Source organism: Camellia sinensis, chromosome 15 (assembly GCF_055761805.1).
Source record: "Camellia sinensis isolate YWXY chromosome 15, ASM5576180v1, whole genome shotgun sequence".
NCBI lineage: Eukaryota > Viridiplantae > Streptophyta > Magnoliopsida > Ericales > Theaceae > Camellia > Camellia sinensis.
The window spans coordinates 14036258-14180436 of record NC_138975.1 but is presented as its reverse complement, the minus strand read 5'-3'; the positions used below and the strand labels follow the sequence as shown (position 1 = coordinate 14180436).

General features: G+C 35.7%; 6 protein-coding genes, 1 non-coding gene and 1 pseudogene across 13 annotated transcripts in view; 4 read left to right on the top strand and 4 right to left on the bottom strand.

Moving 5' to 3' along the window:
- Positions 1–33656: 33656 nt before the first annotated feature.
- LOC145813475 (putative phospholipid-transporting ATPase 4) lies at positions 33657–41558 on the top strand. Of its 3 annotated transcripts, none has more exons than XM_082908928.1 (11): positions 33657–33926; positions 34719–36711; positions 36818–36928; positions 37819–38095; positions 38190–38278; positions 38447–38537; positions 38627–38836; positions 38965–39090; positions 39661–39759; positions 40145–40336; positions 40607–41558. In XM_082908928.1, the coding sequence occupies exons 2-11, from the start codon at positions 34925–34927 to the stop codon at positions 41276–41278; spliced, it is 3654 nt and encodes a 1217-aa protein (XP_082765054.1). In that variant the 5' UTR covers positions 33657–33926; positions 34719–34924; the 3' UTR covers positions 41279–41558. The 3 variants fall into 3 exon arrangements, with proteins under 3 accessions (XP_082765054.1, XP_082765053.1, XP_082765055.1); XM_082908927.1 differs by having other exon boundaries at positions 33717–33926; positions 38600–38836; XM_082908929.1 differs by lacking the exon at positions 33657–33926 and adding an exon at positions 34097–34232.
- Positions 41559–44252: 2694 nt separating this feature from the next.
- On the top strand, positions 44253–52617 carry LOC145813474 (casein kinase 1-like protein 2). Of its 2 annotated transcripts, XM_082908925.1 has the most exons (14): positions 44253–44823; positions 44910–44950; positions 47228–47297; positions 47477–47625; positions 47714–47809; positions 47914–47984; positions 48229–48290; positions 48557–48620; positions 48704–48788; positions 48870–48996; positions 49130–49212; positions 49328–49385; positions 49747–49889; positions 52020–52617. In XM_082908925.1, exons 1-14 carry the CDS (start codon positions 44748–44750, stop codon positions 52323–52325), a joined length of 1431 nt encoding a protein of 476 aa, XP_082765051.1. In that variant the 5' UTR covers positions 44253–44747; the 3' UTR covers positions 52326–52617. The 2 variants fall into 2 exon arrangements, with proteins under 2 accessions (XP_082765051.1, XP_082765052.1); XM_082908926.1 differs by lacking the exon at positions 47228–47297 and having other exon boundaries at positions 44326–44823.
- Positions 52618–61993: 9376 nt separating this feature from the next.
- On the bottom strand, positions 61994–62374 carry LOC145812804 (uncharacterized). Its single transcript, XM_082908032.1, has one exon. The coding sequence runs from the start codon at positions 62372–62374 to the stop codon at positions 61994–61996; it is 381 nt and encodes a 126-aa protein (XP_082764158.1).
- Positions 62375–76212: 13838 nt separating this feature from the next.
- On the bottom strand, positions 76213–82248 carry LOC145813473 (eukaryotic initiation factor 4A-15-like). Its single transcript, XM_082908924.1, has 5 exons — positions 81986–82248; positions 79964–80033; positions 79712–79818; positions 78897–79327; positions 76213–77213 (listed from the first exon to the last, which is right to left on the bottom strand). The coding sequence occupies exons 2-5, from the start codon at positions 80029–80031 to the stop codon at positions 76578–76580; spliced, it is 1242 nt and encodes a 413-aa protein (XP_082765050.1). The 5' UTR covers positions 80032–80033; positions 81986–82248; the 3' UTR covers positions 76213–76577.
- On the bottom strand, positions 80487–80613 carry LOC145814005 (small nucleolar RNA snoR98). Its single transcript, XR_014357475.1, has one exon. It is a non-coding gene; the product is annotated as a small nucleolar RNA snoR98 (small nucleolar RNA).
- Positions 82249–92148: 9900 nt separating the features above from the next.
- On the top strand, positions 92149–95022 carry LOC114323028 (glycylpeptide N-tetradecanoyltransferase 1). 2 transcript variants are annotated; one of them, XM_082908923.1, is made up of 3 exons: positions 92211–92382; positions 93067–93197; positions 93385–95022. In XM_082908923.1, the coding sequence occupies exon 3, from the start codon at positions 93409–93411 to the stop codon at positions 94711–94713; it is 1305 nt and encodes a 434-aa protein (XP_082765049.1). In that variant the 5' UTR covers positions 92211–92382; positions 93067–93197; positions 93385–93408; the 3' UTR covers positions 94714–95022. The 2 variants fall into 2 exon arrangements, with proteins under 2 accessions (XP_028126284.2, XP_082765049.1); XM_028270483.2 differs by lacking the exon at positions 93067–93197 and having other exon boundaries at positions 92149–92382.
- Positions 95023–100002: 4980 nt separating this feature from the next.
- On the top strand, positions 100003–105266 carry LOC145813472 (glycylpeptide N-tetradecanoyltransferase 1 pseudogene; annotated as a pseudogene). Of its 2 annotated transcripts, none has more exons than XR_014356573.1 (2): positions 100003–102737; positions 103673–105266. The product of XR_014356573.1 is annotated as a glycylpeptide N-tetradecanoyltransferase 1 pseudogene, transcript variant X1 (transcript). The 2 variants fall into 2 exon arrangements; XR_014356574.1 differs by having other exon boundaries at positions 102548–102737; positions 103670–105266.
- A 38612-nt stretch (positions 105267–143878) lies between these two features.
- Positions 143879–144179, bottom strand: part of LOC145812803 (uncharacterized) — a 729-nt gene continuing 428 nt past the window's right edge. Inside the window, exon 2 of the mRNA XM_082908030.1 lies at positions 143879–144179. This exon is cut by the window's right edge and continues 179 nt beyond it. Coding sequence (XP_082764156.1) covers positions 143879–144179 — 301 coding nt within the window.

Below are 144179 nucleotides of genomic sequence, written 5' to 3'. Positions count from 1 at the left end.
GGGTGGTGGTGGCGGGTGAGTGGCAGGTGGCTGCCGGTGGTGGGTGGCTGGTGGTGGTAGGTGGGTGGTGAGTGGTGGTGCAAGTAGGTGGCGAATGGTGGTGGCGGGCGGTGAATGGTAGTGGCAGGTGGTGGGTGGTGGCAGGTGGGTGGTGGTGGTGGTGGTGGCGGCGGCGAGGGGTAGATGGTAGTGGCGAGTGGCTGGTGGCTGGTGGCGACGGGTGGTGGCTGGTGGTAGCAGGTGGGTGGTAAGTGATGGTGGCAGGTGGTGGTGGAGGGTGGGTGGTGGTGGTGGCGGAAGACGGTGGTGGAAAATGGTGGCGGGTGGTGGCTAATGTTAGGTGATAAAAAAAAAAAAAACTGAAAACTCAAAATGGAAACACATTTTTTGTGTTTTCATTTTTTGGCCAAATTTATAAACTGAGACCACTGATTTATAAATCAAAAATTTTAACAAACAAGTTTTTATTTGCGTTTTTAAAATTTTTATAAATATAAACAGAAAACTGAAAACGTAAGTGTTACCAAACGGCACTGTGTTTGGATGATGATCATGTAATAGGTGGTTGTTAAGATTTTAATGTGTAATCAATATATTTAATATATGAAATGTTTTTAGTTTTGGATTTTTTGATTTAATAGATTAGTTTAATAATGATATCAAAGTTGTCGCCATATTTGATTTTTGAAAAAATAGAAACTAATTTAATGAAAATAAAAATAACTACCCATTACATGATCATCATCCAAACACATAATAAAAATTAATTTGGTAAAATAAATAAATAAATATCTAAAAGATTTATCAATTTTACATAATTTTATCTTTAGTGGGTATAAATAATTTTTTAAAATATTTTAAATATTTTTTTGACATTTATTTTTGTCAAATTAGTTTATATTTTATTAAATTGAAGATTTTGCTCTTGAAATTAAGCAATGGTATCTTCAATTGTCCTTATTTAGAACAAGATTCAATTGTCCTTATGCTAAAAATCCTAAATAATTTGTTAAATTTTTTATCAAATTTTTTATACAAATATCAAACCTATAATATACATTTGAATTTATGTAAATCTCACGTCATATAAGAGATTTAATAGAAAATTCAAACGACACCTTAATAAATTAATTACGTCCATAACATTTTCTTATATTATGGATTATGAATGTATAGGTGGCACATACAAGCCCAGTCTTTTTAATCTTCATATTTGACATTTCAGTTCCGATTCATAGCTTGAAAGAGCGTGGCTCGAGAGTGGCTCGACACCAAAACAACGTCATTTTGATGTTTTTTTTTTTTTCTTTTTTTCTCTCTTTCTTCGCTTTTTGATGAAGAAGAAGAAGAAGAAAAAGAAGAAGAAGAAGAAGAAGAAGGAGGAGCTGCGCTGCTGGGTTGATCAGCATCAACAAAAAAAAAAAAAAAATTGTTGATCAACATCAACAAGATCTGGGTCTGCAAATCCAGATCAACATCATCAACATTTTTTTTTGAACAAATTTTTTTTTTCTCCAGATCCAGATCAAATTTTTTTTTGAACAGCTTCAGATTTTGAACATCATCATCATCTTCAACATCATCATCATCTTCATCAACAAAAAAAAAAAAAAAATCCCTTTCATCCTCACCGACCGCCATCACCGCCATCATCCAGATCAAATTTTTTTTTGAACAGTTTCAGATTTTGAACATCATCATCATCTTCATCAACAAAAAAAAAAAAAAAAAATCCCTTTCAACCTCACCGACCGCCATCACCGCTGATCACCGACCGCCATCACCGTGCCATCACCGATTTTCCTTCTCTTCTCTCTCTCTCTCTCTTTCTCTCTCTCTCTCTCTCCATTTTTTTCTTCCCTTTGTATTTGAACGCACAGAGAAACAAAGAAAATGAAAAAAATATATATATACCCAAAACGATGTCGTTTTGGGTATTCGGGCCAAATTCGAGCCAATAAATTCGAGCAACAGATCATTTTTCCTGACCTTTTTCTCGATCCCCACAGCTTCTGTGCAGTTTAAGCCTCCGTTTGGGAAGTGGGTTGGCTTTTTGACTTTTTACCTTTTTAGTTTTTTAGCTTTTTTGGCTATTTTAGCCTAGGCTAAAAAGTTTGGTTTGGGAAGGATTTTTTAGTTTTTTTGACTTTTTTTTTATGAGAGAAAAGTGTAATGATTATGGATTGGATGTGATGTTTTGTTTGTTGTGGCTAAAATAGCATATTTTGTCTTTTATGACTATTTTAGCCACAAACCAACTTGCGACGAGTATTATTAGACCTTCGTATACTCACCATGTAATTTGTATCAATCATCTAAATCTTTTAATATGTAAGGTTTATTGACTATTTCGTCCCTATAAAAATTCACACAGATCAGATATCGATAATTACTTGATTAAATTATATTTGTGTTAAATATGATTTTTAAAATAAATTATTTATACAAATCTAATCTGATCAAGTGGTTGTCTATATCCGATTAATATGATTTTTTACAAAAATAAAATACTCGACGAACCCTACGTATTGAACAATTCAAATTATCGATACAGATTCTGTAATAAGCTCACATAAACCCAATAATACTCTACAATTGAGATACCCAACTAAATGGAGGCTCTTTTTTTGTGTTGGGTAAATTACACTCACCTCTCCTGAGGTTTTTGCCAAATACAAGGATCTCTTCTGTGGTTTCAATAATTATAGTAATCTTCTCTACTTTACCTAGCATTGTACAAATTCCCCCAATCTGTCAATTATACACAAATGATGTTACTTTTGTATACAAAATGACCATATTACCCTTTTATTTGAGCGTGAAAAGACGAAAATACCCTTTGATTATAATATTCAACTTTTTTTTTTTTGGTTCTCTCTCATCTCATCAGATAGAAACGCGAGAGAGGGAGAAGCTTGCCGGTGCCGCTCATTTCGCCTTTTGTTTTCTTCCTTTCGTCGCCACCATCTTTCCTTCTCCTTCTGTTCTTCTTCATCAACTCATTCTCTTCCGTCGTTCGCCACCTGCGGCCCACTTTTCCTCTCCACCTCCTCTTCTTCTTCTTTTTCCGAAACCCTAGCCCTAGATTTATGATTTTGAGAGCGGTAGTGGACGGTGATGACAAAAGACCCATCAATGATTTCATAAAAGCACGTGGTGCGATAGCGGCGGTAGAGGCAAATGAGGGTTGGACGACAACAAGGAAACTGAATTTGAGCTGGGTTCCTCAATTGCAAGTATTTCCAAACACCACTGGGTTCAAAATCTAAAGGCACCAATCCTCTCTCTCTCTCTCTCTCTCTCTCTATATATATATATATATGTATATTTTGTATTTGTATCTTTTTTTGCTAATTTAGTATAAGAAAGTTGAAAATTTTGCTTTAGATCATTTGGGTGTAGATTCCAAACACCACTAATTAGTGTGAGTTCAAATTTTTGCTTTAGATTAGTCAGTGTAGATCTAGAATATGCTTTGTAATGTTTAATTTTTGAAATCCAAACAGGCGGCGAAATATATATATATATATATATATGTTGGGTTTCAATTATTTGCTGAAAATCCAAACAAGCGTATATATGTGTATATATATTGTACGGGGAGCAAATATTCCGGCAAGCCCGTATTCCTTTCTTCCGATGTTCCGTTTATGTCCGATCACCTGTGCGCAAAGAATGGTGAGCTACCCGGCGGTGTGTGGCCGGAAAAACCCTCCGACGATCAAGTTAGCACACACACCTTAGGATAGAAAGAGAGAGAGTGAGGTGTTTTAGTGTAAGAAAATCCTTACAAAGTGTTCATCTGTCGCATATGGGGGGCGCAGATATGCTTATATACCCTCTGCGCCCCATATCCACACCCAGTCATCTCCTGACACGTGGCTCTGCTATCCCATCTGTCAGCATAAACCTTGCTGAACATCACCTAATCTCAACTGCCTGACTTCACAACTGGAGCTCGGCAGCCGAGCTGCTCTACCACGGCCATACTATGCTTCATACCCAAGCACCTCACTGGATAAACACAAGGAGGACCGGGCTAAGCGGCATCTCGGTAGAGCCTAGCCCGGGCACTTCCTTTGGTCGGCCTCCCTGTCGATCAAACGGTCTCCTCGGTTGACCACGCCTTTCCGGGCGCCGGTCACTCAGCTAGTCTGGCTTCAGCCATCCCCTAATCAGGCAGCTCAGTCAAATCGAGCACTACCTTGCCGAGCTTCTTTTCGGTCCGGAGCGGCTCACACTTGGCCCAAGTTCTGCCCGGCCCAAGTTCTGGCAGCCCATCTCTGGGCGGATAGTCGATCATCTCGGCCCCATGCAGCGTCGGGATCTCAACCTGTTCGGCCGTTGCCTCGGCCCAACTCTAGGTCACAAATCACCCTCTCATATATATATATAAATATGTATAGTTATAAACATACATCTGGTAAACAAATTGTTCCCATGTTTATATATTAGTATATATATATATATCTGTCAATATATTTGTATGTATATATATTTGTTGGAAAAAAAAAATTTATTCCCATGTTTGAATGTGTGTGTATATATATATATATATACATATATCTGTTAAACAAATTTAGAAATTAATTTAATTGGATTTTATTTTCTTTGCTAGAAATCAAAATATGTTTTTATATGTTTATATATATGTATCTGTTCTATGGTTATTCTTTGCTAGAACTGTGGCTATCCTTTTTTACATGAAAACATAATTAAGTATTTGTTCATGTGTAATAAAATTCTTCTTTAGATAAAGTTTCCATGTGGTTTCAAATAATGTTTTCATGTGTTTAAACAAACTTTCTTGTGGTTTTCTTTAGATAAATTACACAAACGACGTACAGATTCTCTTTCTTGTGGTTTTTTCGACAAGGCACTTTAGGGCATTATGGACAATTCAGCGTATACCTTTGATGACATCAACAATTTCTGTTAGTTTTGTGAACGGCAGTCAAAAAATGAGAGAATATGTACAATGTCACGTAAAGTAAGGGAGGTTTTTGTAATTATTGAAGGGATTTTTATTGATAAATCCCATTTAGAAGTGTTTTAACCCAAGAAGTCCATGAATAAATTTTTTAACCCATTTAGTCCCATATATGTATAGTTTTATTCCATAAAGTCTTTTTTCTTGATTTACACTATTTTCTTGGACACTTATGCCCTTATATTTAATTTTGATACCCTTATAAATATTTTTTGAACGGTTAGCAATTTTATGATGTGAACATTCATATTTTAAAATTCACATTGGTAGGAATGTAAAATTGGCCCGTGGGCGGCCCGAAACCCGCCAGCGAGCCGAGGCGGGCCCGACCCGTTGACAATGTGAATATTCATATTGACATGTTAACATTCACATTAATAGAAGTGTAAAATTGGCCCGCGTCCCATGGCGGCGCGAAACCCGCCCACGGCCCATAGGCGGGCCCGGTCTGGCCCGTTGACAATGTGAATATTCACATTGACATGTTAACATTCACATTGATAAGAGTATAAAATTGGCCCGCGGCCCATGGGCCGCCAAAAGCCCCCCCGCGCGGCCTGGGGCGGGCCCGGCCTGGCCCGTTGACAATGTGAATATTCACATTGATATGTTAACATTCACATTGATAGGAGTGTAAAATTAGCCCGTATCCCATGGCTGCCTGAAACCTGCCCACGGTCCGTGGGCGAGCCCGGTGTAACAACCCTCACCACTGATTACCGTTAAACTGAAACTGATTATGACTGATAAGTGAACCGAATAAACTACTGAACTAACTAACTGAAATCTGAAACTGATTGATTGAATATGCCTGTTTGAATTGCATTTTTATCTGTTGCCTGTTTGATTATCTGTTCATGCCTTTGTGTTTAAACTGCTAATTGAAGGCCTTATCGACGGCCGAACCGGAAATCGATTAGTGTTTTACGATCATCGTAATTTATGTGATTTTATAACATATTTATCTGAAAATTGATTTAGTATGATTAAATTAGATTAAATATTGATTAATTGCTAGTCTTAGACTTAATTACCAAACTAACCCTTAGTAGCCCACTCAATACAATATATTTGAGCCTCATTATACACTTAGGCAACATTTTGTTCAGCCATTTTCTTGCTCTTGCCGACTTGAGAGGGAGAGAGAGAGAGAAAGCTTGAGTTCTTCACAATTTGCTTAGAAACTTGAAGAATTTATAGGAGATTTGCATAGTTGAGCTTGTGGATCCTGCATTCAAGACTTAGGTAAGGGTTTCAACCTCTTAATTGTGTCTTAAAGTTGATTCTTGCATGATTCATGTCATATTGATGGAGTTTAGAGCCAAAACATGGTTTAGATGTTGAATTGTAGCTTGATTGTTGCATGCATGTTGTCATTCTTGAGTTTTGAGGTTGTAAGTTCATAATTCCTCACGTGCATGTCCATATTTTGGTCATACTCCATGAGTTCATCTTGTTTTTGAAGGTTTGAGCTCTTTTGAAACAGCGTTAAAGCTTTGAAAATGATTTAAGCTCATACATGTTCATTTGAATTGTTGTCATGAAGATTGGTTTGAAATTGGGTTTGAATTAAACACCCTTGGGCTTCGATTTCTCAAATCGAGTTTTGAAACATGTTTAACTATGAGTTTATAAGAATTTTCCAGAAAATAGGCCCAAGAGGATCGGTTTTGGTGCATTTTAAACTTGAGTTTAAGCTTGGAAGTACAATCTGGAATTTCCAGATTTTACACTCCCGCTCGAGCCGGAAAAGTGACGCTCGAGCGTGGAATCCGAGCATCCAGTATCTCTGCACTGTTTTACAGTCCGCTCGAGCGGAGGATTGGGCGCTCGAGCGGAGTCTTGTGTCTCAAGCTCGAGCGGGCGTCAGGCGTCCGTCGAGCGGAGATTTCACCCATCCAGTACTTTTGCAGTACGCTCGAGCGGGTGTTTTGACGCTCGAGCAGGGAAACCTGAGCTCGAGCGGGACTCTGTTTTTCTGAAAATTCTGGAACTGTTTTCTGATCACATCTTTGCATCCTCACCCCATCCTAGGCATTCTTAGGCCTAGTTTAAGACATCTTGTTGAGGATATAGATGTAGAACACACCGAGGCAATTAAGGATTAAGTTATTATCTTTCCCAACTATGTAGCTTAGTGTGTGTTCAATCTGTTAACTGTGTAGGGTTGGCGACTGGGGACGCGCTCTAGCCTTACTGTAGCCCAAAACTCTGTGAGTAACATCTGTGTAAAGATATGTTCAAAAATGATTATCTTCTGAACAATTGAACTGTACTGCTTTTTGAACTGATTACTGTTAACCGATCGAATGTATGTCCTATATTCTGAACTGTATTGTGGCATCCTTAGCACCTACTGTTTACTGTTATTGTTACAGAGATCTCTGTCGGTTCCCTCGTTGGAACCACTACTGTTTACTGACTGATGGCCATCACTTACTGTTCGGTCTTTTAAGACCTACTGCTTACTGTACTGTTACGCTAATGGATGTACCACATATCACTGACTGACTGATTGACTGAATTACTGAATCAATGAACTGTTTTCATTACTGTAAGGACATTCATTCTTAACCTCTTTACGCACTGTGTTATTCACTGGGCTTTAGCTCACTGCTCATATATATATGTAGGTGTACAGGCACCAGACCGCAGCTAGAAACGTCAGGGTTAACTCCAGTTTTGTCAAGCCAACCTATGTGCCTCAATGCGAGGTTCCGAGTCTGCCATGCTATGGCTTAGGGGTCTTTTATTTTCCCCCTCCTGTCTCTGTATCTGTTTGGCGTTAACTGTATAGACTGATAGCACTGTACTGTACTGTAATCAAGGGGTTGAGTCCTTATTCTGAATGAATGTAAATATTGTACATACTGTTCTGTACTGTTTATGTATATATGTATGAAAAGTCTTTTTGCATACAGACTGTCACAGCTCATTGGACATTGTTTATCTACTATTTTGGCTTCCGCCAGGCCCTGTACTCTGTTTTACTGTACTACTGTTATGTAGGCCTTCGGTAATCTCAGATTACTGGCCGGTTACGGTGCTACACCCATAGGGCCGGGTTTGGGTTGTGACAGAGTGGTATCAGAGCGATACTTACCACGAGTTATACTGCACACACGTGTCCAAATGAGCTATAGGGTGTCCTAGAAGAGTAAATAGGGCATCACACGAGCATGATAAGTGTGTGGTTATGACATGACTGAACATATGTTACTACTTATAGTGAAATGGATAATGCAAGAACTGCAAATGAAACTGAATCCTCATCCTCTGAGGCCAGAATGGCCAGACTGGAACGAATGATGGAACTGATAACTGAAAGATTGAATCAACAGCCCCCACCTCCTCCTCCGGCTGTACCGGAACAGAATGTGAATGTAAATGATGGGGACATAATAGCTCTCACCCATAAGTTCAGCAAGATGAAACCGCCATCCTTTCAAGGAGGCCTTGAACCGTTAAAAGCTGAAGCGTGGGTTCTTGAGACTGAAAAGTTATTTGAGGTGTTTTCGTGCTCTGAAGCACACAAAGTACTGTTGGCTACCTTTACTCTACAAGAAGATGCTAGAAGGTGGTGGATGCTCATCCGTAATGAAAATACTGTTATGACTTGGGCTCAATTCAAAGGAGCCTTCTTCGAGAAGTATTTCCCTCAGTGTGTCAGGGACAGAAAGGTGACTGAATTTGAACAGCTAAAACAAGGCACCATGTCGGTGGCAGAATATGAGACAAAATTTACTGAACTTGCCCGTTATGCACCACATATGGTGGATACTAACTACAAGAAGGCCAGAAAGTTTGAAGGTGGCCTTAATGTTGCAATTCTCGACAGAATTAATGTTTTGAAATTACCGAATTAATGTCCTTGACCGAGCTTTGATGGCTGAATCAAACATCGAGGCACTGAAAGCTGAAACTCCAGCGTCGGAATGACGTGGTAAGAGGCAAGGTTTCAAATTCAAGAAAGGCAAGAACAACCTGTTGAACAAAAAGCAAAACACAGGGTCGACGACTACTTTTAGTCAAGGGAACCGTTTAACACCACCCTGTTCTGAATGTGGTAAAAACCATAGGGGAGTTTGTTACAAAATATCTGGAGCTTGTTACAGGTGTGACAAGGTGGGCCACATGGTTAAAGATTGCCCCTCTGCTCCACAGGGCAATAGTAAAGCTGCGGCCAGCGGCGCAGCATCAAATGCTCTGCCAAAACCGAACCCTAAAGCTACCGGGAAAGAACCTATGAGGTAGGGCCGAGTGTTCGCCCTAGTACCGGGAGACGTGTAGAATACCAAGACCGTTGTGTCAGGTATCCTCTCTATTTTCACCCAAAATGCTTATGTACTGATTGATTCGGGGTCTACGCATTCATATGTGTCTCATACTTTTTCGCAAAAACTGAATAGACCATTAGAACCCATGAATTATCTGTTAGCTATATCATCACCCATTGGGGAATCTGTGACCTGTGCATACATGTACCCTGCTTGTGAAATTATCATTGGAGATGCACATCTGTTTATTGATTTACTGCCACTGAACATTGACCATTTTGATGTAATATTGGGAATGGACTGGTTAACGAAATATCATGCCACCATAAACTGTGTAACGAAACAAGTTGTTTTCCGTCCACCTGGTTTGCCTGAATTTGTGTTTAATGGGGTTGGAGTAGTACCTCTCCCGTATTTGATCTCATCTGTGAAAGCTGTAAAATTGATTAGAAAAGGGTGTAAGGGATATCTGTGTTCTGTATTAACTGTATCTACTGATGATGGTGCTAATGTGAACTGTATTCCTATAGTCAGAGAATTCCCAGATGTTTTTCCAGACAATTTGCCAGGGGATTTGATTGACAGGGAGATTGAATTTACTGTTGATGTGATTCTCAGAACACAGCCAGTTTCTAAAGCTCCTTACCGAATGGCTCCAACTGAACTGAAAGAACTGAAAGTGCAACTGCAAGAACTGCTAGATAAGAAATTCATCAGGCCTAGTACTTCGCCTTGGGGCGCACCTGTTTTGTTTGTAAAGAAGAAAGACGGCTCACTGAGACTGTGTATTGACTACCGTGAACTGAACAAGGTAACTGTGAAAAATAAATACCCATTACCGCGCATTGATGACTTATTTGATCAGTTACAGGGTGCTCAAGTGTTTTCTAAGATCGACCTCAGATCCGGATACCATCAGTTGAAGGTTAAACCAGAGGGCATTGACAAAACTGCTTTTCGAACGAGGTATGGACATTACGAATTTTTAGTTATGCCTTTCGGAGTTACCAATGCACCTGCTGCATTTATGGACCTATTGAACAGAATCTTTAAACTGTACCTTGACGACTTTATTGTTGTATTTATTGATGACATACTGATTTACTCCAAAAGTGTAGAAGAACATGAACGTCATCTGAGACTTGCCCTACAGACTCTAAAAGAACAGAAACTGTATGCTAAACTGTCTAAATGTGAGTTTTGGCTTGATCATGTTATGTTTTTGGGGCATGTTGTTAGCAAAGATGGAATTTCCGTTGATCCGCAGAAAATCGAAGTTGTAGTGAACTGGCCTAGACCAACAAATGTGACAGAAATCCGAAGCTTTTTGGGATTAGCCGGGTATTACAGAAGATTCGTCAAAGATTTCTCCAAAATTGCCTTACCATTGACTCAATTGACTCAGAAGGGGATATCATTTGACTGGACTGACCAGAGGGAATCTGCTTTCCAGGAGTTGAAAACTCGATTAGTGACTGCACCTGTTCTGACCCTACCTTCAGGTATAGATGGTTATACTGTATTTAGTGATGCTTCTCACAAGGGTTTGGGATGTGTTTTAATGCAGAATGGGAGAGTTATTGCTTATGCTTCCCGACAACTGAGACCGCATGAAAAGAACTACCCGACCCATGATCTGGAACTTGCTGCAGTAGTATTTGCACTGAAAATCTGGCGTCACTATCTGTATGGGGCGACATGTGAAGTATATACCGACCACAAAAGTTTGAAGTATTTCTTCACACAGAAGGAACTGAACATGAGACAGCGGAGATGGCTAGAACTGATAAAGGACTATGACCTACAGATCTTGTATCATCCGGGAAAAGCCAACACCGTTGCCGATGCACTGAGCCGAAAATCGATTGGAAACTTAGCATGTTTGCTTACCGGACGGAAAGAGTTGCTTTGTGACCTTGAAAAATCTGAAATTGAAATTGTTCTGCGAGAACAAGGTGGAACCTTAGCGGCTATTTTGGCTCAACCGGTACTAATTGAAGAAATTAAAGAGAAGCACCAACAGGATGACTTCTTGAGGAAGATCATCAAAGAAAGGGAAACCAAACTGAAACCAGGTTTCAAATTTGAAAACAATGTACTGAAATTTCAAGAAAGACTGTGTGTACTGAATGATACTGAACTGAAAAGAAGAGTTCTGCAAGAGGGCCAGAATTCAAAATTTTCCATCCATCCAGGGAATACGAAAATGTACCAAGATCTAAAATTAAATTTCTGGTGGCCGGGAATAAAGAAAGAAATTGCTGATTTTGTATCGAAATGTCTTCATTGCCAACAAGTTAAAGCCGAACATCAACGACCCGCAGGCTTATTGCAGCCCTTATCGATACCGGAGTGGAAATGAGAACATATTACTATGGATTTTATCGTTGGATTACCTCGCTCTAGTAAAGGTATGGACTCAATTTGGGTTATTGTTGATAGACTGACTAAATCTGCTCACTTCTTACCTGTTAAGACAATTTATAATGCGGACAAATTGGCTATACTCTATATTGATGAAATTGTTAGACTGCATGGAGTGCCTATGTTCATTGTTTCTGACAGGGATTCGAAGTTTACATCGAGATTTTGGCAAAGCTTACAGACTGTATTGGGTACTGAATTGAGACTGAGTAGTGCTTATCATCCTCAGACCAATGGCCAGTCAGAAAGAACCATCCAGACTCTAGAGGATGTACTGAGAATGTGTGTCCTTGATTTTCAGGGAAACTGGAAAAGCCATTTGCCATTGGCTGAATTCGCCTACAACAGCAGCTACCATTCAAGTATTGGTATGGCGCCTTTCGAGGCATTGTATGGCAGAAAATGTAGATCTCCGATTTGCTGGGCAGAAGTTGGAGTGGGCCTTTTCTTGGGCCCAAGATTGTATACGAAATGACTGAGAAAGTGAAACTGATACAACAGAGACTGAAAACTGCACAGAGCAGACAGAAAAGTTATGCTGATGTTAGAAGACGAGACCGAGAGTATGAAGTGGGTGATCACGTGTTTGTGAAAGTGACACCGATGAAAGGCCAGACTCGTTTTGGAGTCAAAGGCAAGTTGGCGCCGAGATATGTCGGACCGTATGAGATTATTGAGAAAATCAATCCGGTGGCGTATCAAGTTGCGCTTCCTCCTGAAATGGAGCATATGCATAACGTCTTCCACATCTCTATGTTGAGGGACTACCTCCGGGATCATTTCCATGTGATAGAGCCTACTCGCGTAGTGCTAAGTGATGACTACACTTATGAGGAACGGCCTATACAGATTGTGAACAGACGGATCAAGAAATTGAGAAACAAAGAGATTTCGTTGGTGAAAGTCGACTGGCAAAACCATGGTGGCGTGTATGCCACTTGGGAAAGGGAAGATGACATGGCCAAAAGATATCCTGAACTGTTTCCACTGAATCCTGTTTTTTTCCAGAATGAAGGTAACTCGAGTTTAGAGGACTAAACTCTTTTTAAGGATGGGAGACTGTAACAACCCTCACCACTGTTTACCGAATAACCACTGATTACCGTTAAACTGAAACTGATTATGACTGATAAGTGAACCGAATAAACTACTGAACTAACTAACTGAAATCTGAAACTGATTGATTGAATATGCCTGTTTGAATTGCATTTCTATCTGTTGTCTGTTTGATTATCTGTTCATGCCTTTGTGTTTAAACTGCTAATTGAAGGCCTTATCGACGGCCGAACCAGAAATCGATTAGTGTTTTATGATCATCGTAATTTATGTGATTTTATATCATATTTATCTGAAAATTGATTTAGTATGATTAAATTAGATTAAATATTGATTAATTGCTAGTCTTGGACTTAATTACCAAACTAACCCTTAGTGGCCCACTCAATACAATATATTTGAGCCTCATTATACACTGAGGCAACATTTTGTTCAGCCATTTTCTTGCTCTTGCCGACTTGAGAGGGAGAGATGGAGAGAAAGCTTGAGTTCTTCACAATTTGATTAGAAACTTGAAGAATTTGTAGGAGATTTGCATAGTTGAGCTGTGCATCCTGCATTCAAGACTTAGGTAAGGGTTTCAACCTCTTAATTGTGTCTTAAAGTTGATTCTTGCATGATTCATGTCATATTGATGGAGTTTAGAGCCAAAACATGGTTTAGATGTTGAATTGTAGCTTGATTGTTGCATGCATGTTGCCATTCTTGAGTTTTGAGGTTGTAAGTTCATAATTCCTCACGTGCATGTCCATCTTTTGGTCATACTCCATGAGTTCATCTTGTTTTTGAAGGTTTGAGCTCTTTTGAAACAGCATTAAAGCTTTGAAAATGATTTAAGCTCATGCATGTTCATTTGAATTGTTGTCATGAAGATTAGTTTGAAATTGGGTTTGAATTAAACACCCTTGGGCTTTGATTTCTCAAATCGAGTTTTGAAACATGTTTAACTATGAGTTTATAAGAATTTTCCAGAAAATGGGCCCAAGAGGATCGGTTTTGGTGCATTTTAAACTTGAGTTTGAGCTTGGAAGTACAATCTGGAATATCCAGATTTTACACTCCCGCTCGAGCGGGGAAAGTGACGCTTGAGCGTAGAATCCGAGCATCCAGTATCTCTGCACTATTTTACAGTCCGCTCGAGCGGAGGATTGGGCGCTCGAGCGGAGTCTTGTGTCTCAAGCTCGAGCGGGCGTCGGGCGTCCGTCGAGCGGAGATTTCACCCATCCAGTACTTTTGCAGTACGCTCGAGCGGGTGTTTTGACGCTCGAGCGTGTACCTTTGTTGCATGTCCGCTCGAGCGGGGAAACCTGAGCTCGAGCGAGACTTTGTTTTTCTGAAAATTCTGGAACTGTTTTCTGATCACATCTTTGCATCCTCACCCCATCCTAGGCATTCTTAGGCCTAGTTTAAGACATCTTGTTGAGGATATAGATGTAGAACACACCGAGGCAATTAAGGATTAAGTTATTATCTTTCCCAACTATGTAGCTTAGTGTGTGTTCAATCTGTTAACTGTGTAGGGTTGGCGACTGGGGACGCGCTCTAGCCTTACTGTAGCCCAGAACTCTGTGAGTAACATCTGTGTAAAGATATGTTCAAAAATGATTATCTTCTGAACAATTGAACTGTATTGCTTTCTGAACTGATTACTGTTAACCGATCGAATGTATGTCCTATATTCTGAACTGTATTGTGGCATCCTTAGCACCTACTGTTTACTGTTACTATTATAGAGATCTCTGTCGGTTCCCTTGTTGGAACCACTACTGTTTACTGACTGATGGCCATCACTTACTGTTCGGTCTTTTAAGACCTATTGCTTACTGTACTGTTACGCTAATGGATGTACCACATATCACTGACTGACTGATTGACTGAATTACTGAATCAATGAACTGTTTTCATTACTGTAAGGACATTCATTCTTAACCTCTTTACGCACTGTGTTATTCACTGGGCTTTAGCTCACTGCTCATATATATATGTAGGTGTACAGGCACCAGACCGCAGCTAGAAGCGTCGGGGTTAACTCCAGTTTTGTCAAGCCAACCTATATGCCTCAATGCGAGGTTCCGAGTCTGCCATGCTATGGCTTAGGGGTCTTTTATTTTCCCCCTCCTGTCTCTGTATCTGTTTGGCGTTAACTGTATAGACTGATAGCACTGTACTGTACTGTAATCAAGGGGTTGAGTCCTTATTCTGAATGAATGTAAATATTGTACATACTGTTCTGTACTGTTTATGTATATATGTATGAAAAGTCTTTTTGCATACAGACTGTCACAGCTCATTGGACATTGTTTATCTACTGTTTTGGCTTCCGCCAGGCCCTGTACTCTGTTTTACTGTACTACTGTTATGTAGGCCTTCGGTAATCTCAGATTACTGGCCGGTTACGGTGCTACCCATAGGGCCGGGTTTAGGTCGTGACAGAGTGGTATCAGAGCGATACTTACCACGAGTTATACTGCACACACGTGTCCAAATGAGCTATAGGGTGTCCTAGAAGAGTAAATAGGGCATCACATGAGCATGATAAGTGTGTGGTTATGACATGACTGAACATATGTTACTGCTTATAGTGAAATGGATAATGCAAGAACTGCAAATGAAACTGAATCTTCATCCTCTGAGGCCAGAATGGCCAGACTGGAACGAATGATGGAACTGATAACTGAAAGATTGAATCAACAGCCCCCACCTCCTCCTCCGGTTGTACCGGAACAGAATGTGAATGTAAATGATGGGGACATAATAGCTCTCACCCATAAGTTCAGCAAGATGAAACCGCCATCCTTTCAAGGAGGCCTTGAACCGTTAAAAGCTGAAGCGTGGGTTCTTGAGACTGAAAAGTTATTTGAGGTGTTTCCGTGCTCTGAAGCGCACAAAGTACTGTTGGCTACCTTTACTCTACAAGAAGAAGCTAAAAGGTGGTGGATGCTCATCCGTAATGAAAATACTGTTATGACTTGGGCTCAATTCAAAAGAGCCTTCTTCGAGAAGTATTTCCCACAGTGTGTCAGGGACAGAAAGGTGACTGAATTTGAACAGCTAAAACAAGGCACCATGTCGGTGGTAGAATATGAGACAAAATTTACTGAACTTGCCCGTTATGCACCACATATGGTGGATACTGACTACAAGAAGGCCAGAAAGTTTGAAGGTGGCCTTAATGTTGCAATTCTCGACAGAATTAATGTTTTGAAATTACCGAATTATGTGAATGTCCTTGACCGAGCTTTGATGGCTGAATCAAACATCGAGGCACTGAAAACTGAAACACCAGTGTCGGAATGACGTGGTAAGAGGCAGGGTTTCAAATTCAAGAAAGGCAAGAACAACCCGTTGAACAAAAAGCAAAACACAGGGTCGACGACTACTTCTAGTCAAGGGAACCGTTTAACACCACCCTGTTCTGAATGTGGTAAAAACCATAGGGGAGTTTGTTACAAAATATCTGGAGCTTGTTACAGGTGTGGCAAGGTGGGCTACATGGTTAAAGATTGCCCCTCTGCTCCACAGGGCAATAGTAAAGCTGCGGCCAGCGGCGCAACATCAAATGCTCCGCCAAAACCGAACCCTAATGCTACCGGGAAAGAACCTATGAGGTAGGGCCGAGTGTTCGCCCTAGTACTGGGAGACGTGCAGAATACCGAGACCGTTGTGTCAGGTATCCTCTCTATTTGCACCCAAAATGCTTATGTACTGATTGATTCGGGGTCTACGCATTCATATGTGTCGCATGCTTTTTCGCGAAAACTGAATAGACCATTAGAACCCATGAATTATCTATTAGCTGTATCATCACCCATTGGGGAATCTATGACCTGTGCATACATGTACCCTGCTTGTGAAATTATCGTTGGAGATGCACATCTGGAGATGCACATCTGTACTCTGTTTTACTGTACTACTGTTATGTAGGCCTTCGGTAATCTCGGATTACTGGCCGATTACGGTGCTAAACCCATAGGGCCGGGTTTGGGTCGTGACACCCGGCCCGGCCCAACCTGTTAACAATGTTAATATTCACATTGACATGTTAACATTCACATTGATAAGAGTATAAAATTGGCCAGCGGCCCAGGGCGGTGTAGACACCCCATTTTTGACCGCCTTTAAGACTTGGACGCGACTGATGGTTTTGGAAGTTGTGCAAGGCAAAGGGTCGATTTCTTCGGCAAGAGAAGAGTCAAATCTCAACTTCATACCCCTTTTTGGACCAAAACAATCTTGATCAAAAGATTTTAGACCTTAAAACCCTCTCTTCCAAAACGTTTTTGAAATAAAGTTTTTACGATGTTCCAAGGCTCGCATTTTGTCAAATGTTGTGCTTTTCGGTAAACCGAGCAAGGACAAAGTGGAAATGAACGAAAGAGAGATGAAATCTTTGAAAAATCTTTCAAAACACCTTGTCTAGGGGTTTGGAGTTGAAGACATCTGCGCAGCTTCACCAAAAGGGGCATAACTCTTTGCATATGAGGAATTAAGATATGAGGCCACCACCGTTGGAAAGATTACTTCTGGGGCTTCATTTTTCACTCAATAATCTCCTAAGGGCAAGTCCGGGTGGGGGAGATATGGTTGGTTGAAGTCCGTTTGGACCGAATCTGCGCGGCTTCACCAAAACTGGCATAACTTTTTGCACAGGAGGAATTTTAATGCAAGGTTTACGGCATTGGAAAGCTAACTTCAAGCGCTTCATGGATGACCAGATTTGGGGCTTGAACCTTTTGACCCCTGGTCGGCCAACCATGCCAAGTGGTCGGCCGACCACCTTGAACTTTTTTAACTGGTCGGCCAGCTTTGTCTCAGTAAGTGTATTCCAGCTGTGCCAGCTGTTTGCCATTTGCTGCATCCTCCATACACTGTTTAACCTAGGTTTTAAGCTTCTAAGAGAAGCTTTATCCTCTCTTCTCTATAAAGGAAGGGCTCCCCTTCCATTGCAAGGGTTCTGAAATTGCTGGAGCAAAAAACCATACATCTCCCTCTATATCTCTCCCTTTTGGCTTCAAAAGTGTAAAGTCTTTGGCCCTTTGCACACCACCTCACAACCACACACTTCCACCATTGCTTGAAGGTCCTTGGAGCTTGTTTTCAGAGGTTAAAGACTCACTATTTTGGTCCAGGAGCTGCTGGCCTTCTTCTCTACAAGGGTAAGTCTTCATTTCCCCTTTTCTAGCCTTATTTTGCTTCATTACTTAGCCCCATTTGCAAGCATTTTTGGGCCTCGACTTAAGCTATAAAGTTTCTTATTTTGAGCTCCTCTTAAACTCCTTTTAAGGGCACTTTGCTGTTTAAGGTCATCTACTTCCCCTTACCCTCTATCTCTCTTTTAGGGCTATTTTTGCATCATGTTTTATCCTTACTTGTGAACATTTTTGAGATTTGTCATAAACTGAAAAAGATCTTGTTTTAATCTCCTCTTCAAGTTTGGTTAAGGTCCCATTTCTTTTTGGGGTCATCTTCCCCCTATGCATGCTTCATCTCTTCATGATTAAGGCTATGCATTAGAGCACTTGCATTGACCATGGTTTGGCCTCTTAGCCACTGAAATCCAGTGGATTTTTAGTGGCTTAGATACATTTTTGAGGGCCAAAATTAGATGGGGTGACCCCCTCTCTCCTTTTCTTGTTTGGAGGTCTTTTGGGCCTTCCAAAGGGACCCTATTTTGCATGCATCGAAGTCTTGTTTTAGGCCTCATTCTGTGAGTTTTGGGGTCTGCCTTGGCTCTGTCCAAGGCCTTTTTGGCCATATTTTATACCTACAATGCATGTGTAGAGCAATCTCATCCAAGGCTCTTCAAATGAGCCTTTCTTTACATGTTTCCTAGACTGATTTTAGAGCCTATTTGGTGAGTTTTAGGGCTTTCATAATCCATTTCCAGAGTTGGTTTTTCCATGTTAAGTGTCTATCTTGTATGTGTTTAACAACCCCTTGCAAGGCCCTCCAAAGAAGCCTCTCATTTTTGCATACATTGGCTGCATTTCAGTGATTATTTAGGTATATTTTGACATGTTTTATTCACTGTTTTTGGCTGGTTTGATGAGTTTTCATTTTCATCATATACATGCCAAGTAAACCATGCTTGCTAGCCAATGTTGCATGCTATTTTAGTCCATCATGTTAGCATCTTTTGGCCATGCTCTAAACTAGAAACATACATGTTTTGGGACTGCCTTGGCTCTGTCTTTTGACTTCATGATCAAATAATGCTTGCTTTGTATACTTGTAGTTCAATACATGTTCCTAGTTTTGAGTTTCGAGGCTTATTCCATGCATCGGGTGCCATATTTTCATGTTTCGGGACCATTTAGCATCATGTTTCAGTGCTGGAAATTACATGTTTGTATGCCATCTTTCATCCCTTGCCATGCTTTGGTAGAGTGGTATTTTATGCCTTAGGTTCGGTCCTCGGTATGCGTGCATGTGTGCACGCATTTCAGTTGTCTCTTTTCCATCTCATGGCCACTGATGTGAGTGTGGCTGAGGTCCACTCATGTTGGTGTAAGTCCATTATGCATTGTGTATGCCTTTTCAATTCATAGCATTGTGTATGCTAGGTTGCGTGTTAGAGCTTTGTGTATGCCATGTTACATCGAGCATTGTGTATGCCATTTCATAGCATTGCGTATGCTAGGTTGTATGTTAGTCGCATTGTGTATGCCATCTCATTCGCATTGTGTTTGGGATAGGAGTTAGCCCGAACACGGGAAACGAGGGATGTTTCGTACTCCGAGTGACGGAACGTGTCTTAATTTCCTATCGCCGACACTCCAGATTACCCATGATGGAGTTTAGGTCTTGTTGTGTTTTCATGTGCATTCATTTCATATTGAGTCGTACAATTCGACTCATTGGCCATCATGCATCGATATGCGTAATTGGTGGCACGAGGATCGAAGACTACACTCCCTGAAGAGTAGTCATGCATATATATGTGAAATACTTTGCCATGCCCCTTTGTTGCTCTCTGTTGCAGTAAATCAGAAATCAGCGGCCTTCTGGAGCATTGCGCAATATTTCGAAAACAATTGCAAACAGAAGCAAACCGGGGCATCGTAATGGATTTCTGTGCAAGGCAACTCGAGCATGCATCATTCATCATTTGGAATAGAGCTGAGGCGGTCCATAGATTTACGTGCTAATTTACCTGCTTTCCTAGATTAATTTGTTAATTAATTAGGATTTTGTATTTATTCAGACTGTACTATTTATTCGGACTGTATTATTCATTCGGACTGTATTATTCTTTCGGACCCTCTGAGCGAGGGCACAATTGTAATAAGTGTGCGTGCGTGTGATGTATGTCTTCCAACCCCACGTCTTTCTCCCTTTTATTTACCTGCTTATGATGGTTAGATTAGGGCATGTTTCAATTAGCATACTTATGCTTGCATGTTTGCATCATTCATCTGTCTTGCATACACCGGGCTCGGCGCATCATACTAACTGCATTTGTATTTCAATTCCAAATTGAATACGTGTTAGCTGTAGCATCATCATATGCCATCTTAGAATAACCGAGCCTATTGTAGTTGCATTCCTGCATGTGTTGCATTAGGCATTTCTGTATAGTTAGGATCATGCATGGATTTCTAACATAGCTTTTGTTTTGGCTTGGAGTACTCGATAAGTGTTTATGCTGTAGCATCCTTGCATGCGTATGAGTGACTGCCATGATAGCATACTTACCATTAGGCTAAGTGCTTATATGATATAACTGCCTGAATGCCTGTGGGTGAAGGTTGGGTTATTTGAATTGGAACAATTCATTAATTATGAGTTTTAAGCCCACTAGATAGTGGCAAAATCATATTTTCTAAGCCCACCCGAGGGTGGCAAATCCACGTCTTAGCCTACTTGCGGGTAGCACCATCAAACCATTTTTAAAATAAACAAACATGAATTGTTTCGTTCCAATTCAGGTGATCCAGTCTATACTTGTATGATGTGCGCATCACATAGTAAATCTAGGCTAATAACCGAAATAAGAACGCATAATGTTTTCAAAACTAGATATCATGGTTAGTAGAGGCCGATCTTTGATCGGGCGAGCGGGGGTACTCACGAAGTGACCTTCCCCAATCGTACCCAAGTTCCCGAGCCGAGACAACTTTGGTGATGACGGACGCGTGGCCTTAGGCACCGAGTCAGGGTTTCCTAAATTTCCTAAAAATAAATATTTAGGTGGCGACTCTGTATCTGGCAAAGCAGTCCATGTTTGGCACTTCTTTCAAAAAATTTGTTTTCAAAAACGATTTGCCGGATTTGGACTCTTTGATGATTCATCGGTCTTGCATTGCACTCTGCGAGATTAGATACAGGACCATGACACAAATTGAGTCTGAACTGTAGAGAGGCCCGAGGGCGCGTCTACAGGCAGGCCCAACCCGACCCGTTGACAATGTGAATATTCACATTGACATGTTAACATTCACATTGATAAGAGTGTAAAATTGACCCACAACCCGTGGGCGGCCCGAAACCTGACCGCAGCCCGACCCGTGACATTGTGAATATTCACATTGACATGTTAACATTAACATTGATAGGAGTGTAAAATTTGCCCGCTGCCCGAAGCTTGTTCGCGGCCCGGGGTAGGCTCGGCCTGACCCGATGACAATATGAATATTCACATTGACATGTTAACATGCACATTGATAGGAATGTAGAATTGGCTCGCGGCCTGTGGGCTGCCCGAAGCCTGCCCACGGCCCGGGGCAGGCTCGTTTGGGTCTGGGTCCGAACCGGTGGATCGAGCCTCAGGTCGGGCCGATCGGCCTGGACCTAGCCTCAAGCTTGGGTCGGGCTTGGGTGGGCCTGGCCATTTTTTTTAATTTTTTTTAATTTTTTCTACCAAAATTTTATTATTTTCTACAAAAAAATACACTAGGCCTCAACGAGGGTCGGGCCTCGGACCGAGCCTTGAATGGGCCTTAACCGGGCCGATGGACTGGGCTGGACTTCAAAGTGATGGCCCAAGCCCTAGCCTAGAGTCTCGGACTAGGCTCGAGCCCGGGCCCAAACGAGCCTTTCCCGAGCCGCGGGCGGGCTTCGAGCAGCCTACGTTCTTTTTGACTATTCCATTAAGTCCTATTTGAGGTAAGAAGACCAAAATACCATTTTCATCTACTTATATTCTATTTAGTCCACATTATTTTCTTATGTTTCAGTAAGTCCTATGAGAGACATAATTACCAAAATACCCATAATGTAAATGTTCACATCGTCAATGTGAATGTTCATATCATCAATGCGTAGAGGCCCGGGCCGGTCCATATCGAGCCTCGTGGGTGTCTGGAAAAATTCGGCCCGGCACACGGGCCAAAAAATTAGGCCCAGGCCCTAGCCCTAGCACAAGGGTATTCGGGCTTTGGACGGGCCGATGGATCGGGCCAGTGGGCCTGGGCCTAATCTCGAGCTTAGGTCGGGCTTGGGCGGGCCTGGTTATTTTTTTTTAATTCTTTTTAATTTTTTCTACCAAAATTTTATTATTTTTCACAAAAAAAGACATTGCACCTTGGGCGGGCTAGGCCTCGGACCGAGCCTTGAATGGGCCTTAAGCGGGCTGATAGGATGGGCCAGGCTTCAAAGTGATGGCCTAGGCCCTAGCCTAGGGTCTTGGACATGCTCAGGCTCGGACCCAAATGAGCTTGCCCCGGGCCGTGGGCGGGCTTCGGGCAGCCCACGAGCCGTGAGCCAGTTCTACATTTCTATCAATGTGCATATTAACATGTCAATGTGAATATTCACATTATCAACGGGCCGGGCCGAGCCGGCCCTACTCTGGGCCGCCCGCAAGCTTCAGGCAGCGAGCAAATTTTACACTCCTATCAATGCTAATGTTAACATGTCAATGTGAATATCCACATTGTCACGGGTCGGGCCAAGCCCGCTTGGGGCCGCCCACGGGCTGTGGGCCAATTTGGCACTCTTATCAATGTGAATGTTAACATGTCAATGTGAATATTCACATTGTCAACGGGCTGGGTCGGGCCCACCCTAGGTCGCTGGCCAATTTTATACTCTTATCAATGTGAATGTTAACATGTCAATGTGAATATTCACATTGTCAACAGGCCGGGCCGAGCCTGTCCCGGGCCGCCCACGGGTCGTGGGCAGGTTTCGGGTAGCCACGAGGCGCGAGCTAATTTTACACTCCGATCAATGTGAATATTAACATGTCAATGTGAATATTCACATTGTCAATAGGCCGGGCTGGGTCCGCCCAGGGCCGCGGGCGGGTTTTTGGTCGCCCATGGGTTGCAGGCCAAATTTATACTCTTATCAATGTGAATGTTAACATATCAATGTGAATATTCACATTGTCAACGAGCCGGACCGGGCCCGTCCCGGGCCGCCCATGGGCCGCGGGCGGGTTTCGCGCCGCCATGGGACGCCGACTAATTTTACACTCCTATTAATGTGAATGTTAATATGTCAATGTGAATATTCACATTGTCAACGGGTCGGACCCGTCTCGGCCCGACTCAAATTTTTCCGGGCACCCACGAGGATCGACATGGGTCGGACCCCTACACATTGACGATATGAACATTCACATTGACGGTGTGAACATTCACATTAAAGGTATTTTGGTAATTATGTCACCCATAGGATTTATTGAAACATAAGAAAATAATGTGAACTAAATGGACCATAAGTAGATGAAAATGGTATTTTGGTCTTCTTATCTCAAATAGGACCTAATGAAATAGTCAAAAAGAATATGAGTTGAATTGAATAAAACTTTTAAAAAGTAGATTTATTAAAAAAGCTTCCATTATTGAAACTATAAGAGATTCCTCTGTTTATAAAAAATTTCAGGGAGATGAGTGTAATTTGGCTTTTTTTTTTGTTTTGAATATAATACATTCCATATATAATATTTTTTAAATGGTCCAGTGATTGAGAAACAAACTCTTCATTCTACAATAGCCAATCACATCGGCGGCTGTGTTTGTGGTAAGGCCTGTTTGAAATGTTTAAAAAAATTTAAAAAGTTAAAAAGTTAAAAAAAAAAAGAAAGAAAAAAAAATTCATCACTATTTATAAATTAAAAATATAAAAAAATTAATATACATAATATTTTAATACAAACTAACTTTACACTACTCTAGGAGCTGACATGAAAGAAAAGTACAGTGAAAGGAATAAAAAAAAATTACATATATATTCACTAAGTTTGATGGTAATGTTGGGTCCGTAGGGGCCCACTACGGGTCTCATTTTGATAATCCGAACCATTCAATATGTAGAACTCGTCCAGTACAATATGCCTGTAAAAAATCACGTTGATCGGATACCATTAATTACATGATCAAATCAGTTTTGTATAAAAAAATGGATAGTGTTACAGTTAACAGTTGACAAAAAAAACTAACACGATCAGATAGTTATCGATATCCAATTAACGTAATTTTTTACAAGTATATAGTACTCGACGAGTTTTACACATTGAACTGTTCCGATTAGCAAAACGGACCCGTGGCGGCCCCCACAGGCAGAACAACACCGTTCAATTCAAACCCAAAAATGAGGCAATCATTTCTCATCTCTTAACCAGCCCACTACACTGCCCAAACTGTACAGGCTACTTCACTAACTTCTCCTATACACTTATTTATACAATTTTTTAATATATATTTTTTCGTAAAAAGTTAAAAAGTTAATCTAAACATTCATATTTTTTTTCTCAATTTTTTAATAAAAAAATAAAAAGTACAATTTTTTATATCACCCCCAAATAACTTCAGTTTCTACCACCAAGGTTGTGTCAGAGAACTGTTCCCAAAAAAAAAATATGTGGAGTGTGAGAAATGACAATTTGAACTAAAAAAAAAGTAAAGTACAACTTCAAAAATGTGATGAAGTGGTTTGAGAATATGTTATTTTAATAATTTTTAATTTTTTTATGAAAAAATATATAAAAAAATAAAAAGAATACTGTAGCAATTTATAATATTTTTTTTAACTTTTTAACTAAAATAATTACCCTCCAAACGAGGCCTAAATGATAATGAAAGCAACAACTCAAAAGATTTTTTACAATTTGAAACTTCTTTAAAAAATAAGCTTACAAAAAATGATAAACTACACTCATATCCTTTGAGATATGAGAAAATTATAATTAGCCACACAATTTTAATTTTAACATAATTATATTAATTACGGTGATTAAAATTAATATAGATGATGGATAGACACTCAAATAATGATAAATATCTATTTTAATTAAAAATATATTATAATATTATTTTTTTATTCATACAACTAATAAATTATTAATAAAAAATAATATGATTGTTATGCGAATTAAAATCTCAAAAAATGTTAGAGTAATTATATCAAAAGTGTGAAATTAATTATATTTTTTCAAAATTTTCAGAGGAGGTGAGTGTGATTTACCCTATTGCAAAAGTTGCTTTATTTGGCACATTCTTAATTTTTTAGCTTATTTTGATTTTTTATAGAATAGCAAAAGTGAATTTTATTTTAGTAAGAAATGAGTTTGTCAAATGAATTTAGATTTTTTTTTTTACAAAATGAACTCTTTTTTTTTTTTTTTTTTCCTTCTAACTAATAAGTTGGTTTTTTTGCTTCAACCAAATAAGCCTAATGTGAGGTGTAGTGATAAAGTTTTGAATTATGAAATATGATCCAATTTATTAATGTGATAAGTGTCACATCAATTTACAAAAATATAATTTCATAATTATTATTCTCACTCCATTTTACTCTAAATACACTTCTTTCTATGTATAATAAAGATAAAGAATAAAATATATTTGGAACAAAATGGAATAAAAATAACAACTCCCTATAATTTATATACAAAAGTTATTTATATAAATTAACTCTAAAAGATTTTGCCAAGAAAATTATGTCTTAAATAACCAATTAGGTCACTTGTCAAGAACAACCCATCCACTAAGGTAAACCTCAATCTTAGACTTTTTCATTTGCTTCACAATGATTTAAAGTTGATGTTCTTTTGAATCATAAACTTTAGGGCAAAAGAAAAGGAAAATGGTTTTCTTTAACGCTATCTAATGAACAGATGAACTTTGTGATCTTGTTACCAATTGGTACCCCTTTCCACTTTTTCTATATTTAAAAATATATATAAAGAATACATTCGAAGATAGGTTTAATTAAAACCTTCCCCAATATAAAAATATATTTTCTTTTAAGTTTAATTAAAACCTTACCCAATATAGTATTATTTCAAAGTATTTGAGATTACACTTTTCAGGTGTGCATGGTGATGAATTTTACACAAAACGCAATTATATTCAGGGTCATTGATAGCATTACTTATTGCTCTAACAACATTTAAAATTATGCCTTTGTGAATCTCACATACATAATAATGAGTCCTACACAAAGATATGGTTTCAAATTCTTTTAAAGAAATATTACAAATAATTGTGAATAAATTTCTCTTAAGATGACTTAAAAAATGAGAGTTTTACTAACGACAATCTTAAAACCTATCTTTAAGAAATATCAAAATATTTATAATTTTAATACACTTTTCATATATCTCAAAACATTTACACATTTTTCAATATAAAAAATAATCCTAAGAATTATTTTTAGCACTTTTCAAAGAAATATTGCTATACAAATAAGAAAGTAAAATTTTATAGGCTTTGTTTGATTTGAATTTTCAGAAATTATTTTTAAACAGATTTTCGTTTGCCTTTACTGATTTTTTTTTTTTCATATTTTAGTCAAATTTTTTTACTTTGTAGATTTATCAAAGATTAAATGTATCTGATAAGTAAAAAAAATAACCAAAAATGAAAACAAATACTAAAACTAACGAAATCCAGACAAAAATCACACAAATTTTTATATATTTTAGTTAATTTGTTTTCCTTTTTAGATACATCTAGATTAGGTACAATAAAAAAAAAATGAAAAAAAATATTAAAAAAAATCACTAGACAAAAATAAAAATTCATTTAAATTTTTTTTTTAAAAAAAAATTAAACCAAACAAACACATAACTTTTCTTAAAAATTAATGTATGGCCAATCATTTTTATTTTGCATGTTAATATTTTATTAATGGGTTGGGTTTCCCTCCAATTCATGATTGGACTAGAGGGTACTGTTAGCCCTGTGAGGGCCCATCATGGGTCCCGTTTTGATAATTTGAATCGTTCAATGTGTATAACTCGTTGAGTACTATGTGCTTGTAAAAAATCACGTTGATCGAATATCGATAGCTAACTCATCGGATCAAATTTCTATTAATATTTTATTTTTTCACCCTCCATTTTTTTTTATATAAAACTAATTTGATCATGTAGCTATCAATATCCGATCAACATAATTTTTGTAAATATATAATACTCAACAAATTTTACACATTAAACAAATTATATTATTAAAACGGAACCCGTAATGAACCCTCGTGAACCAAAAATACCCTCTAATCTGATTAGCCCTTCACATCAGTATTTAATAACAATAATAATAAAAGGGTTGCTTTTAAAGTATTTTCTCTAAAAAAGAGAGAGTGGCACTTAAAAAAAAGTATTAGCTAAATTATTGTTGGAGCAGCTTTGGCTAATCCAAATGTGCAGTGGAGTGGGATACCTTGCGGTGGGCCCCACTCAGACTAACACCCCCTTTAAACCAGTACCACTTCACTAGATTAATCACAGCCACTAGATCTAAAGCATATGATGAATTCCTCAAAAGCAATTAGAAATTTGGATAAATTATACTTTATCCCTTGAAATTTGATCATTTTTCACTTTAGTCCTTTTTTTTCGCACTTTAGTCTATGATGTTTCTAATTTTTTTCAATTTGCTCCAAAACGTAACTAGCATCCAATTTTAGACAAAAATGTCATGTGACATAAAAATAATATTATACAGCCTCACTTAGACCTAGTCCAAACCTAAACCAAAATCAAAATTTAAATGACCTATTTCTCTTAGCTTTGCAACCTCAAACCCAAACCCTTCCATTGCCTCCAACCACTAGCCCTCCTCTCTACTGTTTATTTCGGTGCTCTTAACTATCGTTCCCTCCTTCTATCACCTCACTTTACTTCTTTCACTTTTACTGCCCTTAAATGCCACTTGTTCACTCTATTTTCTTCTTTTTTACTGTCTTTAACTTCTAGCCCTTCCATTCACATCATTCTCTCATACCACCCCCTGCATTCACCTTCTTACTCTATCTCATTTACATCTAACATCTATAGCATTCGTCCTAATTATGTCCAATTACCACTTCTTTTCTCTACTTTTCCCAAATCAAAATAAGAAAAAATCAAATCAATATGAAAATCGATGTAATAAGAGTAATAAAGTACAATCACTATGAATATCTACTAAATCCACAACATCATCCACAAGGACAATCACAATGAGAGAAAACAAGTGATTATAACAATTATTAAGATAATGGCATGCGATAACATGGTGGGGATCAATGATTGTGACAATCTAGGTGTGCAATGGCATCAAAGTGGTAACTATCTAGGCACAAAAATTGAAATTAAAGGTGATGATGTTTTCAGAGTTTTGTTAAGGGCAAAGGTAAATGAGGTACTAGGATAAAAATGACAAAGGATATCTAGAAGTGGATATTATTATGAGATAGTTATGATTCATGATAGAGGTGTTCAGCGGATATTCCAATCCGCCCAAACCGAACCGATCTGCTACATTTTAGATGGATACATAATGACAAGTGGACGGTTGCAGATTGATTTTTTTCAATTTGCCTAGTTTTGGATGGATGACAGATTTAAGATTCTTTTGGCCGTAACTGAACCGCCGAATCACGAGCAACCCTAATAATTTGTAAGATTTTGTGTTTTCAATTTGTTTAGCTATTCAGTTTGTGTTTTCAATTGAAAAATAGTTTAGATATTCTGTTATGTTTTCAATTTATTTTCAATTTGAAAATTCTTTTATCAAATGGTAAGTGTTGATATTTAGTATTTTTGTGTGAAAAAAATTTAAGCTTAATTTTGTCATTTAAAAAAAAATCAAATTAAAAAGTTTTTGAATAAAAAAAGTAATGAAATAGTTTTGATAATTGACAGTTTTCTTATATGTATTTATTATTGATAGTTGACAATTTATTTGATAATCTTTTTGTTATGTTGAGTTGAATTGGTATAAAAAAAAAATGTTGACAAATTGTTGTGTTATGTTCAAAATTTATTAAAATTTAAATCGCCAATCTGATTCGCATCCATCCACCAATCTGCATCAACCAATTCGACGGATGGATGCAGATTGATTTTTTCCAATCCGGTAGACGGATGGCGAATTTGAGGTTTTCTGGCTGCAACTGAACCGCGAACACCCCTAGTTCATGGTGAGGTGGAGAGATAACAAAGAAAAAAGCAGAAGAAATGAACAAGTTTGGAAAGAAATTAGAAGGTGGACAAGTTTTTGGTTGGATAATGATATATGTATATAAAATTGTACTTGCTATTTTCGTTCCTCTTTCACATGATATGAGTAAAATAGTAAGAACACCGTGATATGAGCCTTAAATCTCATGTGTGCATGTGTGCGCGGGCGTGCGCACGTGCAAGAGAGAGAGAGAGAGTAAAACGGTAAGTAAAATTTTAAACGTAAGTTTGGGTACCTACTAGAGTATTTAAAAAGTTATTATCAAAACTATTCTATCTATTTTTCTATATATCTTTTGTAAAAAATCAACTAAAATAATTAGTTCCTAATTAAACAAAAAAAGCCAACTAAAGTATCTCTAATATTACTTTTTTGGATTTGGGTTATGGTAGGTTGTTGATGTCCCGTGGCATGTGTTAACGTGGGAAATTCTGTTAAAAAAGTGGATGATAATTAGTTTTTGGAGTAAATTGAAAAAATATAGAACAATTCCGGTTGGTAGCTCGAAAAAAAGAAGGCTCAAATGGCCCAAGTCCAAAACGACGTCGTTTTGATTTTTTATTTATTTTTATTTATTTTCCCTTTTCTTTCTCGTTGTTCTGAAGATCAAGAAGATGAAGGTGAAGAAAGAAGAAGAAGAGACAAGAAAGAGAGAGAATCAACACATCATCATCTTCAACAACATCAACACAGAGAGAGAGAATCAACAACATCTTCATTAACACATCATCATCATCAACAACAACATCTTCATCAATATCATTATCATCATCAACAACATCTCCATCATCATCATCATCATAATCAACACACCATTATCATCAACAAATTTTTTTTTTTTTCCTTTCATCTTCAAATCCAGATATACTGGAAAGGGAAGAAAAAAAAACTAGAGAAAACAGAGGAGGCGCTCTGCAATACCCACCGGCAAAGAGAGAGAGATACTGCCATCACCGTCGATCTTCCTTCTCCGCCATCACCGCCATCGCTTTTTTCTTCTTCCTCTTTTCTTCTTTATTTTCTCTCTCTCTCTCTCCTCTTCTCTTCCCTCTGTTTGTATTTGAAAGCAAGAGAAAAAAATATATATCCAAAACGATGTCGTTTTGAATATTTGAGCCAATTTCGAACTACATTTTTTTGAGTAACAAAGTATTATTCAATATAGAAACATCAAACATTAAAGTAGAAATATATACTTTGGTCTATTTTGAAAAGTGAGTTAAAGTCACTTTTCAACTTTAACCTACTTTTCTTTCTTACAAAAAATTTTTAAAAAATTAAGAATTAAATTTTAACTATTTTTTTGAAAACACCCATTTATCGCCCAAGTTGAAAAATAATGAAATGTTAAGGGGCAAAGTCTGTTTTTAAAAATTATGCAGGACTAACGATTATGATTGGTCAACGTTATACACAACATTTAATAAAAGTGGTTACAATCCAGCCACACCGTACCGGGCTCTGATCGCGAGGTGTACAGGGGTCCACCGTGTCAGCAACACACGAAGCCCCCATCCTATTCAGTGTTCTGGACCTGCCACGTGGACCAATGGGACCGACCTAAGCATCCAGGTGAATTTATTAGTTAAACCCAGCGACTGGGTCTCCGACATTGTGTTATTTTAAACAAGGAAAATGTCTCGTAGTTCAAATTTTATGGCTCAAAAGTGGCTCAAATGGCCAAAACGACGTCGTTTTGGCCATTTTTATGTTGTTCTGTACTCAAAACGACGTCGTTTTGGTCATTTGAGCCACTTTTGAGCCACAAAATTTGAGCTACGTAGATGATTCATCCCACTAAAAATATCACCACTAATAGCACTAATGCATTAAAAAAGTAAAAAAAAATAAAAAAAATATAACTCCAAGATCAAAACATCACATCATTAATGACGGGACCCACTGCCACCTAATTAGTGCTCCCAAGCATTTTTCTATTTTAAAATGTTGGTAAAAAGTTAGTTTTTAATTTTTTATCAATTTTAGATTACATCACTATTCACATAATATATTTATAAAAAGATAAAATAAGTTAAAAAAAGTAAAAAAATTAACTTTTTACTAACTTTTCAAAATATCATATTATGTATGCAAGTTTCTAATAAATGTTCCGATTTTTTTTTTTTAAATTTCTAATAACAACACCAAAATCATCATTTTTTAATGAATGATGTTATATGTATCTATTAATATATTAATTAGTATATTAACAGATTATATGATATAATTTTAAAAATTTTAAATATTTATAATTTGTATAATAGGTGAGGTCAATAATAATGGTATAACACTAATTAACATATTAATATGTATATTAATTGATGCATATAATACTACTATTTTTTAATCACAAAACAAAAAATCAAAATAAAAATACAAAATATATATGGGTAAATAACACCTTTTAATTTTTATTTTTTTTAGAAGGGTAATAACACCTTTTAATTTGACTTAAATTTTATTTTAATTCTTATTATTTTAATTTAAATAATTTAATATACATATTTTAAAGAATTGTTTGATAATTGCATATTTTAGTCAAAAAAATTATTAAAAGGTTAAAAAATAAATAAATTTTTTACTATAGAAAAAAGTCGATGATTAATTTTTATTAATTTTATTTTTTGTGAAGTAAATTTTTTTAAAAAAACATATTTAATTTTTTCCTTCATAATTTAATTAAAAAATCACTTCCCAAAGGGCACTAAAGTCTTATTTCAAATGAGTAATATTAGGGATACAAATTTTTTGTCAAATGTTCACATGTATGGCTAACGCCTATGTGAGTATTTGGTAAAAAATTTAAAATCTCTAACATTTTTTTTAATAGTAAATTGATCTTTTTATTCAAATTGAGTGTAAAAATTAAGTCCAAATTACATGCACCTCCCTTAAAATTTGAAAACATACAATTAATCTCACACTTTTAATATAATTACACTAATCTCGTTTTAAGTATGTAAAGCAATCAAAACTAATATCAATAGTAGGTAGATATTGAAATAACCAAAGATAAATATACACTTTAGTAGAAAAAAGATAATATTTTTTTTTTCTTTCTTTCATATGCCTAACAAATTACTAATGAAAAATGACCTAAGTATTATGTGAAATAAAATCTTGATGAAATTTGAGGAGAATCAGTGTAATTATATAAAGAATGTAGGATTAAATGTAATTTTTTTTTAAATCTCAATAGAGGAGAGTGTAATTTATCTTAAAATTATTCATTTTGGAATACACGATAATTTCCTTAAGTGTGTATACGAAAAATCTAGACTAATCAAATTAAATTTAGATTTAAAATATAATAATTAATTTTTTTAATTTAAAATAAGAGCATAAAATAAAATTTTGAGTCAAATTACAAAGTTAAAAGTGTAATTTAGCCTCTGCATATATGTGTGTGATGTAAGAGCATCTCCAACGGTAGTAGGCATTTTACCTATCTAAATATTACTATAAAATATATATTTTATTTTGCCTATCAACTGTTTTATGTTTTTACTCCAACCATGCTCTTTATTTTAGCTATTTATCCAAATACTATTAATTTTATAGAATGTCACGTCAACAACAAAGATGGAGGGAAATGATCCTAATGATTGAATATGTTTTGCCTAGCGTTGAAGGCTAGCTACATGTAGCTAGTGAATATGAGTTGAGCCAAAATGCCTAATCATATGCCTAGTGCATTGGAATTGAAAAAAGTGAATCACACTAGGCATTTTAACTAATAAGTATTATATGCCTAGTGCATTGGAGATGCTCTAATGCTATGATTTAAAATTATTTACGACCTTTTTGTGATATTTTGCTATAACTTATTGCGATATTAGTTATAACTCAATATTCTCTACGTCTCAAAATATTGATCTTTTAGAAATTTAATTTTTTTTAATAGTATGATTATTACATTTATAAAACATTAACTTTTCAAAATTACCCTTTAATTTTTTATTTTTATTTTTAGAAAATATCAATTGTCATAATTAATGAATTTAAAAGAAGGGTCAAATAGAAAATTAATGTTATTTTAGTAATTGATTTTTAAAAATAGACTAATATTTTGAAACAATAATAAATAAATAAGAGACTAATATCTTAGAATAAAAAGAGTATTTATGATACTATTTTAGTTATAATTCAAAAGATTTTTAATTATATCTCATATGGTGTTTGTGATGTTAGTTATAACTTATCACAATGTTAGTTAGGACATTATTTTAATTACAATCTAAAATTTTTTAATACACCTCTCGTATATGGTGTTTGATTATAATTTTTTTTATTTATTACGAAAATAAATAGAATTTAAGAATTGTTTGTAAAATGTTAAATAAACATATTTTTTAATTTTTTTTAAAAATAAATAAATAAGTGTTACCAAACAAACTCTTAGTCATAGATAGTTACATTCACATACATACACATGAATGAATTGTCACCAAAAAAAAAAAAAATTGAATGAATGAGGGAAGGTATTAATTAGAGCAAAAAATATAAATAAATATATTTAGAGAGAGAGAGAGAGAGGTCCGTAAAATCCTGGCATTAGTTCGGACTTCGAACGGAGAGAGGGCGTCGTTGCCTAAACCCCCTCTTTCTTTCTCTCTCTCTCTCTCTCCCTCCAGATTGTCTCTCTCTCTCTCTAACCTCTCTCACCCTCACATTGCGATCTCTGCAACTTGAAAGCTCTCTTTCATTTTGATCTCATTGTTTCCTTCACGGGTTCGTCTCTTTTTCTCCCCCTGAAAGTATTGACGATACTCGTCTTTGCCGGTACACCCTCTCTTTCTCTCTCCTCATTTCATTGCCACCAACATTCATATACTCTCTCTCTCTGGATTTGACTTTTTCTTTTCTATTTTTTTTTTGGGTTTGTTTCTTTTCATGATTTTTTTCCTGGGTATTTTTTATTTTTTATGAGGAATCATTGGTTGTGTTGTGTACATTCTTCAAAATTCTGTGTATTGGTTTCAGCTGGAAATGGTGGGGTCCGCTTTTTCTTCTTTTTTCTTTTTGTGTTTTTTCAAGTTTGTTTTGTAGGGGAGTTATCTTTTGGCAGATTATGAATCTGATTATGAGGTGAGTGTATAGAATTGGGTTTGGTTTTTTAGTTAATTTTTTGATAATTATAAGCCTTTTTTGTGTTTTTGTCTTTGTTAATCTTGTCTTCAAAGTTATAGATATTAAAATTCTGAATTTGAATGTAGTTCTGGTGATTTTTTGTATTTTCTATTTTTTTTTGTTGTAATTGTGTTTAAATCTTCAAATCTCATTGTTGACAATTTGTAAATCCATAGACACAACTGTTTTGAATGCAAATTTGATAATGTATACCCTTCTATGGTCAAAATTCTGAATTTGAATTTAGTTGTATTGATTGTTTGTATTTTGGTTTAATTTTGCCTTTATAATTGTGTTTAAATCTTCAAATCTCATTCTTGACAATTTGTAAATCCCTAGAAACAGCTGTTTTGAATGCAAATTTGATAATGGCTAATCTTCATGGATTTCCAAGTCCCTAGACACAACCCTTTTTTTTCTAATGGGTTTTTTATGTACTCTCAGGTTAGGCTTTCTTGCAAATTGTGAATTTATGTCTTGTGACTTAATATTCCTCCAGGCCTGTTGAATCGGCCTTGGAGGAGGATATAGTACACAAGAGGCTCCTTCAATTATACCGGTAAAGCCAAGATGTTGGGGGATTATGAGGGATTTCTGTTATAGATAGGTTATGTGATAATACAATCACATTGAATTGAGGCCTAAAGAGAATGACACGGGGCAGGATAAGGGCGAAGCTCCGTCGGAGCAATCTGTACACATTTGCATGCATTCGGCCCCACGTTGATGAAACGGAGGAGCCACAACAATTCCCAGGCCCTGGATTTTCTCGAACCGTGCATTGCAACGAACCAGAACTCCATGAAAAGAAACCTCTTAGATATTGCTCTAATTATATATCAACCACTAAGTACAATATCATCACATTCCTACCCAAGGCCATCTTTGAGCAATTCCGTCGTGTTGCCAATTTGTATTTCCTTTTGACGGCTATTCTATCGCTCACAGATGTTGCCCCATTCTCAGCTGTTAGTATGATTGCTCCTCTAGCCTTTGTGGTTGGGCTTAGTATGGCCAAGGAAGCTTTGGAAGATTGGCGTAGATTTATTCAGGATATGAAGGTTAATATGCGAAAATCTAAGGTTCATAAAGGGGATGGTGTATTTGGTCCTAAGCCGTGGATGACACTTGGTGTTGGAGATGTGGTGAAAGTTGAGAAGGATAAATTTTTTCCGGCAGATTTACTTCTTTTGTCATCAAGTTACGAGGATGGAATTTGTTACGTGGAGACTATGAACTTAGATGGGGAAACAAACTTGAAAGTAAAGAGAGCTTTGGAGGTAACATTGTCTATGGATGATGATGCGACTTTCAAGGATTTTACAGGAAAGATTAGATGCGAAGACCCGAATCCCAACCTTTACACTTTTGTGGGTAATATCGAGTATGATCGTCAGGTTTATCCTCTAGACCCTAGCCAGATTCTCCTCAGAGATTCAAAACTTAGAAATACAGCTTATGTGTATGGAGTGGTTATATTCACTGGTCATGATAGCAAAGTCATGCAGAACGCAACAAAATCTCCTTCGAAAAGGAGCAATATTGAAAAACAGATGGACAGGATCATTTACATTCTTTTCAGCTTCCTCGTGTTGATCTCATTGATCAGCTCGATAGGCTTTGCAGTGAAGACAGAGTTCCAGATGCCGGAATGGTGGTATTTGCGACCATTTGTTGATTCAAAATTATATGATCCCAACAAACCTGCCTTGTCAGGCTTATTCCATTTGGTCACTGCCCTTATACTCTATGGGTATTTGATACCCATCTCGCTATATGTTTCAATTGAAGTTGTGAAGGTGTTGCAAGCAATGTTTATTAATCAGGACATCCATATGTATGATGAAGAGACTGGAACTCCTGCTGATGCACGGACATCGAATTTAAATGAGGAGTTAGGCCAGGTTGATACAATCCTCTCTGATAAAACTGGCACTTTGACATGTAACCAAATGGACTTTCTCAAGTGTTCCATTGCTGGTAAGGCCTATGGCACACGTCCTAGCGAAGTTGAACTTGCCGCTGCAAGGCAGATGGCTATTGATCTTGATGGGCAGGACTCCGAGGCATCCCATAGAACTGGTACAAATGTTTCAGAAATTGAGCTTGAGACAGTTGTTACTTGTAGAGATGAAAAAGATCAGAAAACTCCGATAAAGGGGTTTAGCTTTGAGGACAGCCACCTCATGAATGGAAGTTGGTTAAAAGAGCCAAATGCAGATGTCATTTTGTTATTTTTTCGGATACTTGCTATTTGTCACACTGCAATTCCCGAAATAAATGAGGAGACTGGTGGATATACCTATGAAGCAGAGTCTCCAGATGAAGGAGCTTTTCTTGTTGCAGCAAGAGAATTTGGATTTGAGTTTTGTAAAAGAACTCAGTCGAGCATAATTGTCCGTGAAAGATATCCTTCTCATAAAGATCCAATTGAAAGGTTAGATCATGAATCAATAACTTGCATTCAATACTTTGGGCTTTGTTTATTACCTCTCGGGTTTTAGCGTTTTAGCATCTTATATGGTTTTCTGGGAAATTTTCAGGGAGTACAAAATTCTCAATCTTTTGGACTTCACTAGCAAAAGGAAGCGAATGTCTGTTATAATCCGGGATGAGGAGGGCCAGCTTCTTCTCTTGTGCAAAGGTGCTGACAGGTTTGGCTCATGAAACCCTTTCCTTAAACTTTCCATTTGTTTTAGCAGGTTAGAAATACAAAATGAGAAAGAACATCAATGCACCTACACTTTTTTTTTTTTTTTCCAATTTTATACCAAAAAAATTATTTATTCCGAATCTTGATAGAAAATTCACAAATTAATGGAGTTTATGATGTTATTCAAAATCATATTTCACAAATTAATATACAAAACATTCAAAAGGAAGCGAATGTATGTTATAATCCAGGACGAGGAGGGCGAGCTTCTTCTCGTGTGAGGTGCTGACAGGTTTGGCTCATGAAACCCTTTCCTTAAACTTTCCATTTGTTTTAGCAGGTTAGAAATACAAAATGAGAAAGAACATCAATGCACCTACACTTTTTTTTTTCTTTTTTCTTTTTTTTTTTCCAATTTTAAACAAAAAAATATTAGTTATTCCAAATCTTGATAGAAAATTCACAAATTAATGGAGTGTATGATGTTATTCAAAATCATAATTCACAAATTAATATACAAAACATTCAAATTAAAAATAAAATAAAAAATGCAATGAAAATGAGGGCTGGTGTCATCCGAATCCGATTAATGGGTTGAGTCGGTTTATAGGCGGGTTGACAATTTTAACCCGCCAACCAAGCAACCCATCAATTTTTATTATCTAACCCACTCACCTACTCAAACTGCACTGGTTGGTTTAGATTGGTGCGGTTTGGCAGTTTGTTTGCGCACCCTAACCTCTAGTATATTCCTTTGAACTTTTTATGGTAGGACTAGGAGGCGGATGAACTTTTAAGCTGCTTAACTCCTTAATCCCTTTTGTCTAGACTGGATTAGAGCTAAGTTGATTTAGTAATCCAATGCATTTTTCCTTTGCTTGAGTTATGCAGCATTATCTTTGAACGGTTATCAAAGAATGGAAGAATGTATGAAGAAGCCACTACAAAGCACCTGAATGTTTATGGGGAAGCTGGTTTGCGTACACTGGCACTTTCTTACAAAAAACTTGAAGAGGCAGAGTATACTGCTTGGAACAATGAGTTTGTCAAAGCAAAGACGGCCATTGGCGGTGATCGGGAGGCAATGCTTGAAAAGATATCTGATATGATGGAAAAGGATTTAATCCTTATCGGTGCGACTGCTGTGGAAGACAAATTGCAGAAAGGGGTACTTTTTATTTTCATTGCTATAGAGCCATAAATTTATATAGAATTTTCTTTTGTTCTTCTTCAACTTGACTACTGTATTGTCTTCTCTGTAGGTGCCTCAGTGTATTGATAAACTGGCTCAAGCTGGTCTTAAGATCTGGGTTCTGACTGGAGATAAGTTGGAAACCGCAATAAACATAGGGTCTGTATCCAACCAATCAAAGTGATTGGAAAAAAAAATAAGAGAGAGAGAGAGAGAGAGAGAGAGAGAGAGAGAGAATGCTTGATTAATCCATTGTAACTTATGACTTGTCTTCGAAATTAAAGATGCTCCAACAACTGAAATAAAACGACTGTTTTTGTGATGCAGATTTTCCTGTAGTTTGCTTCGACAGGGCATGAAGCAGATTTGCATATCAACAATGAATACAGCAGACGTGTTAGCAAAAGAATCCAAAGAGGTATATGTTTTAGAATAAGGGATGTGAATGATTTTCAGAAAATTTATACCATGTCTTGTTAGAAATTGTTGCTATTTGTTACTCATCAGGCTGCGAAGGAGAATGTTTTGCTTCAAATCACCAATGCCACTCAAATGATCAAGCTCGAAAAGGATCCTCATGCTGCATTTGCATTAATTATTGATGGGAAAACACTAACTTATGCTTTAGAGGATGATATGAAGCATCAATTCTTGAATTTAGCAGTTGATTGTGCATCTGTCATATGTTGTCGTGTCTCTCCCAAGCAGAAAGCCCTGGTACTGTTCTTTTCTCTCATCAAATTTTGCTTTTTCTTCTGAACTTTGTGTTTCCTACTAGTCAATCTCTAGATCCTTCTTTGTGTGTTGTTTGTGTTTGTTTTATTTTAATTTTATTTGGGCACTAGGTAACAAGATTAGTAAAAGAAGGAACCGGAAAAACCACCTTAGCAATTGGTGATGGTGCAAATGATGTTGGAATGATTCAAGAAGCAGATATTGGTGTTGGCATCAGTGGGGTGGAAGGGATGCAGGTTTGCAATATCCCAGATTCCTTTTTCGTAATGTATCTGTAAAATGGTCGGTACAATTCTGTTGAGTTGTGATGTTGTTGGTACTTTTGACTTAATTGGCAATTGCTTTTTTTGCATTTTTTCTTTTTTAAAAGCTAAAGAAGTTGATGCGTTCAGTAACTGCTTTTTTTTTTAGTCTTTTCAAACTAGCTTTTTGGTGAGAAATTACCCTATTCCCTCAAGTATTGTGAACACATTGGAATTTCTGAAAGTATTGAAGGTATAATCATATTTTCACAAATTTGCTAAAAAAGGGTAGTTTTTTTTTTTTTTTTTTTTTTTTATGGTTTTGCCTTCCCCAAACAAGCTTTGGCCTTTGGCTTTTAACTTCCGGGTTTTTTTAGCAAAAAAGTTGCTTATTTATGAGATACCAAACAAAGCTTGACAATCGAACTATTAACCACATTTGGGTCAACTTGTTATGATTATTGTCTAGCTTATTTACTCAAGGTAAAGTAGATTCTGTCCTTGTGAGCATGTATTGCCTTTGAATGTTATTGTCAGTCTTACAGAAATCTCAGCTTTTTGCAGGCTGTGATGGCTAGTGACTTTGCTATCGCGCAGTTCCGGTTTCTGGAAAGACTTCTGGTTGTCCATGGACACTGGTGTTATAAGAGAATTGCTCAGATGGTAACAATTCAAAACTGGCCATATTGGCATAGCATGAACTTTTTTTTCTTTTTCTTTTTGTTTTATTTTTAAATTTTTTTGATTAATGCATGTGCCTATTGGCCAGTTTTTAGTAATGCTGCAAAAGTATTCTCTTTAATTTTATGGTTGCACTGCGAATGATAACTCTAGAAAGATTAATATTTGAATAATCTCTGATTAGTATAAATAATTTTCAATGGCGATATTGGACTACGGATTCATATTTTAAGAAAAGTGATTCATAATAAAACATTTTCAAAGGCTTAATAGGGGGGAAAAAACCCAAGTCATGTTTTTTCATTAGCAATTATCATATTGCTTTTATTTTGTCTCTCTGATTTGATTTTCAATTCTCTGCATTCAGATATGTTATTTCTTCTACAAGAATATAGCCTTTGGCCTCACACTCTTCTACTTTGAGGCATTCACTGGCTTTTCTGGGCAATCCGTTTACGACGATTGGTACTTGCTGCTCTTTAATGTTCTTCTCACCTCGCTTCCCGTAATTTCACTTGGAGTATTCGAGCAAGATGTTTCTTCGGAGATCTGCTTACAGGTAGTTCAATGAAACAGTGTTACATGCACTGAATTAAAACACAGAAAAATATATAGAAAGTGTATTGCGTGATTTAGATTTATTTCGAGTATGGCCCCATAACACACTCAAAATGGATCTCAAACCACACATTATTCTTTTTGTGCATTTTCAGTTTTCTAATTTTGTGCAACTATCATTTCTTAGTTCAATGATATTTAACATCGGCATCTGAAATTTCGTTTCCGTATAATACTTTTCACACTTGTACTCACGCCGTGTATTTCGCAGTTCCCGGCGCTTTATCAGCAAGGACCGAGAAACTTGTTCTTCGACTGGACAAGGATATTTGGGTGGATGGGAAATGGCCTCTACTCTTCCCTCGTTACTTTCTTCATCACCATCATCATCTTCTACGACCAAGCCTTCCGAGCTGAAGGCCAAACCGCTGACATGTCCGCCGTGGGGACTGCCATGTTCACGTGCATCATCTGGGCTGTGAATTGCCAGATTGCGCTCGCGATGAGTCACTTCACATGGATACAACACCTCTTGATCTGGGGTAGCATCTCCACGTGGTATCTGTTTCTCTTACTCTATGGAATGATGCCCCCGGTTTATTCTGGCAATGGATTCCGACTCCTCATGGAAGTTCTGGCTCCCGCACCGATTTACTGGTGTACCACGCTCTTGGTAACCATTGCTTGCAATCTTCCCTACTTGACTCATTTATCGTTCCAAAGATGTTTCCATCCAATGGATCATCACATCATCCAAGAAATCAAGTACTACAAGAAAGACGTTGAGGATCGACATATGTGGACTAGAGAGCGGTCTAAAGCGAGACAAGAGACCAAGATTGGTTTCACGGCGAGAGTAGATGCAAAGATAAGGCAATTGAGAGGGAGGCTAACAAAGAAGTATTCGACACTAGGTCCCCAAGTTTTAATGTCCCCGTCGTAACATTGCTTGTGATATTCCCCCCCCCCCCCCCCCTATTACTTTTTAATATAATTTTTAGGGGTTTCAGCCGCTTTCAATTTTATCGTATGGCCCCTTTTTCAAAATTTGTTTGGCGGTTATTATTGTTTATATAATTTAGTGGGATTTATTTGTTTTGAAGGAAAGTCCCATTGATTACACCAATGAGCTTTGTAGCTGTTGTATGTACAAGTTTTTTGGAAGATCTCATTACAGCTTTGTGAAAAATTATTGATATCTAACCTACCTTCTTATTGTACCCCATATGCATTTTATTCACCTACTTTCATGAAAGAAATAATTTTCTTATTAATCTTTGTGCAAAAAAATGGCGACGAAATACATTTTCATTTTCTTCTCCTTCGTAAATAAAAAATCCTTTGATAAAAAAATACAACAACATTTTCTTCATCTCTCCTGAAGAAAAAACAAAAAAGGATGAGATTCTTGGAAATGAAAAAAATCCGTGAAAGAAAAACTCAGATTCCTGCTATATTTGCAAATAGAAGGGTCATTAGGGCATCCACACAATGGGATAGCCAAAATTGTTTATTAAAGTGTGTGTTATATGACAAAAAGTGATAAAAGTGGGGCTCAAAAATATTTGTTAAGATGTGTTAAAAGTTTGTTAATTTTAGAGAGTGAGTGGTGGTGCAATGGATGTGTTAAGGGGTGTGTTAAGGTGTGTATTAAATATATATACATATATATATATATGTGTATATATAATAAATAAATAATTTAGTTTAATAAAAAATTTAAAGCCCAAAATTAAATTTCAAGTCCAAAAAAAAAAAAATCCCAACATGTTAAAAAAAAAAAAAAATCGTTGACCGGGTCAACCGACCGAACATCCGGCCAATCAACCTGAAAGACAAAACAACGTTCTCCTTCGCTAGCTAAACGGCTAGTTGCAGATAACAAACATGACTAACACACACCAATAACACACCTACTAACAGCTTCATTGTGAAAGCAAACACACAAAATGACTTGCTAAAAATTAGCAACTAACACTAACATAGTGTTTAGCTACTCTATTGCTGATGCTCTTATGCAAAGCAACGGTCTTGTTAGTGCAGTATATGAGGCTGCTTATGAATTAGAGATGCTATATTTGCAAATAGAAGGGTCATTATACAAAGCAACGGTCTTGTTAGTGCAGCATATGAGGCTGCTTATGAATTAGAGAGAGAGGAAGTCAGTGAAGAAGGTGATGGTGATATGTTGATGAGAGTTAGTGAGATGGTTGGAGGTGTTTGGTTTGGTTTTGATGGAGATGGTAGTAGCACCAATACAATAAGTAGTTATTGACTTTTAAAACTCACAAGTGATTTTTTTTTTCTTTTCTTTTGCTTGTAGTGAGAAGCTATTAATTGTTTTTTTGTCTTCTTTCTTTTTATTTCTTGTCACAATTGAACATTTCAACTTGGGAATTGATTGTTATTAATAGAAAAGGTTATCCATTACTCTTTTAAGAGATGGTTTAGAATGCTCTAAATAAATATATTTTTTAATTTTTTATAAAATATGAATTAGATTTGAAGTGATGTGATAGAGAATTGATGTGACATAAATAAGATGACATGACTTAAATAAGATAGTAATTTTTTAATTTTTTTTTAAGACATCCCAAACAATGTGAAAAACAGAATATATGATCCATTACTCAAATGTAGTGTGAGCTTTGCAACTAAGGGATTGATTCTTTACTATGGCAATGTCAAACATATGGATTGATAAGAGTTAAAGTGAATAGGTGCATAGTGTATTTAACTCAAAATACGCAATGTCCTTTTTTATTCACTAGACTGATGTGTCCAAGAAACAACCCAAAAAAAAAAAAGTAGTAGAAGAAAGAAAGAGAGAGAGAAAAAAAAGAGAAGACATTAAGCGGGAGAGAAATTAAAACATGAATTGGCCCATGGTAAACACAAAACTGTGTCCTTAGTGTGACCCGTTAGTTTTGTTAAAATGATTTGAACTATTTATTTTATAAAATATGTTGAATATATTATGTGTAAAATTAAGATTGATCATATATAAATGTCAGATGATTGAATCATATTTATTTAAAATATTTTTGATGTCAATGTGACTTGAATATTATATATTTTGATATATTGAAAGTAATAACTAAAGAGTTAAGAAAATGTTATCTATAATAAGAAACGAACCCGTATAATTTTAAGTGAAAAAAATTGAAAATGTTTTTTTTAAAAAAATCATTAAGCCAAGTTATCATTAAGATATGAATTGTAAAAAAAAAAAAAAATTTTTTATCATTTTCATGATAAACAAATGTGAAAAGGTTTAAAATTTATTTTTGTCACTTTCTACCAATTTAATCCATCCCTACCGATCTCATTACAGAACCTTAAAAAAAAAAAAAAAAAAAAGTAAATAAATAAATCCTTACAGAACAAAATCAAAGAAAATATTTTAAAAAAATGTCAAGGCTTGTTTGGAAGCAACTCTGTTAATATTTTTTTTTTGGGTCTTTATATTTATTTTTTTTGTATATTTACGAATTTTTAAAATATTTTCAATACTGTTGTACCCTCAATTATTTGCCATCCTTTATATTAGTACTTTTTTTTTTATAATTTTTTTTAGGATCATATTACTTTTTTATTATTTTGCACATCTTTTTTATAAAAAATAAAAAAAAATATTTATTTAAATCATTCCAAACATTCTATCATACTTTTAACTTTTGTAAAATTAAGTTATTAAAAAAATCACTCTAAACTATCCTTCAAAAAATTACTTCCCTTAATATAGACTTTTCAAATCTAGATTTTTAGAAATTTTTAGTTTAAAAGACACTAAAATCTAAAAAAAAGACACAAATTCAAAAGTCCACTAAAAATCCAAAATATTTTTAGTTTTAATTTTTTTAAAACCTTTTATTCAATTTTCAATATTTTTAAAAAAACAATTACTAAAATAAAATAAAATAAAATTGGAATTTAGAAGGGAAAAAAAAAAAAACCATGTTCAAAATGAGAGACCAAAAGTCCAGCTTCGATCGGATCAAAGGGAGCCTGGACCTGGAGTGTTGGTATCATCATCATCATGCCTCCCCTTTCTCCTTCCCCTCTCTCTCTCTCTCTCTGTGAACTCTGCAACCTAAACCTCCATTAATCTAGACTTCCAACATTCAATCACCACTTCTCAAAACCCTAGTCTCTCTCTCTCTCTCTCCCTCTCTCTCTCTCATCTCCCAATTCGATCTCATCTCCTCCAACAATTCGTATACCCCCTTCGGTTTGATCCACGAAATCATGGCCCCTGATTCCTGATCGCCGGATTGTCCTCCTAAGTCAAGGGTTTGAGCAGTTCTATATATATATTTTTTGGGTTTTTTTTTTTTTGGGGGGGGGGGGGGGTTAGAATTTGAATTGGTAATTAGGGTTTCGTAAGGTCGTTGATTTTGAGAGCTATTTTGATGGAGCCTCGCGTGGGCAATAAGTTTCGGCTCGGTCGGAAGATCGGTAGTGGGTCGTTTGGAGAGATCTATCTCGGTTTGTCCTGATTCTTGCTATTTTTGTGGTGGTTTTGGTGGAAAGTTGTTTAATTTTTTTATTTTTTTTTATTGAAATTTTTTCAGGTACTAATATTCAGACAAATGAAGAAGTTGCTATTAAGCTTGTGAGTCCTCCAATTTTTAACATTTCTTGTGTTTCTTCATATGTTAAATGTTAATCTTAAGCCCCTGTTTGTTGAATTGTATCCAAAACATTAAAATTATTCTTCTATTGCAATCGAATATATTTGTTGTAAATTTGTGAATTTGAAAGCTGGAATTTTGTTTCTGGGTTCTGGTTTGTTACAAATTGCATGGAATAATCAGTTATGAGAACATTATTAGTCAATATAAAATGCCTATAGTTTTTTCTATCAAAGTTAGGAGGCAATTTTGGATGAATTGAACTAGGGATTGTTGAAATTGTACTTTTTATCATCTAGAGTAATTATGTGTACTATTTGAGAGATTTTATTTTTGGAATCAGACCGTGGACTGAGTGTAGTAATTGAGTTTTGTTGATTTTCATCTAATATAAGTAACGTAAGATGCAATTGACACAATCTTATTGTAACCAATTGTGTTATCATAAAATTGTGACTTGGAGGTTGGAAATGTGTGTTTGTGACCTGTTTCGTCCCTTTTTTTTACCTAGACAAACACCCTACATGCATTCAATCTAGTAGACTAGTGCACAACAAAATGTAGCAAATTTCACAAAATAATCAGATAAATAATGGTTATATTGACTCGTTTGGCAACTACATATTTTAGTCAGAAAGTTAAAAAGTCACTATAAGTTGTTACATCACTCTTTCTACTTTTCTGCACATCTTTTTGTAAAATACCAAAAAGTTATTAAAATAGCCTGTTCTTAGACGAGGTGTGAATGTAGGAAATAATTCTGGAAAAAAAAAAAAAAAAAAAAGACTTAGAATTTAGAAGAAAATTTGGATAAATTTAACTTTGGATTTATTGAAATGTACTTTTAGGCTTTCAACTGAAGAACTTGACCATACTCCTTTGTTTTTATTATTATTATTATGATTATTATTATTACTATTTCCTAATCAGGCTGCCTGTAATTTTCATATAATATGATGAATACATGAGATGCAGGTGAAGCAATATGCAGTTGGTGTTAACAATTACTGTAAAAAAGTTGATTTCCATTGGAGCTTGTTTGGGTTATCATGGTTAGGCAGTTACAATTATGATGTTGTAACTGAATGCGATTTTAGGTTTGGATTCATGTAGAGTAAATATTTTGTAGTTGGGATAATTTTGGTGAAGAAAAGAATGGTTGCATTAAAGGAACCATACATTTGAGAGAATTTATCAATCTTTAAGAATGTAAATGTAGTACTAATGGTGTGATGTTCAAGTTGGAGGTTATCACATCATACAGTTGCATTATTTTATTTTCACCTGAAGCGTTTGTTGTTTTAATTGGGCATGTGGATTTGGGCCTGATACCCAACTTTAGACTCGTTTGTATATGGCACGAAGCCTGTACTTTCTCAATACAGGGGATTGAGGACTAAGGGCTTGTTGAAAGCCAGCTTGCTTATAACTTGGAATTGTTTAGCTGGCCATTAGGATTACTGTGAAACCTGGGTTTTTTGGTGGCCAATTGCACAAGCACCAAGCTTTGAGGAAATTAGATGTTTCTTGATTAGTGGATGGTGTTTTGTGCGTTTTGGCAATGTGATGTAGGCAACATAGCTGCTACTGTGGTTGTTGTGAGTGTGTGTGTGTTTTAGGTGCATGTGACCCAGTTCAGTGATACCTAAATTTTTTAGCATTGCTTTTTGATACCTAGTTGGTGTTCTCCAAATGAAATCATTTTATATTCAGATGAGAATCTAAGTGTTTGCATTTGGAGTTGTTGACATAACATCTACTTTAGTTTGGTTCAGGAAATTCTTGATGGTTTTCCAGTTATCAAGATCTTATATGCAATTCTTTTCATACCAGCATACTTAGTTGAAATATAGAGGCATTTGCTGTAATAAAAAGGGAACGTGTGAATGGTGCTACCACTCGCTTACTTTGTTGGGCATCGATTGGGAGCTTCTTTTTGTGTGTGCGTGTGTGCATGTTTTTTTTTTTTTTTTTTTTTTTGGCACACATTGAGGACAGATGTTATGCACCCACATTTTAGTACTTATCAAGTTGCCACTTTAGCTAGTTATTATCATGCAAGATCATTGGTATGGCATAGCTTAGATGTGAACTACGGCTGCTAGTGTTTATGACTTGCGCAATTTCTTTGGATTTATCTCTAGTTTGATTTATTGTGTCTTCTTATGTGCTTGAATTGCTTCTGGTAATATCTTGTGGAACTTTGATGGTGATGGTTAATGCCTCTAATTGATGAATTTTTGTTGTCCTTATATTAGGAAAATGTGAAGACAAAGCATCCTCAATTGTTGTATGAATCAAAGTTGTATAAAATTCTACAGGGAGGAAGTAATGAACTTTTCTATTTTCTCAGTTTCCAATTCCTCTGCACCCCCCCTCCCACACACACACACACACACACAAAAAAAAATAAATAAATAAATAAATAAATAAAATAAATAAAAGAGCCCATATTACTCCTTTATTTGGGATCCTTATAAGTTGGTATTTTCCCTAAATTTTGGCAGCTGGAATTCCAAATGTGAGATGGTTTGGTGTTGAAGGAGACTATAATGTCCTTGTGATGGATTTACTAGGGCCTAGTCTTGAAGACTTGTTTAACTTTTGTAGTAGGAAGCTATCTCTAAAGACTGTTCTTATGCTTGCGGATCAGATGGTAACAATTTTCTTATTGCATCCAATGTGTTATAATAACAATGAACGAACTTTGTTTAATTGTTATCTGGAAATCATATTATTTTCAGATCAACCGGGTTGAATTTGTTCATTCCAAGTCATTCTTGCATCGAGATATTAAGCCAGACAATTTCCTTATGGGTTTAGGGAGGCGTGCAAATCAGGTTTTGGATTGCACTTGTTTTTCTTTTTTTCTCTTTTTTCATCCCTTGTTACTTGTTTCCATCATTTGTGGTAGTTGATTTGTTTGTCATTCAATTGTAAATAGGTTTACGTAATTGACTTTGGTCTGGCTAAGAAGTATAGAGACTCCTCAACTCATCAACACATTCCTTATAGGTATGCTTTTTTGAACTGTTTAATGGATGAATTTTTTCAGGCTTTCGTATTGGAAGGGTTTGATATTGCACTGGCTCAGATCCTACCTGATATGATATGTCTAGTGATCCTGATTTACCTGCCTTTCTTCCTCCTCCACCTTGGACTTCTTATATTATTGCCCTTACTAGATTCAGTATAGCTAAATAATAACTATTACCATCTTATTCTCTCTTTAAATATTACTTCATCATATAAAATGCAGAGAAAATAAGAACTTGACGGGTACTGCAAGATATGCGAGCATGAATACTCACCTTGGCATTGGTATACCTATTGTTATTTTATCTTTGATTTCATCATATAAATAAGCATAATGTTTTACAATAATGCTATGGTGACCAAATTTGGGTACCATTTGATGGGTCACCAATGCATTGGTATAAGACATAAAAGGTGGAACTCATTAAACCAATACATTGGTGACACATTAGATGCTTTTCAAAATTTGGTATCCAAATTCGGTCATCATAGCATTATTGAACTTTTTAAGCATTGATCTTCCCTCACCATGTTGCTTTTGTACTGCATAGAGCAAAGCCGGAGGGATGATTTGGAATCACTTGGATATGTTCTTATGTATTTCTTAAGAGGAAGGTAAACATTCCTGTCAATCTTTTTTATTTTTGGTGTTCATATTTTTGGCAATTGTTTAGTTATTACTGTGTATATATTTGCAGTCTCCCTTGGCAAGGGCTGAAAGCAGGAACTAAGAAACAAAAGTATGAAAAGATCAGTGAAAAGAAAGTTTCTACCTCAATTGAGGTAATTAATGTTTTTTCTAGTGTTATGCCATTGATATTTGTTCAGCATGTAACACTGGGAATTTCACTGATTTTTTCTTAGGCCTTGTGTCGGGGTTATCCTACAGAGTTTGCATCATACTTCCATTATTGTCGTTCACTGAGGTTTGACGATAAACCAGATTATGCTTATCTGAAGAGAATATTTCGTGACCTTTTTATTCGTGAAGGTGAGTTTTTGTTTTTTTGTTTGCTATATAGTTCTTAGATTTGTAAGGAACCATATGTCAACAGTTATGTTTTCAATTATAAAGTTGTCTTTTTAGTGTGAGACTGTAAAGAGTGGTTTTCTTCTTGCTTCAGGCTTCCAATTTGATTATGTGTTCGACTGGACTATTTTGAAATATCAGCAATCACAGCTTGCCAATCCGCCTTCCCGTGCTCTTGTAAGTGACATACTACATTTGCTATGCTTGCATTCCAATCAGCCTCACATCCCAAAACTTCCCATCCAGGAAACTCTAGCGTTGGCATTATTTATTAAACTGATCTTTTGGACAGGCTGCTGGAACAAGTTCTGGGATGCCCCATGCAGTCGCCAATGCTGATAGACAATCAGGTAGTTTTGCATTCTCTGTCCCATGTTTAAATTGTTGCCAAGTCAAGTCCAATTGCATGAGCAAACCTTTTTTGGGGGGGATACTACCTTCCTCATTCTAATATTCTATATTTCAACACTTCTGCTTTTGTGTTTAATGCAGGCAACACTTTTTCTTTACATACCACTACTGTCTGTGTTGTATGGATTTTTTTTTTTTTTTTTTTCTCTCTCTCTTGTACAAATCAGCTAATAATTGGTGATTAACTTTATTTGAATATTCTGCACTTATTTGTGATGAATATCTGATCTTATTCAGGTAACTTGGTGTGTGTTTCATATGGTCAGCACTTAATATGTTTATGCTGTGAATGTGTTGTAGGGGGTGATGATGGTAAGGTTACTGGTTGGTCTTCAGCAAATCCCTCTCGTAGTAGGAGCACTGCAGTACCTGTAAATGCTGGAGGCTTGCCTAAACAAAAAAATCCAGCTACAAATGATTCGCTGGGAACCAAAGACCCTATGGTAAGTTCAAATATTTACTTTTTTTTATAAAGTACACTGTTTCTATGGAATTACCTATGCTGGTGCATGCAAGTTCTGTTACTAGAATGGTTAAAGTTCAACTTTGGCTTTGATGCAATCATGGCATTCCATGGATATGGGAGATGCTGTTAACAAACATTTTCCAAACCGTTAACCTGCCTGAAATAGATAAGCGTTATTTGCGTGTGTGCAAAGTGAGTTGGCTTGGCTGTGTTGGGTCCAGCCTAATCAAAAATATTGTTCGATTTGGGCATTGAAACTTGGCAAGGCAAAGTGAGCATCTCCAATGGTTCACTAGCTAAAACTCTACCTATTGTTATATTTTAGCAATGAATAGTGATGAATTGTTATAATTTAGCAATGTTGCTCCAATGGTGTCTTTGCTATATTTTCTTGCTTTAATCATGACCATTGAATTGTGGTTTTCTAGCTTAAATCACAACCACTCGTTATCATCTCTGTCTCCATTTGATGAGTTGGCAACTTTACCTTCAGCTATTTTTTGCTTCAAATATAGCACAAGGGATACCAATGCTAAATTATAGTAATGGTTTTACTTTACCTCACCATTGGAGAGGTGATTTTGGGACATCTTAATATTTTGTAGCAATAGCAAGACTTTTACCTATCCATTGGAGAAGCTGAGCTTCTCTAGTGGCTAGCTATATGGGCTGCTATTGCTAGAAAATGGCAGGAAGCATAATATTTTCATCTCCAATGCCTAGCTATATGGGCTGCTATATTTTAGCATTGCTACACCTTGTGGCAAATTTGGCATGAGGTTTAGCTATAAGTAAATTTTAACTAGTCCTTTTGTTTCTATATCTCTCATGGTGGGACCTACATATTATGTTACATGAACTCGATGTGGGGTGCGGGTATGTATCTAGAGGTCGAACTTAGCAAAAAAGAGTCATTTTTATATTTGTAATAAATTATACATCATTTGTTGTGTAATTGCTATAAAGTACCTTTTTGACATTGGGGGTGTTTGTGGAGATCATAGAAGCAGCTTATAGCTTATTTTAATATGGGAGTTTGTGCCAGACTATTTAGTGCAGTTTCTGCTTATAGCTTATTAGGCAGAAATAGCTTAAATAATCTTAAAAAAACTGATTTTTAAGAAGCTGCGTGATGGGTGTTTTTAACTTCTGCTTTCTAATTATCAGCTTTTATTTTAAATGAATTTCCACCAATTTAGTTACAAATATATGAGAAGTGTCCAATGGAAAGTATCGGACACATAACCCACACCCTTGTCTGAGTGTTGGCTGTCCGACACGGGTATTTGATTTATTTGGAAGAGTCCATGTAACATAGCCTACATATGCATTTCAATTTGGCATTTTGTAAGAAAATCAATTTGGCATTTTGTAAGAAAATAAAAGAAATAGCATTTGCACCATTGGAACAACATTACTAATAGATAACATTTTGTCATTATTCATTGGTAAAATATAACAATAGCTAGCCATTTAGCTATTGAACCATTGGAGATGTCTGTCATTTTCCACAAAAAAAAAAAACAAAAAAAAAACAAAATGTAAATGTTGTATATTTGTACACACTACAATATTTTGACAAGGGTCAGTGTGAAACCAGCCCGCTAACCCATATATGTAAATGGATGTTAATCATTCCTATCCTCTTCTACTAAATGCCTCCTCCACTTTTTTTCTCACCCTACTGTCTTCGAATAAGGATTCTTGAAATTCCTCTCTCTCTCTACTGGTATAGAGCCTCTCACATATAAATCTCAAAGATACGGAAAAAAGAACTTTTTGTTTACATAATATTTATTTATACTTGACAAAAACAATTTGTAGATATCAACCTCTAATATTTATTCATGTTTTAATACATATTACAACTAAGCAGGAAAAAATAATTGTTAAAATATATTTATATATTTACTGTACAAAATATATACATGCTCCCATTCTTAGAAACTCCTATATGCCCTCGCTCTCCCACCCCCACTTTTTGCAACTTCGGTTCAGCTAATGCATCATATGAACTTACTTTTGGTATTCTCATGGAATAGTGATGTTGGCCTGCCTTTTTTTTTTTGGTTTTGGTTAATTAAAATGGTGCTTGGGGCGTGTGCAGTTATCTAGTTCTAATTTTTTGCGGTCAAGTGGATCTACAAGGCGACCTGCTGTCTCTACTAGCCGTGACCAAATGATTGTCGGAAGTGAAATTGATTCCTCCCGTGCCCGCAACACAGATGCAAGCCCAGGAGCGCTACGGAAAATGTCAAGTTCAGCAGCAGCACAAAGAAGTTCATCAGTTTTATCGGGAGATCACAAGCGCGTTGCTTCTAGCAAAAACTCCTCTAACATAAAGAACTTGGAGTCCACGCTCAAGGGTATCGAAGGCCTGCATTTTAATAGCGATGAGAGGCAGCATTATTAGCTGCTGCTACTACATCGAGCAGACCCTCCTCTCCCACTGTAAATCATGAAACAGTATACTTCATCGTGCACGTTGAGCTGAATTTGTGTTTTGTGTTTTGTTTTTTGAGGAAAAAGCTGCTAAGCTGAGATTTAAGGCAGGCCCAACCGAGTATAAGGTATGTTGTGAGTGATATATATACACTATTTTGAACTGTAATTAGGCCATTGTATTGAATTTCTTGGCTCATTTTGATTACTGAAAGACTTATGAATGAATATCATAAAAGCTTAAGATGATAAGCTTTGTTGCATTTGAACCCTTGTGATGAGAATAGGTACTAAAATGAACTAGTTTACTGATTGCTCTAAATGTGAAGGACTTGGAGATATTCACAATATGATATGATGTGGTACAAGGAGGCCAAGCTATATATCATGTTAACTTGCAGCTATGCAACACGTAGAACTTCGCATCTGTAGTTGTTTGTCTCTGATATGTGCATTTTGTGTCTGGTACTTTAAAACACTTGTAATGGTGAAGTGCGTGTTTTTTGGGATGTTCATACTAGTGAGTTTAGCATTGTTTTGGGATCTCAATAGTTGTAAATAAACAAAACTCTCAATCTATAATTAGTTCTTTCACTGGTATTCAGTGATTTAGATCTCACTTAAAATGGTAGATCTCATTGAATGAACTAATCAAGGACAAGGGTTTTGTTTATGCTTGTGGGATTTGAGCCAACAAAATTATTATTTTTATTTTTTTTTGCACTCATCTTGGTTAGTTCAATTTGCTGATTAAAAATAAAAAATAAAAATCTTGATTAGTTCAATTTTAGGATTATATATTTCACTTGTTTTGAATTAGTCCAAGTTTTGAATCCAGAATTGAACCGGTTACCTTTGGTTTGGATTGGGATTTTATAGGTTGGTATAGTTCAGTTAGGTAAATAATCATCTATTTTTATTAGGAAAAATTATAATTTAGTGTAATTTAAAAAAAAATTATAAATACATGAAAAAATTTATGTTTTTAATTATTAAAATTGATAAAATTTGTAATTTATTTTTTTACAATTACACTGATTTGTAATTTATTTCTTAGTATCTTATAATATAAAATAAAATTGTGATAAGTGTAAGTATTATTAAAAATTTAAGTCAAATAAAACAATAACCTATAATTCACAAAACTGAAAAATTAAGGCTCCGTTTGGTAAGCCTCTTAAATTATAGTTTCACCCATTGATTTGAGTGTGATGTTTGTTTTGAGCTTTCATATCATAATTCTACATTCGTTTCTCAAAATTCAATTCAAAACATAATCATTACTTTTCAAAATTCATAACCAAACACATAATTCAAAACTCAAATCAATATTTTAATATTTAAAATATTTTTAAAATATTTTAATTTTTTTAAGATTTTAAATATTTAAATATGTTACGATTTTTTAAATTTTTAATTTTTTTGAATATTTCTAAATATTTTAATTTTAAAATATTACGATTTTAATTTTTTAAATTTTAAAATATTTTATAAAAATAAATTCAAACTCTATTTTATAAAAATATTTTTAAATATATATATATATATATATATTTAGTTACGATTTAAGTGTAGAGTTATGAAAGTAGTATGGAGTTTCGAGTTATGTGTTTGATTATGAGTTTTAAAAATAATTTCTTAATTGAGTTTTGTTTTGCGTGTTTTGTTACGATTTAAGTATAGAGTTGTTTTTAAATTTAAAGTATTAAAATTTTAAATTATTTAAATTTTTTGAATATTTAAATTATTTAAATTTTTACGATTTAAATTTTTTGAATATTTATTTTAATTTTTTACTTATTAAATTTGTTAGATTATTTAAATTATTTAAATATTTATGATTAAAATTTTTTGAATATTTATTTTGAAAAAAATTATTTCTTTTGTAGTATTTTCAATTAAAAAAAATGTTATTTTCTGTTAATAATAAATTTTTTTAATTGAATTTTAAAAAGAGTTTGGTTATGAGTATTGATCAGAATTTTCAATAGTGTGAAAGTAGTGTGTTTTGTTATGAGTTATAACAATTTAAATTAAGTTTTGAAAATTCTTTTTAAAACTCATAACTAAACAAATTTTCTTACTTCACATGCCAAATCATGCTTTCAAAACCCAATTCCACATACAATTCAAAACTCAATTCAACACTCTATTTAAAAATCATAACCAAACAAATTTTCTACACTCAAATCATAATTCCACAACTTACAAATTTAAAATACAACTCATACTCTCAAATCATATTTACAAAACTCCATCAAGCGCAACCTAATTTTCCAAGTCTATTGTCAAGACACTGGTGGTCCGAATCAACCAATTTTGAGACTTTTTGATTGTCGGTTTGAATAAATAAAAAATAATGTTTGAGGGTCCGAAATTAGTGACTCGAATTTAGCTCAAAACCCAAAACGACGTCGTTTTGGGTTTTGATTTTTTTTTTTTTTTCTTCCTTCATCGTTTTGGGTTTTGATTTTTTTTTTTCTTCCTTTTCTTTTCTTTCTTTTCTTCCTTTTCTTTCTTCTTCTTCGTTGCAGAGGCGAGAGAGAGAAGAACACAGAGGCGAGAGCGAGAGCGAGAACGCAGGTCGTCATCGGCATCGCAGCCCGTCGGCGTCCCAGCTTGTCGGCCGATCTCGCAGCTCGTTCCTCGTAGTTCGTTGACATCGCAGCCCCGTCTCCACCTCTGCCTCTGCTCGCCGCCGCCTCCGCATCCACCTCCGCCTCCACCTCCACCTCCACCTCCACCTCCGCCTGATTTTGTTGGCCCCTCCAGTTGAGTTCTTCTTCTCCTTCTTCTCCTCCTCCTCCTCCTTCTTCTTCCCCTAATTTCGAGCCAAATTTGAGCCCCTATATTCGGGCCCTGTAGCATTACTGATCAATAAAATCACAATTGCAGTATGATTTTTGTCCAAGTTGACATTTCAATTGATTTTTTAGTAATATTGTTTTAATTTTTTTTAACAAAACTTTAAAAATTTTACAAGACTAGATTGATTTCAAATATATATATATATATATATATTATTACTAAAGACGGAAATACTTTAAAGTTTGACTTCTTTTTTTTAGATTTTGATTTTTTTTTTTTTTTAAGATATACTAGACAAAGCTGAAAAATAAAATTTTTTATACAAATTTTTTTGAAATTATTAAAGAAAAAGTTTTAAAATGATATATATATATATATTTTTTCAAACTGTACCTAAACAGAGAGTTTGAATTGTGTGGGGGCAGTGGTTTTACAACACAGCTACATTTGCAAGTCCAAACAACAGTTCATCATCAGACTCCTCAGAAATGAGAGAAAACAGAGGTACTACTATTATTGTTTATTTTATTGTACAATTTGAATTGACAATTCCTATGAACGTTAACCTCACACTCCCTTGATGTTCACACTCAACTGGCTTTTGCTGCCTAATTCACCAATCCTATTCATTCCTCTAATTGTCATAAATTTGCAACCAATAAAAAGAAAATGCTTTGTTTACAAATGATTTTTATACAATGATACGCAAATTTGAAATAAAAGGGCGAGTTTTATATGTGGGTTCATTGTATCTTTCGTCTCATATTTATGTCATATTTTATGAAATTTTTTTGTGCTCAGCACAACTGGTGAATTCACCGGTCTAAAAAAATTATTGGATATGAATAGGAAAATCACATGGCAAAACCATGTTGGTTTCGTTTGGGAAGTAGATGGACTTTTTAGCTATTTTAACCTGAGTTAAAAAGTTTCGTTTAAAATGGATTTTTTGACTTTTTGAGAAAAAAATAAAATGATTATAATTTAAATGTGACATTTTGTTTTATTAATTTTTTAATCTATTTTATTTTTTTTATGACTAAAATAACCTTCAACTCACATGCCAAAAAACATAGCCACTGCACTTTCCACTAATTACAAATAACTACACTTCAATGTTGTTTCTCAAATACAATCACTTATCATCTTTTTATACTACATTTTAAATACTCTCTCATGTGACGTAATCACAACCTCTGCATTTCAAATACTATCTTATGTTACATAACCACAACTATTAGATATTAGGGAGGTGATTGTGACCCCTTCAATCAATACCCCCACCCTCCTCCCCACACACGCATACACGTGGGGGCCGGTGATTGGAGGAGAAGAAAAAAAAAAAAAAAAAAAATTGGTCAATCAGGGAGAGAGGGGGTCGTGGCAGTTCAAGTCATTTTCCTAGATATTAATAGAGCTTATGTGCGGTAATGATTGTGAATGTGTGATATAAAATAATATTTGAAATGTGATATAAAAATATAATGAGTATAACATTATTGTCATAAATATGATAAATTTTACTATCTAAATCAATCAAAATGGAGAAAACCACTGAGTGTCCATACCCTCTGAAGCATGAAATTTTTTTTTGGTTTATCTGAAAAGAATGATGTTTCAGACCACTAAAATAGCAATTCTAAAGCTACACTAATGAGGTAGCAATGCTGTGGATCTCACCTTGATGTGATATTTTGGCTTAACTTTTGTTTTGTTTTGTTTTTGTTTTTTTTTTTTTTTTGAGAGTGTCAGCTCAGTAGAGCTCTTTTAGAGCTACTAATTATCACTGATTTGAAAATGTGGAGCATGAGAATAACTAATTTTATTTTGTTAATATAGAAGTTTCAATAATTACATTACAGAAAACAAAAACACAATCAAAGGATTTCCGAAATCGGTTCTCTTTCTCTTCTTTTGGATTGAGGATTTGCATATCTCGAAAAAACAAAAAAGAACATCCAGAAAAGTATATGGATCACATTTATTTTGACTGTAATTCATACACTAACTTTGAATCTACACATTATATACCTCATTTCCAACATAAAATGCATGATAAAAAATTTAGTAGATAGCATTTTTCTTCAACTTTATATATTGATCAAATTGGATTCTTGAATTTCAAGCATGACATGTATTGATCCAAGGTTTCATAAAAAAGAAAGTTCCTTGGAACCCATAAAAGAACAAGGGCAAACTTCATTTTTCTCCCATGTGGTTTGGACCGAGTATGAATTAACTTCCTTACATTTGAAAATCACCACATAATAAGTCCCATGTGATTTCTAGATTGAAGTGCACACTAACTTTAGTTAACATAATAGGTAAATTGACAATTATACCCTCATCTTCATCTTCTTCTTCTCATCTTCATCTTCATCTTCTTTTCAGTTCACCTTCTCCTCTTCTCCATTCTTCTTTCCTTTTCACAAACCCAAAAGGTAGAAGGTAGATATGTATATATATATATATATATTCTTCTTATTCTGAAGTGAGCTTCGTCTTCTCAAATCAATGCTGGAACTGTCAGAGTGTGCAAAAACAATTTTAATGTTTGCTAAAAAGCATGTATTTTTTAGAAAATTTCCAAAACAGTTCGTAGAACATGTATTATCCAAAAATGAAAACCCAACAAAATAATTTCAAAACATCAAAACCCAAAAAAAAAGGGGGGGGGGGGGCAAGAAACAAATTAAATCAAAATTATATCTTGAAACGCTTTGAGAACCAAATCCAGGAACAGAAACATTCACAAATCAAACAAAAACCCATATCAAAAATAGGAAAAAAAGGATGAGATACATACATACATACATACATAGATTGCATTGTCATCTCTCTCTCTCTATATATATATATATATATGTTTGTGTATATTCATTTCACTCTGTATATACATGTTCATTTTTTAAGTTAATCTTAGATCTGCGTGTTCTATTGGTTTCACAATCTGGCATCTTCATTCAAGACCAAACAACCCAAATGAAAAATAAAAACCCAAAACAAAAACCCAAAAATCATCATCTCAATGTTTCAAATGATGATGGTAATGAATCCAATGTGGGAAAATCATACACATATATAATATAATCATATATGTATGGATATACAGCAGAATAAAATTATACCAACCTCTTTTATCCATTGTTGATCAAGTTGTGTGATGTGTGTATTTCTTCTGAACCTCTCAATATTATATCACTCACTTCACACTTTAAGAATAAGTGTCTTCTAACCTATGCAAAACTTGAGTGCCTAATTGATAGAAAACCACATGCCTATTTATAACTGCTAGGTTAGGGACCCCTATCAGATAAATTCATTATTTTTTTTGGGTGAATAAATAAATACATTATTAGATAAACCTTATTAGTTTCCTAATTAGTGGAAATTGATAGCCTTAGCCAAACCACCATTTAGAGTTCTTGATATTTTAGGCAACCTCAATAATTATCATCCATAATTATCAAAAGATAAATATACATGTAAGGATAAATATATAAATAATATATAATATATAATTTACAAATATTAATATGCATGTGGGCCACCTTAAGTCTTCTCTTAGGAGACACAACTTACATTCTCCCATTTGGTCCACAAATCATATAAACAATGTATTGGGTGATATGTACTGAATTATGGCCATTATATTTGCCTAAACTTTAATATTGAAATCCTCATACTCCATTGCCAAGTGTTACTACACGAATCATAGCGGTTATGCCCCATTTAATGGACATTTCCTTTTATAAATTACAATGTATGACACTTCTCAATGAGTACTAAATAAAATACTTCAATTTACAAATGACTAACAAATAGCCATTCGGGTCCTACTTTACTTATCCCAATGGATAACAAACATGACAAATACTTTAAGTGCACAATCAAAGTTCATGTATTTATTCTAAATAAATATTGTTTTCAATAGCGAATCCCTCAAAATGATAAAGTAATTTCATACATCAAAAAAGCTAATTAGTCCCATATGAACCACATGATCATTGTGTACTTTAACCGACAATCATTTTGTCATGGGATCTGCAACCATCAACTCAGTGTCGATGAGCTCAATAGCAATTTCTTGCATCTTGACTTTCTCTCTAACAACAAGATACTTTATGTCAATATGTTTATTTCGGCTCCCACTTTTATTGTTTTTAGAAAAGAAAACTGCAACCGAATTATCACAGTAAATCCTTAGTGGTCTCGAAATGGAATCAACAATCCTTAGTCTTATGATAAAATTTCTTAACCATAAGGCCTGTGTTGTAGCTTCATAGCATGCAACAAATTTCGCTTGCATAGTCGACGAAGCAGTTATGGATTGCTTGATGCTTCTTCAAGATACAGCTCCTCTAGCAAGAAGAAAGATATATCCTGAAGTAGATCTTCTAGTGTCGGAACATCCAGCAAAATCCGAATCTGAATATTCAATCACCTCTAATGAATCTGCATGTCTATATGTAAGCTTGTAGTCCTTAGTTCCTTGCAAATACCTCGTAACCTTCTTAGCAGCTTTCCAGTGCTCAAGGCCTGGATTACTTTGATATCTACCTAACATTCCTACCACAAACCCAATATCAGGTCTTGTACAAACCTGAGCATACATGAGACTACCTACTGCAGATGCATAAGGTATGTTTTTCATCTGTTCTTTCACCAAATCATTTTGTGGTGATTGATTTAGACTAAATTTGTCTTCTTTGACAATAGGTGCTACAGAAGGTAAACAAGACCTCATGTTAAATGTTTCCAAAACCTTTTCAATGTAGGCCTTCTGAAATAGTCCCAATGTTTTACAAGATCTATCTTTGTGAATCTCTATGCCAATGACATATGAGGCTTCACCCATATCCTTCATTTCAAAGTTTTCATAAAGAAATTTTTTCGTTTCATGTAACAAACCCAAATCACTACTCACAAGTAGAATGTCATCTACATACAAGACTACGAATATATATTTACTTCCACTAACCTTAAGGTATATACAATTTTCAACAATGTTCTCCGTAAACCCGAATGAAGTAATAATGTTGTGAAATTTTAAATACCATTGGCGGGTGGCCTGTTTAAGTCCATATATAGATTTCTTTAACTTACAAACCAAGTGATTATCCTTTGAGGAAAATCTCTCAGGCTGAACCATGTATACCTCTTCTTCAAAATCCCTATTAAGAAAAACCGTTTTCACATCCATTTGAGTTCTTGATATTTTAGGCAACCTCAATAATTATCACTCATAATTATCAAAAAATAAATATACATGTACAAATAAATATATAAATAATATATAATATATATAATTTACAAATATTAATATGTATGTGGGCTACCCTAAGTCTCCTCTTAGGAGACACAGCTTACATCCAATTCCAAATATATATATATATATATGAATGTATATATGTTTCTATAAAATATATACACACATACATTACTCTGAAAATATAATTAAATTTAAGAATAATGCTTGGGACCCCCTTTTGGGGGTCACCCCCTTACCCCCTTTGCCACGTGGCGGGTGGTGATTGGAGGAGCAGGAAAAAAAAGAAAAAGAAAATGTAACCAATGAGAGAGAGAGGGGGTCAAAAGGGGTGGGAGAAAAAGGGGATGAATCATTGTTGTAAATTTAAATTAGGTTGAAAAGGTAAGGAATTGACACAAATCTGAGCAACAACCCATATTAAAAAAAAAAAAAAGGAAAAATATTGAGAATCTACAACTTTAATGACAACTCCAGCCTTTTTGGTTGAATACAGTGAGTAACCCATAAGCAATTGACTTCCAATGGAAGTTGTGCAAGTGTATTGGTGAGCAAGATAGTTCTGTGTGTGAATGTAGAGGTGATATACAGATTGCATCAGATCCATATTAAGATATATTTTAATGGAAATTATTTAATTTCTACATATATATATATATATATATATATATATATAAGTGTTATTATTTAATTGCAGAGTAGAGAGAGAAACAATAGAAATAAACAGAGGGAAAAAATAATGACATCTTTGGTAAATTTAAAGATGTAAAAAAAATATTTTTGTCTTAAAAATTGACTTACTCTCCATCAAGGCGCGTGGGTGGGTCTCACAATCTATTTTATTGGATGAAAATGTTAACTATGCGTTTTAATCTACAAATCACATGAGAATTATGTGGTGATTTTCAAATATCAAGAGTAATTCGCACCTCATCCAAACCACATAAGAATAACCACATAAGGGTAAAGTGAAATTTGTCCAAAGAACAATTTAATCCACAAACCGTAAGCATAGGATTTTCACTATAGAAGGCATAAAATTCTCAGACACATACAACCTCATAATCTATGATAAAACACAAATAGGGTTGAGCTACTCTTCAGTTGTTGATCTAATTGGAGAGTTATTGTTGTGCTTAACAGTTTTATTTTGAATAATTTAAATCATTCATTTTGTAAAATATGTTTAAAAAAATTCATATAAAAAATTAAATTGATCAAACATCGATAACTAGACGATTAAATTACATTTGTCTCAAAAAAATAAATGATTTATTTAAAAATCATTTCTTCTTGTCCAATTGTCCAAGACAAATGTGATCCGATTATATAGTTATCAATGTTCGAGCAACTTTAATTTTAACATAAATTATCTTTTTGACGGACTCTTGAAAATGAACCGTTTAAATTATCAAAATGAGACCCAAAACAGGCACAATGAACACAACAACACCTCTCCAATTGGATCACAAATCAAAAAGAAGTCATCTACATATATACCATATATATATATATATATAGAAAGACACAAACATGAATACAAAAGAGGTGATTAGATTGGATCACCACCATCCATAGACCACATGGGTATAAGTGTCTTTAACCCACTTGAAGCTCTTCCTGAAAGAGCCCTTCATCTTACCCTCAACAGCATAGACTTTGTAGCTTGCAACCCTCTTCTTTCTCTGCAACTCTGGATCATTCAAACTCCAACTTTTTGATGACCCAACACTAGTGCTTTTCTTGATTTTCTTGATCTTCAATTCTTTGCCCATCTGGGTTGGTTGTGCTTGTTCAGATGATGATGTGGCATAAGAAGTACTGTAACTTCTCAGATCATGCATGCTAGTAGGATGACCTGGCCTAGTAGGCCTACCCCCATTGAAGCTACTCTCTATCTGCATCCTTCCATCCCTGCATGATTTGGATCTGAAGTTCTCCATAGCAAGTACAGAAGAAGAAGAAGGGGAGAGAGAGAGAGAGAGAGAGTCCGTTGGATATGGATTTGCTTTTAAAAACAATGTGGGTATGGTTATTAAAGTTTGATATGAATTGGGAACAGCTCAAGATGGAGGTGGCTTTATTCCTTTCACTTACTGTTTTTTTTTTTTTTTTAAATTATACCGACATTTTATTTATTTTTATCATTTTTATTATTATATTTTTAATTGATTTAATTTTGATTCTTAATTTTAAATTTTATATCAATTTGATCTAATGGATAACACTATTAATATTTTTAACAAAAAATTATCATTGAATTGGCTAAGGTATTAATTTATTGAATTAAATAAATTTATAATTTTACTTTTAAAAAAAGACACTGGTCTTATATGAGTGTTTTTTATTTAAAAAAAATGATAATAATTATAATTAATTAAATTAAATTTTAAAAATTTATAAATTCAGAATTATATAAACTAAAATGACAAATGAACTAAAATAGAAGGGCTACAGTGTAATTTTCTCTTTTATTTTTTTCTTTAAAAGAGAGTGTCCTTATGTGTCTTTCAAATAATTAATTAATAATTTTAAAATACTTCCATGAAAATCGGTTTAAGGTCCCTATCCAACTTTTAGTAATGGATTAGGTCCACAATGTGTTCTTTTGTAGCCTAAGGTCCCTCAATGTTATTTTAGAGTGTAAAATACCTGTCTTACCCTTGTTTATAATATACGTTGTTTTCAATTTGGCAGCTAAAGATCATATTGATATTTTGTGGGAGATTACGTGAGGATGAATTTGACGATTCAGATTTTTGTGGAGATTTTCTAGGGTTTTGTAGGTGTTGAAATCCTGTTCGTTGTTTGTAGGTGTTGAAATCCTGTACGAGTTGAAATCATGTTCGTTGTTTGTAGGTGTTGATTGATCGTGTAGGAGTTGAAATCTGGTTCATTGTGTTTGATTTGATTTCATGTGGAGTTGAAATAGATAAGTTTTCAATTTTTGATTTGATTTGATCGTGTAGGTGTTGAATTAGGTTTTTGTTTTTAGTTTTGATCAATGTGAGAGAGACGAACTCAGTGTTGTTCTTTTTGATTTTTGAAGTTAATTTTTCATTATCTATTATTGATGAATTTTCGATGGAGTTGATTTTGATTTTTGGAGTTGCTTTTTCATTCTCTGTCAACATGGTTATGAGTTCCTTTTTGGTGCTCTGTTTTTCTGCGTTTTGTGCTCTGTTTTTTGTTCACTTTGCATTTTTTGTGTAGTGCAGAGAAAATTGCAGGTTTGTTACTATAATTGAACTCAAATCACAGAGAAAATTGTAAACTTGTAGTGCAGTGAAAATCACAGAGAAAATTGTAAGTAGGCAGAGAAATTTACAGACGTAGCAATAGAGCAGTAAATGTTTTGTTTTTTTTTTAAATTTTTTTTGAATTAAGTGTTTTGTGAACATAACAGATTTTCTCTGTGATTTTTTTATGTGCTTGTGTTTAATATATTTTTGTCTCTTGATGTTAATGTGTTTTTGTTTTTGTTATATTGAAAGTGAATATAAGTTCACAAATTTCTCTGGACTTTTCTTTGTAGTCCAGAGAAAATCATATGATTGTATTACAAATGATAAGTATTACAAATTTCTCTGGACTTATATGTTGTGTTTTTATATGTTTGCACTTTTCAAAGTTTTCTGATATGTTTTCTTTGCACTTTTCATTTTTTTTTTTTTTTTGCACTATTCATGGTTCTGGACTTTTCTTTGTAGTATAGAGAAAATCATAGGTTTGTTATTATAATCCAATGAAAATGACAGAGAAAATGTTAAGCTTGTAGTTGAGTGAAAATCACCCTTGAAGTTGGTGTCTTGATCTTGATGCTTATTGGTTCTTCAAGGTAGCAACAGAGAAAATTACAGAGAAAATTACCTTGACAGAGAAAATTACCTTGTAATCCCAGAGAAAATTACAAGGTAGCAATGATTACACAACAGAGAAAATTACAAGGTAGCAACATAAACATGACAGAGAAAATTACACGACAGAGAAATTTTGAGGAAATGGTGCATTGAACAAAATAAATATGCCATAGAAAATTAGACACAAGACATAAACATAAGTTCACAAATTTCTCTGGACTTTTCTTTGTAGTCCAGAGAAAATCATATGATTGTATTACAAATGATAAGTATTACAAATTTCTCTGGACTTATATGTTGTGTTTTTATATGTTTGCACTTTTCAAAGTTTTCTGATATGTTTTCTTTGCACTTTTCATTTTTTTTTTTTTGCACTATTCATGTTTCTGGACTTTTCTTTGTAGTATAGAGAAAATCATAGGTTTGTTATTATAATCCAATGAAAATGACAGAGAAAATGTTAAGCTTGTAGTTGAGTGAAAATCACCCTTGAAGTTGGTGTCTTGATCTTGATGCTTATTGGTTCTTCAAGGTAGCAACAGAGAAAATTACAGAGAAAATTACCTTGACAGAGAAAATTACCTTGTAATCCCAGAGAAAATTACAAGGTAGCATTGAACAAAATATATATGCCATAGAAAATTAGACACAAGACATAAACATAATGTGGCCAGAGAAAATTATAAATGCTGCCAAAGAAAATTAGACACACAAGTAAGAAAAGTAATTTGGCCAGAGAAAATTATAAATGCCAGAGAAAATTAGCCACACCAATAGAGTAGTAGCAAGCCAGAGAAATTTACAAAAACAAGAACACAAGAAGCTTCAATAAGAAGCCCCAAATGTACAGAAAGCAGTTCAATTTTGACAGTTGGAAGGAAAGCAACCCATCATCAGTTGGAAGCAAAGAAATTCTGGACTTCGCAGGAATTTCTCTGGATTCAACCCAGAGAAATTTCAAATTTCTCTGGTCCAGAATTTCTCTGGAACGATAAAACTTTGATTTTATCAATTTGTCATTGGTTTTGCTGCTGCTGATTCAATCACAATTTCCTGCACAAACAAATTAATAGTTCTTCTATGAGTTTGTGATAGATTTTCTTTAAACTTAATGGTATGAATTTCTCTGGGTTGAATCCAGAGAAAATTCAAATTTCTCTGGGTTGAATCCAGAGAAAATTCAAATTTCTCTGGATTACTTTAAGCCTTCCTCTACTGCTGCCTCTTCCTCAAGCTTCTTTTTCCAATATTCTTCAAGTAGGGGTCCAAATATTGCTTTTCCAGAAAAAACTCCAATTCTACTAAACCCAAAAAATCAAAAGACGTTATATTCAACACTCAGAGAAATTTTGAACCTGAAGATGTTATATTCAACACTGGATATATATATATATATATATATGTGCTGACATTGTATATATATATATGTATGTATCATATATATATATATATGTTTGCAACCATAGATAAGATAACCAAGAGTGACTGTTTGATTATGGTTGCAAATGGTCTTAATTGATTAATTATCATATATATACTAGTCAAGACAGTAAGCAACAAATTGTATATATATATATATATATATATATATATGTATGTATCATATATATATACATCTATTAAATTTTTTTGAAAAGAAAAAATAATAATGCATACATGTCGAAGAAGATCTGGAGTCGAGAATCGAAGCTCTGATCAATGACTTGAGACCAATACTCGTAAAGCTCATCTCTGTTGATCTTGTCAACATTCAACTCATTTGAAGATGAACAGACGTAGGGTATTTTGGTCCAAGAAATTGATAAAATGCGTGGGTATTTTGGTTAGGGACCTGAGGCAGTATTACATTTTTTAATGTCCTTTATGCAGAAAATTGTTATTATTAGGGAGCTTAAAAAAAAAACCCCTAAAATTAATTTCAACAGTATTTTTTAAAATTATTTTTCTTGAAATTGCAAATTTTATGAGGCTGTGGGACCCAAAAAATTAAAGTAAAGAGAAACAAAGTTGCATGAGCCTCTCCAGTCTTCAGTACGAAATAGTCTTTGGTCAACAGCTGCCACGTGGAAATATTAAGGTCATGTTTCCTTTGAGTTCCTAAATTATTTTCAAAGTTTTTTTTTTATAAAAAAAATAGAAATTAATTTAATAAAAAATATTCAAAAGATACTTTTAAAAACTATATCTATTCTTTCAAAAAAACAAAAATATATAAAAATAATAAGTGTTTTTTTATTTTTTTATTTTTTCACTAATTTGATTTTTTGCTTTCTTTTAAAAAAAAAAATCAAAGAAAATCAAACCCAATAAGCCTAAATTTAACCGTTAAATTTCAAAGTAAATAGCTGTTTCTGAACTGTTTTTAAGCTATATTTTTTCAGAGTTTTTATCCTTTTTATGTCATTTTTTTAGATATTATTTTTTTAAAAATATGGGTTTTTGTTTTTAAAACGGCAGTTTTTTTAAATTGATTATATCTAAAAGAAAATGTATAAAAAACCAAAAAATAAATAAATAATAGTCCCAAACTAGGATTCAACTCAGACCTATATTGCATGGATTAGAGGGGAATAAGTAATTATTCAGGATTAATAGTTTGAGATTCATATCTCCCAACTAAAATTTTCCAATAAGATTTAAAATTTAAATTGGAAATTGAAAAAATTATAATCATTTATAATTTTTTTGTAGAGTGCAAGTAATCAAGAATTATATCTAGTCTCACGTGTAATTACTTTTTCCGTTTATCATTTATATGAAAATTTTCAAATAAAATAAATGAGGTCAATCATACATGGCCAATATGTTTATACCACATGTATTTCTTAATTTTTAATTTTTAAAATTTTAAAAAAATAAAAAAATTTTGATTAATGCTTTCAAACTCTTAGAACTTTTTAGACGAAAATCATTTTGAAAATGTAGACAAATAGGTGACATGTAGACATATAACATGTGAATAGATAGACAGATTGATAGGGTGATATAGTCTTTCAAATTATTTTATTTTTTTAATTCTGAACGTTTTAAAATTAGACTTATAACCCAAGTCTCCAATTTTTTTTAAAATCAAATTTGTAGTCAATATTGCATAAGAAATAAACATGAATGATAAGACCTATTATGTTAACACAATATTGACAAGTAAAATAATAAAGAAATGCAGTTTCCCACCCAAAAAAAAAAAAGAAAAGAAAAGAAAAGAAAAGGTAAAATGTAGTTTTGTTGTGGCAATGTGTAAGTTTGAATTATTTTGTTGTGTGGTGTGCAAGATTGAATTCTTTTGTATCTTTGAGATGTGGATGAGTGTATTTCTACTATACTTTTTTTGTTTTTTCTTTAATGGGAACTTTTTAAACAAACATAAAATGTACACATTTGTAGATGTCCACATTGGAGATGGTAGTGATAATTTCATGAGCCCTGCTGGAGACCCCCAGCAGGGGAGACCCCCAGCAACCCCCCCCCCCCACCTCCACGTGGGGGGCTGGTAATGGCTGAAATCAGGAAAAAAAAAAAAAAAAAAAAAAAAAAAAAAAAATTTTTGGGCGAATAGGAAGAGACCCCCAGTGCCCCCACTGGGGTCTCATGCATTTTCCTAATTTCATGGAGGAAGATTTGGCACAGGTGGGGGCCATTCATTAAGTTTTTAGATCTAATGATCATCAAGCCTTTGTGGCCAAAGTTGTATTTATGTGCTCCCATTGGTGAACCTTATTGTCATTATTATTATTATTTAAATTTCACCAATATACAATAATGGAAAATCTACTTCCTACACACATAACTATTGAGATTTTTCTGGATAGTGTATTATGTTGTAGAGATTAAATTTATATAGTGTATGATTCATATGTAAAATAAATTTAAATCATAAAATAATAATTCTGAATAATTTCTAGGTTCGTAGTATTACTCATAAAATAAATCTTTGAAGAGAGGGGAAGTACATACGCCAATTGGGGATAAATTACATTGATTACTTTTAAATTTAGAAAAAATATAATAAGTTTCAATAGTTCTTTTATAATTATTAGGGAAAATATGTAATTTCCTACAAGTAAATCAATCAATGGGAATAAAAACTAATGCGGAAAAATTAAATCAATTTACGTGGTTTCCTGAATGTGAGGTACGTCCACGAGATCGAAATCCGATTCCACTATCAACCAAATAATTTTCCAAACGATTACAAACGAGATACGAATGGTCTCATAAACCACCCTTAAGTGAATTTCAAATAATCACAAATAAATAAAGAGGAAAGACCTCACCAAATGGATGAATCAAAAATCTTCAAAATCAGAATTGTAAAAGATCCAAAATAACAAACCAAATTATCCAAAATAACATCAGTATCAACTAATCAAGCAATAGTCTTGCCCAAACACCAATTGAAAATCACATAGCAAGCTCATTCAATTAACCACCGAATTGACTTTTTGACCAACCACTATTGCTCCTTCACAGGCAAAAAATCACCGAATTTTGTATGTATAGCAGCCATTACTTTTCTTTGGAAAAAACATCATATCTATATATAATGTTAAATCTTGAGTTTGTTTTATCAAAATCTTAGTTGTTATCAAATTAGATTGGGTCTCTAAAAATTAGATATAATATATATAAAATATATTATATCTAAACTAAACCAAATTAGAACTCTTTTAATAAGCCAATTAGGTCTCACACTCCAATAAGGAGGTATACTCAACAATTCTCTCCCTACCAACTTAGGTGGAGAGATCAACCATACCGGTCAAAGTTCGACACTTTAAATGTTTGTCCCTCTATAAAGTCTTAGTCAACATATCTGAAATATTATCATCTGTGTGAACCTTTTCAAGTTGCAACAATTTCGAATCTAACACATTACGAATCCAATGTTATCTCACATCAATGTGTTTCGATCTCGAATGAAATGTAGAATTTTTACTCAAGTAAATAGCACTTTGACTATCACAATAAAGCACATACTTTTCTTGTTTCAAACCCAACTCTTGTAAAAATTTCTTCAACCATAATTCTTCTTTGCAAGCTTTCGTAATAGCAATAAATTCAGCTTCGGTAGTTGAGAGAGTGACACATTTTTGTAATTTAGATTGCCATGCCATAGCTCCTCCTGCAAAAATCATCAAATACCCCGAAATAGATTTCCTAGAATCAACATCACCAGCCATGTCAGAATCTGTGAACCCATCAAGCATCGGCTTACCATCTCCAAAACACAAACACACCTTCGAAGTCCCTCGAAGATACCTTAGAATCCATTTTACCGCTGCCCAATATTCTTTACCCGGATTAGAGAGAAACCGACTAACCACACCAACGGCGTGAGCAATATCCGGCCTTGTACAAACCATGGCGTACATCAAAGAACCAACTGCTGAAGTATAAGGAATTTTTAACATCTCTTCTTTGTCTTTCTCACTTGTCAGACATTGATTCGAACTAAGCTTGAAGTGGCCTGCAAGTGGACAACCAACCGGCTTTGCTTTATTCATGTTGAACCTCTCAAAAACTTTCTCAATGTAGCTTTCTTGAGACAACCAAATCAGTCCCTCTTTGCGATCACGAACAATTTTCATACCAAGTATTTGTTTTGCCGGTCCCAAATCCTTCATAGCAAAAGACTTGCTCAACTCCAATTTCAACCTGTTTATCATGGTAGAATCTTAACCCACAATTAATATGTCATCAACATAAAGCAAAAGAATAATAAATTTACCATCCGGAAAATTTTTCACAAACACACAATGGTCCGAAGTGATTTTAGAAAAACTATTATTCATCATGAAAGAGTTAAATTTTTTATAAATCATGAAAGAGTTAAACTATTATTCATCACAAAACCTTCTGGTTGCTCTATGTAAATTTCTTCTTCAAGATCACCATGAAGAAATGCGGTCTTCACATCAAGTTGCTCAACTTCAAGGTTCATACTTGCAACCATACCAAGTACAACCCGAATAGAAGACATCTTCACAACTGGCGAGAAAATTTCATCAAAGTCATTACCTTTCTTTTGCCCAAAGCCTTTCACAACAAGACGTGCTTTGTACCTCAAATTTTTACTATCATTCTTCAATTTGAAAACCCACTTATTTTTCAAAATTTTCCTCCCCTTAGGCAACTTCACTAAATCATAAGTCTGGTTTTCAAGTAAAGAATTCATCTCCTCGTCCATGGCTTTTTTCCAATCATCTTTCTTTGCATGCTCAATTGCTTCTTGGTAGCTCTCAGGCTCCCCTTGATCGGAAATCAGCAAAAATTCATTGGGAGGATACTTTCTTGAAGGTTGTCGGTCCCTTGTAGATTTTCTCAACTCAAGTTGTGGTAGCGGTTCTTGAGTTGGATGCTCTTCCTTAATTTTAGGCTCAACTTCATTAGGATTACCATCATCCTCCGCATCTTCAATAGGTGGCTGCACATCTCCCCCATTTTCATCAATAACTGAAGATAAAGGAGCTGGATCCATGTCAATGAGATCACTAGTTTTTTGCTCCGGTTGATCACCTTTGCCAAAGTCTTCAATTGTTTGGTCTTCAAGAAACACAACATCACGGCTTCGAATGACTTTCTTATCGATCGGATCCCACAATCTATACCCGAATTCATCACGCCCATAGCCAAGAAAAATGCATTGTCTTGACTTACTATCAAGCTTGGACCTCTCATCTTTTAGAATGTGAACAAAAGCTCGGCAACCAAACACTCTCAAGTGCTCATAAGATACATCTTTACCGGTCCAAACTCTTTCTGGAACATTACCATTCAAAGGATAGGAAGGAGACAAATTGATCACGTCAACTACTGTCTTCATTGCCTCACCCCAAAAGGATCTTGGCAATTTAGCTTGTGAAAGCAAACACCTTGTTCTTTCCACAATGGTGTGGTTCATCCTCTCGGCAACGCCATTTTGTTGAGGAGTCTTCTTAACTGTCTTTTGGTGGCGAATACCTTGGTTGCGACAATACTCATCAAATGGCCCAATGTATTCACCACCATTGTCTGATCGGATGCACTTCAATTTCTGCCCTGTTTCTCTTTCAACCATGGCCTGAAAATGCTTAAATACTTCGAGAACTTGATCTTTAGTTTTTAGTAAAAAAGCCCAAACTTTCCTTGAATAATCATCAATGAAAGTAACAAAATAAAGTGCACCACTATGTGTTCTAACTTTCAAAGGACCACAAACATCTGAATGAATCAACTACAAAACATTTTCTTTTCTAGAAGTAATATTTTTCTGAAAAGAAACTCTATGTTGTTTACCCGCCAAACAATGAACACAAGTTTTAAGATGTGTACCTTTCAAACCGGGTAGAAGCTCTTTCTTGAACAAAACTTGTAGCCCCTTTTCACTCATATGGCCAAGCCGCTTGTGCCACAATTTGGTAGAAGTATCATCTTGAAGTGCATTGACAACACCTTTACAAATTTTTCCTTACATCGAATAAAGTGTATGAGTCTTCTTGCATTTAGCAATTACCAAAGAACCCTTTGTGAGCTTCCATATTCCATCACCAAATTTGTTATTGAAGCCTTCATCATCTAGCTTCCCAGTAGAGATCAAATTGAGGCGAATGTCGGGAACATGCCTCACATCTTTAAGCAACAACTTGCAGCCCAAATTTGTTTCCAAGCAAACATCACCCATGCCAATAATCTTGGACAAACCTTCATTACCCATTCGAACAGAACCATAATCTCCTTTGATGTAGGTAGTAAAGAAATCAACTCGAGAAGTCACATGAAAAGAAGCATCAGAATCAATCACCCAATTGCTCTCTTCGCCCACAAAATTGATACAATCATCTTCACAAACGACCATGAGATCATCGGTAGTAACTGTCATTGTGTGTTCTTGCTTCTTATCTACACTTTAATCACGCCTTTTCTCCTTGTTCTTGAGCTTTCGGCATTCTCGCTTCATGTGCCATTTCTCATGGCAAAAATAGCACTCAATATCTTTCTTTGAAAAAGAATCATCTTTTGATTTGTCACGGCTTTGATCACGACCATGAGGAGTCTTACTCCTCCGCCTTGTTTTGCTTCGGCTTTGATCACGACCATGAGGAGTCTTACTCATCTCCCTTGTTTTGCTTCGGCTTCTCACAACGAATGCTTCCAAATGAGAAAAACCCGCTGATTTTCTTCTAATTTCTTCATTCAACAAGCTACTAATGAGTTGGTCCATTGTGACAACTCCATCGGGCGCCGAATTACTAATTGTCACAACTAAAGTCTCCCAACTTTCAGGCAAAGAACTAAATCGCATCAAAGCCTGCAACTCATCATCAAAAATAATTTTCATAAAAGCAAGGTGGTTAATAATACTCTTTACTTCATTCAGATGTTCCGGAATAGGGTTGCCCTCTTTACATTTTAAATTAACCAACTTACGAAACAGAAAGGCTTTATTTGTGGCTGATTTTCTATCATAAAGACTCTCTAATTTTTTCCATAAATCATGTGCCAAAGTTTCGATAGCAACATGATGAAACACACTGTCATCAATCCATTGACGGATAACACCAACGGCTTTTCGATTAAGCCTATTCTATTCATCATCTTTCATACCTTCAGGTTTGCCACTATCACCCTCAGTGGGTCCATGCAAATCTTTACAAAATAATAGGTCCTCCATTTTAGTTTTCCAAATTACCCAATTGCTTCCATTGAAGCTAGACATACGACCCACATTTCCCTCCATTGATTTATACAAATAAATAAACCCAAATAAACCGTAAGCTCTGATACCAGTTGTTAGGAAAAATATGTGATTCTCCACAAGTAAATCAATCAATGGGAATAAAAACTAATGCGGAAAAATTAAATCAAAAGCAACACAAGAATTTTTACGTGGTTCCCTCAATGTGAGGTACGTCCACGGGATCGAAATCCGATTCCACTATCAACCAAATAATTTTTCAAATGATTACAAACGAGACATGAATGGTCTCACAAACCACCCTTAGATGAATTTCAAATAATCACAAATAAATAAAGAGGAAAGACCTCACCAAATAAATGAATAAAAAATTTTCAGAACCAAAATTATAAAAGATCCAAAATAACGAACCAAATTATGCTTAGAAAGAACGGACAACAGCAGTATCAACTAATCAAGCAATATTATTGCCCAAACACCAATTGAAAATCACATAGCAAGCTTATTCAATTAACCAATGAATTGACTTTTTGACCAACCACTGTTGCTCATTCACAGGCAAAAAACCACCGAATTTTGTATGTATAGCAGCCGTTCCTTTTCTTTGAAAAAAAACATTATATCTATATATAATGTTAAATCTTGAGTTTGTTTTATCAAAACCCTAGTTGTTACTAAATTGGATTAGGTCTCTAAAAATTAGATATAATATATATAAAATATATTATACTCAAACCAAACCAAATTATAACTCTTTTAATAAACTAATTGGGTCTCACACTCCAATAAGGAAGTATACCCAATAATAATTATATTAACTTTCTCTCTAATAAGGTTAAAACGATGAAAGTAATATAAATGGTTTGTAAACATAGGATAAATAACAGTAAAACATATATTTTAATGTAAAAGATATGACAATATTATTTTTCTATCTATATGACTAATGAAATAATGATAAAATGAGAATTATGTGTTTTGTGAATTAAAAACTCAAATGATGATTATCCTTAATTTGTTAAACTTGATGTATTTTATCCAGAATTTAAGGGAGATTTAGTGTTATTTTTGCAAGTTCTTGATAGTTGATACCACTAATTGCATCACAACCTTACATACTAATTAATTGAAATGATATCTATTGCGGATTAGGCCAGCATAACTTCAAAATGCATTTTGTTTCACTTGATTAATGTCCACATTTGTGACGGTGGTGATAATTTCATGGATGACAATTTGGCATTGGTGGAGGCATATTCATTATGTTTTTACACATCTTGATTAAATATCAAGCCTTTGCATCCAAATTTATAATAATGTTCTCCCATTGGTGAACCTTGAAGCTATTATTCTCTTCTTCTTCTTCTTCTTTTTTATAAATTATATTTTTATAAAAGGCAAAATACACACAAATGTTTGTGCACAATAAAAATATTCTCAATATCACTAGTTGTGTCACAATTTAACATAGTGATGTTTCGAGAAATTGATAAAAAAAATTGATTTTTTTAATTTTTTTAGTTTTTTCGTAACCTTCTTGTGTAAAAAAATTAAAAAATTGACTTTTTATCATATTTTTAAATTACCCCATAGTAATTAAAATATTGTCTAGCTTGAATAAGTCTTCATAATTTTAAAATGCATTTTGTAATGAAGGTCCCTCAGAGAAAGTACATGGAAATTATTTCAACTTCTTTCAATCGGTTAGTATCAAAGGATGGAAAGGATTTGACCCTTTTCCCATTATGCACCGCCTAAGTAAAGAATATCTCGTCAAAATCCTTTCAAATTACATACCCCCTTTTCTTTTCTTTTTTGGCCTATTGGGAATAGAACATCTCTCAACTTGTAAGTAATACTAGTAGTATGGGTTCGTTTAGAAGTGAATTGATTTTTTATTTTTTTATTTTTTAGTTATTTTAATTTGGATTAAAAAGTCTTGTTTAAATTATTTTTTTTGACTTTTTAAACTTTTTGTGAGAAAAAAAAAATGTAATAATTATAAGTTGAATGTGATATTTTGTCTTATTAAATTAAAAAGTATATTTTATTTTTTTGTGATTAAAATAACCTCAAATCCAATCCAACTCATCTTCCCAAACAGAGGCTATGTCCCTTTGTGAAAAGGAAAATTTAAATAAATAAAAATTCATTTTGAAAATAGAATAAAAGAAGGAGATCTCTCACACTTATTAAGTCACATGGCACATATTTCATTCCAACAACACAAACATCAACTATCATTTTGATAGTTTGGATGGACGAGGATGTCCACACCATAATTAGGCTCCTTTGTGCCCTATCACTCCTTTTGGGGGATGAGAAATCCTTTCCCACAAAGGATTGTGTTTGATGATTTAAAATCGTATAAACCCATGAAATGTTTCTCCAAAAAGAATTGTATCCACCACGAGATTATCATTTTTTAAGACCAAAATACAAAATATATATCTAACATATTCATAAGGAAAGTTGTTAAGCAGCATGACAGGTGAACCGAGGGACCATTCCCCTTCTCCACTAAAATCAAGACAAATTGAAAGCTCCCAACAAAATCAAAAGTTACACTGAAAATAACATTATTACTAACACCTTTGTCATCATTATCCATGAGAAATGCTTAAACATTAATGCTCATTCTCATTTACTCTTTCATGATTGTTTTGACCAAGGCTTATTGCCAACAAAGGGGAAAAAAAAAAAGAAGAGAAAAGAGCCTAATAGACTTGCCCAATACTCTCCACAATAATATGGTTTTATGTTGTTTTTGTGAAGGCCCTGTTTGTTAAGGATTCTAGCCATTCACGTCGATTTTTTATTTTATTTATTTCTATGAAAACAAAAACAGGAAACATTTGGCAAAAAACAAGAACAGGAAACACAAAAACATTATCAAAAACAGTGTCAACCACTTGAATTCAATTTGCTTGTGCACACCCAAATACCATAAAATCGAACAAGCCAAGCCTCTGATAATCAATAAAAACTAACGGTGATATATATATAGAGAGAGAGAAAGTAAACAGTGGCCTTATCCTTGATATAACCGTGATTTGTCTCCCCTAATTATTTTAAGAGCAACTTAATTCCCCAACTAAACTAAAAAGAAACAAACAAGACCAGTCATGCAATCGGATAGAATCGTTAGTAAACAATACTTCGAACAATTAAAGCAGATCATGAACAAAATATAACTGCAGATGACAGAACGGTAGAGTTGGTATAGTCACCAACACAAATAAGAATCTTTAACCCGCTTTATAATGTATCCCCTTGTCATTAAAATTAAAAGGCCTCAAAAATGAGGAAACCAATCCAAACTACAATCTTTTTGAAAATTAAACAAAACAGCAAGAGAAAACAAAAATAATATAAAATCGAAAAGGACAGAGTACAAAACCCTACTGCAACAAAACTTGCATATCATATGCCCCACCAAAAAGAAAATAGGTGAGTTAACACTCACCCACCCTAGTGCAAATGTGCAGAGCACAATATGATTAGGTGGTCAAATATGTTTGGAAACACAAAAAAAATTAATATAGCAGTAACATTAACCAGTACTTGCTTCACCAGAAACCCCTTACCTCGTGTGAACAGCGAAAAACCTCATTAGAGGAGATCGGCAACATTTGATGGCAGCTCTTCAACGACCACATTATAGAACCTCTGAATGTCAGACAGCATTCTCTCATCGTCAGTTGTCACAAAGTTAATGGCAACACCTTTTCTTCCAAACCGTCCACTTCGTCCGATACGGTGGAGGTAATTTTCTGGCTGAGTTGGCAGGTCAAAGTTTATGACAAGGGAGACTTGCTGCACATCGATACCACGAGCCAAGAGATCAGTGGTGATGAGAACACGAGAAGAACCAGAACGAAATTCACGCATAATTATATCTCGAGTGTTCTGATCCATATCTCCGTGGGTGGCTGAGACAGTGTGATCACGGCTCCGCATTTTGTCAGTAAGCCAGTCAACCTTGCGCCTGGTGTTCACAAAAATGACACTCTGGGTAATGGCCAGGGTCTCGTAGAGATCACAGAGTGTTTCAAGCTTCCATTCTTCCTTATCAACGTTAACATAAAACTGCTTAATACCCTCAAGGGTGAGCTCATCACGTTTCACCAAGATCCTCACAGGCTTGTTCATGAACTTTCTTGTGATCTCGAGAGCTTCAGGTGGCATTGTGGCGGAGAATACCCCAACTTGAACTTTAGATGGAAGAAGCTGGAAAATATCATAGATCTGACAGCATGGAAAATCCAATATCAGAAATATACATGTCAAAAGCCCAACAAAATATTTCTTAAATCTTAATAAACTATATCTGGGCATAATTATGAACTTCATTATTGCATGCACCAAATTCCATACAAGAGAAGATTTTGATATATCAATAATTCTCAACACAATAGAAGATGCCCAGACAAACATATCCAGCACGAGTTTAATAATAAGAGAAGCTAAGATTTTCCAGCAAAGCAAAATATTGTCTAATGTTGCAATGTAGTTCATATTACTCATAAAGTTGGGATCCATACTTCAAGTGCTCTTAATCATTGCCAACACCATGAATAACAAGTAAAGGAAGAACATGCATACAGTTGCATTACCTTCATTCATGGACTACTGTTGTTTATAATTTTGAAGATAATTGAATGTCTAATACCATCTGCATCCGCACATCCAATACAATAGGATCAGCCATGTTATCCAACATAGAAGTTTTCTTGTGAACTTGTAAAAATTACAGAGAAGAATGAGAGCTCCACATAACGAACATAGGAAACAACTATAGAATCATATGCATAGTGTTTAGTTTCTTTAAGAAGTGAGTAATATATCCTTGAGAGTTCCAACCAAAACTCAAGCAATTGACATACTTCTAAGGCTATCATTCATTACACAGCAATCAGTTCCACCATGAGTTTCAAGTCCATCACTTTTGCAAGACTGTCACTATCAACTAAATTGGATTCCTTGACAACATTTAATCTGGTTATTATAATTCTAAAATTAACAGAGGGAAGCTACATCAAATTTTACTAAGAAATTTATTCACCACCACAAAAGTAGGTCTGATGACTTGCATTGCTGACAACCCACCTAAGAGAAATTATGTGCCACATATGGCACATCTAACAACAGCAAAGTGATGTCCTTGTCAAGACATGCACATGTAAACAAATGTACGTATATATTACGGGTGCAACTTGGGCGGGCTCAACCCGAGCAACCCAAACCCAGCCTGAATTCTTTTAGAGCTTGGACAAGATGTTTTCAAATTCGGTACGGGCTTGGGCAAAAATTCAAAAGCCCGAATTAAATTTGGACAGACTTGGGCAAAGACATCAAACAATCCGAGCAACCTAAAACCCGAATTATACATATATAGATATATAAAAATATTAAATATATATAAATTATTAGCCATTACATGGTATTAAAGTAATTTAGATTATTAAATCATATTGCATATATATTATATATACAAGTAACATAAAATCTTACTTTCTTTTTTTTTATTTTCACTCATAAATTGTAAAAACTACTATAGTGGCATCTCTCTTACATTATATAAATTATTTGTTTTGACGGTATTAATAATTTTTTATATATAAAAAAAAATTAAAAATAGAGTCAAATTTTAATAATTTAATAATGTAGCTGCAAAATATATATATATATATATACAATTTGGACAACTCAGACAATTCGGGTTTAACTCGGGTCGGGCTTGAACATGCAACATCGGGTTACAATTCGGGCTTGGGCGGGCCTGAGCAAATCTCAGCACAACTTGGGTTAGGCTCGGACAACCTCCCAACCCGACCAAACCCGCCCGAGTTGCACCCCTAGTATATATTGCATACACGAATAATAAGAAGCATAAAATCAAAGCAAAATAAAAAATAAAAAACAACAGACCTGATCCTTAAAACCTCGTGAGAGCATTTCATCAGCCTCATCCAATACAAACATTTTAATGTAATCAGGGCGCAATGACTGTCTTCGCAACATGTCAAACACACGACCAGGGGTACCAACAACAACATGAACACCACTTTGAAGAATGCGTTGATCCTCACGGACACTGGTCCCACCTACACATGCATGTACTTTCACACCAAGGTAGTCACCAAGTGCTCGCATAACCTTCTCAATCTGCTGTGCAAGCTCTCGAGTAGGTGCCAAAACCAATGCCTGACACTGGACTATACCATAATCAAGTTGCTGCAAGATTCCAGAGCAGAAAGTAGCTGTTTTCCCTGTTCCAGACTGTGCCTGCTGAATAACATCAAGACCCTTGCAAAATGGAACAATTCCCCTTTGTTGAATTGCAGATGGTTTCTCAAAACCTTCAAAACAAATATGGAAGCTCATATTCAGAATATCTTAGTAGGAGGTCCACTAGAAAACCAAAAAGAATAAAGAATAAAAAGGCAAGACAAGAAAATGGTTCAAATAAAGCTAACCAATTCTTAGTCATATAATACTTATCAAGAAAATCAATTATTCTACTACAAGGTTGGCATGCTTCTATAATTGATTATAACTTGGGTGCAAGATTCATGCAGAACAAAAATATAATAAATGAAGTTTGTAGAGTAACTTGATCTCCAACGCAACAAGAAGTTCACACTTCACAATGAATATAATCATTTAGCATGTTCCGATAAAAGCTGGCAAGGTGAGAAAACCATGGACTGTCACATCATTGAAGCTTTAAAACAGCTTCTTACCATAAGCATATATGCCCCTAAGAAGGTTCTCTTGCAATCCCATAGCATCAAAACTGTCATAAACCTCATCATAAGATGTGAAGAAATCTTGTCCATCAGACGACAATCTGAACCAGTCAACAAAAAAAAAACCATAAATGTAAGCATCTACCTTTGAAAGGCATGGGTAGATTTTAAAATAATTTAGACAAGACATCTTAATGTAAATATAATTAAACACCCAGAAGCCAGAGCAGATGATAAAGAGCTTACAACTCATTCATTTTGGTATCATAGTGACGAGTGTCAAATTGTGAAGCTTCGGGTGCCAAACCTGCCATAACTGCAACCAAAAAAAATCATAAAAACCAGATTATTGAGGACATTAGAAAGATCCTTAGGACAAGGAAGGCTGACAATTCGCAACAACATTGGACCAGCCACAACATATTTGTGTTACAAAATCAGTTCTAGTTCATGAGATAAACAAAAAAAATTACATGCACCGCAACAAGTGAAAAACAAAAAGGTTAGTTCATGGTGGTACAATCATTTGATTATTATCTCTTATATGCATATACACGTAAACCAAACCAAACCAAACCAAGCCTTAAGTCCCATCAAATGGGATCGGCTACATGAATCCTTCTTCTCCACTCGTAATGTGTACTAATTGGGCGTTATTTGTATGCATACACAAGGAAACAGAGAAAAAAAATGATCCAAGAAACTTAACACCCCCCCCCCCCTTTTTCTGTTTCTGACAGGTAAGAAACGAGCACCCCCACTTCAAGGAATATGCAACAGAAGAGCCAAACTTGCAAACCATATAAGGTGGCATGCAAGCATTAAACTTCTGTTTTCTCACTTTGGGGAGATACACTTAAAAAGGCATATGGCCATCAGATTATAGAAGATTAAACCTCCAGCACCTGAAGCTGCTTTACCCTTCTGCCAAAGTTCACTAAAGAGCCTAGCACTAGAATGCCCGAAGGACATTTAAAGATAAAACAACTAAATGCAAGCAGGGCACACTACTATTTTTTATAAATCAACAAAAAAATTGAAAAGGCTAGGCAATACAACCATTTACAGCTCAGATTCCATTTACAGCACAGATTTTGAATCATTACATCCCTCGCGATAAATAAGGAAGAAACAAGTAAAACATAGTGCCCACCCCTAAGGAATTTTTACAAAAGAGTAAAGAACTCTCTAGCTTTATGTGTCTCTCAGTACCTATGCAATTCAAATAGAAAATGGATGAACCCATATACACTAACCCAAAATATAAATATATATATATTATTAACCAACATGCAGAACAGCCATTCACTTCACACATTCAAATTGCTTCACAAATCAAGCATCCAATCATGCTAAATAAAACACCATTAAAACCAAAAAACTCAATTGATGTGCTTTGTGCATTGATAACAAATTCCATCTATTAAAGTGGTAAGCTTTCAAACATACAACTAGCTTTATATGTCTCAGTGTCAATGAAATACAAATAGCAAACGTATAAACCCATATGTAATTACCCAATCTGTATATATATATATATATAATATATTAACCCATATGTAGAACCTCCATTCACTTATATAAATTGCTTCACAAATCAAGCATCCAAGAACGCCAAAGAAAACACCATTAAAACCAAAAAGCTCAATTGATGTGATTTTTGTATTGATAACAAATTCCATCTATTAAAGTTGAAAGCTTTCATACATACAACTAGCTTTATGTCTCTCTCAATGACTACGCAACTCAAATAGCAAAAGTATGAAACCATATGTACTTATCCAAAAATAAAGTAAGAACCCATATGCAGAACAGCCACACATTCAAATTGCTTCACAAATCAAGCAACCAAGCCCGCTAAAGTCGTAAACTTTAGAAAAGCAACCCACTTACCTAAATTTATGTGCTTTTTTGAATGTGCTTTTTTCAATTACTAACAAATTTCATTCATTGAAGTCGTAACCTTTCAAACACATAACTATTCGGCTTAATTTAGGCAAGTAATTCTCTCTCTGAAAACCCAAAAAATAAAAACGCATACTTTCTCTATAGAAAGCATACAGATCAAATTCAGATCACATCTATGAATATATTTATTTTGGCATCTACACATACATATAAATCCAAATATAAAAAACAATAGGCAAAACAAGATCTGTATAAAAATAAATAAAAACAAACAAACCCAGTTCGTTGTTATCGATAACGAACAACAACAGCCTATGATCGCAACAGTAAAAATATTGGTAGCAAATTAAGAGAACGAACCTCAAAACGATGAGAGAGATTGGTGAGATTGAAGCTTTTGTGTTGCAGTGAAGAAGAGCTAGGGTTTCCCAACTCCTTGGATCTACGCCGTGGAGTTGAAGAGTGCGAGTAGAGAGAGAGAGAGAGAGAGAGAGTGGGAAGCAATAATGTCGAAAGAGGATTAGGAAAAGTGAGAGATTTCTATTATATCAGTTTGATTAATGCCTTTTGTGCCAGTTCCCTGCGTTAATTTCCGATTATGTCCTTCTTCTCTTTCTTATACTACTTTTGAAACCCTAGAAAAATATAAAATAAACCAAAATTGGTGAAAATAAACAAAAATACAATACAGTTTTACTAGAACTGGGGTGAGGCACATGTAATTCTTTACATATTATAAGTTAGTTAATTTTTATTTTTTATTTCTAATAAGGTTTTTTTTTACAAGCATTTCTATTTATATACCACAAAATACCTTATTACGATTTCTTAGTTTTGCATTTTTTATTACAATTTTACACTTATTTAAACCTATTAAAAGGTATATAAACTCTAAAATTTTGTTTGTTTATTTTCCTTTCTCCAACTTCTTGTTGCTCATCTCGTCGCCAGCACCATCTCCTTCTCCATTTGGTATCACTCGCCATCGCTCTTGTAGCACTTTTTTATATCACTGCCAATCTCTACTTGTCTCAAACCTCCTGAAAAATTTAGAAATTCCCTAGATATTGATTGGTGATTATGTATCAATTTTAAGCAGTATATAACAATCTCAATCAAACAATCAAGACAAATCGATACAACGATTTTACGTGAAAAAATCACAATTGGACACCTCTAATTGTGATAAAAAAAATCACGGGCACAAGCCACAAAACAATCCACTAAAAAGACATAAAGGAATTACACAGGTATACTCTCAATTACCTAGCGAATCCACGCCCGAATTGAACAAACCCCTATGTGCCTATTCCAACCCTGTCTTCACCTCGGAATTGTCTTGATGATGAGCCACTCCAGAATCCACCAAAGTTTTAGGCTCAAATTTTTCAGAATCCACCGAAGAACAACTCTCTCTTTTGTATAGAACAAACAAATAATCCTTTGATGTATATTCTTTAAATCATGAGTTGAATACTCAATCAAAACATCAAAGAAAACTAGCAAAATATCCCCAGATATAAACCCTAGAACCCAAGAAGAAGATCTGGAGAAGTAATCCTAGATTTGGAGCAACTTGCGAATTTATAGAATCTGAAATCGCGAGGTCCGCTCAAGCGTGGGAATGGACACTCGAGCGGGGACACTATATGACGTGTTCCAAACCAGGATGTACGCTCGAGCGGGGATTTTGACGCTCGAGCGTGAAAACACGGATCACAGTATTTTTTGCAGATACGCATACTTCTAGAAATCACCATTCTCAGCTCGAGCGGGGGAATGGACGCTCGAGCGGGGAGGCAACTTTGAATGCATTTTTGCATTTTGCTTCGGGGGCGCTACCCCTCGACCTCGCCATGGCGCTGTCCCAAACCCGCCAAGGGGCGCTGCCTCCTGGATCCCCGTGAGCTGACCGGCAGCTCGATCCCCGTCATAATCAGCGAAATGGCAATCTTAAAAGTATTAACATCACAAACTTCTCTGTAAGGCACAATTCGGGTTGGATTCACATCTAAACACTCATAACCTCACTGAAATAAAAAGTGCGAAAACAAATACAACTTAAAGGAGTTTTGTCAAACGGGGTTGCCAAGAATAAAAACCTAACAATCTCCTCCTTTGGCAATGTCGTGACAAAACACATTTAACAAATAAATCCTAATCACCCCAACCCATTACAGCCAACAAAAGCGAACTTCTTTCTCAAGGTCATGATCTGCAAAACAGTTATTAGTGTCACAATCTCCAAAACAACTATTAGTCCCACAAGAGTATATGAAAAAACAATAGACATATGACAAGATTATCTTGAAGCATGAGATAGAAAACATGAATAAATGCGACTTGGAGATTTTAAGAACATGTAGCATGAAAACCTGAAAACTACGACACATGCACTCGGCACATGGCATGAATACATGAAATCCTAAGACACAAGCACCAGAAAACATTACTCTCATTTTTTGTCACGAATTGACAAAGAAAGCTCAATCAACTAAAGCAAGATCAGAAACCACACAAGCAATGATAAGATTATGTAAATATCAGGAGCATGCAAGAAGGAAATAATAAAGAAGCAGTGCATAGCATCATGCAAACCAACTAAAGCCAATCTCCCTTTCACTCAAAGTAACCACAAACACTGTACAGAAAACAATGAACAAGAAGAAACTGACAAAAATAATATGGTGGAGCAAGCAAGAAATCTCAAATTTGTACCTTAAAACACACAAAATTATCCAAGAAGCATAATTACATGAAAACACAATGTGCACAGCCTCTAGAAGATTCCTCACAAAATAAAGTGATGCAATATGTAAAAAGCATAGATCCCATGATAAAAGTGTGTGTGTGACTCTTGGAGTTCGACAAATATTAGATTCAATCCTAGTAGTGATTTGAAAGTTGGACCTTCGACGAGAGAATCTAAACACAACAAGGGAAAGTCAAGTCACTAGGAATCAAGGGGCATTTGGTGAGTAAAACCGGAGGCTCCCCCTCAATCAATGAATTCTTTATTTTTTCCTTTTTTTTTCACATCTTTTTCTTTTCGTTCTTTTGCACATCTTTTTTTTTTCTTTCTTTTGCACTTTTTTTCTTTTTTTTGCACATTTTTTCTTTCTTTTGCACACTCATTGGCGGCTGACACGCTCAAGAGTATGAAAACCGAACCAGAGAAGCATGGATATAATAAGGATGGCCTGGTTGGTGACTCTGAGGTAGCATTTTCCTCATGCTTGGACTACAAAGAACAGAGGGGAAAGCCGTGGAGATGCAAAAAGATGGAAGATGGTTAAGAGACTCAACATCACCCATGATATGCTAGTATAGGTCAATTCCTTTAGAAACGCGAAAGATCAATGACAGAAGTCCATAGAGAAAAATTAATCACTAAGGCAGAATACTCCAAAATTTGCTAATCCAAGAGTGTATACAAAATGAGACATACTAATCAAAAAACACACACTCCAAAATGAGTAATGACCACAGAAAGCACACATATATTAACATGTAATGGATATTCTCATCAATTCCAATATACACCAAGGACCACTCAAAAATTTCAAACTTGCAAAACCATACTAAGAAAATCTTTTTGGGATTTCTTTTTTTTTTTTCAAAAATAAAGCAAGACAAAAAAATGAACAAGCACACATTTAATGACAAAAAAAACACACAGAAACCCAAAAACTAAAACGACAAAACAAATTGACACAAGTCAAGTTTTCTCACCCAAACTGCTTTAGTACGAACAAAGTTGTGAGAATTGTGATTCTTGGGTGGTGTCTTGACGTTGTGGTTCCCTTCGCTTTCAATGGGAACCTGTCTCGACATGGTTTCCAACTTCCTATTTCTAGGTCTAGGTAAACACAACCTCTGTTCATGTTTGGTCTCAAGCAAATCAAAATAGCAAGGTTTATTATGACCCTTAACCTCCTTACGACCAATGAAGTGTCTCCTGCCTCATAAGATGTTGGAATTTCTTCCATCTTTACAAGACACTTTGCCATGCAACTTATAACAATAAGGGCGAATATGACCATGCATACCACAATGATGACAAATAAAAACAGAGTGTACCTTCTTTTCTTTGGCCTTACCAACTCTAGGAAGTTTGAGAAGTCCACCCTCATGTTGAATTTTTTGTTCTCACTTTCCTTGAGTTCTTGTATCATGGGATGTGAAAGCACTCTGTTTTTGCTCTTTCTTACTACCAAAACCAATGCCACTCTTGTCAGAACAAATTTGTTGAGACCTGATGATATTATCCAAAGTTTTGGATCCTCTGTTCCAAAGACCAATGGTAGCCATAGCACACTTGAGTTCTTCCTCTTTCTTGATCATTAGTTCTTCTAAAGCAACTTGAGACATCTCGAGAGTTTCAATATTTTCTTTATATGTTGCATAGATTTGCTGTAGCTCATTCATTTCTGTCTCACAAGTCAAGAGTTTTGTACAAAGAGCTTGTCGATCATTAGAAATCTTAAGGGCATCATTCCTAGCCTCGGAAATCTCTTTCTTTAATTGGACATTCTCACTTTCACATGCTTTGAGTTTCATAGTGAGTTTGTCATTCAATTTGGATAACTTAAGAGATTCCTTAAACAACTTTTCATAAGCTTGCTCAAGCTCTTCATCATTACTTTCCGAGGTTCATAATCAGTGGCATTCTCAACCGGGCTCTTCGGATACTCTGTTCGTCCTTCAATTTCAGAAGCCGCCATGAAAGCAAGGAATTGTTTATGTCCCTCTTCGCCTTGATCTTCGTTGTCACTTTCATCTTCATCAGATTCTGATTCATCATCCCAAGTGATGGCGAGGGCTTTCTTCTTCTTCAAACGAGTGGGGCATTCTGAAGCAAAGTGGCCAAATCCTTGGCATTCATAGCATTGGACTCTTTCAGAGTTCCCTTGTATCTTTCCTTTCTCCTTCTTGACTATAGAATTAATTTTGAGCTAATCTTTGCCTTTAGATTTATGAGTATGAGTAGATTCCAAAAGATTAGGATTCTTTTTCAAAAAAGATTTTTTAAATTGTTTAACAAAAGAAGCCGTAATCTTGGAATCTATCTTACAATCCTCATCAGAATCCTTTCCAACTCTATGAGCACTACTAAAAGCAATAGCATCTTTTTGTTTCTTTTTGAAATTCCTATGTGCTTTATAAGTTTGGAGATTTCCAACCAAGTGATCCAGCTTGAGGTTGTCAACATCTTGAGGCTCCTCAATAGCCGTAACTTTTGGTTGGAACCGATCGGGCAAGGATCTCAAAATTTTTCCCACAACTTTGGATTCTGGTATTTTTTCACCTAAATTGAAGCTGGAATTTACAATGTCACTCAACTTCGCATAAAATTCATCAAAGGTCTCACTATCTTTCATTGAAATGTTTTTGTAACTAGACGTGAGCCTTTGAAGTTTTGAGCGTTTAACAGAATGAGTGCCCTCATGAATAATTTGTAAGATATTCCAAGCCTCTTTTGCGACTTCACAATTGTAAATACGACTAAACTCTTCAGGTGTGACAGTGCAAAAGAGAGAATTGATAGCTTTACTATTGTAGCTACTATTTTGGTAATCAATTGTGTCCCACTTATCAATTAGTTTAGGGAAAGTTACTCCATCAACGGTAATTGTTGGTTTAGTCCACCCATTCATGATAGATTGTCGAACTTTTTCATCTATAGATTTCAAAAATGATCTCATCCGAGCTTTCCAAAAAGAATAATTGGATCCGTCAAGTAGGGGTGGTCGAACTATAGAATTTCCCTCACGTATTGAATCCATTATCACAAATCAAACAAGATCTCGTTCTAAAAGATTTTTTTTTAAAAAAAATAGAACGACCCGCTCTGATACCAATTGAAAAATCTAGAAATTCCCTAAATGTTGATTTGTGATTATGTATCAATTTTAAGCAATATATAACAATCCCAATCAAACAATCAAGACAAATCAACACAACGATTTTACGTGAAAAAACCACAATTGAACACCTCTAATTGTGATAAAAAAATCACGGCCACAAGCCACAAAAACAATCCACTAAAAAGATATAAAGGAATTACACAGGTATACTCTCAATTACCTAACGAATCCACGCCCGAATTGAACCAATCCCTATGTGCCTCTTCCAACTCCGTCTTCACATCAGAATTGTCTTGACAATGAGCCACTCCAGAATCCACCAAATCTTCAGGCTCGAATTCTTCAGAATCCACCGAAGAACAACTCTCTCTTTTGTGTAGAACAAACAAATAATCCTTTGATGTATATTCTTTAAACCATGAGTTGAATACTCAATCAAAATATCAAAGAAAACTAGCAAAATATCTCCAGATATAAACCCTAGAACCCAAGAAGAAGACCTGGAGAAGTAATCCTAGATTTGGAACAACTTGCGAATTTATAGAATCTGAAATAGCGAGGTCCGCTCGAGCGTGGGAATGGACGCTCGAGCGGGGACACTATATGACGTGTTCCAAACCAGGATGTACGCTCGAGCGGGGATTTCGACGCTCGAGCATGAAAACACGGATCACAGTATTTTTTGCAGACACTCATACTTCTGGAAATCACCATTCTCCGCTCGAGCGGGGGAATTGACGCTCGAGCAGGGAGGCAACTTTGAATGCGTTTTTGCGTTTTGCTTCCGTCATAATCAACGAAGTGGCAATCTTGAAAGTATTAACATCACAAACTTCTCTGCAAGGCACAATTCGGGTTGGATTCGCATCTAAACACTCATAGCCTCACTGAAATAAAAAGTGTGAAAACAAATCACTGTGTTTGGTTGTGGTTTTTTTGAATATGATTTTTTGAAAATTTTATACAACTTGTTTTGTTATTCTAAAAAATGAGTTATGTTTTCAAAAAAATAAATGAGATAGGTAGGTTTTAGTAGAATAGGTACATATAGGTAGGCTTTGAAAATGAGATAGGTAGGCTTTAGTAGAATAGGTACATATAGGTACATATATGTATGTATATATATATATATATTTAAAAAATCTGAGAGAATGGTTTGATGTGATTTTTTTGTATTTTTTTAATTGTTTCAATCATTAATTTAGAGGGAAATTTGAAATTGTAAGCATATATTTTTTTGAAAACCAAACAGGCATTTTTTTTCAAAAAACAGTTTTCAAATCATTTTTTCAAATTTTTTTTCAAAAAACGGCAACCAAGCATGTTGAATACAACTTAAAGAAGTTTTGTCAAACGGGGTTGCCAATAATAAAAACCTAACACTTCCTTTAATCAAACACCTTCCCTCTTAACCATCACTTGCATAACCCCTCATTCCCCACCATAACTAATATTTACCTTTCTTGCCACTCTCTCCATATTTTTCTTGTTGTCTTAACGAGTAGTCGCTCCTCGTAGAACCTCCTTGATGCTGAAGCAATCACACTCCTAATCCATTATCTTTTCCCTCAAAACCCTAACAATATACCCTTTCTATTATCTTATCAACTAGATCTAAGAGATAGTTAACAAGAGAGACAATGACAAAATCCCAAAGGATTGTTCGATAAGTAAAGACTTAATAATAAAATATAAGATCTCAAATTCGAGTCACTTTAAGAAACAATTTGAAGTTTGTCCGATCATTAACTTTAAGATTATGGGATTAGTTAATGTGTGTGCAAACTGGCCTGCACATTCAGTTATGAGAGAGAGAACAAAAATAGATTTGCTAAGGAAAAAGATATAATGGAATAAAGGAGAATAAAAGTATATCAACTTTTTTTTTTAATGGATAATATATATTGAGAAACTTACTAAATGAATGATTTGAATAATCGAAACGAGCAGGGGTGGAGTCAGGGTTCGATCATTGGGGGGGCAAAAATAATGGCAGTGAGATAAGTCTCAGCAAGCATATGAGTTTAGCGAGATCTATTTTATCATATGCCTCAAATATACACAAACATTTATTGTGTAAACACACGTAGAAAATAAAATAAAAAAATTTAAAAATGTGATGATGAATAGCATATGGCTTGAAATTTAAAGAAGTAATAACAATGTAAATCAGTGATGAATGAATGAAAGAAATATAAATGTAAATCATAACAATATCAAGATATGTTGTTGAGTGAAACGGGAAATACAGAAAATGGACATAGCTAAAGAAAAAAGAAAAGAAAGATGTTATGAACTATGAAAATTTATCTTAAATTTTATCCTAAAATTATATGTGTGATGTAGATTTAAAGTTAATGAGATGTGAGTCACTTACAATGAATATAAACCATTGATTTTTTTTCTAATTTTTTTTTCAGTATTTTTTATTTATTTCAATTTGTAACATTGCTAAACTAATTAAAATGTAAGAAATGAATTGTATTATAAAACAATGTTTAAAGCTGATCCAAAAGTACATAGAGAATAGGCTGTTTAATAAACTCTTTTGAGAGTGCAAGGTACCTACAAAATACAAAACAAAAACTAAGATAAGATGGAAGGTTGAGATCTTTTGATTTCACTTAGAGACAAATAATGGATGGCCAAAATAAATTCGAATGGGTCATTTATTGCAATACTATGAAAATATATAAAAGATACCTAATATATACAGCGTATTCTAAAAAATTTACATGACCAAGACTCCTGACACCCCTCTCTATAAACGAGCCACTTGAAAACCTTAAGTTCTCTTAAATTAAAGGGTAATATTTAGGTGTGCAACTCCCTTAAGGTTGCGCACTATATGCAAGGTGTAAATGCAAAAAAATGTCGTAAATGCAAGACATACAAGGTGTAAATGTAAGGTCGTAAATGCCTTGCATACCATACCATATGCAAGGCACGCTTAAGAAAAATCTTAAATTAAATTTAAGTAAAACTTGAGATAAATATAATTTTTATTTTAATATATCTAAACAATATAGGTCAAAAATCACTTTAAATTAATAAACAATTTAGGAAAAATTACTCATAAATCCTATTTTAGTAAATGTTACACTAATTAGTCCTGAATGTTTTTTATTAAACCATTTAGTCCCGATTATTTTTGGTATATCGTCAAACAAACATCAGCAACATCTTTGTGAACATTCAAGCACATCATCAACATCGAATATTCAGAAACATGAAGACCATGTTCAAACATTCAGAACATTCAAGAACATTGACATCATCGAATCTGGTGTTTATGAAAACATTCAGAACATTGAACATTAAACATTGAACATTGAGATGTTGCTGATGTTTATGAAAACATTGAACATTGAGAACATTGAACATTTATGAAAACATTCAGAACATTGAACAATGAACATCATCAACAAGAACATTCAGAACATTCAGAAGATTCAGAACATCAAGAACATTCAGAACATCAACAAACATCGAACATCAAACAACATCGACCATGTTCAAACATCATTGAACAAGAACAAATTAAGATCCTCTAGCTCCGATAATCTCACCCATGGTCATCAAATATCAAGAACAAGAACACCTTTGTCGTGGCCTAATCGTCGGGAATTACTGCCACGATGTCCTCATCAAAGACGACGTTGTAATCGCCGATAGCCTCGGCGGCGCCGTGGCCTTCATCTTCGCCGTCCTCGATGGCCTCTCTATTCCCTCCACCTACGTCTCCAAGGTCGGTCCCGACTTCGCCTACGATGTCAATAACCACCCCATCGTCTCCTCCTCCTCGCTCACCACTCTCTTCCACGCCCATTTCTCTTCCAAACCCACAGAATCGAGATGCCAAGATCGGGTCCTCAGGCGGGTCCGATCCTGCGATCCGATTCTCCCATCGGATCTTCCCATCGGAGGCGGCGGGTTCTGTGGTGGTGGTGGTCGTCGTAAGGGTTGATACTAAAGATTGATGAGAATTGAATCTCTCTCTTTATATATATATATATTTATATATATCCATCTTCATTTTTTCAGATCTGGGTTTGTGTGTTTAGGGCTAATAAATTATGATGATGTTTGATCAAACAAATTGTTATGATGATTATTTAATCGTTATTTTGATGTTTGATGTTATTTTAATCATTATTTTGATGTTTAATTATTATTTAAAAAATTGTTTAATCATTATTTTGATATTGTTTTGATGATGATGTTGTGATGTTTGATGTTGTTTTGATGATGATGTTTGATGTTGTTTCGATGATGTTACTCATAAATCTAATGTTTGATGGTTGATTGATAATGTTTGATGTTTGATGAATAATCCTAATGTTTAATGGTTCAAAATCTGTGTTTGATGTTTGATGAATAATCTTAATGTTTAGTGGTTGATGTTTGATGAATAATCCTGACGTTGCTAATGTTTGATGTTGGATGAATAATGTTTGATGTTTGAAAAGAAGGGAAATTATAAAAAGGCCTATAGTAAGCTTCTTGGGAAATAGGACCTATTAGTCCAACAAAAAACATTCGGGACTAAATGGGTTAACATTCCCAAATTTGGGATTTATTGGTGCTTTCCCCAAGAATTTATGCTTTATTTTCTCTCATGTCATAGATAATAGATTCCTAAAACACAAGGTAAATGACAAACATACCCATGCAATTTTGTTGATAATTACATATAAGGGTAGCGCTCTCTCCACGCTAGTTTCCACTACGATTCCATCATCGACTGCGTATATTTTCCAATCCTCCCAATCCAATCCAACCTTTCTCTCTCTAAAACCACGCACACAGCTCTCATTCTCTCCTCCGATCTCTCTTTCTTCTTCTCTCCTAAACCCTAGATCGACAGAGCTCACAGAAACGCAATCTCAGGTAAATTTTGTTATCTTGTAGTGTATCTCTGAGTTGTACGCTCTTTTAATGTTTAGATAGATCTCGAAAATCTAATCCAACTTTACTCTATGCGTTTTCTTCACTCACCGTTTCGTTGCAGAGGAGAGAAATTTCATTGAATGCTTTTTTTATTTTATCGATTGTTTGATTTGGTTTAGGAACGATACGTAAGGCCATAAGAATTTGAGTAAAATCTTTAATTGATATGAAGCACTCCATCGGAAAAACTTAGATTTAAGCATAAATTTGAGTTGCATAGCTTTCGTAATTGAGAATTTGAATGCTACACGATGATCTTTAAAATTTGACTCTCCTTGATTTGGGTAAAAGAAATAGCTAGATAAGTTTGATTCAAGGAGTGGAGAGTTTATTTATTTATTTATTTGTGTGTGTGTGTGTGTGTGTAGTTTACCAAAATTTAAATGAGTTAACTACACGTAGATCCCCTAAAGTATCACTGTATTCATCATCTGTGAATTCGTACAAATTGACCCCTCAGTTATAAAAAATCATAGAAATACATCCTTTTGAAGGTGATTTATACTTCTATAGTTTTGGGCGTCAAAATTTACAGGTTCATAAATGAGGGGTAAGTTGATAATCACTTGTAGTTGAGGGGGTCTTGGTGTAATTAACCCAATTGAAATTTGATATATGTTTAAGGGATGGAGATGCCCGAACTGGTCATGAAGTTATCCAAATGATTGTATTAGACACAGATGAATGGAGATTCTCGCTCTCTGGTTTCAGAGAGAAATATATGAGATTCGGATCCTGTATTTGCATACACACATGTAAGTTTGTCTGTATGCATATGTTTCACTATCATATTTATTTTCCTGCTTTTCTCAGCAATTGGTTAGGAGTTTACTAGAATTGAATTATTGTTGATGCATATTCAGGATATTGAAAAATGCCATTATTGTTTTTTTATTTGTCTATTTTTCATTTCGAGTGAATTATAAATTTGTTGTCTTGCAGGCCATTGTATCAAGATAATTGGAAATGGTAGATAACAATTCAACTTCTAATTCACCGGCTGAAAGCCAAACCCATAATCCTGATGGGAATTCACCTTCTGAGAGTGATGTTTCGATTGATTTGCTAGCACGGAAGGTTCAAGAGTCGCTCTCTCTTGCAAAGAGGCACAAGTTTTGGGAAACCCAACCTGTTGGGCAGTTCAAGGATATGGGTGACACGAGTTTGCCTGAAGGACCAATTGAACCTCCAACACCCTTGTCTGAAGTCAAACAAGAACCTTATAATCTTCCGAATCCCTATGAATGGATAACTTGTGACATGGACTCCGAAGAGATGTGCAATGAGGTTTATAACCTCTTGACCAACAACTATGTTGAGGATGATGAGAACATGTTCAGGTTTAACTATTCAATGGGATTCCTTAGATGGGCTCTTCGCCCTCCTGGTTATTTCAGGAACTGGCACATTGGAGTTCAAGTCAAAAGCTCAAAGAAGTTGGTTGCTTTTATTACTGGAGTTCCTGCAAGAATCCGGGTCCGTGATACCGTTGTTTACATGGCAGAGATCAATTTCCTGTGTGTTCATAAGAAACTTAGATCGAAGCGGCTTGCTCCTGTCATGATCAAAGAGGTGACTAGGAGGGTTCATTTGGAGAATATGTGGCAAGCAGCTTATACTGCTGGTGTGGTTCTTCCCACACCCATATCAACTTGCCAATATTGGCATAGATCGTTAAATCCGAAGAAGCTTATTGATGTTGGATTTTCTAGGCTTGGTGCAAGGATGACAATGAGTCGAACAATAAAGCTGTACAAGTTGCCAGATTCAACTGCTACCCCGGGGTTTAGGAAGATGGAGTCCCACGATGTTCCTGCAGTTACACGTCTGCTTAGGAATTACTTGAGTCAGTTTCTCGTTGCACCTGATTTTGATGAAAATGATGTAGAACACTGGCTTCTTCCAAGGGAGAATGTCGTGGATAGTTATCTGGTTGAAAGCCCTGAGACTCATGAAATCACTGATTTTTGCAGTTTTTACACACTTCCATCTTCTATCCTTGGAAACCAGAATTACAATACTTTGAAGGCAGCTTATTCTTACTATAATGTATCTACAAAGACTCCATTGCTTCAGCTCATGAATGATGCTCTTATTGTAGCAAAACAGAATGATTATGACGTCTTCAATGCATTGGATGTTATGCAAAATGAATCCTTCTTGAAGGACCTGAAATTTGGACCAGGTGACGGTAAACTCCACTATTACCTCTATAACTATCGAATAAACCACGTTTTGAGACCGTCAGAACTTGGGCTTGTGCTTTTGTAGTTTGTGCTCTTAAATTCAATGCTGGCATGCACTACCAGATGCATTTTTGGTGAAGTATGCTGATTGTCTTATTTTGAAGGTTGAAACAATTGTCCTTCATATTTACTGGCAACCCATGATTAGATTACAGTTTTTATTTATCCTGTGGAAGACAATTTTTGTGAACTTTCCTTACCCAAGTTTCATGGCAATTCACTTTTGTTGAGCTTGCTATGTGATTTAGAACTGCAAGAAGGTTGCTGTATCAAACAATTTATTTTCCCCTATTTTGTTATCAGTTTTCTGCTGCTTGTCATGCGGTTTAGGTTCTCTTGATGTCCCAAGCAATGGTTATGTAGTCATGCTGACTAATTTTTGTTCTGTTTGGAATCATGTGAAATATTTGATCCTTCATTTGATTTGGAGCATGGCTTTTGACATGACGTAATAACTGAAATTTATGTTATATTATGTTTCTTGGCCTTCAGCAAATTGTTATCACTTGCATCCATTTGTGCATGCCTTCATACATGGCTATTGACCTTGTAACTGGGTTTGTTGAGAAATCAAAAAAGAAATGATATTGTTTGTATGAGCTTAAGTTTTATATGTATGTATATATAAAATAGCATTTGAAATTGTCCCTTTCATTGCCCAACCAACTGTACAAATTTATGGCTTATGGCTTATAACTTTGTTAGGTATCTTGAGAGAATGAATGATTTACCTAGCATAATTTGTGATTATTCATTTGTCGATAATATTTCGATCTGGCTTAATTATGATTTTCCATTGATAGCAATGTTTTCTAGGAGTGGGGAAGCATGCATTTAAAAGAGTTTGTTGTTGTTAAAGTTGTAAACGAATGTTGTATCTGATGTAATTGACACTTTTTCTTAATTTTAACCCTCTCCGTTCCAAAAAAAACGGGTAATTAGTTGTTTAAATTTGACTTATTTACTTTGATGGATTTAAAAATGTGTTCAAACTTAAGTTTTAAAAGAGCCGGACTTGAGTAATTTGGTTTGCAAGTGTTTATGTTTGATTGCAAAGTTTCAATAGAAGGTTGTTGTTTATTATTCTTAGGTTTTGTTTGAAAATAAATTATTTTAATAATTTTTTAATTTTTTACGAAAAGATATGTAGAAAAGTAGGGAGAGTGATGTGATAATTCATAGTGATTTTTTGACTTTTTGGCTAAAAGTGGAGGTTGTCATTAGGCGAACTAAAAAATAAAAATATATAAAAAATTAAAGAAATTTGTTTTTTTAATTTTTTTATGGTTTTGGTAAATTTATTTTAAAATATTTTTAATTTTTAAGATATTTAAGGCTAGATAAATGAATTTAAAAGTAAAAAAAAAAATTATAAATTAAATTTGAAAAAATTAGTTACTGGCAAAAGAAAATTTTAAAAATAAAAACCAACTTAAACTTGGGAGAGAATTTTCGTGGGTTTATTTAAAGGTTTTTTTTAAGGTCCTTAATATTACAATTTTAAGAGATAAGGAACATTTCAAACTTTCATACGACCTCAGGTTCTTAAAAAACATGCGCCTCTTCCCTCCAAAATTATTAGATCAAAATATTCTCGCGTTTTACATTCAGTTTAACGTCTTTCACTTTTTGAAATTTTTGAAAACTTAAAAATTCATTAACTTTTGTTTTAGATGTCTATTTTCAACAAAAAATTTTGGAATGCTCTCGTTGAGTTTTATCAAACAAGATCCATGATGAATACGAAATTCAGGAGAAATTTTTTTTTTGACAAAATGTCACTAATTTAGAAATCAATATGAAAGTAAATTTCTCTGACTACATTTACACATAAATTTAAAAGAAAATCAACATGCAAGTAAATTCTTTTGACTATATTTGTACAGAAATTTCAGAGAAAGTCAAATATGTTAGAGAAAATTAAAATGCAAGTAAATTTTTCAAACTACATTTGCAAAGAAATTTCATAGAAAATCGAACGTGTTAAAGAAAATCAACATGTAAGTAAATTTCTCTGACTACATTTGTAGAGAAATTTCAAAGAAAGTCAAATGTGTTAGAGAAAATTAACATACAAGTAAATTTCTCAGATTATATTTGAAGAGAAATTTCAGAGAAAGTCAAATGTGTTAGAGAAAATCAACATGCAAGTAAATTTTTGGGCAAATTACATATACCCCTCGAGGTTTGGCTAAATTACAAATACCCCATTGAGGTTTGAGAAATTACAAATTCCTCCCTGAATGCTATATTTGCATAACAAATTATGGGGTAATTTGTTATGAAATTTAAACCCCAGGAGGCAAATTGTTATGAAAATACAAACCTTAGGGGGCGGGATGTAATTTTCGAAACCGCAAGGGGGTATCTGTAATTTAGCCAAACCTCAAGGGAGGTATATGTAATTTGCCCTAAATTTTTCTAATTACATTTACAAAGAATTTTTATATGTAAGTCAGATTACAAGTGTGTGATGGCCAAAGAAGATTAACATGACAGATAACTTTTAGAGAAAATCAAATATGTTAGAGAAATAAACATGCAAGTGTGTAATGTGTCCAACAAAAATCAAATGCACCAAAGAGTAAATTTCTTTAACTACATTTGCAGATAAATTTTATACACAAGTCAGAGAAATTTCATATACACAAGAGAGTATTAAGTATGTAAAGTGTACAGCAACTAGAGAAATTCAACACACAACTAGCAAAATAGAAAGTGTGTGTGTAATGGTAGGGTAGTAAGTGTGATAGTCAGAGAAATTCCACATATAAACATACACAAACATGAACACAAAAACACACTTAGAGAAATTCCAAAGGTCACAGAGAAAAATAAAGATAGACAAATTTCGCTTAGAGACATAAAGAAAAACAAAAACACAAAAATTTCGCTTAGGCACGCAGAGACACATACAATTTTATGCTTCAACACAAATAAAAAATGAAACTGAGAAATTTTGATTTTCAGCACAAGGACATGAAAAAAATAATAGGAAGAGAGAAAACGATGGAGAAATAAGATGAGAGAAAAGAGTTTTAAAACTCTTATATAAAATTTTTGACTATTCCTTGCTATTCTTCATCGTCTTCGCTTACTCTGTTTTTCTCTTTCTAGATCGTTATTCTTCGGCAACCATAAATTCTGCATTTGGTTATTATCTTCTTCGATTATTTTTGGAGTCGTGTTCTAGTGTCAAAGAATAAAGAGATGTTGGATTTGGGTTCTAGGGTTTGGGAAGAGAGAGAGAGAGAGAGAGAGAGAGAGAGAGAGAGAGAGAGAGAGAATAGAGACCCAAATCTAAGCGGTCGTTGGAGCAGAAGGAGGTGGAGGTGGAGGTGAAGGTGTCGAACAATGAAAAGATAGTGGATTTTGGTTCTAGGGTGTGGGAAGAGAGAGATCAAAGAATTGGATGAGACAGAAAAGAGACACCCAAATATGTAGAAAGAAAGAAGAGAGACCTAGATATGTAGATAGAGAGAAGAGAGCAAAGAGAAGAGTGAGGGTAAAATTGGTATTTTTAAAAATTAAATTGAAGCAAAGGATGTGAGGACCTTATATAACATAAAAGAAAATTTTGTGGACCTTTCCTACTACCCAAAGTTGGATACAAATGTTAGACTAATTTCTCCTTTATGTAAAAGCTCTCATTCTTTGTCAGAAAACATTCAAATTTGAAAGTTTTCAAGTGCATAAGCTAATCACAAAACAAGGAAACCAAGGAGCTTCTAAGTATACCCATAAAAAATGATTTTATTTTTCAAATTATAATTTGACCTCTATTCACAATTTAAAAAATATATAACCATCTACTACTCTTATCTCGTCACTCCCCACCTGGATCACATTTCCCACATTTTTCGTCATTACTGCTAGGGGTGTCCGCGGTTCGGTTTGGGACGGTTTGCGGTTCGGTTTAGACCCGCCTGCATCTATGCAGTTTGGAAAAAAGTCAACCCGCAACCACCCGCAATGCGGTTTGCGGTTTGTGCGGATAGGGTTCGCGGATGTGCGGATGGTTGTGGGCGGTTTGCAGATTGAACTTTTTTTCCAAAAATTTATTTTTAAACCTTTTTTTTTTCCCTAAAAATTTGTTACAATCATCAATCTTGGGATAGAATGTGATCATTAATCAACTGCTTCACTTCCATTTTGGAAAGTGGCAAAGAAGGCAATAGCTAGAAACCTAATGCCGGTGACTAAATTTTCAGATGAACATCGAATCAAATAAGAAAGCCAATTACAATATCTTCTGACGAAAATGGTAGTATCATGAACATTACATTTTTTGTAGATTTAACCTATAAAATTATTTTTGCATTAATTAATGCCAACCGTAGCATAAAATTTTAGTTTTACCAAAAGTTAGTCTAACCAAGTGAAATGCATTAACAATGGAAAAGATACATTCATAATAATTAAATACTCTATAAATATAACATGTATAACTATGTCTACCCAGAGGGAAAGATTGAAAGAATCTCACTTCATCAAGAATCTTCTCAGCCAGATGCTCGATTCTCAATATTCTACCAACCATCGGTGCAAAATTCCTATGCCATTTAATGTCACGCATTTTTTCAAACTCAATTCCATCATCAATGAATATTGCAGCGATTCTTGCAGCCTTGAAGCATATTGAGCTTATGGATTGCAATCCATTGCCCTTGCGGTATTTTTGAATGCCATCCAAGGATAACTCAAATCCATACAGTTCAGCAATATCCCTTATACATTCCAAATAGATTACATTCAGATTTAGATTTAGTAACAGATTCAGATTTACAGATTTAGATTAATAACAGATTCAATTTCAGATTAAATTTTACTAACAGATTCAGATTTAATTTTAATAACAGATTCAGATTTAATTTAATTTTAATAACAAATTCAGATCAAACAAAACAAATATATATGTTGTAAAAAAAATCAACGATCAGTGTGATGAGATGAACAATGAGAGAGTGATCGGTGCAGAAGAAGAAGATGAACAACGAAACGAGAGAGTGAGAGAGACACTGATGAGAGATGAGATGAGACTGAGAAAGTGAGGGAGACAGCGATTAGGGTTTTTGTTTTGTTTGTTATAGATGAGGTGAGTGAGATGGTGAGATGGACGGTTAGATTTGAAAGAGAAAGAAAATTTTTTTTTAATTAATTTAATGCAGGCGGGTTAGGCAGGTGCAGCTCAAACCCGCAACCTGCCTGCAACCCGAAATTTATATAAAATCCAAACCACACCCTACCCTAATGTGTTTGCGAAACCGCCCACACGCGTGCGGTTCGGATCGGGTAGGGCGGTTTGCGCTGGTCGGATAACCCTACGCCCAACCCTAATTACTGCCCTTTTTCTTTACTTCGTTCTTTTCTCAAAGCACACATACATATTAGAGAGAAAAGAAGACTAAAGATGAAGAAGAAAATGCGTGGATGATGTTAGGGAGTGTGGGTATCGTGAAGGGAAAAAGGGACATAATAAAAAGAGAAGAGACATAGGGAACATCAAAGAGGGAAAATGAGAATATGTTAAGTAGAACAAGGGTTGTCGAGATGGTGTAACAAGATTGGATTGTGAGAGGATAAGATAGAGGTAGTGAGGAAGGTATAGAGGAGATATGGGTAGCAAGATGGAGAGGGGAAAAAAACATGAGTGCGGAGAGATAGATAGGGTGGCAATTGGAAGTGGAGGAGTTGATAGTGGTTGAGGTGAGTTTGTTGTTAGGGTTTGGATGGTTAGAATTATGGTGGATATCTAAAACAAAAACAAAATTAAAATTTTGAACTTTCATAGCTAGGTATATTTAGAGTGTATTAAAAACTATATATAAATGAGTTGAGTGGATCAAAATAATAAATTAATCAAATTTTATTTGAAAACTTAGCCATATTGAAAATGTATTCGAATAGTTTTCGAAACAACTTCTTTTTCTCCTTTTTTTTTTTTTAATTTATTGACAAAACACTTTTTAATATTTTTACAATTTCCAACACACGTTTTATCATGTTCCTAATATTAAGAAAAATTCTATTTAAACTCTAAGTAATTTTCTCAGTACTAACCATCATTCAATTTTTTTAGTTACATCTTTATCCCTCAATCAAGTTACAATTTTGTTCCTTAAGTAAATGTCTCTATTTCTCAACACACATCGCTCATTCACAACCATTTCACTATTACCATTAGCTCACCACCATCACCACTGGTGATCCCTTCACAACCTCTCATTGTCCACGGCAACCCAGCAACCCGCAATTGCCAACTCTTCTACCACTGTCAACTTCTTCTAGCAACCCTTCATCACAACCTACCCGCCATCTACCCTTGCAAGAGAGAGAGAGAGAGAGAGAGAGAGAGAGAGAGAGAGAGATCTAGGGTTTGAGCGAGTAGTAGAAGAAGAAAAATAAGATGAGGGGTTGCGGGAGTCAAAGTGGGCGAGAGGAATGGGACTAATTGCAGAGAGTGGGGACAGATGATGATAAATAGGTGGACGACAGAACTGGGAGAGTCACGACAGAGTTAGAGAAAGTTGGTTGGGCTAGAGAAAAGGGGTTGGTAATGGCTATAACAACAAGGCTAGGGAGGAATGATAAGGTGGTTGATGACACTAGTAGGAGGGGAGTGAGGCTATGGAGGGGGTAATGACCGAAGAGAAAAGGGTGGCCGCTAGTTGCCAACATTTGTTAAGGTTAGGATTTTATTAGAGAAGAGAATGATATTATTTGAAAAATGGTGAAGTGTATTGAGACAAAATCAAAACTTTTAATATAAGCATGATGTGAACTAAGTAAAGAAGGAGGTGATGATGTGTACTAAGACAAATAATAAAGTGCAAATAGAATTCTCCTAATATTAAGCAAAACAATTCAATTTTAAATGACAAATATGCCCATACAATTTTAACAAAAATAATTTATTCACAATTTTTTTTTTTCTTTCTAAATCCTTCCGAATGTGTTTCTGATCGGTTAGAAAATGACTCTTAGCCCGAAATATTTCATTTATTTATGGGAGACTTATTTATAAGTCTTTTTTCAGACACTTATGGTAGGCAAAGTTTTGTGTAATTTCTTATAGAGTCTCAAGTCCTATTTAGATAGGAATGTATTCCACAAGATCCTACATAAACGTAACGTGACGTGACACTTACATAAACGTAACGTAACGTGACACTTATATAAGCGTAACGTAACGTGACACCTACATAAACATAACGTGACACCTACATAAACGTAACGTAACGTGTCACGTTACGTTTCGCAAACTTAATGAGTTTTTATTTTATTAAATTGAATGTGAAGATGTTACTAATTTATGTTAGTGTCACGTTACGTTTCATATAAATATGATCTATGGCAACATTCAATTTCCATAGATCATAGGTGTCATGTTACGTTTATGTAGGTGTCACGTTTATGTAGATATGATCTATGGTAACATTCAATTCCCTATATAGGGAATTGAATGTTACCATAGATCATAGGTGTCATGTTACGTTTATGTAGGCGTCATGTTACGTTACGTTTATGTAGATATGATTTATGATAGGAAATTGCATGTTACTATAGATCATAAGTGTCACGTTACGTTTATATAGGTGTCACGTTACGTATATGTAAATGTCACGTTACGTTTATATAGATATGATTTATGGTAACATTCAATTTCCTATATATGGTTTTACTATTATTTATAATATTAACAACTAATATTGATGGTAAATGTGTCAACAAACTTTCTATAAGCCTTATGGGAATATAAATTTTTTTAGTAGAAGCATACGTAGCATAAGTCTTCTTAATAGGACTTATAAATAATTTTTTCTTTATTTATTCGAAAAAAAAAAAAAATTTGTGTGGATGTAAATTTTTTTTTCCCCCACGTTGTTTCGTTATTTCCAATTAATTCCATCATCATCAGCTTCGTATTTTCCAATGCCCCCGTCGCTTTCTCTCTCTCAAACGTAAAAAAACACTTATTCTCTTCTCCGATCTGTGTCGTCTTCTCTCCAAAGCCCCTAGATCTCCAAACTTCGAGATACGCAATCGCAGGTAAATTTTTCTTCTTTTCAAGTTTCAATCTTCAAAAAGTTATACGCCCGTTTTGTTTAGATCTCAAAAATATATTTATTCGATTTGTGTATTGTTCACTCACCGTTTGGTTGCCGAGAAAACAGAAAGAAAATTTTGAAGCCTTTTTATTATGTTGATGATTATTTGATTTGGTTTTGGAACGATACATAACTGGTCCTCAACTTAGCTAAACGATAGTATTAGGCACAATTGAATGGGGGTTATTTTATTTCTGGTTTCAAAGAGAGAAATACATGAGATTCAGATCCTTATCCAGCCCTTGCTCAAAATTTTAATGTCAAATTTGAGCAAAAGCTTTATTTCATATGAATGACTACAATGATAAACTTAGATTGAAGCATAAATTTGAGTAAAAATTTCACTAACCACAGAGTTTTAAATTTGAGAACCACAAAATAAACTTGAAAATTCTGAGTAATAAACATTTGAGTCTCCTTGATTTGGTTAAAATTTTGGGTTAAGTTGTTGAGCAAAATTTTGAGAAAAAGGTTTATTTAATATGAATGACTCCAATGACAAACTTAGATTTAAGCATAAATTTGAGTAGAAACTTCACTAATGTCAGAGTTGTAAATTTGAGAGCAACAAAATAAACTTGAAATGTCTGAGTAATAAACATTTGAGTCTCTCTTGATTTGTGGTAAAAATTTGAGCAAAACTTAATTTGGAATAAATTTGGGTCAAGGTGTTGAGGCTGTCTTCTGTATTTTTACCCATAGTTAAATTTGATATAGGTTGGAGTCAAGGATTGGAGATGCCTACAGTTTGTGTCCGGATAGGAGTTTACTAGAATTGAATTATTGTCGATGCATATTAAGGATGTGGAAATATATAATTTTTTTTTTTCTGTCTAATTTCAGTTCAAGTGAATTATAAATTTTATTGTCTAGCAGGCTATTGTATCAAAATAATTTGAAATGGTAGACAACAATTCAACTTCTAATTCACCGGCTGAAAGCCAAACCCATAATCCTGATGGGAATTTACCTTCTGAGAGTGGTGTTTCGATTGATTCGCTAGCACGGAAGGTTCAAGAGTCGCTCTCTCTTGCAAAGAGGCACAAGTTTTGGGAAACCCAACCTGTTGGGCAGTTCAAGGATTTGGGTGACACAAGTTTGCCCGAAGGACCAATTGAACCTCCAACACCCTTGACTGAAGTCAAACAAGAACCTTATAATCTTCCCAGTCTCTATGAATGGATAACTTGTGACATGGACTCTGAAGAGACGTGCAACGAGGTTTATGCCCTACTGACCAACAACTATGTTGAGGATGATGAGAACATGTTCAGGTTTAACTATTCAATGGGATTCCTTAGATGGGCTCTTCGCCCTCCTGGTTTTTTCAAGAATTGGCACATTGGAGTTCGAGTCAAAAGCTCAAAGAAGTTGGTTGCTTTTATTACTGGAGTTCCTGCAAGAATCAGGGTCCGTGATACTGTTGTTTACATGGCAGAGATCAATTTCCTGTGTGTTCATAAGAAACTCAGATCAAAACGGCTTGCTCCTGTCATGATAAAAGAGGTGACTAGAAGGGTTCATTTGGAGAATATGTGGCAAGCAGCTTATACTGCTGGTGTGGTTCTTCCAACACCGATATCAACTTGCCAATATTGGCATAGATCGTTAAATCCAAAGAAGCTTATTGATGTTGGATTTTCTAGGCTTGGTGCAAGGATGACGATGAGTCGAACAATAAAGCTGTATAAGTTGCCAGATTCCACTGCTACCCCGGGGTTTAGGAAGATGGAGTCCCACGATGTACCTGCAGTTACACGTCTGCTTAGGAATTACTTGAGTCAGTTTCTTGTTGCTCCTGATTTTGATGAAAATGATGTAGAACACTGGCTTCTTCCAAGGGAGAATGTCGTGGATAGTTATCTGGTTGAAAGCCCTGAGACTCATGAAATCACTGATTTTTGCAGTTTTTACACGCTTCCATCTTCTATCCTTGGAAACCAGAATTACACTACTTTGAAGGCCGCTTATTCTTACTATAATGTGTCTACAAAGACTCCATTGCTTCAGCTCATGAATGATGCTCTCATTGTAGCCAAGCAGAACGATTACGACGTCTTCAATGCTTTGGATGTTATGCAGAATGAATCTTTCTTGAAGGAACTGAAATTTGGACCTGGTGACGGGAAACTCCACTATTACCTCTATAACTATCGAGTAAACCACGTTTTGAGACCATCAGAACTTGGGCTCGTGCTTCTATAGTTTGATGTCTCAATTTCAGTTCTGGCATGCACTACCGGATGCATTTTGGGTAAAATATGCTGATTGTCTTAGTTTAAAGGCTGAAACAATTGCCATTCATACTCGTTGACAATCCATGATTAGATTCTTGTTTTTATTTATTTTGTGGAAGATAAATTTTGTGAACTTTCTTTACCCAAGTTTCATTGGCAATTCACTAGTGTTAAGCTTGTCGTGTGGTTTAGAGCTGCAAGAAGGTTGTTATATCAAACAATTTTCTCTTTCAGCCCCTTTGTTATCAGTTCTCTTCTGCTTTAAACTTCTTATTTGCCCATTGTTGTCTAGGTGCTCTTGATGTCTCTAGGAAAGAATGGTTATGAATTCACGCTGACTAATTTTTGTTCTGGTTTAGATTATGAGAAATATTTGATGCTTGATTTTATTTGGAGCATGGCTTCTGACATGTCTTGATAACTGGAATTTCTGTTATTATGCTTCTTGCCCCTCAGCATATTGTGGTTATGAATTCATACTGACTAATTTTGCTCTGGTTGAAATTATGAGAAATATTTTATGCTTGTTTTTATTAGGAGCATATGTCATAATTGGAATTCCTGTTATGCTTTTTACCCCTCAGCATATTGTTTTCACTTGCATTTATTTGTACTGCCCAATGCCCATAATTGTATATGTTTTCATACATGGCTGATATACCTTGGGAATATGGTTGTTGAGAAATGAAAAAATAAATTTAAAAATTTGTTTGGATGACCCTAGTTTTATTTATTTATTATTATTTTAGTAGCATTTGAAACTGGGATTCTCTTTGCATTGCCCTGGTTAATCTTGTTCTTGCCCAACAGTACAAATTTGTCTTATAGGGCTGTTGATAGGAATGGGATTTATGAGAGTGAGAAGCATGCATTTAAACTAAACCAGTTCTTTTATTGTTTTTATACAAGCCCACATCCTGCTGCTGCTGCTGTTTTTTTTTCGTGTACTTTTAGGTTGGTCTTTACCTAAATTCACCATTCAAACACAGTTTGAGTGATCAAAAGTTCAAAACCAGGAAAACCTCACATTTATGATGGACCTCATATACACTCTATCACACACCACTTCATGCACTATATGTGATTTGTAAATCTACTAGTAATATATATTATTTATTTTCTTAAAATTGTATGTTGTTTCAAGTGGCATTCTCTTTTTCCATAAAGGAAATGGAGAGATTGATGAATCTTATCAAGTCTACTCAACCAGTGAATTTTCAAAAAAAAAAAAAGAAGTGAATTTCAAGTGCTTCAGGATTAGATTGTATTTTGTATTTCATAATTTACATGTTCCCTTTTTCTTTGGATGGTTAGATCTTAGAAACTTAACATTTTTATTCTGTATAATTTGGATACTGAAACCAAATTATAATTAGCATTTTTATTTCTGTATAATTTAAATTATAATTTGGATGATACTGAAATCTCAATCTCAAGCGAGCTCTATCAAAGTATATATATACTAGCGTATGCCCGTGCCTAAAGGCACGGTGTAAATAATTTATATGTATTATGTTGAAATTTATGAAGTTTGTGTTATTTTTTGATAAAGATATTGAAAAAATATATTAAAATATTTTTCTTTTTAAAGAACTTATAATAATTTTGCATGTATTACACGTTTTATAAAACTCAAATAAAATAACAATTTTTCCTAATCTTAATGCAAATTAAGAAACAAATATATAAGATTTAAAGTTATATTGCATATCAAAATATAAAAGGTAGTAAAAAAAAGTCTAAATACTAAACCAAAAACAGAAATTAAAGTTTTATTGTCATAAACCAAAAGAGTAGGTTAAAACTTTACAAAAAGTGGATTAAAGCTTTTCAAAATATGTATGTTTTACAAAAGATGTGTCAATAACATATCTTTAAATATGTGTTTGCCCAGACTTCCTCCTCGTTACTTTCCAAAAAGTCTTTGTATCAACTTATATGTATCCCCAATGAGGAATATGCATAACAATCTGGTAATTTGTGGAAACAAAAAATATAGATTAGTACATTTGTTGGAAATATACATGTCAAAATATTTTGAGATTGAAATTACCTTATTAGATCCCCATCAAAGCAAGCTAGTTGTATTTCTCCTTTTAAGCTCTATAAATTTTTCGGTCCAATCCTACAAAAGTCAAAATTTCAAATTATTATTAAATTTGAAGTTTTATAAAAAGTTATATAATCAATAGAAATAAATCTACATGGTTACCTTCTAATAAAACGTCATTTAATGTACATAGAATACTATAACAACACTTCAAGATAAACAATATTTGTAGTAGAACCCAAACTATCTTTAGGGAGGAGGATACCTATATGATCAAAGGACGTACATCTAGACAATGTCACATATAATTGCCTATGGCTAAACACTGGTATACGCAAATCAACCCCAACAAATTTCACAAATCGTCCTTGAGATTTATTAATGGTCAAGGCATATGCTAATCGGGTTAGAAATTGACGTCTTGTCATTTGGAAAGGCATTTCTGAATAAGGTAGTGTCAAAGATATCCTTGGTATGAATGCCGAATTGCCAAACTTTTCTCCATTTAAAATTTGAGCCTCAATTATGCGAGTGCCGCACCTAGTAACCGTCAATATTGTACCATTACATAGTCCATCTTTCGGTGCAATGTTTCTCAACAATATTATAAGACAACTTACTTTCAACTCTAACTAAAAAGTTGGCAGCCCAGGAGGATCCAATGAATTTAAATATTCATTAGGATATTTATTTGTAATAGTAGGATTAATTTCATTATCTTCAGACATTTTATCTACTGCAAGATAAGTATATAATCTCTCTGGAAAGATATTCAACGCAATAGTATTAATGTCACTGACATCATCGTTACGCGCAGACAGAATTGTGCGTTCAGTTAAAAATGTTGGGGTTGACTTATCTATCATATTCAATTGTGGATAAACTGTAGAGAGTAATTCATTCAAATCTTGACATTTTTGTATTGTTGATGGAACGTTAACAATTTCTTGAGGATTGGTCCTAATCTAAAAAAAAGTGAAATCAATAAAAAAATAAGAGTGTAAACACAATTTATTAATTTAAAATAATCTATATAATAAAGGTTAAAGTAGTGTTACCTCCATCAAGAAATTTGCAAATCATGACCTTCATGATTCAAGCGCATATTCAAATCCAAAGTTAAGATATATATATATATATATAAATATATATGCTTCCATATAATAGAGTGTCTTAATGATGCATTCACAATTTACTCACGAACTCCTTTGGGTATAACTGGTAAGATTTGTTGAAAGTCTCCACCAAGAACAACAGTAATACCCCCAAATGGCTTTTCACTATCACAAATATCTCTTAATGTACGATCAACCGCCTCAACACAATGTCTATGTTGCATAGGAACTTCATCCCAAATTATGAGTTTTGTTTCTCTAAATAACTCAGCTTGTAATAATTGTTTGCTAAACCCACAAAGTGAATTTTCTAAGACATCTAACGAAATGGAAAATATTGAATGTGCAGTGCGACCTTTTACCAGTAACAATGATGGAATTCCAGATGAAGCCACAGTAACAACGATATGCCTAAGGCTGCGACATTTTAATGCAATCGTATTGTACAGAAATGTTTTCCCTGTTCCAGTACCCCCATTCAGAAAGAAAATAGTTCCTTTATTTTGAAAAACTGAAGAAATGATTATGTTATAAGCATTCCATTGTCCATTATTGAGACAATCAATAGTAATTTGTGGATCTGCATGTTGTGCCTCACTCTACAGTTGTTGATGTTCGAATATCAATCGATTACTAACTACTGCACTCCAATTTGCAGTAGGTTGTGGCATGGGTGATAAGTCAATTAAACTTTTGCTTGATTCATGCAACATTTGATTCAAAAGATGGCGACCATAATCTTTAATTTGAGCCTTAGTTGGTTTAGAAATGACAAACAATGTACAAATCTTATGTGCAAGATCATCACATATATGCGTTGAAAATTGATTCCATAATGCACATGGATTTAGTGGAGAGTACTGGGTGAGAATAATACTAAACAATCTCTTTAACTGATATCCAGTTTTTATAACTGCAACAACTTTCAAGCATTGTATCCATTATTCATTATCTTCTAAAAGCCCCCTTGCAACACATGCTAATTTAAATGCATCATGCACAACATTATCGACCGTGCATAAAGACTGAAATGACTTTGGTCCTTTGACAATGGTTAGTAACAAACGCAGATAAAATCTTTCACCACAATTAGGGCTAGCAAAGTATATTCTACCAATTGCATATCCTCTTTCTTTTGATTTCCATCTCTTTTCTGACTTGAGCCAAACAAAATGTTGTGGAAATTCTTGATAAGTGAATGGACATTCATCTTCACTGGCAACATAATATGCAAAGAAGCCAGTAAGAGTTGACATTTGTTGACCAGCTCTAGATTGAATCGTTTCTAATGACTCTTCTGGGTTAAAAACAACGCGATGCATTCTAGGTAAATGAAGTACCAATCGTATAACTGTTGACATCTCTACATGCAAAGGATGACCAAATATTCGCCAAACAGTTTTTGGAGGTCCAATATACCTTGCATCGAGATATTATTGAATCTCATTTATCATTCCTAACACCATCGTTGTACGATCATAACCCTTATAAATGTACTTATGTATATACTTGACACATCTCATTTCGGCACAAACTTCCACATTTATATGACAGTTGAAAAGTTTTGAAAGATATGCATTGTATGGTATGACATCCCTGTTATCAACTTCTTACCCTCTCACAATATGTACTTGACCATTATTATGACGACGATAGATAGGATATCCATCTTGATCCATAGTTGTTGTTTCTGTAAAAGCTCAAGGGTATCTTTTATTGCATCTACCATTTTCCATACATGGTGCTTGCAGATTTCGAGCACTACATGGTCCATGTACCATACAACATTTGATAGTTTCAAAAGGCATAGGATCATCTTTTGGGTTTGGAAATTTTGCACAGACCAATTTGTCTACTTGAGCACATGTTCGAATTTTGTCCGGACCCTTGAGAAATAAAAGTGCATGCATATGAGGGAGGCCTCGTTTTTGAAATTCAATTGTAAAAATATGTGCAACTTTATTTCCAAACACTTTATTTGTTTCTATCTCCTTCATCAAATATTTTCTCTTCAACTCAAAAACAAGGGCAATTAAATCAGGATGATCAATAGGTTTTTGATATGGTAATAATGCTGAAGTAATTTCTGGGCAATTGGGATTTGTAGTCATGATAAGAAAAATATCTGGTTGTTGGTTGTATCGTGTGATAGCTATTGAATCTTGAAAGATTTCAAACATATGTCTAGGACTACCAGTAAATGAAGATGGCAAAACAAACCTTTGACCAATTTGACCAGGTCGCACATAATCTGGATCCATATCTGATAACTCTTGGTAAAGCTCAACCCGAAGTTTCCCTTGATTAAGCTTGTAGTATGTCAATCGATTTTGCTCAGTTACAACCCAAGCATCTACTAAAAACTCTTGAAATAGTTTCCCACCTCTCAAAATTGTTGAATACTCTGTGGGTCGTTCAAACAAACGATAACTATAAAAATCCATTTGAGTAAGTCGATCAGTTGAAGGTCAATCATACTGAACGTTCCACAATTTCAACTCAGGTTCCCATCCAAGCTCACCATATGGAAATAATAGAACATAATGTAATGGCAAGTATGCTGGGTGACATTCATTAATTTGCATCAACTCATTATTTCCTTGGAAGTATAAGATAATATCTCTCATTCCATTTACCTTTGTTCCATCACCTGGTATTACAATTGTAATCTCATATGTAGTTGGTAGGTTATGCCGACGTCGATCAGTTGTTGAATTGTAATGAAGATGAGCAAGTAGATTGTGTCATGCCGAGTCTAATTGATGTAAAATGGCATGAGCCTGGTGATATTTATCTACAAATGCATTGACTTGCAACAAACTATCCTGAATAGTTTTGAGAACATCCTTTCTCAAGTTAGGATTTCTACGATTACGAATTTTTAAAGTTGAATAAGGGTCATAGATATACAGCTGAGCATAACTCGCATCTTGCCCTGGTTGTGGTTATAGTGATCCTGTTCGATGTCGCAATTTCCCATGAATTGTGAATGATGTAGGGCCCTTTCCATTGAGTACTCTAGGATCCAATGTAGCACCAAGACTCCTAAAAGCATTGGCTGTATTGTACACTCGAGTATAACTTCGAAAGGATTTTGATTGATCATTATTTCCATCATACAATGCCTGAAGTGGTGGAGGGGGTGTAATAAGTAAAGGTAGCCTAATCTTTCCTTCCAAATAGCAAGTTCCAAATAAGGGACGCTTCATAGATGATTTTGTCAATTTTTCATCCATCCAATGTAAGGCTGAACAATAAGGACATAATACATCCATCTTGCCAAGATAATGGCGGCAAAAATCTGTGTGCCCGGGCGTCAATTGATATACTCGTAGGCATATCTTCTAATTCATCATCAATACATAGATCTTGTTAAAGAAATTGATTTATAGGAGTAAACCTACGAATATTTGTGTATAAATAAAATTCTGTAAAACAAAACGGTATGAGTAAAAGTATGTATTTCAAGATTAGATACAGTAGTTTACCGATTCCTTTGTGAAGCTAAAGATGTGCTTGGCATAGAAAACGAACATATAGAATGATGGGTAACCATTGTTCGTTTTTGTGCTGAATGAGAATCTTCAGTTGTTGTTTCCCACTCCAAGCAAGTGCGGTTGCGACGAATTGGTGTTAAAGAGCGTTGTCTTAGTTGAACACATTCTTCTAATCCCTCTTGTTCTCGTTGCAAGCATCGAAATTCAAAGTATGACTTTTCAATTTTTTCACGCTCTCGCCGTGCATGTTGGGCCAACGCAGCTTTTGATATTACATTATCATTTTGTGCCTAAAATGAACATATTTTATCATTGAAGCAAAATATGTGAATATTTTGTACTTAAAATGAAACTATCTTCTTATTTCTTCCATTTCTCTTAATTTTGTTTTCTATTTTATTTGTTTTATATCTTTAATAGTGTTATCTTTATTACTTTCTTTCTTATTTCTTTCCTTTCCCTTTCTTTGTTTTCTATCTTCTTATTTCTTCCATTTCCCTTTCTTTGTTTTCTATTTTATATGTTAAATAAGAATTAAAAACCTATCTTATTTAGTTTCTCCTTTCTTTATATATATATTTTTTATTCCTTCGTTTCTTTTTTCCTATTCTCTTTATATAAGTAGCAACTTATGGATGGTACATTATAAATGCACATGTATCTATGCAAAATAAAAATAAATAAATTTGAAAAACACATACAAATAATAGCAAGTTACAGGAAAACATATTATTACAATCATTCTACAAAAACAACATAAAACAATAAATTCATTTTATACACTCATATCTTTTAACTATTTGAAATTTTGATTAGTTTTGCATCATATTTTTAAAAAAGAATATATACCACTTGACATGCATTTGCCATTCTCTTGCCAAAAGGAGCCATGTTTTCTTTTCCTTTAGACATTGGGTTGACCTTTTTTTTTTTTTTTTTGCCTAACAAATATAAATAAAATATTCAAAAGATTAAAAAAAATCTTATATAATCTTATATAAATAAAATACTACAATGTTTGACTTGATTTTGTACTTACCGCACGAACATAGACAATGTTAAGGTCGTGCTCATCATGGATGACCACACCAACATTTCTAGATGGGGTTGTAGGAGGAGGCCTACATAAATGGATTGTGAACAAATTAAAATCTATATAATAAAGTGGTAATAGTAAGAGTATATATTTCAAGAATTAAACACAGTTGTTTACCAATTTGGTGTTAAAGAAGGTTGTCTTGGGTTAATACATTCCTTCGATCTTTCTCTTTCTCGTTCTCATCACAGGCATGGTCCCAATTAGGGGTGTGCGCGGTGCGGGTCGGTGCGGTTTGAAAGAAAAATAGAAACCGTATGGCGGGTGACGGATTGATAAAAGTGTCACTAGAATTTGCCATTTTTCTTATCTAAAACCGGCGGTTCGGTTGGCAAATAATGGCGGATTTGCCTTGGCGGTTCGGGCGGATTGGCGGTTTATAAAAAATATAATTCAAATTACAAAACTTAAATCAAAGAGTAAAAAAAAACGAGAGATACCGTGATGTTAAGCATCTTGCGAAACTTTCTTCTGATGCAGCAAGTGTAGCAACAACATGATAATATCAACGACTATGCCATCAGTTCATTACAAGCATCTGTGGAAGTTACAATGATCAAATACAATACATAAAATTCCCCTCGAGCAGTAATGTAATACTATATTCTAAGGTATAGAACAACAAGCAAACTTAAGTAAAAAAGAATTTTTAGAATCTTATAAAACATGATTTAATAGCGGTGCGGGTCGGTGCGGTTTAGAAGAAAAATAGAAACCGGCGGATTGATAAAAGTGTCACTAAAATTTGCCATTTTTCTTATCAAAAACCGACGGTTCGATTGACAAATAATAACGAATTTGCCTTGGTGGTGCGGTTCGGTGCGGTTTTGGCGGTTTCGGCGGTATTATGCACACCCCTAGTCCCAATTAGTCTGCAGAACATGGCTTTTGATTTTTTTCACGTTCTCGCCGTGCACGTTGGGCCAATGCAGCTTTTGATAACACATTATCATTGTGTGCCTAAAATGAGAATATTATATAAGAAGGTGCATAAAATGTGACGGTTAACTAACTTGCTTCCCTTTCATCATGTATTTTTTCTTCCTTTTAACTAACTTTTCCTCTTCACTCGGTTAAGTTGTTAGTCATATAAGAACCAATGCATGTATTGATGAAATTTAAAAAGGGAGGGGAAAATAATTTGAAAACACATTAAGCACACAAAACTGCAAACTCACTATGTACGCACTTATTGGTTTAAAGACACTACCCATCTCTTTACAAAATGTACGTTGAAAATGTAAATATTAGATCATTGGATACGTAAAATGTGATTATTACCGTGTAATGTTTTCTACTTTCCTTTTCGCTATTCTTGTTGTTTCTGTTATATTAAAATGCATTTTTGTCTTTTTCTTCTTTCCTTAAGAACTTATACGAAAAATAAAAAGTAAAAAAATTATATTATGTAGTTTCCTTTTCATCACATATTTGTTCCTTCTTCTTCTTTTCCTTTTTCATTTTCTTCTATTATATTTTTATTATGCTATGTTGTAAATGCAACATGTGTTTATACAAATAGACAAACATATTAAAAATTTAAATTAATTTTCATACAAATGCATTAGCATGTTGTACAAATGCTTACTTCAACATGCTTCAGAAAAACATTTCATGTTCAATAAAAAGAATTGAATAAATATTTGAAAAAGAAACTTTTGAAAAATGTACATAAAAAAAAGTATATGACACTATACAATTCCTAAAAAAATTCTATATAATATTCAAAAAAGAAACTTTTAAAAATTGTTGAGAAATCATACCATGGGATGTGCATTTTCCTTTCCTTTGCCCTAAGGAATAGCTTTTTTTGTTTTGTTTGATATTGCTTTGTCTTTTTTCTTTACCTTTGCCTATAAAAAATAAGTAGAATATATTTATAAATTATTTTTAAAATGATAAGAAAATACATGTCCAATGTTCAAGTGACTTTTAGGCTTATCTCACGAATGCGAATACTATTAAGGTCACGCTCATCGCGAATAACAACATTAACATTTCTTTCTTGAAGAAATTGAACTTATACATACAAAAACTTTAGAGTGATAATAAAAATTTATACACATAAATAAAAAAATTAGTAAAGGGAGGTGATATTACGGTTCGGTGTAAGTCTCCATCCACCGATAAAGTATGAGGAAAAAAAAATTAGAATAGTGATATTGTCCATAACTGTTGTACTTAAATTTATCAGAGAGGTACTTAAATTTATATAAAAAAAAAAAAAAACTTACTTGACCAAAAATAGTGATATTATCCATAACTGTTGTACTTCAACCTAAAAATGTTTGGTTATATAATTTTAGACACCAAGAAACAAAAAATTAGCAATAATAAAAGTTAACATGGATTTCATTGGCAATGAAATGTTATTTCCAAATCTGTTGCTACCAAATCGAATAATAAAATTCAAAATTTTATTTAAATAAATAACTGCCATAAATAGAAAATACTTAATGGGTTACAATCAAGAGGAGAATAAATAAATAAAAATATAAACATCTAAGAAAAAGAAAAAGACCAGCCAAATGTTTAGAATAGATGTATTTTAACAATCACATTAAAATGATAAAATTAAAATCGGAGTACAACAATTGTCCAAATTTGAACTCTTCTATTTTCTAACCGACTTCAATTTTATAGAGATGAAATTAAAACCAAAATCAAAACCCGTTATAATCATAATCATAAATTTATGCCAAAAAAAATAATTCAACAGATGCCAAAGCCATTTTATAAGCAACTAAAATAATACACACACATATACATTCACCAGAATTTTTGAAATACAACATAGAATATTATACTCCCTTAAAAAGGTGCAAAAAATAAAACAAAATAAAATAAAATAAAATATGATGATACAGTTACGATACAACGGGTCCCAAGTGGAATGGGTCGAACTAATCCACGCTTCTTCAATCGGTAACTGAGTGTTCAAGCCCACCAAAGAACCTACACACAAGTTCAATAAGGGAACGGGGAGTCCCCCAGCGAACCCTCCGACGAGCAAGTTAGAGAGAGAGAAGTGGAATGTAGAGATATGAATTGGAGATAGAAAACTTAACCTTATTCTTGTCTTCAACGTCTGCTTATATCCTTTGGTAATCATTTCGCCGTCCCTTCCGACCTGCCACCTTGGCCGAAAGTCTATACTGTAGCTTACCTTGTTCAGGGTGAGGGGGTGCTGTTCCGACGGAGAGGTGTTGTCGTAATAAATGCTGTGATGGACTGCATTAATGACGATGTGCAGTGGCAATAACTTTGTAGATCTTTGTCTGCTGATGTGGCTTGTCCTTTACCTGCCACATGTCTGAATATTATTGGTTTTTCGTGCCATGTTGGCTTCCAGCTGTTCAGGATCTCATCAGTTGGGTTATGTGTTGGGCTCTAAGTGATGGGCTTGGGTTGTTCATAGTGGGCTATGACCTTTGTGGGCCTAACCACGTCAGTAGTCCCCCATTCCCAAATGAAAATTTAGCCCAACGAAGGGAATACTAATGGAGAAGATGAGGAGGACCGACCGCGAAGAGTGGCCGAGTGGAAAGACCGACCACGAGGAGGACCGACCGCGAAGGGTGGCCGAGTGGATGGGCCGACCATGAAGAGGACCTACCGCGAAGGGTGGCCGAGTGGGAGGGTCGACCATGAGGAGGACCAATCGTGAAGGTTGAGGTGGGAGGGCGCAGGGCTCAAGAGGCGGCGTGTCACGTGATGACTTGAAGTGGAAAAGACAGGGTAAAGGGAGGTGGCAATGAATCATGATCATACACGTGGCAGCATCTCATGGGAAGGGAGATTAGGCGTTGGGCCAGAAATGAATTGATTGGTCATGATGGGTGTTGAAAAGACAGTTTTGGCGGATGTTTTGAAAAGTTTTCAAATTGGCGAAAATTAATTATGACCCTTGGAATATGGGCAAGCCTTGGGCTTTTGGTATTATTCGATTTACCTACTTCTTTGCAAAAAATCAAAACATTCCTAGTGTTAACTCCTTTGTTGCTGATGATACACCTCTGCAACATTTCTTGAATTTTCTTACACCCGCTTCCGAAGCTATTCGTAGGCACACCACAGAGATGGCTCAAGAAGAAGCTGGAACTGCCAGGGTTGATCCATTTGGGGATGACGACGCAGTGGGGCTGGCAGAGCAGTACCGGATGGAGAGACAAGTGGAGAGGGTAGGGGAGCCGGTGGTACAATCCCATTCTTCTACCATGATAGCGGCTCCGAAGCCAATCAGCCAGGCGGAACCAGATCACTGGCATACGAGGGCTGATAAATCAACGGTTACTGCGGCGGACTTGGAGGTTATGCGTGAAAAATACCAGGTTCCTGCTGAAATAAAGTTACTGTTGCCGTCATCAACGGAGAGGCCATCCGACACCCGGCCGGGGGAGTTTGCCCTGTACGAGGAAGCATTGAAAGGAGGACTGAGGCTATCGCTTCCGCAAGTGGTGGTTGATGTCCTAAACCGGTTGGAGGTAGCGCTGGGGCAACTAATGCCCAACACGTGGAAGATTGTGTTATCCTGTGCAAGCGCGTGCCCGAAGGCGACTGAAGGGGCGGCTATGACGGTGGATGAATTTTTCGCGTGTTATAAGGCCTCAGGACTACAAGAGACTTGGGTGACGTTGCAGGCGGCGGAAGGGAGGGGTCTGGTGATGGGGCTGCCGTCATCCATTAGGGGTTGGAGGTCTCGGTGGTTTTACGTGTCCGCGAATGGAGGGGTTGGGGTGCGTACGGTGTGGAGAGTGCCCACCAAATCTGTGGAGCCAAAACTGGGGGCAGCAGTAGAGGTGAGGATAAAAAAGATGAAGGCATAGAGGGAGAAGGAGGGAGTCAGGTAGGACGAACTCGTTCAACCTTCAGCCTTGTTTGCAGCGGGATTGGGTCCTCAGCCGAGCATTGGAGATCTGGGACGGGCTGAACTAGAGGCGAGGAGGAAAGCGCAAGAGGCTGAGGATATGGCCATCCTCACCAAAGCCAGTAAGTTCAAAGAGTCCTAGGCAGACCGACTGCCAAAATCGATCGCGAGGGAGAGGATCCGACCTCGCCCCAAACCCTTGGGGGAAACAAACTTAGGTGGATTTGAGCCACGACCGCCCCTAGTTGATCCTTTGAAGAAGAGGGCCTACAAGAAGATGGAGGTGGAGGGTGTGGTAAAGAAGAAAAGGAGAGTGGGGAGGAGTGAAGAAGAGCCTGCCTTGAAGAGGAGGAAGGAGATGACGGCAGAGGAGACCCCTATGGCTAAGGAGGCAGGGGAGGAGGGGTTGGGGGAGATCCCAGGAAGGGTGGTTGCCCTAGAAGTGGTGGAGGTCGCCTCAGAGGTCGTGAAAGTCGTCCCAGTAGTGGCAAAGATCGCCTAGGAAATTTAAGTAGAAGGTGGGGCAACTGGCCCTGAGCCAAGGGGAGAGGAACAGGCCCAGGGGGGTCCGCGCCCCAAGGAGGAGGGGGGTCAGGCTAACGACTGCGATCTACCACGCTCGCGCGGTGTCTGGGTGACTAGAGGGAGAAGAAGGCCCAGCCAGGGCAGCTACAGATTGCCTTGTTAGGATCGTGGACGAGGCAGCTGTGCGCTCGGTAGCCAGGTTCAATGAGGCCGAGCTGCTAAGGGGGTTGTGCTCTGCCTAAATGGAGGTAACCACCTTAGCTGGGGCTCTGTTGAGAAAGGCGGCGGCTTCAAAGGTCAAGTCGGATGAGGCCAAGGCGCAACTTGCAAACTTAAAAAGGGAGAGTGCAGGGTGGAAGAAGGCCGCGCGAAGCGCATGCTCCAGGGGTTGGCAGGAAGCTGAAAAAGCTAAAAAGATACAGGTGTTGGCCATTGTTCACCGCAATGTTGCCGACCGAGCCCAAGCTGAGCTAATCGCGGTTAAGTTGGAGCTAAAAGACAAACGCCGCTAGGTTGTGTCGCTCGAGTTCCAGCTGGCTGGCGAGCAGAAGAAGCTGGGGGATGCTCAAAGGGCCTGCGCGGTCGCCATTGAGCAGCATGAAGAGGCTATGACCAGCAATGAAGAACTGTGCGCCTAGTAAATCAAAGAAAATGATGAAGCAGACGTGAAGATTGCTGGGCTGTAGAAGGAGCTGGAACGAGCGTGCTAAGGCAATGGAAGAGAGAGCGAGCCTGCAGAAGGAGTTGAAGGAAGAGAGGGCCAAGACGGCCTCTGAAAAGGCGAGCCTGCAAAAGGAGTTGGAGGAAAAGAGGACCAAGGCAACCTCTGAAAGGGCAGCATACCCCGATCTGTATGTCGCAGCAATAGAACAATTCAAGGGGTTTGCTGAATTTCAGATGGCGATCGATGCCGCGGTTGCCAGCAGCGTGGCGAGGGAGGTGTCTGGAGGGGCGGGCCCGTCTGGAATGACCGTTGGGGGCAGGACCGAGGCAGAAGTGATTAAGAGCTTCTAGCGGTCAGACTTTTATAAGCACGAAATGGCTGAGGTTTGGGACAGTGGCTGGAAGATGTTCAAGCGTAAAGCTGAAGAACTGTTCCCAGGCTTAGACCTCAGTAGTGTAAAAATTGACGAAGACGATGTGGCCCAGACCCCCCTGGGTGAGGGGATTGAAGAAGAAGGCCTCATTTCCAGTGAGGAGGAATAATTTTTGTTATTATTATTATTTTTATTTATTTATTTATTTATTTTTTGAAATGCTGTAGTGAACTTATGTACAAGTTTGTGAATAAATAAAATTTCAATTGTGTTTTCATTCGATTGTTGTTGCTTGCGCATCTGAAATGAATGAGAGTGGTGGTTTGTGTGTAAAGCTTGTGTATAAATCATTGTGAGAATCTCAATGTAAATTGAAGTTGAACTTGTATTAAAAACTCAGTGCAAAGTGAGGTTTAAAATGGAATAAAATTCCAGGTGTGTGTTTGCCACACTGCTGAAATGAATGAAAGTGGTTTATTAAAGTTAGGCTTGACTTGCAAATGTTGATAAATAAGAAAATAAAAGTGTGTTGGTAAGAATGTCAAAGATGTGAAGTTTCAAATTATGCCCAAAAATGGAGTTGTAGATCAAGTTGCAAGAGTGTTGGTAAATAAAAGATTAGTTTGGAATTTGACCAAGTAAGGTGTAAAAACATGGACCTGGAATTTTGACTAAGTGTGTCTACGAATGCCACAAGCATGAGGTTTGCTTGAATGGCCTTGATCGAGCTCTGTATGCGTGCCCAGTTGGCGTTAAGCTATGATTCACTGACTCTGCAAATAATTCAGTGGCTTGAAGTAACTCACTTTTGCACTGACCGAGGAGTTTACGCTTAGCCTGGCTGAGGCTTGTCATGCTCAGGCTGGCCGAGGCTTTTGGTGCTCAATCTGGCTGAGGGATTTGGTGATCAGTCTGGCTGAGACTTTTAACAACTCGGTCTGGTCGAGGCTTTTGGTGCTCAGTCTGGTTAAGGCTTTTTGTCGCTCGGTCTGGAGGAGGGGTTTGGTGCTCAGTCTGGCTGAGGCTTTGCATGCTTGGTCTGGCTGAGGCTTTTATGCTCAGTCTTGCTGAGGCTTTGCACGCTCGGTCTGGCCGAGGCTCGTCATACTCAGTCTGGCTAAGGCTTTGCATGCTCGGTCTGGCCGAGGCTTTGATGCTCAGTCTGGCTGAGGCTTTGCATGCTCGGTCTGGCCGAGGTTTTGATGCTCAGTCTGGCTGAGGCTGCAATCAAAGTGTTATTTGAAAGATCATGTAGATATTTGAGATATAAGCTTGTTGTCAGTAAAGTGTAGCCCATTGGATCATAAATTTACACCATATGTGGAGAAAAATAGAACATTCAAGCGTGCAGATTGTCAGAAAGAACATACATCAATTGGACAATACAAAAATACAAGTTTTATTGAAAATAGCGCTTCAAATGCTCAGCATTCCAAGGATGGGGGAGGTCTCGACCTTCTATGTCCTGAAGTCGGTAAGTGTCTGGGCGAGGTCTGGCTTTCACAACGTAAGGTCCTTCCCATTTGGCTGCCAGCTTGTCCTCAGCAGGATTCTTGGTGGCAAGGGTTGCTTGGCGTAAGACAAGGTCCCCTACGGTGAACTCCCTTGGTCGGACTCTGCGGTTGTAGTGTGTTCTCATTTTCTGTTGGTAGGAGGCTAGTCTGACAGCAGTGGTTTCTCTAAGCTCTTCAATTAGGTCAAGGTCAGCCCGATGAAGCTCTTCGGCCAGTTCTGGGTTCGGGTGTAAAACCCTTGGGGTAGGCAGACCGACTTCCACCCAGATGACCGCCTCAACGCCGTATGTTAAGCAAAAGGGGGTCTTCCCAGTGGGAGTCCGAGCGGTAGTATGGTAAGCCCAGAGTACATTTGGTAATTCCTCAGCCCAAAGTCCTTTAGCAGCTTTTAGCTTAGTTTTGATGATCCTCAGAAGAGAACGATTGGTGACCTCAACTTGGCCATTGGCTTGGGGATGACCTGGGGAGGAGAAACAGGGTTGGATCTGGAGGTCTGCACAAAACTTCTTGTACTTGGCGTTGTCGAATTGTTTGCCGTTGTCGGAGACGATGGCTTGAGGGATGCCAAACCTGCATATGATTGACTGTCAGATGAATTTGGTTGTGTTCCGTTTGGTAATGGTGGCAAGGGGTTCTGCCTCTACCCACTTGGTGAAGTAATCAATGGCGACAATCACGAAATTGGTCTGGCCACGGCCGGTGGGAAATGGACCAACTAAGTCAATCCCCCATTTGGCGAACAGATAAGGACTGCAAAGTGTGATCAACTCTGTGGGAGGAGCATGAGAGATGTTGGTGAAGCGTTGACATTTATCACATTTAAGTACGAAGTCGGTCGCATCTTAGTTGAGGGTAGGTTAGAAATAACTAGTGCGAAGTATTTTGTGGGCTAGGGACCGGCCACCTGAATGATTACCGCAGATACCCTCATGGATTTCTCGTATCACATAGGTTGCTTGAGCTGGACTGAGGCATCGCAGGTACGGGCGTGAAAAATCACGTTTGTACAATACACCACTGACGAGGATGTAATTGGATGACCGGGCCTTAACTTTGGCTGCTTGTTGTTGGTCATCTGGAAGTTCCCCCGTTATCAAAAATAGAAAGATGTCCGACGCCCAAGGGATGGGCTCATTCTGGAGGAACTGTACTTCTTACTGATCGGGAGAAATGGCAGTGTGGGCTAGGTACTCGAGACGGACACCATGACTGAGGTCGGACTAGTCTGCAGAAGCCAACTGAGCCATCTCATCTGCCTTTGAGTTTTCCGCCCGAGGAATGTGCTGGATATGGAAAGTATTGAAGAGGCGAACAAGGGAAAGGGAAATATCCCTGTAAGCCTGCATTGTGTCCTCTTTTGCATCGAATTCTCCCGTAATTTGTCTGACAATGAGCTGGGAGTCGCTAAACACCTGGATGTGGCTGACACCAATGTCCCTGGCTAGGCGGAGCCCAGCTATCAATGCCTCATATTCGGCCTCATTATTACTGGCATCGAACAAGAAACGGAGAGCACATTTGAAATAACCACCCTCAGGGGCGGTGAGGATAAGGCCAGCCCTGCTGCTTTCTCTGCGGGATGATCCGTCGACATTGAGAGTCCAAGAATGAGGGCCCTCTGGTTCGGTAGGGGTTGGTGGGAGTGGAGTGGCCGTGGTTGGGGTAGGATTAGTGAACTCCAGGATGAAATCAGCGACAGCCTGCCCCTTAATTGCTGTTCGAGGTCGGTAGGAGATGTCAAACTAGCTGAGTTCCACTGACCATTGCACGAGTCTGCCAGAGAGCTCTGGTTGCTGCATTACCTTCTTCAAAGGTTGGTCGATGAGGACCACTATGGAATGGGCTTGGAAGTAAGGACAGAGTCGTCTGGAAGCAGTGACCAAGGCCAGGGATAATTTTTCTAACAGTGGGTAATTCTGCTTGGCGCCCCTGAGGCCCCGACTGATGTAGTAGACCGGCCGTTGAACAGAGTCGTCTTCTCTGATAAGAGCTGCACTGACTGCGGTGCTTAAAACGGTTAAGTAGAGGAAGAGGGGTTTGCTAGTGATTGCTTGAGAAAGGAGGGGGGGTTGGCCAAGCACTGCTTCAACTGCTGAAAAGCCTCTTCGGACTCGGTCGTCCATTCAAAATTTTGTCGAAGAACTTTGAAGAAGGGGAGGCACTTATCTGTTGCGTGGGAAATGAAGCGGTTGAGAGCGGCAACTCGGCCAGTGAGTCTCTGAACTTCCTTAATCGTTCTAGGTGACTGCATTTTAATCAAGGCCTTGATCTTTTCAGGGTTAGCTTCAATGCCCTGCTGACTGACCATGAAACCCAAGAACTTCTCAAATCCTACGCCGAAGGCACACTTTTCTGGGTTGAGCTTCATTTGGTACTTTCGTAGGGTGGTGAAGGTCTCACGCAGGTCGGCCAGATGATCAGCGGAGAGTTTGCTCTTGACTAGCATGTCGTCGACATATACTTCCATATTTCGACGGATCTGATGATAGAAAACGGCATTGACCAACCGTTGGTAGGTGGCCCCAGCATTTTTCAGTCCAAATGGCATCATAAGGTAATGGTAAGTGCCTCGGTCAGTAATGATGGAGGTGTGTTCCCAATCAGATGGGTGCATTAGAATTTGGTTGTACCCAGAGAAGGCATCCATGAAGCTAAGCATTTGGTGACCGGCCGTGGCGTCAACCAGCAGATCTATGCGGGGAAGAGGATAACTGTCTTTGGGGCAAGCTCGGTTGAGGTCGGAGTAGTCGACATAGAGTCGCCATTTGCCATTGTTCTTGTGGACTAGGACCACATTGGACAGCCATCTAGGTAGCCCACGCTCTTGATGAATTGGGCCTCAAGGAGCTTGTCAACCTCTGCGGCAATAAGAGTATTGCGCTCAGGATGAAAGATGCGCTGCTTCTGGCGGTAAGGTCGAAAATGTGGTTCAATGCTGAGGTGATGGGTTATGAAGGAGGGGTCAATACCCGGCATGTCTGAATGGGTCCAGGCAAAGACATCATTGTGCTCGGTCAGGAGGGCAGTAAGGTCGGCCTTTGCTTGGGGGGATAGTTGGCTGCCAATTTTGGCAGTTTTCGTTGGGTTAGTGGGGCCGATGGGAACCTCCATGAGCTCCTCCACAGGTTCTCCTCTGACCAGCTCGTCCTCATCTCAGACGTCAAGTCCTTCAATGATCATGGCTTCCTTCAGCTTGACTTCTTTGAGTGAGGCGACATAACATTCCCTGGCTACGGTCTGCTCTCCCCTCACTATCCCGACCCCCAGATCGGTGGGTAACTTAATGGCGAGGTGGTAAGTTGACGTGATAGCTTGAAAAGCATTTAGGACGGTGCGGCCAGGGATGATGTTGTAGGCGGATGGGCAATCGACAACAAGGAAAGTGAGCAACTTTGTAGTCTGCCGTGGGTACTCACTGATTGTGATGGGAAGATCGATGGAGCCGATTGAGGTCACCCGGTCGCCAGTGAAACCGACCAAAGGGGTTTGGAGAGGAGGCAAACTTTCCTCCCTGATTTTGAGCTGGCAAAAACAGTTGAGGAAGATGATGTCTGAAGAACTGTCGTTGTCAATGAGAACTCGCTTGACCTTGTAGTTGGAGAGGAGGGCAGAAATGACGAGAGGGTCATCATGAGGATAACGGATGCCTTCACAGTCGACGTCTGTAAAGGTGATGGGCTCGGTCTACTGCTTGGGCTATTTGGAGGGTCGGTCTACCGTGGCAATTGCTTTGTCTGAGCCCTACCTTATCTTTCTGAGTTATGCTCTCTGAGCTGAGCGGGATGGTCCCCCACAAGTAAGGCCACCTAAAATAACTCTGATTTCACCAATAGGTGAGGGGGGATTACTTGGTGGCCGAGGCTGTTGTGGAGGGCAATCATGGCCTTGGTTAGGTTGGGCTGGCTGTCGGAGAGGGGTACGCCAGCGGTTGTTTCTGAGGGGCTCAGTTCTTTGCCTCTGCTGAGAGCGGGTGTCCGTGAACCGGCTAAGGCGTCCCTGACGTATTAGAGTCTCAACCTGGACTTTGAGGTTAACACATTCATCAGTGTTATGGCCATGGTCTTGGTGAAAGCGGCAATATTTGGACTGGTCCTTCTGATTGAAAGGGGTTCGTGAAGATTGGGGCCATTTGAGGGGGTAGTCCCATTGGATCTGATTGAGGACTTGTTCCATAGGGGAATTAAGGGGTGTGTACCGCTCGAACCGACCGGGCGGTCGGGCTAGTGCCGACCGGTCAGCTCGGGGGGGTCAGTCGGTATAGTCTGGTGTTCGGCTAATATACTGGGTGTTTCTGGGTTCTGAGTCTTTTCTCTTTTCTCTGGGGGTCGGGTTTTTGGTTATTGGATCTTGCCGGGCGGCTAGAAAATCCTCAGCATTCATGTATTTTTGGACTTTAGAGAGTAGGGCTGCCATGGAGATCGGGGGGTTTTTAGAGAGGGAGGACAGGAAGTCGAACGACCGCAGACCGGCCATGAAAGCAGTGAAGATGGCCTTGTCATCATTTTTCGCTACTTGTAGGGCCTCGGTGTTGAAGCGGGTAACGAAACTGCGTAGCGACTCCCCCTCGGTCTGTCGAATATTGAGGAGTTGGGTTGCTGGGTGTCGCTGGCGCTGGGCTCCAATAAAATGGCCTAGGAAGGAGTCACTGAGATGCTGAAAAGTGGAGACGGAGTCTGCTGGTAACTGGCTAAACCACAGCTGAGCTGATCTCTTCAGTGTCATGGGGAAAGCTTGACACATGATCTCGTCAGGGAATGCATGGAGGATCATGAGGGTTCTGTAGGTCTCCAGATGGTCGACTGGGTCCATCATACCGTCAAAAGAGTCGATGGTGGGCATCTTGAACTTGGGGAGTAGAGGTTTGTCCCGGATGGAGGCGACAAATGGTGAGTTTACTGTGGTAGAGGGTTTATGCTGGATGTTCTGCATGACCCTTTGGAGTTGGAGCTTCATGGCTCGGAGTTCCGCGTCCCAGAGAGGGATGTGGTCACCTCCGGAAGACAGCGGGGGTTGGACGCTGCTGGCCTCTCCTTCAAGGATTAGTGCCGGGATCGATGGTTGTGGGGCCCAGGGTGGCAGTTTTATACCTGGGGGAGGGGGTTGCAAGCCTTCTCTGTTGGGTGGATTAGGCTGCGGGATAGTATGGCTCGGGACTTGTTTGTGGTTGGGAGGAATATCGGGAGGTGGTGGAGGGGGCATAAGAAGGTTTCTTTGGAGTAGGGCATTAATCAGGGCTTGGTTTTGCTCGGCCATGCGGTTAATGCTGTTGGTAAGCTCGATGAAATATTGTGGTGGGTTGTTTGGATTGGGGGGGTCGGCTTGGTGGTCGGCAGCATTTTGGTGAGAAGCCATAGATCTAGTCGTGACTATACACTTTGATGGGTAGCGAGAAAGGGTTATTGAAACGGGGTCTCCGGCGACAGTGAACACAACTGGCGCGAGGAGCAAAGCTTTCCCACAGACGGCGCCAACTGATGATACAGTTACGATACAGCGGGTCCCAGGTGGAATGGGTCGGACTAATCCACGCTTCTTCAACCGGTAACTGAGTGTTCAAGCCCACCAGAGAACTTGCACACAAGTTCAACAGCGGAACGGGGAGTCCCCCAGCGAACCCTCCGACAAGCAAGTTAGAGACAGAGAAGTGGAATGTAGAGATATGAATTGGAGATAGAAAACTTAACCTTCTTCTTATCTTCAACATCTGCTTATATCCTTTGGTAATCATTTCGCCGTCCCTTCCGACCTGCCACCTTGGCCGAAAGTCTATGTTGTAACTAGGGGTGTGCGCGGTGCGGGTCGGTGCGGTTTGAGAGAAAAATAGAAACTGTATGGCGGGTGGCGGATTGATAAAAGTGTCACTAGAATTTGCCATTTTCCTTATCAAAAATTGGCGGTTCGGTTGGCAAATAATGGCGGATTTGCCTTGGCGGTTCGGGCGGATTAGCGGTTTATAAAAAATATAATTCAAATTACAAAACTTAAATCAAAGAGTAAAAAAAAGACGAGAGATACCGTGATGTTAAGCATCTTGCGAAGCTTTCTTCTGATGCAGCAAGTGTAGCAACAACATGATAATATCAACGACTATGCCATCAGTTCATTACAAGCATTTGTGGAAGCTACAATGATCAAATACAATACATAAAATTAATATAATTCAGGGTTTACAATATATTGAAAATGTTTACTGTTGAAAAATATTTAAATTGAAAAGTGAGCTGATGCAAGTTTGCAACATGGCCAGAAAAAAAAAATGATTGAAAAGTGAATTGGAATCCAACTTTATTTTGGATTACTGACATCTTGAATTCCTCTCCAGTAGTAATGTAATACTATATTTTAAGGTATAGAACAACAAGCAAACTTAAGTAAAAAAGAATTTTTAGAATCTTATAAAATATGATTTAATAGCGGTGCGGGTCGGTGTGGTTTGGAAGAAAAATAGAAACCGGCGGATTGATAAAAATGTCACTACAATTTGCCCTTTTTCTTACCAAAAACCGGCGGTTCGATTGACAAATAATAACGAATTTGCCTTGGCGGTGCGGTTCGGTGCGATTTTGGCTGTTTCGGCGGTGTCGGCGGTATTATGCACACCCCTAGTTGTAACTTACCTTGTTCAGGGTGAGGGGGTGTTATTCCGACGGAGAGGTGTTGTCGTAATAAATGCTGTGATGGACTGCATTAATGGCGATGTGCAGTGGCAATAACTTTGCAGATCTTTGTCTGCTGATGTGGCTTGTCCTTTACCTGCTACATGTCTGAATATCATTGGTTCTTCGTGCCATGTTGGCTTCCAACTGTTCAGGATCTCATCAGTTGGGTTATGTGTTGGGCTCTAAGTTATGGGCTTGGGTTGTTCATAGTGTGCTATGACCTTTGTGGGCCTAACCACGTCAAAATAAAATAAACTCTCTTGCATATTACACATAAATGTTAAAATGTCAAGTCTTCGAAATTTTTCTTTTAATTAGGAACTCTAGATATTCAAAAAAAAATTATATAAAAAATGCAGTCAGTAGCATAATTTTTTTATCAAAAAAATGTGAAATACATTTTTTTGAGTGTGTAAGTTTAATTTTTTTGTTGTAGAAAGATCAACTAAATATGTCACCCTTACTTTCTTTTTAAATAGCTCCAAAAAAACAATCCCTTCCCTCTAAGACTAATTTCTATGACACAAAGTACTAATCACAAACCAAGTCCCAAATAAATAAAAATATAAACCTCTAAGAAAAAGAAAAAGGCTAACCCATTGTTTAAAATAGATATATTTTAACAATCACATTAAAATGATAAAATTTAAATCAGAGCACAACAATTGTCCAAATTTGAACTCTTTTCTTTTCTAACTGACTTCAATTTTATAAAGATGAAATTAAAACCAAAATCAAAACCCCTTATAATCATAATCATAAATTTATGACAAAAAAAATAATTCAACAGATACAAAAGGCACGTGCCTTCTCTGTTTAAAATGGTACAATTTTTATTATTATTTTTTTTATAACAAAATGTAAAATATATTTTTTTGAGTTAAGTTAAATACTTGGTGAATTTGATTCAAAACAAAACAGATTTTGTTAAATACTTGAATTAGGTTAAATACTTGTAAGTTTAATACATTTTTTTTTTCATGAAGACAACTAAAGTAATACACCCAAATATACATTGACCAGAATTTTTGAAATACAACATAGAATATTATATTCTCTTAAAAAAAAAAAAAAAAAAACTCTCTTGCCATATTACACATAAATGTTAAAATGCCAAGTCTTTCAAATTTTTTTTTTAAATTAGGAATTCTAGATATTCAAAAAAAAAAAAAAGATTAAATGAAAAAAACAGCCCCTTTATTTTTAAAATCACACAACAAATATACTACATTTGAATGGTACAATTTTTATTTTTTATTTTTTTATAAAAAAATGTTAAATACATTTTTTGGGGTTAAGTTAAATACTTGGTGAATTTGATTCAAAGCAAAACAGATTATGTTAAATACTTGCGTTAAGTTAAATACTTGTAAGTTTAATACATTTTTTTTTTTCATGAAGACAACTAAAGTAATATACATTGACCAGAATTTTTGAAATATAACATAGAATATTATATTCCCTTAAAAAGGTGCAAAAAAAATAAAAAATAAAATAAACTCTCCTACCATATTGCACATAAATGTTAAAATACCAAGTCTTTCAAATTTTTCTTTAATTAGGAACTCTAGATATTCAAAAAAAAAAAAAAATTAAATGAAAAAAAAAAACAATCCCTTTCTTTTTAAAATCACACAACAAATATATTACATTTGAATGGTACAATTTTTTATTTTTTTTGAAATAATAAAATGTTAAGTACATTTTTGTGGATTAAGTTAAATACTTGATGAATTTGATTCAAAGCAAAACGGATTATGTTAAATACTTGGGTTTAGTTAAATACTTGTAAGTTTAATACATTTTTTTTTTCATGAAGACAACTAAAGTAATACACACATATATACATTCACCATAATTTTTTGAAATACATCATAAAATACTATATTCCTTTAAAAAGGTGCCCAAAAAAGAAAAAAATATATATACTCTCTTGCCATATTACACATAAATGTTAAAATACCAAGTCTCTGAAATTTTTCTTTTAATTAGGAACTCTAGAGATTCAAAAAAAAATTATATGAAAGATATTTATCATCTGTACATTAGAATCACACAGCAAATATATTACATTTGAATGGTACAACTAAATAAATATATTACACAGCAAATAAAATGTTAAATAATTTTTTTTGAGTGTGAATTTAATTTTTTTGTTGTAGGAAGATCAACTAAATAAATCACCCTCACTTTCTTTTTAAATAGCTCCAAACAAACAGTTCCTTCCCTATGAGACTAATTTCTACAACATAGAGCACTAACCACAAACCAAGACCCAAATAACCTCTCTTTCTCTCTCTCTCTCTCTACATTCTTTGAGAAACCCATAATCAAACTCACATTTTCTTACTCAACCCAGTGTTTAGAATATATATTTTTTAACAATCACATTAAAATGATAAATTAAAACCGGAGCACAATAATTGTCCAAATTTGAAATTTTCTCTTTCTTAACTGACTTCAATTTTATAAAGATGAAATTAAAACCAAAATCAAAACCCATTATAATCATAAATATTTTGAAGTTCACCATTTATGACTTGGAAAGTCCAAACATAAATTTATGCCAAAAAAATAAAATAAAATAAAAATTCACCAGATAACAAAGTCATTTTATAAGTAATAATGAATAATTATTTTATGAAGCAACTAAAGTAATACACACATATACATTGACCAGAATTTTTGAAATACAACATTAACAAAGTCATAGAATATTATACTCCCTTAAAAAGGTGCCAAAAAAAAAAAGGTAGTGGCTTTGGTCCAGTCCAAGATCGGATTGGACCGTGCTGTTGGGCCTGTGGAGGCCCACCACGGGTCCCGTTTTGATAATCTGAACCGTTCAATGTGTAGAACTCGTCGAGTACTATATGCCTGTAAAAAATCAAGTTGATCGGATATCAATAGCTATGTGAACAAAACAGTTTTTATCAATCGTTAATTGTTTCACTGTCCATTTTTTTTATTATATAAAACTGATTTGATCACATAGCTATTTATATCCGATCAACGTGATTTTTTACAAGCATGTAGTACTCGACGAGTTCTACACATTGAACGGTTCGAATTATCAAAACGGGCCCAAAAATGGGCCCCATGGGCCGAACTGGACGAGTCCAGTCTTGATCTCAACTTGAGACAAGCTGGACAAAAAAAAAAACATAAACTCTCTTGCCATATTACACATAAATGTTAAAATGTCAAGTCTTTCAATTTTTTTTTTAATTAGGAACTCTAGATATTCAAAAAAAAAAAAATTAAATGAAAAAAACGGTCCATTTCTTTTTAGAATCACACAACAAATATACTACATTTGAATGGTACAATTTTATTTTATTTTTTTAAAACAAAATGTTAAATACATTTTTTTGGGTTAAGTTAAATACTTGGTAAATTTGATTCAAAGCAAAATGGATTATGTTAAATACTTGCATTAAGTTAAATACTTGTAAGTTTAATACATTTTTTTTTCATGAAGACAACTAAAGTAATACACACTTATATACATTGATCAGAATTTTTTGAAACACAACATAGAATACTATATTCCCTTTAAAATGTGCCCAAAAAAAAAAAAAAAAAAAAACATAAACTCTCTTGCCATATTACACATAAATGTTAAAATGCCAAGCCTTTCAAAAAAAAAAATTAATTAATTAGGAACTCTAGATATTCAAAAAAAAAAAAATTAAATGAAAAAAACAGTCTCTTTCTTTTTAAAATCACACAACAAATATACTACATTTGAATGGTACAATTTTTTTTTTTATTTTTTTATAACAAAATGTTAAATACATTTTTTTGGGTTAAGTTAAATACTTGGTGAATTTGATTCAAAGTAAAACGGATTATGTTAAATACTTGCGTTAAGTTAAATACTTGTAAGTTTAATACATTTTTTTTTCATGAAGACAACTAAAGTAATACACACATATATACATTCACCAGAATTTTTTGAAATACAACATCGAATACTACACTCCCTTAAAAAGGTGTCAAAAAATAAAAAATACTCTCTTACCATATTACCCATAAATGTTAAAATGCCATGTCTTTCAAATTTTTCTTTTAATTAGGAACTCTAGATATTCAAAAATAAATAAATAAAAATAAACCGTCCCTTTCTTTTTAGAATCACATAACAAATATATTACATTTGAATGGTACAATTTTTTATTTTTTATTTTATAATAAAATGTTAAATACATTTTTGTAGGTTATGTTAAATACTTGGTGAATTTGATTCAAAGCAAAACATATTATGTTAAATACTTGGGTTCAGTTAAATACTTGTAAGTTTAATACATGTTTATTTCATGAAGACAACTAAAGCAATACACACATATATACATTCACTATAATTTTTTGAAATACAACATACAATACTATACTCCGTTAAAAAGGTGCCAGTAAAAAAAAAAAAAAAACTCTCTTGCCATATTACACATAAAATGTTAAAATGCTAAGTCTTTGAAAATTTTCTTTTAATTAGGAACTCTAGATATTAAAAAAAAAATTATATGAAAAACATTTATCATTTGTACAATAGAATCTCACAGCAAATAAATTACATTTGAATGGTATAACTAAATAAATATATTACACAGCAAATAAAATGTTAAATATTTTTTTTGAGTGTAAATTTAATTTTTTTGTTGCAGGAAGATCAACTAAATAAATCACCCTTACTTTCTTTTTAAATAGCTCCAAACAAACAATTTATTCTCTATCAGACTAATTTCTACAACACAGAGCACTAACCACAAACCATGACCCAAATAACCTCTCTCTCTCTCTCTCTCTCTCTCTCTCTCTCTCTCTCTCTACATTCTTTGAGAAACCCATAATCAAACTCACATTTTTTGACTCAATCCAGCGTTTAGAATAGATTTTTTTAACAATCACATTAAAATGATAAATTAAAATCGGAGCACAATAATTGTCCAAATTTGAACTTTTATCTTTCTTAACTGACTTCAATTTTATAGAGATGAAATTAAAACCAAAATCAAAACCCATTATAATCATAAATATTTTGAAGTTCACCATTTATGACCTGGAAAGTCCAAACATAATATTATGCCAAAAAAAACAAAAATTCACCAGATAACAAAGTCATTTTATAAGCAATAATGAATAATTATTTCATGAAGCAACTAAAGTAATACACACATATACATTGACCAGAATTTTTGAAATACAACATAGAATATTATAGTCCCTTAAAAAGATGCAAAAAAAAAAAAAAAAAAAAAAAAAACATAAACTCTCTTTCCATATTACATATAAATGTTAAAATGCCAAGTCTTTCAATTTTTTTTTTTTTTAATTACGAACTCTAGATATTCAAAAAAAAAATTAAATGAAAAAGACAGTCCCTTTCTTTTTAAAACCACACAACAAATATACTACATTTGAATGGTACAATTTTTATTTTTTATTTTTTTATAACTAAATGTTAAATACATTTTTTTGGATTAAGTTAAATACTTGGTGAATTTGATTCAAAGTAAAACGAATTATGTTAAATACTTGCGTTAAGCTAAATACTTGTAAGTTTAATACATTTTTTTTTTCATGAAGACAACTAAAGTAATACACACATATATACATTCACCATAATTTTTTGAAATACAACATAGAATACTATACTCTCTTAAAAAGGTGCAAAAAAAAAAAAAAAAGAAAAAAAAAGAACATAAACTCTCTTGCATATTACACATAAATGTTAAAATGCCATATCTTTCAAAATTTTCTTTTAATTAGGAACTCTAGATATTCAAAAAAAAAAAAAACTAAATGGAAAAAACAGTCTCTTTCTTTCTAGAATCACATAACAAATATACTACATTTGAATGATACAATTTTTTATTTTTTTATATAATAAAATGTTAAATACATTTTTGTGGGTTAAGTTAAATATTTGATGAATTTGATTCAAAGCAAAACGGATTATGTTAAATACTTGGATTAAGTTAAATACTTGTAAGTTTAATATTTTTTTTTTTATGAAGACAACTCAAGTAATACACACATGTATACATTCACCAGAATTTTTTGAAATACAACATAGAATACTATACTCCCTTAAAAAGGTGCAAAAAAAATAAAATAAAATAAACTCTTTTGCCATATTACACATAAATGTTAAAATGCCAAGTCTCTGAAATTTTACTTTTAATTAGGAACTTTAGATATGTCACGCCCTCAAAATACAGTATAAGACAACCATTCATACAATCCATAAACATAACATACATATTATATTTTCATTCATCAGAGTCTGCTTTACAAAAATATTACACATTAGCAACAAAATGAATGCCCTACGGGCTTACAGCTTTCTAAGTCATCACTTGGTTACAACAAAAGTAGAGTTCTAACTCTTTACATATAAAGCCATTGGCTCTAATTTACATTTAGCTCAAAAGATATAATAACAAAAAGAAGCCTTCAGCCTCTAAACCATCTAAGCTATGCCCTTGGAGGCAGCATGTCCCCTGTACCTGAAAATGGTGTCCCAAGTAGGGTGAGCCAATGCCCAGTAAAGACATGCTAAACATAATATGAGAAATAACTAAAACATTAGCATCCGATAAATGTTTAACATATGTAAACCAACATGCATCCGTTCCATAACCAATCAACATTTACAACCATATTTCAATCCATCTCTATTTTCTTATCCAAACCAATTCCTTAACATGGTATATTATTTATCCAAACAATTCAAATGAGACTATAACTCATATTATCAACACTTCAATCATCAACATCATTCAGATGTATATGAGGTTTCGGGACTTTTACCATGGACACTCTGGGCAACTTAGTTATCAATGGTGTCTATTCCCTATCTCCTCCCAAACAATAGAGTACATCCCTTATCTCCTCCTATCTCCTGCCAAACAATGGAGTACATCCCCTATCTCCTCCCAAACACATATATATATATACAATGTATTTAAACAAATTGTCATATACAATGATTAATTCAATCACATATCCAATGTTTATACTGAACCGTCATATTCAATGACATTCCTATTGATTAGTTTCAATTTACCTAATCATCATGCAGTTTCTACAACAATCAAGACTATTCTCCACCGATAGCCCAAAACAGTTATCTCTAAATAGATAAAAAATTCACCAAACAGATAAATTATTACATTTTCCACTGGTGAGTGATTTATCAATCCAACTACACAATTAAATCACAATTTCTCCCAATTTCAAGATTCTCAATCCAATTTCACACTTCCACATTTATTTTACTATTTATACAAAATAGTTATTAACTACACATTAGGGCATTTCTTCATCTTTCTCAAAATTTGCTCTAAAGGCCAAATTTCATCAATTATATACAAGAGGAGCTAAACTCAAGACTTTACATATCCAATGACCCAAAAATTAGAAAACCCCTATTTTATAATTTCAAATCAAACCCTAACCTTATTCGAAATTACCAAATCCCTCCATTTATACAAAATGACTAATGTTTATGTTAAAACTCATAGAAATGAGTAGTTTATCCCTACCTCAAATGAAGAAGCTCAAAGGAGAAGGAAGAGGAAACTCAAGATACTCCAAACTCAAATTTCTTCGGATCAAAATGAGCCCACTCGATACTCTACCTTTCTTACAAAGGGACTAAGGTAGAGAGACCCAAGAACAAGATGTATTTGTAGAGAGAGAGTGTGTGTAGAGAGAGAGAGTGCTAGATTTAGGGTTTGGAAAGAAATGGGGATGAAAAAGTGATGTTGAATCATGTTGCTGCGAACTGCTATATACGAGGCTCGCTCGAGTAACCAGGCACAAGATGACCTCCCCCAAGCGGAAGAAGCGTCGCTCGAGTGAACAATGCAACGCTTCAGGTCTGCAACCCAGAAGCACGCTCGAGCGCAAGAGTTCTCGCTCGAGCAAAGGAACACAAAACATAGGGCTCGCTCGCTCGAGTGAAGAATACCATCTCTCAGGTCTAAAAGAGACGCAGACGCACGCTCGAGCGCAAGATAGCTCGCTCAAGCGAAGAGACACACCAGACCAGGCTCGCTCGAGCGCAAGAAAGCTCGCTCAAGCGAAGAGACACACCAGACCAGGCTCGCTCGAGCGCAAGAAAGCTCGCTCGGGCAGAAGCTGCGTCTGAAAAGAAACTTGAAGACCCTCAATCCTCGCTCGAGCGCAAGAACTCTTGCTCGAACGAAGAAGCAAATACCCAGGCCTTGCTCGAGCGCAAAAAGCCTCGCTCGAGCGAAGAAGCCAAATTCTAGGCAACAACCATTTGTTCTAACTCACAACCAATCTGTTCCAAACTCACCCAACACATCCCAAAACTCAAATACAGAGAATTAAAGGATAGAAACGGGATACAGATATAACATATAACCAATAGACTCGAGTCCGGAATACAATAAATGACAGGGGAAGACTGGGATCGCTATAAGATATTCAAAAAAAAATTATATGAAAAATATTTATCATCTGTACATTAGAATCACATAGCAAATATATTACACTTGAATGGTACAACTAAATAAATATATTACACAACAAATAAAATATTAAATAAATTTTTTTGAGTGTCAGTTTAATTTTTTTGTTGCAAGAAGATCAACTAAATAAATCACCCTTACTTTCTGTTTAAATAGCTCCAAACAAACAGTCACTTCCCCTTCTCTCTCTCTCTACATTCTTTGCGACACCCATAATCAAACTCACATTTTCTGAGTCAACCCAGCGTTTAGAATAGATGTTTTCTAACAATCACATTTAAATGATAAATTAAAACCGGAGCACAATAATTGTCTAAATTTGAACTTTTCTCTTTGTTAACTGACTTCAATTTTATAGAGATGAAATTAAAACCAAAATTAAAACCCATTATAATCATAAAATTTTTGAAGTTCACCATTTCTGACTTGGAAAATCCAAACATAAATTTATGCCCAAAAAAAATCACCATGTAACAAAGCCATTTTATAACTAATAATGAATAATTATTTCATAAAGGCAACTAAAGTAATACACACACATATACATTAACCATAATTTTTGAAATACAACATAGAATATTATACTCCCTTAAAAAGGTGCAAAAAAAAAAAAAAAACATAAACTCTCTTGCCATATTACACATAAATGCTAAAATGCTAAGTTTTTCAAATTTTTCTTTTAATTAGGAACTCTAGATATTCAAAAAAAAAATTAAATGAAAAAAAAACAGTCCCTTTCTTTTTAGAATCACACAACAAAAATATTACATTTGAATGGTACAATTTTTTTTTTTTATAACAAAATGTTAAATACATTTTTTTGGGTTAAGTTAAATACTTGTAAGTTTAACACATTTTTTTTTCTTTTTTATATTAAAATGTTAAATACTTGGTGCACAAACAACCAATTTGATTCAAAGCAAACCTTTGGGTTAAGTTAAAACTTCTGGGAATTTAATAGGCAAAAGGGATCAATTTTGACTCTAGAGTAAAGATATATGCCCTTGTTTGCGGGTATAATTAACCACTAATCCTAAGAAATAGCTTGAATACTTTCTTGATTACTAATGGAAAAACAACCATACCTACTGTTTGATGGAATTACCTTCCAAAAATGTTGGAGGGAAGTTTTTATTTCCATGAAGTGTGGACACACACTATGTGCGTGAAACAATTAGATCAATCATGACAGTTATTTAAATTTGAGGCAACTAAATCTTTCAATGGCTTGATACTGATGAGAGTGGAATTGCAATTAAACCCCAAACCACCCCCCAAGTGTGTTATTCCCTTTATAATATAGAATAGACATAGTGCACCATTGATACTATTCATATGCCAAGAAGAGTGTGTTATTTCCTTAATTTCACTTTGATACTACATGCCCCTGTTTGAAATTCATATATTAAATCTGGTGCACTCTGTCACCCCCAAGTGTGTTATTCGCTTAATTTCAACCTTCCCTTTATAATATATGAATTTAAATTCGACTCTACCATTGATACTATTCTTCATCTTCTTGGCTTTTATTTATTATATTTTAGATTTAATCTTGTTTTACCCATTCTGCTTCTAAAATTTGTTTCAGTAAAAATGAAAAAAATAAAAAAATGTTTAGTTAATTCTCCATATGCAATTAACTTTGGATACACTTATATTGGTAAAGAGTTATGGCCGTCAAATGACTTGGCAAAGGGATCCACAGTGATGGCAGTAGCTTATCTTTTATTCTCTTAACAAACTACTCTATAACTGCAATTTACTTAGTTTGATCCTCTTAATCATTTTAATTATTTTTATACAAAGAAGTTGTTACTTGACGCTTTTGTCAAGTTTTAGATTTAAAAAAATATATATTTAATTTATTTACACTTCAGTCTCCATTACGTTGTCTTCCTTCCAATGATTTCTATATTCGACAGCGGGATCGAGTTTAGAAATTCGGGGAAAATGTGTTCGGAATTCAAAAAATCTAACCCAACACATTGAAAATACAATGGAAAGTTTAAAAAATCTAAAATCTAAACTCTAAAATCTGATGAAAGTTTATTCATGGGAAAATATGTAAAATTTGTTGGGTTGGTTGGTTTCTGCGGCTTTGTAATAAAACTAAAAAATGTTGTGATGGGTTTCTCTAAAGTTACAAAAAGTTGCTTCAATTTGTTTGCCTCAAAAGCATATCAAGCTGAAAGTATGGAGTTTATCATATGTATGGAGTTTATGTAATTTAAAAAAAAAAAAAATAGTGGTACAAAGAAAGCAACCAAAGAAAGTAACAACTTGATAGCAACAATTACTTTGGGCTTTGTTTAAAAGGAAAGAAAAAAAAAATAAATTTATGAAAATATCACCTAAGAGAAATTATTCTTTTGCCCAGCCAAAACAGGAAACCAAATAGAAAAATAAAGAAATATAGAAAAATACAAATAAATAAACAGGAAACCAAATAGAAAAATACAAATACTTATATGTTTTAGAGCAAACATATAGAAATGAATATAGAAACCCATATCAGTTTAGAGCAATCCATATCCTATATAGAAAAATATAGAGCAATCCAAAACATATCAGTTAGACCAATAGATATGTATAAACTATAAACTATCAGTTAGACCAATACATATAGAAATGAAAACATATCAATTTAGAGCAATCTTAAAAATATAGAAACCCATATCACAAACACAAACACAAACTTATGAATACAAATAAATACAAACTTCATAGCAGATATTACCACCAAATGAATACAAACCCAGATATTAGATGAATGAATGAAAGAGAGAACCATAGTGTTAACCAAGTTAGCCAGAGTGTTAGACCAATAGATATGTATAAACGACACAACAACATGATTCCAATATATTAGACCAACGTGATTCCAAATTCTAACTCAAATTAGACCAATAGATATGTATAAACCCAGATATTCTAACTCAAATTAGACCAACATGATTCCAATATATTTTGAGGGCCAAACTAAAATCAAACCCAGATTAGACCAACCTAAAAAAAGCCCCACCCCAACAAAGACATCAAACCCAAATCATAAAACTAAAATCACACCAAACTCATATTGTAATAAGCTTACAGGAGTGGTCGAAATGAGCTCTGCTTTTGCAACCGAGCTGCTGGAGTGAACGACGATCGGAGTGAACCGAGCTGCCAGATAGAACCAAGCTGCAGGTCAGAGTGATTTTGAACGACGGTCGGAGTAAGCTCTGATGAAGCCAGAGAGAAATGCAGAGGCAAAAACTGAGAGAGAAATGAGTAGATAAAGAGTTTAAAATTTGAAATCAAGAAGAATAGAGAGAGAAAGGGTAGGTGAGAGGCAGACATTTGAGAGACAGAAGAAGAGTGTTTGAGAGACAGAACCGTTAGATGTTGATTAGGAAAGATCTCAGCCATTGATACAAATGTATCTCTCATATATTTTCACACATTTTCAAAAACCTTTGTGCCTTATTATATAGATATATATATATATTTTGGGTAAATTACTCTCACTTTGCTTGAAGTTTTTAAATATATATTGTGCAAGGAGCAAATATCTGTCGTTGTCCGTACTCCTTGTGTCCAAGCTGCACTTCACCCCGATCGACCTGAAAACACAGTGACCGTGAGCATTGCCGGGTGGTGCACTGCCGGGAAACCCTCTGACGATCAAGTTAGCACACAGGGAAAGAGAGAGAAAATAAGAGGCAAAGTGGTAGGTGAGTTATGACCAAGCTCTTGCTCGGTTGGACTAATGTGCAGAAGATCTAACCTGCCTAACTCAACGAGCAAATAAAGTGAACCGGGCTGGTAGTTCGATATTACCCCGGTTAAATAGGACCGGGCCTTGACCGAGCGCACTGTCACCTGCTCAGCCCAACCTACCTCGGCTTAAAACTTGCTTGGCCCAATTTAGCTCGGTCACTACTACGACCCAATGCCAAATTATGAAATCTCCCTCTCAATTGCCCTTTAAGTCCGTCCGTGCTAGCGTGACCGGAATTATATCCTCTGGCCGGGGTCACTGATCTGCTCGGCCCTTCACCTCCAGCCATTTACCGCGCTAAGTCTCACACTCAGTCTCGTGACTTGCTTAGTCGGCGCCTCGACTTATCAACCTGTCTTTTCAAGACTGACGCCGCTCTTATTACAGACATGTGTCGCCCATTTATTGGCCTCATACAGCCAACCCAGCTGCCTCACACTGTCTCTTTACATTCAAATTTTGGCGCCTCTTCTTCCCTTATATACTCGTTGTACGTCTCTTTACATCCCTCTGTCTTCTGTTCATCTTCTTTTCCAAGGAACCCTGCGAACTAGAGCCACTGTACAACCATCCCTACTCAACACGAGTCTTGTCCACATCGCAGCATTGTACTAATGGATTTGGCCTTGCCGTCGCCGCACAGAAGCACCTCCACACCTGGAAATCCGATTCTCGCCACTAAACTTGTAAGTCCTTCGAATCACCTCTATCGTTCTTTCTGTTCTTGGGCTCTCCATGCTCTTAAATTCAACTCTCATAAATGAGTTTAGTGTATGAAAATCATAGGTCTTAGGGCTTTGAAAGAAGTTAGGTTAGGGTTCTCCTCCAATGTGATCATAAAGACCTTCTTAGCCACTGTTCATCATCTTCTGTAATGAACACACTTGAATCTGGGATTGACCGGGCTTCAAACCCTCGTTTGATCCAAACTATAAGTGAGCTGAACAAGAACCATGTTTACACAGCCTAGATGAAGACCGAGCTAATAAATGCGTTGGGACGTTCAACTGGGCTAACATCTGGTCCGCTTCGAGCGACCGAGCTATTTAGTTCATCTAATTAGGCCGAGGTTTTGTTGTGCCTAAAGTGACCGGGCTGAAGTCAAGCTCGATTGCGCTACCGCGCTATCACTTACACTTGGCTTTTAACTGCAGAGTCCTAGGGGACCAGACACTACCACAAGGGCTCTCAAAGATCGAGTAGCCGCCGTGCAAAATTTAATCAAACCAATTCTGTCGAGCTGAACAAGCCGATCCTCCATGGGGCGCTATCGCTTCCTTGTAGACACGCCGGGCGCCCTTGCCGCGTTCCGCGAGGAGTATGGCGTCCCCGCCGATGTACATCTGGGGCTCGGTGAAAAGGGCATTAATCCGTGGGGCAGATTAGAATCTTGCCCTTCATCGTGCTAAGCATGATCGATGAAGGGTTGCGTTTCCCAGTGCAGTCCCTCATGTGCAAATTCTTGAGACGTACCGGGTTAGCTCCCACCCAAGTATCTACCAACCCCTTCAGAATCATAAATGGCGTAGCCGAGTTAAACAACTGGCTCAGTTTAAACCTGGGCCTAGCCGAGATCTTGCATCAATACACGCCCAGTCGAACAAAAGACAGCTTCAACTATTACCTAAAAATAAGACCGGATAGGGAATAATTAGTGACCGGCATGCCGGACAAGGACATGAATGATGACGACTTTTTCTGGGTGACTGGTAATTACAAAACGGTTGATGTGCTCGGTTGGTACATCAGCAAGAACTTCGATTCATCTTGTAAGCTCATGTTCCCAACTGATCTCTATTACTAAAATTGTTTGTGCCGAGCTAATTACTTTTTTTTTTTTTTGCAACTATTGAAGAATTGCAAGCAAACTACCAGTATCCCAATGAGGAAGCAATCACGGCGGTGCTGAGATACCAGCACCGAGATTGCCACGATCTCCTCGATTACGTCCCCTCTTACCATTATTCAACACCGCGTAGGAGCAAGGTTACAGACTTTCTCCGGGCTCCTTCTCCCCCATCTGACCAAAAGCTTGACGTACCCCTTATACGACTAACTGAGGAAGAAGAAATGGCGAAAATAAGCAGGATTAAGAATCTGATTACGGCTACTTTTGCCAAGATACCGAGCATGCCACCTCTTGCCCCCTTCACTGGCTAGAGCTCAGGAACCGTGATCGCCCTGGCTTCCACGGTCGTCCTTCTTGAGTCCCGCCGCTCTGGCAAGCGAGCCCGGTCGGCCGACCCTTCAGCTGAGCTTGTGGCCGAGCTAAGCACTGAATAAACAGCACAAGAAGCGGAGCCAGCTTCACCATGGAGGCCAAAGCTCAAACACTAGGCCAAAGAGATCTCGACCATCGCGTCTGTCAAGAAGGACAATGAGAACCTCCTGGCCTTCGACTTATCAAAGGCACTGTCGCTGCCGAGCGACGTAACCGTGAGCGATCATGTTCCTAACACCCTGCTCGTGAAATCCGCGGTCAAGTCCATGACCAGGGTACGTTTCAAAATTTTATCATGTCCCTGCTCGGTTAATCTTCTTATTTCGGCTAACACCTTTTTCGTTACACGCCATCCAGAAACAACACATGGTTATGGACTACATTATGAACCTGTGCCACGAGGTTGCCTAGCTAAACAATGCTGGTAAAAACGTCTCTACTGAGCTTGGCCGGGCTAAGGCTTCTCTTGAAATGGCCAACGCTGACAACGTCAGACTCCTTGGCCAGCTCGATAGAGCTGAGCAAGAGAGGGACAAACTGAAGGCCCAACTTGAAGCTGAAAAACAAGCAAAGCAGGTCGCCGTGGATAAGGCCAACAATCTCGGTTCAAAGAAGCTGAAGACAATTATATCAAGCAAGTTGAAGCCACCAAGGACATCTACTTCAAGTCCAGTTGAAAGGCTGCTTGTGAAAAACTCGGCCAAGGATCTGAGACCGAGGTGTTTGCCTCTCCTCCCCCCACCTTCCTGCCGGCCTATCTGATACCTTATGCCAATGAAGTCTTCAACTCTTTGCAAGAAGAGGCGGAAGAAGAGGCCGAGGAAGAGGCCATCCAGAAGGAGCCCGACGAGAAGGAAAAGGCTGCTGTTGTCGACCTATAAGTCGTGACAGAGGGGGCCGGGGACGAGTTTGTCGACCTCTCCTCATTAGCATAGCTTTTTTATTTGAATTTTTATAACCGAGCTATAAGCCTCACCTTATGTACTAAAATTCTCAATCAATGAAAAGTTCGCATTTTGCTTATATTCTTGTAATTTATGTTGGTTTTAATTTTGCAACAGCGATATACGTGCCTGACAAGTTACCCACTGATTGAACCGGGAAAATTATCTCGGTCTTAAGAGACTGGGACAAAACATCCAGTCTTCAATGATTGGTAACCGAGAAAAATCGTTTTCGCTAAGATCCAAGAGTTAAATAATTCATTAACTGCTAATGGTTGAACAAAATCATCTTGGCTAACAGCTCAGAGTTGAACAACTCGTCAACTCTACTAGCCGGGGTAAATCATCTTAGCTACAATCCTAGAGTTAAACAAATCATCAACTCTTTTAGCCGGGGTAAAACATCTCGGCTAATATCTCAAAGTTGAGCAATTCATCATCTCTACTAGCCGGGGTAAAGCATCTCAGCTACCATCCTGGAGTTGAACAAATCATCAACTCTTTTAGCCGGGGTAAAACATCTCGGCTAAAATCTCAGTTGAACTTATTCATTAACTCTACTAGCTAGGGTAAAGCATCTCGGCTAGAATCCAAAAGTTGAACAAATCATCAACCCTTTTAGCCGGGGTAAAACATCTCGACTAAAATCTCAGAGTTGAACTTATTCATCAACTCTACTAGCCGGGGTAAAGCATCTCGGCTAGAATCCAAGAGTTGAACAAATCATCAACCCTTTTAGCCAGGGTAAGACATCTTAGCTTCAAGGGTGGGTGCCCCTCATGCACTGCAGTTCTTCAATCACAACAAACTTCCTATGTAAAATAATTCATTTCCATTAGATATTGCATTCATGAATTCACATAATGACTGAGAGGATTACATTGGTAAATGAAGGGGAAAACTTGTCCCTTTACAAAAAATTACATTGAAAAATGGAAACTAAAAATAAAACAACTTCAAATTGGCTGTGTTCCACGGCCGTGGTATAGCTTTGCCATCCAAGTCTTCCAAATGATATGCCCCTTTGCCAGCCAGACCGGTGATCTTGTAAGGACCTTCCTAGTTTGCCCCCAGCTTTCCTTCGCCCGGCACCAGGGTGTTGCCCATTACCTTCCTCAAGACCCAGTCCCCAATTTTGAATGGTCTGGGGTGAACCGTCTTGTTATACTTCCGAGATAGTTCTTGTTGATATGCTGCGACATGGATCAGGGTCTTTTCTCGGCGCTCTTTTGCGCGGTCCAATTCTAAGGCGATGGCTTCGGCATTCAAGTTGGGCTCAAAATTTTCGTTGCGGACAGTTGGTATACCGATCTCCAACGGGATGACTGCCTCCATATCATATGCCAAAGTGAACGGTGTC

Coding starts and splice junctions, on each gene's coding strand:
- LOC145813475 (XM_082908927.1), top strand. CDS start 34,925: ATGACACGGGGCAGGATAAGGGCGAAGCTCCGTCGGAGCAATCTGTAC. Junction 38,538..38,599: donor TAGCAAAAGAATCCAAAGAG/GTATATGTTTTA, acceptor ATGTCTTGTTAG/AAATTGTTGCTATTTGTTAC. Junction 40,337..40,606: donor CTTCGGAGATCTGCTTACAG/GTAGTTCAATGA, acceptor TGTATTTCGCAG/TTCCCGGCGCTTTATCAGCA.
- LOC145813474 (XM_082908925.1), top strand. CDS start 44,748: ATGGAGCCTCGCGTGGGCAATAAGTTTCGGCTCGGTCGGAAGATCGGT. Junction 47,626..47,713: donor TTATGCTTGCGGATCAGATG/GTAACAATTTTC, acceptor TATTATTTTCAG/ATCAACCGGGTTGAATTTGT. Junction 49,890..52,019: donor TGGGAACCAAAGACCCTATG/GTAAGTTCAAAT, acceptor GGGCGTGTGCAG/TTATCTAGTTCTAATTTTTT.
- LOC145812804 (XM_082908032.1), bottom strand. CDS start 62,374: ATGGAGAACTTCAGATCCAAATCATGCAGGGATGGAAGGATGCAGATA.
- LOC145813473 (XM_082908924.1), bottom strand. CDS start 80,031: ATGGCAGGTTTGGCACCCGAAGCTTCACAATTTGACACTCGTCACTAT. Junction 79,328..79,711: donor TAGGGGCATATATGCTTATG/GTAAGAAGCTGT, acceptor TTTGTTTTGAAG/GTTTTGAGAAACCATCTGCA. Junction 77,214..78,896: donor CACGAGGTTTTAAGGATCAG/GTCTGTTGTTTT, acceptor CCATGCTGTCAG/ATCTATGATATTTTCCAGCT.
- LOC114323028 (XM_028270483.2), top strand. CDS start 93,409: ATGGTAGATAACAATTCAACTTCTAATTCACCGGCTGAAAGCCAAACC.